General features: G+C 40.6%; 1 protein-coding gene across 5 annotated transcripts; it reads left to right on the top strand.

Annotated features, from left to right (window-relative positions):
• The first annotated feature begins 20,213 nt into the window (after positions 1-20,213).
• Positions 20,214-80,742, top strand: MOSPD1 (motile sperm domain containing 1). Of its 5 annotated transcripts, XR_013813226.1 has the most exons (8): positions 20,214-20,346; positions 37,219-37,473; positions 37,586-37,661; positions 39,390-39,607; positions 46,398-46,559; positions 51,206-51,262; positions 53,320-53,465; positions 63,998-67,929. XR_013813226.1 is itself a non-coding variant. In XM_079765229.1 (6 exons), exons 2-6 carry the CDS (start codon positions 37,320-37,322, stop codon positions 51,235-51,237), a joined length of 642 nt encoding a protein of 213 aa, XP_079621355.1. In that variant the 5' UTR covers positions 20,214-20,346; positions 37,219-37,319; the 3' UTR covers positions 51,238-63,977. The 5 variants fall into 5 exon arrangements, 2 of the variants coding, with proteins under 2 accessions (XP_079621355.1, XP_079621354.1); XR_013813224.1 differs by lacking the exon at positions 63,998-67,929 and adding an exon at positions 80,409-80,742 and having other exon boundaries at positions 51,206-53,465; XR_013813225.1 differs by having other exon boundaries at positions 51,206-53,465.
• The last annotated feature ends 63,437 nt before the right edge of the window (positions 80,743-144,179 follow it).

A 144,179-nucleotide genomic window follows, 5' to 3' on the forward strand; every position in this document is an offset into this window, starting at 1 on the left:
CTAGGGTAAGGAGGGGGGACGGAGTTTAAATAGGGTCATGAGAAAATGTGGGGGGTGATTTATATGTTCATTATCTTGATTGTGGTGATGGTTTCATGGGTGTATACTTATGTTGAAACTTACCAAATTGTACACTTTAAATATGTATAGTTTATTGTAGATCCTTGAAAGCTCAATCTGCTTGAAAAATATTTTTAATTGAATTTGACACTTGAAGAATGAACAGTGGGAAATTGTGGTGCTGATGTTGGAGGAGGTGTGATGGCTTGGAGACTGAGAGCACTCCAGGTAGAGAGAACAATGTGCAAAGTTTCTGGGGTTGGGGAGGGTATGACATGTTTGAGGAATTCAAAAAAGTCCTATTTGAATGGGTTGAGAGATCAAAGGGAAACATAGCAGGAGATGAGATAAGAAAGGGCAGCAGAGTCCAGATCATGCAGGGCCTCACATTCACCTATTCTTTTTTTTAAAATATTTTTATTGATCTCAGAGAGAAAGGGAGAGGGAGAGAGAGATAGAAACATCAATGATGAGAGAGAATCATTGACCAGCTGCCTCCTGCATGCCCCCTACTGGGGATAGAGCCTGAAACCCGGGCATAGACCCTTGACCAGAATTGAACCTGGGACCTTTCAGTCTTCAGGCCGACACTCTTTCCATTGGGCCAAACCAGCTAGGGATCACCTATTCTTTTAGTAAATATTTGTTGAGTGCTTAGTGTGTTCCAGGTGCTGTTTCAGGTGTTTGGGATTGTATTCCTTTGCTAGGGCTACCATAACAAAGTACCACATACTGGGGGGCTTAAACAACATAAATGTAATCTCTCACATTTCTAGCAGATAGAAGTTGGAAGTCAAGGTGTCTGCAGTGTTGGTTCTTTCTGAGGCCTCTCTCCTTGCCTTGTAGATGGCTGTCTTCTCCCTGTGTCTTCACATTGTCTTCCCTCTGTGCATGTCTGTATCCCAATTTCCTCTTCTTATAAGGGCAACCATATTGGATTAGGGTCCATTTACATGAACTCATTTTAATTTAATTGCCTTTTTAAAGACCCTCCTTCCAAATAGTCACATTCTGTGGTACTGGGGGTTAGGACTTCAACATATGAATTTTGGGGAGGACACAGAGTTCAGCCCATAACAGGTATATAGCTATATGTAAAATAAAGATACATTGCCTCATGGATGGGAGTCTCATTCTAGAGGGGGAAGAAAGAGAATAAACAACAGTCATAGTAAAGTATATAGACTCTTAGAAGGAGATAAGTGCTATGAGAGTAAAAAGTATGGCAGAATGAGGGGATTGTGCATATGAGCTTTGTGAAGGTAGAAGTGGGCACAGAAGTAAAAAGGGAGAGTTACAGTTTTATTTTTTATCCTGGGGTAATGAAAAGCTATTGATGGGTTTTAAACAGAGATGTGGCATGTTTGCTTTTGAAAAAGATCACTATGCTTATGGAAAATGAATAAAATGGTAAGGGAGGCAAGTAGGAAGATATGGCAGTAGTCCAGATGCAAGGTCATACTGGTCTGAACTAAGGTGGTAGTAGAGGAATGGGATGATGTGCACAGATTTAAGATATGTTAAGTAAATTGAATCAATAAAATTTGGTGATTGATTGAATGGAGAAGGTAAGGAAAATGGACAAAGCAAGTATGACTCCTAGGATTCTGTCTTGCATAACAAGATGGAGGATGGTGTCATTCACTGGGATACGGAACACTAAAAAATTGACCTGGTTTGGGAGAGAAGATCTTGAGTTTGATTTTCGATATGGTGAGTGAAATGCCTGTATGATACCTAAGTGAATATATCCAATGGTCAATTAGATATGTGAGCCTGGATGTGAGATGTAATGCATGGACTAAAGGTATAGATTGGGGAACCAGAAACATGAAATGGTAGATGCAATGGGAGTAGATGAGATCAACAATGACTGGCAAGACTACTTTGTTTCTCTGGTCTGTTTGCTTTCCCACTTTCTGCAATGATATTTCATACTTTCTCCATCCTCTTTAAAACTTCTACCACCTCTACTCAACCAACACACAAACATACACAACCACCACCACTACCACCATCATAAACTGAGATCCATATCCCAACCTCATCTCCTGAATCTTGTCCACTATTCCCTCTTTTCTATACCTTCAGTTACTCCCTCTACTTTCTCTACCCCATCATTATTTAGACATGCTCAAGACTTTCACATCTTGAGAACAATTTTCTTTGACCCCACTTCTCCCTCTAGCTATCATTCTGTCTTTTCCTGCTTCATTGTGAATCTTCTCCCAAGAGTTGTCAATTCTCACCGCCTCCATTTTTTCACTTCCCACTCATTTCTTGATTTATATTCATCTGTATTCCACCCCCACCATTTACTGAAATCTTTCAAGAATGTTGGCAGGACCTTCATGTTCCTACATCTAATGGGCACTTTTTGATTCTCCTTGTTATCTCAGGAGCATTTTTAACAGATGACAGCAGTTGAGAACAAATATTGCTCTGCTAGAGTGCCAGGATCACTTCATCTATTTATGAAAAAAATGCCAAATACTCTTTCTTTAAAAAAAATCCTTTCTTTTTATTTATTTGTTAATTTTGAGAGAGAGAGGGGAACACACAGAGAGAGATATCAATTTGTTGTTCCACTTATTTATGCATTCATTGGCTGATTCTTTTTTTTTTCACGTTGCTTTAAGCAATTAAAAAGACAATCATAATTAAGTGGTTGGTTCTTTTTTAAAATTATTTTTATTTATCTTTATTGTTGAAAGTTGATTCTTGTATGTACCTTGACTGGGGATTGAACCCATAACTTTGGCATATGGGGTCTATGCTCTAATCAACTGAGCTACTCGGCCAGGACTGTCAGTCATTATTTTAAATAAAAATGGAGTTCCAGCCCTAGCCTATTTTGCTCAGTGGATAGAGCATCGGCCTGAGGACTGAAGGGTCCTGGGTTTGATTCTGGTCAAAGGCACATGCCTGGGTTTCGGGCTCAATCCCCAGTAAGGGGCGTGCAGGAGGCAGCCAATCAATGATTCTCTCCCTCTCCCTTCCTCTCTGAAATCAATAAAATATTTTTAAAATAATGTTTTTAACAGAATTAGTTACTAGAAAAGGAGGAAGATAATACATTCCTTCCAGTGTTTTTTTTTTTGTGTTTTTTTTTTTTTTTGTAACTCATAAAACTTTATAGACTATAGAAAAAAATGAACTTTTTCATTGACAGGTAATTATAAAAGCACCAATTTTGTGGAAAAAAATAATAATGTTTTTTTAAAATGGAGTTCCATGAAAAAAGCAGCTAGTCTAGTTTGTAACTCAACTGGGTAAGTTAAATATTTTTTGAAACGACCATCATACATTTTTTATGCAGAAGTGCTTTATGTATAATTCCTCTTTTGTCACACAGAATATTAAGATCTTCCTCAAGGGTTGATATTTAATGAAATTAACACTTCTTACTGCCCCCTGAGGTAAAATTGGATTTTATTTTTCTTTCTTCAAGTATGTGGTGATGAAAAAGCAGTCTGATACCTCTGCCTTGATTTGTCCCATTGCACCAGCAGTTTTACCCACCATAACATTTGTACCATCAGTAAAAATGTCCATACAGTAAAAAAAAAAGGCAAATAATGACTATAATATAAAAATAGTTTTGATTTTGTGGGTCCTTGGAAACGCATCTATCTGTAGGAATCACAATTTGAAAATTATATTTTTAGATTGATCAGGATTTACCCTTAAGCTAGTAAATAAAGTCACATTCCCTACGAGGTGGATAGTGGAAAAAAGTAGGGTTCTTTTAGCATAAAAGAGGAGCAGAATCAGTGTTGACAGCGAATCAAATGTCTTCATTGAAAAAAACACAGGTGTAGTTGGAATAATTAAGGGGAAAATTGCATAATGGTAGGTTTGATCAGAAAGTATAATTTTGAATTAAGATACATTTCTGTTGATTGCAAGGGTAATCTCTAGGGTGTAACAGTTGGGGTGGGTGACTGAGGGGAAGAGAGAGTCAGAGGTCAAGGATACAATGGCCAGGGCAATGGGTGGATTGACTATGTGGACACTGAATACTCACAGGACGATGGCAGCAGGATTTGTGGTAAAAAAGAAGACTAAGATCCAGTTGTTAAGGCCTCCAGTGGATAAGAATAATAACCAGAAGTTCAGTAAATAACAGGGACCAATATGAGAAAGTGTTAACAGAGCTAAACAGTATGAACCTCAAAGGAGGGAGTAATAACTTGAAGGTGGCATTCTTCAATGTGGAGAATAGCAACCCCACCTTCCAGCCTATGGAATGTGGGATGTTGAGAGAAAAAGTAGGCACCATTCAAGAGGGCTACAAAGGAAATGGTGTCCTCAGAGGAAAATCAGATTTCCATTAAGGTAAGGAAGTGGAAGTATGCTCAGAAAATGTATTGAGGATATAAAGGGATGTGATAGCTATACTGCAGCCATTCCAGAAAACACATGATGGAATTTTTTGTTTGCTGAGAAAAGAGTGGACCTTTGGTTAACAAGAGAAGCAACAGAGTATTATGGTGAGAAGTATACTTGGCAAATGGAGCTGGGAGGATATATGACTAGAGGGGCTTAGAGTTGGGAAAACACCTCTGAAAATAAGCCTGTAAACTACCCTAGACGTAATCCTGCTGGCCTCTGGGATCAGACTCGGACCTTCAAAATTCAGCTAAGTTTTGGGGAAAAAAATGCCATGAGATAATCATATCCTGAGGATGTGGGGGATGGGATGGTGTGAGGTGGGTAGGAACTGTTGGTCTTATATTTTGTTAGACTAAAGGACACCTCAGTCATTTTTTTGTTTTGTTTGTTTTTCAGAACAAAGGAATGTCTGCCCCAAAGAAGTGTGAAAATCCATACCTCTCAAGAGGGAAATGATTGCAGCTTTGAAATGAACTTATCCAAGTTCTAACCTTTGGAACTACTTAAAATTGTAGGGGCTTTTTACCAGAGCACCTATTCAGCTATAAAAATCATTATTAAGTGCTATAAACAGTATAAAAATTTAGTTGGGAAAGACAGAGAGAAACATAGATGTGAGTGAAGCACATCTGTAACCAGCTAATCAATGGGTCCGTGCTGCCTGTCACTACTTGAGACAATTAAGCAGAGACAGGGTCAAATCATACATGAACATTTATTCCAATACTGCTGGCAGTATGAGAGAGCAGCAGGTCATCCACAAAAATCTGCTCCGCAGCCCCCCATAAACCAGCAGCTTATATAGGGTAGGACAAAGATTACATGGGAAAGTAGGAAGCTGGGGTGGGACTCTATTGTTTGGGCAACAGGTTTTTAATCTTTCTATGATAATAGGCAGTTCTTGAATGAGAATGTTTTCAAGATTGATTCCCAGGTCCAAGGTTGACTCCCATGTCCTGGAGGCGTACAACTCCCAGCCAGGTCAGAATGTCCTTTAACCAACACAAGGCAATCATGGTTAACAGAGCATGATTAATATTTCCCATAGCCATAGCTAGTCTCCAATATTCTATGTTTACTCCTAACACATCGACTGATTGCCTCCTGCATGAGTCCTGACCAAGGCCTGGGCCGGAGAGGAGCCTGCAACCAAGGTACGTGTTCTTTTATTTATTTTTATTTTTTAGATTTCTTTATTGATTAAGGTATTACATATGTGTCCTTATTCCCCCATTACCCCCCACCCCCCATTTATGCTCCCACCCCCCTGTTGTCTGTGTCCATTGATTAGGCTTATGTGCATGCATATAAGTCCTTTGGTTGATCTCTCCCCCTTACCCCCACTGTCCCCTACCTTCCCTGAGGTTTGACATTCTGATTGATGTTTCTCTGTACGTGTTCTTGACCGGAATCGAACCCGGGACCCTTTGGTCCGCAGGCCGACGCTCCATCCACTGAGCCAAACTGGCTAAGGCTTGCTTTAATATTTTTTAAAATATATATTTTATTGATTTTTTTTACAGAGAGGAAGGGAGAGGGATAGAGAGTTAGAAACATTGATGAGAGAGAAACATCGATGAGCTGTCTCCTGCACACCTCCTACTGGGGATGTTCCTGCAACCAAGGTACATGCCCTTGACCGGAATCGAACCTGGGACCTTTCAGTCTGCAGGCCGATGCTCTATCCACTGAGCCAAACCAGTTAGGGTTGCTTTAATATTTTAAGATACTGCTCCAACCAAACAAAATACTTATATCTAAAAAATCTCTACAGCTTTAATCTGACTAAAGTCCTAAAGTCTCTTGATTTATCATGAGGTTTTTAAGGTAATATAACTACAACTAATCACTTCATTGTGGTCAATTTTACCTAAAATGGCACAGCACTAGCCCTAGCCAGTTTGTCTCAGCAAATAGAGTGTCAGCCCGAGGACCAAAGGGTCCCTGATTTGATTCCAGTCAAGGGCACGTACCTTGGTTGCAGGCTCCTCCCTGGCCTGGGCCCTGGTTGGGCTTGTGCAGGAGGCAGCCAATTGACGTGTTTCACATCAGTGTTTCTTTCTGTCTTTCCTTCTCTCTTCCACTCTCCCTAAAAATCAATGGAAAAATATCCTCAGGTGAGAATTAATAAAATGGCATAGCACTAGTAGATGGCTAAAGGCAAAGGAAGCAGTTTTCGTTGCTGATAGGTAAATTGTTGTAGTAGTGATGTGATTTTTGCCTATTTTCTTAGCCTTGCATTAGGCCACAGAAGAGTAGCATTGGACCCCAACCTCCTTGGTCCTGTGGAATGACAAAGATGAGGTTTTCACCTAGATCTGAATGTTTCTTATCCATGCTCTTAAACCACAGCACTGAAATGTAGTATACTGCCTTTTGCAGTGGCCATTTGGAAAAATTCTTAAAACTGTATTATAGGGCTCATTACTTTCAAAGTAAAAAATTACATGGGTTGAAGTGACTTATAATTATACACACACACACACACACACACACACACACACACACATATATATATATATATATATATATATATATATATAGAGAGAGAGAGAGAGAGAGAGAGAGAGAGAGAGAGAATGTGTCATTGCAGCATCTCCCTGCCTTGGCTTCCTCATTCCAATCAGTGAAATCATCTGTGATGAAACATTCCCAGATGTGCTATGGCATGCACATGCTTACCTTAAAAACATTGTTTTCAAGTCTGCCTTCCAAATGTGCCTATGAAGTCAGTAGATCGGTAGGTGAGTGTGCCGAGTACATCTTGAATGCTTAATTAAATTTTAGTGCCACCCTTTGGCATGTTCCCTCAACAGGTTGTCTCAATGTAGTTTTAAGCTTTACATATTAGTATATTTTATTGAACACCTACTGGATTACTAGATACAAAATCCTAGATTTTTCTGCCATTTATGAGAGAAACTAAAGAGTTAATCATGAAGGGTTGAGTCACAGGGAGTACAAGCTTTGGAAAGGAACAGAGTGAAAGGCTGAAGACAGCAAGATAGCAGAATGTTACCCAGAGCACAATGTGGGACCTTAAAATTTTTAGTGAAGTTACCAATTTTAGAAAATCCTGTATGTCTGGATTTCTTGTGAGAAATGGCAAAACTCATCTGAGTTTAATGCAGGACAGAACCAAAATAGCATGCATATGTGTCTGAGAGCATGGAGACACTGAAGTATGAGTCTGTAAAAGCATGAAAATGCTCTGGAGAGTACTGAGATATAACCCGGAGTTTGGGGTGACTCAAGCCAATATCTGGGCTACACCATCATTAGATAGTGTGGACTCCCCTTGAATTGTTACAACAAAGTTGCCTAGTCTCAGTGGCCCATGGCCTTTATTTCGTTCTTCATCAGGTTTCAGATTATTTGTAATAATAACTAACATGTACTGATTGCCTTCTATGTTCCAATCTCTTTACGAACATGCATTATATACAGACCATTATCTGAGGGAAGGTTTTACAGTTGAAGAATCTAAGCTCAGAGAAGTTAAGAAACTTTTCCCAGTTTCCTTAGCTCATGACTCCATGCTTCTTCTAGTAAACCATATTACCTCACATGCTTTTTTCCATAGTTGTCCTCTGTATTCTAAAGGCATTCCTGACTTTTGATTTTTTTCCCTTAATACTATGCATAAGACCATCTCCTTGTCTTAGTCAATTTTCTGTAGCATATTGACTAGAGAGCCTTGTGTAACAGTGTTGTAACCTGACAGGTGCAAAGAGTACAGTTGCCCTAGTTGCCACAACAGAAGGTAAAAACCATTCTTAGCTCTGCTCACAGGGTCACTAAGTCATATGCTCCTCTTGGTGTCATTGAGGCCACCTCAAGCCCCTGGAACACGGAAAATGATCCCATTATTTAAAGAATAAAACAAAATAACTCATACGTAGTACTGACATCTAGCAGACAATTAAAAATGGTTTTGACTGTTAATTTAGTAATTTTTGGATATAATATGTGTAGTGAGGTATGGGGGGAAAGTACAGAAGAATTTTTCTGTGGTTCATTCAATAAGTTTTAGTGGGGAATTCAGGGCAAGAGAAAGTCTATTTCCAAGACCTTGAATGGAAATTTCTGGCCAGGCTTGCCATAGACTCATTGTAGTCCAGTCATCTCATTGTACAGGTGGGTCAATTTTGAGGCCCTTATGAAGAAAGGTCACATAGCTAGTTAGTGGGAAAATGGAAATCAGTTTCTACTTTTGAAAAAGTACTCTAGGCAATTATAACTGCCTCTCTTGTCTGTTCTGCCACCAAATGCCTGCAATTTTGATTCCTGTTTACTTATTTCCCCCCAAAAAATGTTAAGAATGAAGCAGAGAGAATCTCTGGGCAAAGTCTCCCAAAATATAATGGCAATGCAATATGTCTGGACAGTTTATAATTAAAGGTATGGCCTTTAATATCTGTGTATGCCTAGATTTGCCATGTGTCTGCACTGTCAGCAGATAAGAATACAGCTGAAGCCTTGTTGGTGTTCAGGCCTGTTTTAGTCACATCTTCCAGTCCCAGCCTTTGACTAGAAGTAATGGGAGAACTAGGCAATATTCCCCACTGTTCTCCAAAGGCCCTTCCCAAACTAAGCTCAGGTCCAACGTAGCATGCCTATATAAAGGCTATAAGCTGCCCAGCCAGCATGATTCAGTGGTGGAGAGTTGACCTATGAACCAGGAGGTCATGGTTCAATTCCCAGTCAGGGCACATGCCCGGGTTGTGGGCTCAATCCCCAGTATGGGGTGTGCAGGAGGCAGCTGACCAATGATCCTCTCTCTCACCATTGATGTTTCTATCTCTTTCTCCCTCTTTTAAATCAATAAAAATAGATTAAAAAAAGAAATAAAAGAAAGAACCTAGAAGGATAAGAAATTTAAGAACTTTGATAAAAAATATTTTTTAAAAAGGCTATAAGCCCTAGGTTCTCCTTGAGTCTTAATCCCAACATGGCCAGTGCCAATGCCTATAAGACTGCATCTCTCCAGAAGTAGGAAATGTGGGCTCTACCAAAAGGGAGACCATTTGCTCTTCAACAAATATTTGCTGACTGATGATTCTGTGCATGGCATGAGGCTAAGACAGTGGTCGGCAAACTCATTAGTCAACAGAGCCAAATATCAACAGTACAACGATTAAAATTTCTTTTGAGAGCCAAATTTTTTAAATTTAAACTTCTTCTAACGCCACTTCTTCAAAATAGACTCGCCCAGGCCGTGGTATTTTGTGGAAGAGCCACACTCAAGGGGCCAAAGAGTCGCATGCGGCTCGAGAGCCGCGGTTTGCCGACCACTGGGCTAAGACATAGGGATACAAAGTTGAACTGCAGTTGGCCTCAATGAGTTCCCAGTCAAGTAGGTGAGGCAGACAGCAAACAATTTCACAGGCAGCTCAACATCAGCACCTACAATACATCAGGCACAATGCCCTTTCTTGGGAATGCAAGAGTAGATAAGCTTAAGTTCAGCCCTTACCACCTCAGAGACAAACAGGAAGTGTTTAACTGCTGTGAAAAAAGTCTGCCTAGAGAGCTGAGGGAACTCTGAAGAGAGGTATCTAAAGGGAGTGTTGGTCTCAAAACTTGGGAAATCATCAATTGGATTGAGGCAATAAAGACCCCTGTTAAACACTTTGGCTAGTAAATCAGATTAGCTGCAAGCCATATAGCCTCAAGCGAGTTTCTGAGAGTTCAGAGCAAGGACAAGGAAATTCAAGGGGAAGGTTTTGCCTATACTAGTACTCGTTGTAGGCACAATTGTGAAGCAGACTGAAGTTTGTTGCCCCTCTGGAGCCTCCTCTCAAGTTCTGTTCCATTTAAAACTTTTTCTCTTTACCTGAAAGGCCTTTCCCAGAAAGAATCCTAAATTAATTTTTTCTGATATGTGAATAATTGGAAATAGGAGCATCTCCCAGACTTGCCTGAGGATATGAATCACCTGGTGTCATTCTTTTTTTTTTTAATTTCTTTATTGAGCCCTGATCGGTTTGGCTCAGTGGATAGAGCGTCGGCCTGTGGACTGAAGGGTCCAGGGTTCGATTCCAGTCAAGGGCATGTACCTTGGTTTCGGGCACATCCCCAGTAGGGGGTGTGCAGGAAGCAGCTGATCCATGTTTCTCTCTCATTGATGTTTCTAGCTCTCTATCCCTCTCCCTTCCTCTCTGTAAAAAATCAATAAACTATATATATTTTTAAAAAATTTCTTTATTGATTAAGGTGTCACATATTTGTCCTCATCCCCCTATTCCCATCCCACACCCCTCCCCACGGATGCCCCCACCCCCTTGTTGTCCTTAACCATTGGTTAGGCTCGTATGCATGCACACAAGTCCTTTGGTTGATCTCTCCCCCCTCCCCCCACCCTACCCTACCCTCCCTCTGGGGCCCGATAGTCCGATCGATGCCTCCTTGTTTCTGGTTCTGTTCTTGTTCATCAGTCTGTGTTGTTCATCATTTCCCCTAGATGAGCGAGATCATGTGTCACTAGAAATATACTTATAAGAACTGAATGTGAGACGAGCAATAATAGTTATGCTGACAGGCAAATGAATCAGTCTGTAGTGAGTTTCTTTCTGGACCAACAGTTCTTTTGAGACCCAATATCAATGTCCACCAGTTCCTTATGTGTACATGTCGGCACTGACTTTTCAGCTCTGGATGGTGGACAAATGGTGGTAATGCAGGTCCAACTCCCTCTGGTTTGGTCTCGGCCAGACCCAGGGGCACGGCTTCACCCAGACTCAGGGGCGCGTGGCCTCACCCGGATCCAGGGGCACACGGCCTCACCTGGACCCGGGATCCAGCTTCACCCGGACCCAGGGGCGTGTGGCCTCACCCAGACCCAGGGGTGCGTGGCCTCACCCGGACCCAGGGGTGTGTGGCCTCACCCAGACCCTGGGGCGCGTGGCCTCTCCCAGACCCTGGGGCGCGTGGCCTCACCCGGACCCAGGTGTGCGCAGCCTCACCCGGACCCGGAACCCAGCCTCACCCGGATCCAGGGGCACACGGCCTCACCCGGACCCGGGATCCAGCTTCACCCGGACCCAGGGGCACGTGGCCTCTCCCAGAACCAGGGGTGCGTGGCCTCTCCCAGACCCAGGGTCGCGTGGCCTCACCCAGATCCAGGGGCGCACGGCCTCACCCGGACCCAGGATCCAGCTTCACCCGGACCCAGGGGTGCGTAGGCTCACCCGGACCCAAGGGCGTGCGGCCTTCCGCGGACCCAGGGGGGAGGCCTCACCCGGACCCGGGACCCAGCCTCACCTGGATCCAGGGGTGCACGGCCTCACCCGGACCTGGGACCCAGCCTCACCTGGATCCAGGGGCACACGTCCTCACCCGGACCCTTGATCCAGCCTCACCTGGACCCAGGGGCGCGTAGCCTCACCCGGACCCAGGGGCGCGCAGCCTCGCCCGGACCCAGGACCCAGCCTCACCTGGACCCAGGGGCGTGCGGCCTCACCGGGACCCAGCCTCACCCTGACCCAGGTCCCAGCCTCACCTGGACCCAGGGGTGCGCGGCCTCACCCGGACCCGGGACCCAGCGGGGCTTCGTCTTCTTGATCCCAATTCCTGTTGGTCAATTCCATCTCAGCAATTCCTTCGGCCATTTTCTCAGAGCTCCGGGGCGGCTGCCGCGGAACTCGTTGGGCGGCGGGCTCGGTGAAGCTCCGGTGTGCCCGGTGCGCGGTGGCGGGCTGGTTCGGGGTCGCTGCATCGGCGCTTGGGTCTGCAGCGGTGGCCGGTCGCCGAGCGTGCACACCTGGCCACTTCCAGGGCATTGAGATTCTTGAAGGACTCGGAGGTCAGCAAGCGCGGAGTCGCCCACCCCATGTCTCCCAGGGGCTCGTCTGTCCGTGCTCGGCAGCGAGTGGAGCCTTCCCCTCAGCCAGAGACCACCGGGGGAACTGCGCCGAGCACGTTCCAGGCTGCCACTGTGTCGCCAGAGCCGTAGTTCTTAAAGTGTGATCTTTGGCTCACCAGCATCAGCATCATCCCGCGTACCCCTCTCTTTTATTCTAGTTGTAGAGCATCTGCTCAGCCAGCCCTCCGGTGGTTCTGGATGGTGTCTGCTCTGTTTTCCCGTTGTAGTTTCAAAATTGTTGTGGTAGGCAACAATCAGGTGTCCGCCCTATGCCTCCATCTTGGTCCTCCTTTGTGTAGTTAAGTCTTGATTGTTGTTGGTGTCACTGGGAGGAATTGTCCTCCAGGCCAATTGGCTGTGAGGACCCGCTGTGTCTATAAAGGAAGAGTTGCTGTGCAGGAGACATGTTTATGGGCTGGGTCTTGGTGCAGCAAGGCTTTGGCGCTCACTGAGTCTGCCTCTTGAATATGTCCCTTATGCGAGTGGTTGAAATCTGGTGTCGTCTCACACCGACCACTAGATGCCCTCGTTTCTGGGTCTCCAATGAAGTGTAGGTCAGCTACTGCCTGAGGCCACTCAGCAGGAGTTACAGCAAAAACTGCAGTTTCCTCCTCCTGCCTGAGCGGCCCTGGAGCAGTCCGACTGGAACCGCAGTCCACCTGGTCAAGCTGCCACAGGGCAGGCCACCCACATGCAAAAGCCGCTTCTTGGAGCCCGGGCGGGCCTGCAAAACGTGCGGGGTGGGTCCCAGAGCGGGGCGGGTCTCAGGGCAGGACGGGGTCTCAGGGCGCCACCAGGCCACGGCATGGCGAGCCGCAATGGCTGCAAGTCTGCTTTTTCTGCCTTTCTGCGTTTCTAAGCCCCCTCGTTCCGCACTCCAGCGCAGCAAACACTGATTGCTGGGCACACCTCCACAAGGAAGTTACTCCCACTCTCCGACATGAAGGCCGAGAGTCCAGCCTCTCCCCGCAGGCGTCTGGGTCCCCCGCGCATCCCCAGAAGCTGGATTTCAGAGTGATGGGGAGCTTATCTCCCTTAGGGTTGGGAAAAAAGCCGCGCATCCCTTCCCCCACCACCAGCCCGACCCACGCGCCTCCGCACCTCAGCTCCTCTGAGTTTGCTCTTTCCTCTTCCCACTTAGTTGTAAATCCACCATTCAGCCAGCTCTCCTGTGGTTCTGGGTGGCAGACGCTCTGTCCTCCAGTTGTATTTTTGAAATTGCTGTGCGCGGCGAAGTTCATTTGTTTAACTTTGCTGCCTTCTTGGTTCTCTTCTCTCAAAATGGCTAAAGGACTTGAATGTAAGACAGGAAATCCTAAAAATCCTCCAAGTCGGTGTGGGTGGCCTCCGGGTCCCCGAGGATCTCACTGGGCAGCTCGGCCAGGTCGGTGACGCGGATGAGCCCGTCCTGCAGAAAGATGGTCTCTTCCTTCACTGAGAGCCACTGTGCCAAGTCCGTGGCCGCTGCCACAGCAGCTGCCGCAGCCGCCGATGAGCCCATGGCCCCGGCTGAGGTGCTGACTGAGAGGAGCAGCCGCCTGGCCTGGGGAGACGCGAGCAGGAGTCGCCGCGCTCACCATTCCATCTTTTAGTTGTATTTCTGAAACTGCCATTCAAGGCAACAGATCAGCCGTTCAACTCCGCCACCATCTTGGCTCCTCTCAGCAGGGATATCTTGACCACCTGGTGTCATTCTTAATTATACGATTGATCTTTTTTTTCTTCTGGTGTGATATTGTGATTTATAATAAGTATATATTTGATCTTTCCCCTGTTTCTGGCACAGAGCTCCTAAAACCCTTAGAACTTCCTAAGTGATGAGAGCAGATAAAGGTGTCTGGATATTCGTAACCCCTTTTTCAACCACACCTGAGTTTATGTTAATGAGGTGACTTTTGTATCCCACCTAAGGATTGGGTAGCTGGTTGCCAATCCCCTGCTTGAACCAACCACGTAATTTGAAGGTTGGAACTTTTAGTCCCACCCCACCCCTGATCTATGGGGAGGGGTAAGGGGTTAGAGGTAATCAATCACCAGTAGTCAATTATTTAATCAATTATGTCTATGTAATGAAGCATTCATAAAAACTCAAAATCAAGGTTTAGCCCTACCTGGTTTGGCTCAGTGGATAGAGTGTTGGTGCTTCTGACTGAAAGGTCCTGGGTTCGATTCCCATCAAGGGCACATGCCTGGGTTGTGGGCTCAATCCCCAGTAGGGGGTGTGCAGAAAGCAGCTGATCAATGATTCTCTCTCATCACTGATGTTTCTATCTCTCTCTCCTTCTCCCTTCCTCTCTGAAATCAATAAATATATATTAAAATAAACAAAACAACAACAAGGTTTAAAGAGCTTCCAGTTTGGTGAACCAGAATTCTTCCATGTATTGCCATGCTGGGCCTCAAAATTCATGGGGACAAAAGCTTCTTTGTTTGGGACCTCACCTATGTGTCTCTTCTTCTGGCTGTTGATTCATATACTTTAATATCCTTCATAATAAACCGGTAATTTAGTGAGTAAACTGGTGTCCTGAATCCTGTGAGCTGCTCAAGCAAATTAATCAAACCCAAGGAGGAGGTTGTGGGAATCTCTGATTTATAGCCAATAATTCAGAAGTACAGTACAGGTAACAACCTGGACTTGCAATTGTCATCTGGAGGGCAGTCTTGTGGGACTGAGGCCTTTACCTCTGGGTGAATTGGACCCAGTGATTCCACTTCTGGATATATATCTGAAGAAACCCCAAACACTAATTTGATAGCATATACGTAGTGCTGTGTTCAATGCAGGGTTAGTTACAGTCGCCAAGCTATGGAAGCAACCCAAGTTCCCAGCAATAGATGAGTGGGTAAAGTTGTGGTACATATATACAATGGAATATTACTCAGACATAAAAAAGAATGAAACCTTACTATTTGCAACAGACATGGATGGACCTAAAGGGTGTTATGCTCAGGGAAGTAAGCCAGAGAAAGACAAGTACCATATGTTTTCACTTAAATGTGAAATTTAAACAGCAAAATAAAGAAACAAACAAAACAGAAACAAACTAGTAGATGCAGAGAACAGATTGATGGTTGTCAGAGGAGAGGATGGTTGGGGGGCTTGATGAAAAATGTGAAGGATTAAGAAGTAAAAATTGGTACTTATGAAATAGTCACAGGAATGTAAAATACAGTATAGGGAATATAGTCAATAATCCTATCTAATAATAGAGTAACATGTAAATTACCATCACTCCAATACGCCCACGATTGGGTGGCGGGAGGCTGGGGGGCGGGACTCGGGGTGGCCTATCCGGCCATTGAGAGGCACAGATCCGCTGCCACTGAGGGGGGCTACCCTGCTGTTGAGAGGCGCAGGGGGCGGGACTCCCGCCCCCTGCGCCTCTCAACAGCAGGGTAGCCCCCCTCAGCGGCCACGGACCATCAAAAGTGGGGAAGCTGGGTGCCTGTCTGCTCCGGCACCAGCGGACAGGCACCCAGCTCCACCGCAAAAAGCGAAAGCGTGTAGGGGACCCTACACGTGCATGATTCAATCATGCACTGGGCCTCTAGTATTGTAATAACTATGTATGGTGTCAGGTGGGTACTGAAAATATCAGAGGGAACACTTTACTACAGACATAAAATTAATATTGAATGTAAACTGTCATTTAAAAATTAAAAATTTAGTTGAATCGTAGGACACCCAGCTGGTGTCAGAGAATTGGTGGTATGAACAAATCTACACTTTAGAATTGTTGGAGCTGAATCTTACCTGGAAATTTTTATTCAGTAGGTCTAGGGTAGATTCTGGGAATATGTTTTAACAAGGGCTCCTAGTGATTCTTATCTTCTGGCAAATTTGGGAAACCATGATTAAAAGCATTATGCCCAGGAATTCACAATAAAGGCTTTGATCCCAAATGTGAAGTCTCAAACACACATATCTAAATAGTACAGTGTATAGGCTTTTAAAATTGTAATAATAAAATAGACCTTATATTTGAAGAGCATCCTATACTTACTTTATCACATATGCTATAAATATTACCACATTAGAATCTTTTAACAGCCTAGTAAACTGTTAAAAGGGTAGGTCAAGGAGTCTTGTACCCATTTTAGGGATGAGGAAACACTGCCAGGGTGTAGCTTATAGTATTATTGGAGAGAAAATAAATACGCATTAAATGATGCAAGAACAAAACAAAGCAACATGCCTACTTTGTAAAAGAATACCTTATAACACAGAATACAAGGTCTGAGGAATATGGAGCCTAAAGGTTGCCTGGGCAAGTAGGAGTCCAAAACCTCCCAATAGTAGGAGATACGTCTGGGTTTGGAAACTTAGTTATTTCTTATGGTATCAGAAAATTTTTCTACACTGCATTCTCATGTGAACTGTACCAGTTACATTTTCTACAACTACATACTGTACCAAAAACCAGTCTGACCTGCAAGGGAAGTACAAGCTTTGGTCCTTTTGCAATGCTCTGCTGCCTAACCAGTTTGTGTTTGCAAAATGACATGTGGCTGGGTCAAGATGGAGATGACCTAGTGAAGGGAGGGTGGTTGTTGTATGAGGCATGACTAAGAGGCTTTATGGGCCTACTTAGGGCCTCAGATGCTGTGGAGTTGAAGGATTTCATTTCATCCAGTTGTATTGATGTCTTTTCTGGATCAGGCATTGGTGCTGGCAGCTGAGGAATTCATTGTCTAGGTAGGAGGGAAAGGAAGACATATGTGTGGCTAGTGATGATGTAAGTCAGGAAGCATTGCAAAGCAGAATAAGCAACATTCTATGGTGATGGAGCAGGAGTCTTGGAAGTCCCATTTGTTTATTTTTGCTTTTGCTTCTCTTCCTCAAGGGGACATATAAAAAAAAAGATATTACTCAGACTGATGTCAAATGGTTTACTACCTATGTTTTTTTTTCCCCTACGCGTTTTATGGATTCAGGCTTTACATTAAAGTCTTTAATCTATTTTTAGTTTATTTTTGTATATGGTGTAAGAAGAGTGATCCAGTTTCATTTCTTGCATGTGTCTGTCCAGACCAGTTTCATGATACCACAAACTACTTAATGGGAGAATATTTTCTCAAATGATATATCCAATAAGTCAATTTCCAAAATATATAAGGAACACATGCAATTCAGTAACAAAAAATAAATAAACAATACAATCCAACAATTGGCAGAGGACATGAAGAGCCATTTCTCCACAAAAGACATATAGATGGCCAACAGATGTGAAAATATGCTCAACATCACTAATCATCAGGGAAATGCAAATCAAAAGCACCATAAGATATGTCCACCTCACACATGTCAGAATGGCTATCATTAATAGATCAACAAACAAAAACAAAAAATCAACAAACAACAAGTGTTGCCTATGATATGGAGAAAAGGGAATCCTTGTGCACTATTGGTGGGACTGCAAATTGGTGCAGCCACTGTGGAAAACAGTATGTAGAGTCCTCAAAAAACTAAGAATACCAGTAGATCTACCATAGTACCCAGCAATTCCACTTCTGGGTACTTATCTGAAGAAAACAAAAACACTAATTTGAGAACATATATGCACCCCTGTGTTTATTGCAGCATTATCTTTAAAAGCCAACTTATGGAAGCAACCTAGGTGTCCATTGATAAATGAATGGATAGAGAATTGAATAGTATGCAGCTGTAAAAAGAATGAATTATTGCCATTTGCAACAACATGGATGAACCTAGAGGGCATTATGCTGCTAAGAAGTGAAATAAGTACAACAGAGAAAGACAAATACCATATAGTTTCACTTATAGTGGAATCTTTAAAAAAACACACAAAATAAATGAACAAAAATACTCATAGAAACAGAGACCAAAGGGATGGTTGCCAGATGGGAGGGCTTGGGAGAATGGGTGAAAAAGGTGAAGGGTAATCCTATATAATAAAAGCCTAGGTGGCATCACGCCTTCACGCGACACCCTCACGTCATCACAAGATGGCCGCCCCCACATTGTCACAAGATGGCTGCCACAATATAGCTGCCACAAGATGGCTGCCACAAGATGGCCATCACAATATGGCCACCACAAGATGGCCGGCAGGGGAGGGCAGTTGGGGGCGATTGGGTCGGCAGGGGAGCAGTTAGGCATCAATCAGGTCGGCAGGGGACCGGTTAGGGGGCGATCAGGCTGGCAGGCAGAAGCAGTCAGGGGCAATCAGGCGGGCAGATAGGCAAGCGGTTAGGAGCCAGCAGTCCCGGATTGTGAGAGGAATGTTAGACTGCCGGTTTAGGTTCCAGATTGGAGAGGGTGCACTGGGCCTCTAATATAATTAATAATATTGTGATAGGTTTGCACTGTGACAGATGATTACTAGAATTACAGGGGTGATCACATTGCAAGATATAAAAATGTTGAATCACTATATTGTATATCTGAAAAATTTTTTTTAATGGAAAGCTTCACGAATTTGTGCAGGGGACATGCTAATCTCTGTATTGTTCCAATTTTAGTATATGTGCTGCCGAAGTGAGCACGTGCACCTGAAATTAATATAACTAATATAATATTGTACACCAACTATATTTAAATTTAACAATTAAAGAAATAGTTCTCAGGGGAGATCCTGGAAGTTTATTTGAGGACATGGTGTTTCCCCTGGGCCTTGAAAGAAAGGTAGAATTGCAAAGACAGAGAAGGACATTATTAAGTGGAGAGAATCTGTGAGAAAAGGCATCAGAAGCTTGAGCTCAAGAAATATCTCCTGGCAGCCCATTGCTTACATGGGCAACTGGGGAGAATTCTTTGGGCATTATGCTTATGGGGAGGGGACCTGTGGCAGCTGTACCTTGCTCTTCCTTTCAGAAATTAAAATTTAATTTTGATAATTCTATTTGTTTTATAGGACAGTCATAGTATTTTTTAAAAATATTTTTATTGATTTCAGAGAGGAAGGGAGAGGGAGAGAGAGAGAGAACATCAATGATGAGAGAGAATCATTGATCAGCTGCTTCCTGAATACCCCCTACTTGGGATTGAGCCTGCAACCAGGCATGTGCCCTTGATCAGAATCAAACCCAGGACCCTTCAGTCCACAGGCCAATGCTCTATCCACTGAGAAAAACCAGCTAGGGCTTGATAATTCTATTTTTAATGATACTTCAAGGGGCCTGTGGTTATTACTGACTGTATGGCCACCTTTTAAGGGAGATGATTTAAGGTAGCCAACACTGGTTGGGTTTTCCCAGGCCTTGCTGTCTTTCATGGATGGTCAGTTGATTGGGTTAGAATATTGGGTGCATCAGAGAAGGATTACAGACGGCCTTATATCCCATGCAAAGGGGTGTAGGTACTGCTGAGACATTGGGAAGTTTTAAGTCACCTATACATCTTAGATAAATCCCTCTGATTGCTGTCTGGGAGATGGTGTAGACAAAAGCAAGGATAGGAGGAGAGCGTCCAAATAAGAGGCTAACTGAGAAAAAGGTCATGGGGCCTAAACAGACAGCACTGAAGATGGAGTGGAGAAATTTGGTCAATAAGACATGTCTCAGAGGTAGAATCAACTAGCCTTTGGTACTCACTGGATCTGTGAATGCCTGTAGGGGAGTAAGAATCGGAGTCAAGGGTTGCTGCATAACAAGTGCAAAGGCAGATGGCACTTCTGTAAGTCTCTAGTCTCCTCAAGGAGCATAGAGAGGGGAGGGAAGGGGAGGGGAGGGGAAGAGAGGGAAAGGGAAGGAGAGGAAGGGAGGGAGGGGAGGAGGGAGAGACTGGTCAGAGACAGAAGGAAGAAGTTTGGAGCACTGAGAAGGAAGAAACCCTAGAGGCCAGGTGGCAGTAAGGAAGCCCCTCCCTCAGCTCAGGCCCCGCCCCCGGCTCCACCTCTTCTTCCTTTTCCCACCCACCCCATAACAGCAGATCTCGTCCTAGAGGGCGGAGAGAGGTGGCATTTGAGTCCTCCGGTATCCCAGCAGGCAGTGCAGCCTAGAGACGCTGACAAAGGACCGAAGGAGCAGTCGCAGCTTCTTTCCTTGGAGCCGGGTTTGCCGAGGTGAGAGTCCCCCACCGTCCCGTCACACACTCCTCAGACTTCGGGAAAACGTGGAAGTTACCTTGCCGAGAGACCCAATGGAAAGAACGAGCAGTTCCCAAATCCAGAGCCTGGCTCAGTGACTGACAGCAGGGCTCGGTGGCGCCAGCATGCGGGTGGGAGGTGGAGAGAAGGAATCTGATGGGGTTCTTTCTGCTCTCTCTCAATTGCCCTGCAGTATGCGGATCCCAGCCTCTGGTCTGGCCGGCTCCTGTGTGTGTTTCTCATGCACGGGCGGGCGGAGGCAGCAGGCTCGGGAACCTTGCTGTGCTTGCCAAACAGAGTTCGGTTACCCCCGGGGATGCGACTCTGGGGAGAACTCTTTGACGGATGTTTTGAGGAGAGCTGGGGGAGGGAAGTTGACTCCCTGTTTGGGGTGACACCGTCCTTGCCTTTCCTCCAGCCCTACTGGCCCACTCGTTGAGCAACTGGAAGGAAATCGGCGGGTTTGGAGTGAGGCGTCCTGGGGTGGCTGGAGGAAGATGAAAGTGGGGTGGAGAGGCTGGGAGGGAGAACGAACGCCTTCTTGGAATGGTGGGGGTGGGGTGTAGGGGCTATGTGGCCTATGCTTCCCCCTTCCAGGACCTCTGCACGGATCCTGATTGTTGCACCAGCTGCTCGGCTGTAAACAGGCTCACATGACCTGTTTCACTTGGAGCCGGCCAGTGTGGGGATGGGGGCTGGAAAGGCTGGGCCAGGCCAATCAGGTGGAGCTGAAGTCCTAGGACAGACCTTTGATACTCTCTCCCCTGCCCTCCCGCCCTTAATCAGTGCTCTTCGGTTTCCATTTCTGGGTAAAGTAACTGACATCTGTCCTCTACGGACTGTAGTAGCATTTCTGCACCCCGGGGTAGACTCAAAGACCTCTCATATAGGAGAGCGAGAGGGCAAGTATTAGATGAAAACAGTCCCCGATTTTTTACTTTTGAAAGGAAATGAGATCGACGCAAACCTGAAAAATTGGATCTTTTGGATCTTGCCTAAAAAGCATTCCTGTTCTCTAGGAATGCATTGCATTCTTAATGTGAATTCCAGACAGGAAAAGGTCTACTTTTTCAGGCAGGGCACACATAGGGTTTAATATATTCTTGATGCTGAAAATCGTGTCCAAGTTTTCTAAGTGCTGGGAAATCTCTCTGACTATAAGATGCGATATTCAGGATATTGTATAAGGAATGGACACCAACTTTTAGATCATGGCATATTTGGTATAAAGCAGTTGGAAGTTTGGAAAATGGGGCCAAACGTGCCTTTAAAGTTGTTAACGTCTACATACCCAAACAGGATGGGAGTTTCTGAAGCACTTCTAGAACTCTCAAAGTAAGAGGTTTACTCAAATATCAGTATATTTGAAAATGTGGAATTTTGCAAATGAGGTAGTTATGTAGATTCCCGTTACATGTAATATATAATTAAATATAATGCACAATATTCAGTATACTGAATATAGGCAAATATAGGAAATAGAACAAATAGCTTATACTAGTAAAATAATTCGTGTTTCTTCCCTTAACTTGTTCATGCACATTTTCTCCCCAAATACTTTTAATGGAACTTATTACATTTAACTCTAATTCTTGAAAATATGAAACAATAAACTCCAAGAAAAGCTTCCTCATTCTCTACTAGACAAATAAAGTAAGTAATTTGCTATTCTTTTTCTGTTTTTAAAAAGTTTAGATGGAAAGTAGGGGGATTCATTTTTTTATTTTAGTTTAAAATATATTTTTATTGATTTTAGAGAGGAAGTGAGAGGGAGAGAGTGATAGAAACATCAATGATGAGAGAGTCATTGATTGGATGCCTCCTGCACACCCGCTACTGGAGGATCAAGCCTGCAACCTGGGCATGTGCCCTGACCAGAAATAGAACCCATGACCTCATGGTTCATAGATTGATGCTCAACCACTGAGCCATGTCGGCTGGGTGAAAATAGAGGAATTTAAAATCTTATCTAAAATTTAAAGGAGATTATCAGTATTGCTCTTAATATGGTTTTGCTACCCTATAGCATTCTGGAGAATCTTGCCCTACAATAAACAGATTAAGTGATTTGCTCTTTGAGGGCTTCCATTTCCTCATCTGTAATATGAAAATTTTGTTTTAATCTCCAGGGTCTTTTATAGTTCTCCAATTCCATAAAATAGTGCAGTTTTTTTTTATTGGGAATTATTCTTGGCCAAAATAAAATTGTCAAATAAGCCAAGATATTGATATCAACTAAAAGAACATTCAATAAGTAACAAGAGGTATCCAGAGTCCTAATAGAAATAGAAATTACTGAATAGGTTGACCTGTACCTCTCTTTCTCATTCTCCTCTCCATCAGGAAATTGAAGATTGGCTCAGCTAAATCCTATTTCCAAAATCAGAAATAACAGTTCCACTTGACTTTCTTGACCTTTATAGCATAGTACAAAGTCTGATTCTTTCACTCATTACAACTTTTTCCTGAAATAAGTGGGCTATGTGATCAGTGATGAAGCTAGAATAAAAAGAAGGTGGTTCTAGCAGGGCCTCACCTTGGTAGTATCTTGGTTAGATCACCAGAACATTTTTTTTTTAACTTTGCAGGGTTTGAAATTTAATTTTTCCAGCACATCCAGAAATTACCCATCAATTTCAGGGATTGACTCACACTAATCAAACTTAAAAGATTTCTTTGTTACTATATGAATGCCAGTTTACTAACTTACAGTGAGAAGTAGAACTGCCAAGCAGACCAAGAGACACATGTGCAAGCCAGGGCACCCTTTGTTCTTGACACTATGGGAACACATAGATGTTGCTCTTGACCTTCCTTTATTCTGGATCATTCTTATAACATCTAGTGGTCAATACATTCAACAAGAGTACAACATGTTTTTATATAAAAGCCATTTCAGTAACACCTTTGTATGGATCTCTCCTAGTCTCTTGGGCCACCTGCAAAGCATCTCTAAAATCTGTTCCTCTCCATTCCTACTTAATCTAGGCCCTCATCATCTCTCCATGCCACAGTGATTCAACAGCTTTTTTCTTCTCACTATGACTACTCTAGAGTCAGGTGCTGTGCTTAACTTGTCAGTGGCAACCAGCTTCCTGCTTAAGATCTTATCCAGCTAGTTCCCTGCTTAAAATCCTATGGAGGTTTCTCATTGCCTGAAGCAGTGGTTCTAAGTGTAGTATGCATCAGAATCATCTGGAGGGCCCCAACCCCAGAATTTCTTTTTTTAAAAAAATTTAAAAAATATTTTTATTGATTTCAGAGAAGAAATGAGAGGAAGAGAGAGATAGAAAGATCAATGATGAGAAAGAATCATTGATCGGCTGCCTCCTGCACGCCCCCCTACTGGGGATTGAGTCCACAACCCGGGCATACTCAGCCGACTGGTAATCGAACCGTGACCTCCTGGTTCATAGGTCAATGCTCAACCACTGAGCCACGCTCAGTAGATCTAGGGTGGTACCCAAGAACCAGCATTTCTAACAAGTTACCAGGTGAAACTGCTGCTGCCAGCACCACATGTTGAGAAACACTGGCATGCAGAATCAAGTGTAAAGCCCTCAAACTTGGCTTACATGATTTATCTCCATCCACCTCCAGCTTACCTTTCCTGGCTTATCTCTTTCATACTACTTTTTAACCATAGGCAATGCCAAAGCTAATTTTAAGAGTCCCTTTCATGTATTTATACATATTCTTCCTGGAATTTATCCCTCTCCACTACCTCTGAAAACTCCTGTTTAAGGAAGACTGTTACTTTCTTTATGCTACCAGAGCATTTTATATCTACCAGCATTTTAACACTTACTATATCATATTCTAACTACTATGTGTATCTGTTTTTCCTGCTAACCGAGTTTTGAAGGGTGAGAGCATGTTTCCATCGTTTCCCCACATTCCATAGCACAGTGCTTGGTATATAAGTGCTCTGTCAATGTTTGTTGAATGAATTTGTGATTCTAAAACTTCTGAGAGTACTATATGTAGCAACATACATACTTCATATAATGAATTAGTATGGATTTTGCTTTGAGAATTGCACATCTTGAAATGAAGACATTGAGATATTGTAAAACAAATGTTGGAAATAACTAGCTTAAAAGAAATATCTCAAAAAAGACATTACTGGAGGACATCCTTATTTTTTAAATGCTTAAAGCATGCACTACTCAACTTAACATCTTTTTTTGTTTTTTGTTTGTTTGTTTTGTTACTTTTTTGTTGTTAATCCTCACCTGAGGATATTTTTCCATTGATTTTTCTTAAAATATACTTTTATTGATTACAGAGAGGAAGGGAGAGGGAGAGGGGTATAGAAAAATAAATGATGAGAAAGAATCTCATTGATCGGGTGCCTCCTGCACGCCCCCCTACTGGGGACTGAGCCCACAATCTGGGCATGTGCCCTTGATTGGAATTGAACCTGGGATCCTTTGGTCCACAGGCCGATGCTATATCCACTGAGCAAAACTGGCTAAGGCTCCATTGATTTTTAGAGAGAGTGGAAGGGAGAGGGAAAGACAGAGAGAAATAACAATGTGAGAGAAACATCGATTGGTTGCCTCTTGCAGGAGCCCACAACCAGGACCTGGGCTGGGAGGAGCCTGCAACTGAGGTACATGCTCTTGATCAGAATCAAACCCAGGACCCTTTGGTCGACAGGCTGAGGCTCTATGCACTGAGCCAAACCGGCTAGGGCTCAACTTTACATCTTTAGTATGTAATAACTTATCACTACATATCATTTATAGCAGGCAATCCCATTAGTAAGGTATCAGATTATACAAAAAACCTAGCAAATTTATAAAAGCAAAAGTATTTAATATTGAGCATTGAACTATTAAAAAAATATAAAGAGAATATTATAACATCACTTGTATAAGAGTTAACTTTAGGAAAATCCCAATAGATGATAGTGAAACTCAAAGAGGAAGATAACTGAATTTATGAAATGGGAAGGAAATAGAGGTTTTACTGCCATTGAGAGTAAAGCAAAAGAACTTGTTGCTGTTAACTGTTTCTTACTTACTTGGCATTGGCAAGGACTGCACCAAACATGGGGGAAGAAGATAGCCCCTGTGCCCAGATAAAAAGGAGCAGGCCTGGAGGTGGAGCTAGGAACCCTAATCAGAGTAAACACAGAGCCAGGGACAGATAGTAAGTAGCTGGTGTTCTGAAGCCAAGGAAATGGGTCCGTAGTTTCTGGGCAAGTCTGTACTTTGAAACATCCCTGTCTGTTTCAAGCTTTGAACCACTTTATTATAAAAATACCCAAGTTTCACTTTTTTCACTTGATTTTTATCGCGGCCTCCTCTTCTCAAAAAAGGAGGGACAACTGACAATATGATTTCTGTGGTCTTAACAGTTTTGAATATATGGTGGTAAAAGATATCGAAACTCCCCTGTGTATCTCAGTCTCATCTTTTTCTGGTCAAGCCAAAGTGAGGAGAACAGAAAATAATAAAATTTGGGGGGTACTGGTCTCCCTGGAATGATGGTAGAAAGTGTGTGTGATGATTTCAGTGTATTTAGGCCTTTATTGGGGGGTGGGGGAATAGTTTGCAAACTGATCACAAGGTGGTGTACATACATAGGGTTTTCTTTCAAATTTCATTCAGGATTGCATTTCTGTACCTTTAGTGCAAGAGGGTGGAGGCAGTGGGAGGTGGTGGGGCGGGGAGGGTTGGCGCGGAAGGACAAGGTAGTTTTCCTGTAGCACCAGCTCCCAGCTTCATAGTTTCCATGTAAGGTCGAGGGTATGGGGGTATGTTGGAGTCTCGTATTTCTTTCTTTCTTTTTTTTTTTTTTTTGAGCGTGGTATTTCTAAACACTGTTGGCCCAGTTGGGCACTGAAGAGCCAGAGGAGCTGATGGGAGGGGAGGGAGATAGAAGAGAGGGAAGGAATGGGTAGAGACGGCTGTCTGTCTGTTCTCCTTTTACCCCAACTTATGGCAAGTAGCCGCTATAGATTTACTGTTCCTCTAATTGGGATCCTTTGCCTGTCTTCGGATGAAGTGTGTTCACTTACAAGGAAGAAGTGTTACTTGATGAAGGAGACAAATATTAGTAGACACCTGTAGGTTAACTGATAAGCTCAGTATCTGCTAAGAGCCTAACACTGAGCTTGGGTATATGAAGGATGAAAATAAAACCCCACAGGAAAACAATATGGCACTATGCCTGAAGTCTAAATTAATCCACACAAAACAAAAGTCAAAATAGCCAATCTATATGGTAAGTACATAATAGCCCGGCTGGCATAGCTCAGCAGTTGAACGTTGACTTATGAACCAGGAGGTCACGGTTCGATTCCTGATCAGGACATATGTCTGGGTTGTGGGCTTGATCCCCATTGGGTTGCATGCAGGAGGCAGCCAATCAGTGATTCTCATCATTGATGTTTATTTCTCTCCTCCCTTTCTCTCTGAAATCAATAAAGACATATTTTTAAAAACATAATAAAATCAGTGAGATCCATGTAGATCAGGGTGGTAGAAGAAGAAGGCTTCAGAGAGAGGGGATTTGAATAAGGCTTTGAAGAATGAGGAAAATAATGGTGTCCAGAGAGAACAAATAAGATAAACCTTGGTTATTAATGACCTAATGAACATTTACTGACAGCCATAGCTATTTTATACTAGTAGGCAGGAAAAGAAAGTGTGCACATCTTAGTAAGTGGAATTGTCTCTTGATATTTTCTTTATAAAACTGAAAAGGAAACATATATATCAAGAGCTGAATTTTGGATCATCCTTTGAGAACTCTCTGGAAAAGAAGGGACATTTTTAGAGATGAGGGCATGTTTGGATGTTAGCATTAGGGAGGCAGGACTTTTGAATTGAGACACAAAGGAGATGATGACTGTATAGGGAAGTGTGAGTGGTGACCAGACTCCTTCCACCAATACACTGGTAAGTCCTTTACTTACCCTGGGCCTGCTATCCTCAGCAGGAAAATGAGAAGGCTCAGGAGCTAACATTCTTTGACTTTGTGCATGCTTTTATGAAAACAACCTTATAAATAAACTAGAGGCCTGGTGCATGGATTTGTGCACTGGTGGGGCCCCTCGGCCTGGCCTGTGGGGATCGGGCCGAAGCCAGCTCTCTGACATCCCCCGAGGAGTTCCAGATTGCAAGAAGGCATAGGCCAAGCCGAGAGATTCCACTGGTGCACGATTAGGGCTGGGAAGGGACCACAGGAGGGCTCCAGGGCATGTCCGGCCTGTCTCGCCCAGTCCCAATCAGCTGGACCCCAGCAGCAAGCTAACCTACAGGTCAGAGCATCTGCCCCCTGGTGGTCAGTGTGCATGATAGCGAACGGTCAAACAAACAGTTGGACACTTAGCATATTAGGCTTTTATTACATAGGATTTTCATTAAGGTTTTATTGGCTCAGTATATTATCACTCCCCAGAATTTTTGTACCTTATTGTTTTGCAATATGGACTGGAGTGAAGAGAAAGTGTTAATCTCCAGAAAACCATCAATTAAAGGCAGGTGTTAGTTTCATTAGGTTTGCTGGCAGAGTCTCTGAATTTGCCCTGGTGACCTGGTGCTAATTCCTCCCTAATTTCCACTGGTTGGACTTTAGGAGGTAACATATCTTTGCCAAGATATGTGAGAAATGGAATTAGGAATCTGAAAAGAAATAATAAACTGCTCAAAAAATACTTATAGTGACCAGGGGATAGACAGCCTATTCATGATTTGTGGGGAAATGTGTACATATTCAAGTGGTAAAGAGAAAGCTTAAAAATTAAAACAAAAATTTCTACTAAGCCAAAATATATATAAAGCTAGTAAAATTTCTACTCTGGCCTGTGACAATTAACTTCTCCTTAAGGTTATTTCATGGTTAGCTTTATAATCCATCTTATATCCTTTATAACAAAAAGTTTTACATTTTTTCCAGGTTTGCAAGTTATCTTAAATAAACCTTTGTTTTTTCTCATTGTAAGAGTTTGTGGTACACAAAATTATTTTAAATAATTGAAATCATTCTATTTTACACACAGTTTTAAGGTTTTTCAGAGTTATTAAAGGATCATAAATTGGAAATACAATTAAAAGGGGTTTTTCACAAATTGTTTCTAAATTCCTTCTTGTGTTTCAAAATTTCTTCTTGTGTTTCAAAATTGGCACCTTTTTCAAATTAGGCCCTAGGAGAGTTGTTGTGTAACTCGAACTTAAAAAAAATTTTGAGCCCTAGCCTGTTTGGCTCCGTGGATAGTGTGTTAGCCTGTGGACTAAAGGGTTCTGGGTTCAATTCTGGTCAAGGGCATGTACCTCAGTTGCAGGCTTGATCACCACCCTGGTTGGGGTAGGAGCAGGAGGCAACCAATCAATGTGTCTCTCACATCGATATTTCTCTCTGTCACTTAGCCTCCCTTCCACTCTCTCTAAAAATCATGGAAAAAGATCCTCGGGTGAGGATTAACAACAACAACAAACATTTGAATAGGTATTCACAGTGTTCAGAATTTAAAAAATGCAAAAGGGCATCTGGAGAAAACACTCCCACCTTTGTTCCTGGCCACTCAGTTTGCCTCTCCAGGGGCAACCCTGGCTATCCTACCATTGATATTTTACCCATTTCCAGGAAAATAGGTTTGCATATTCTTTTATCTCCCCTTTCCACACAAATGGCAGCATGCTCTACACTCTGCATTGCACCTTGTTTTGCTACACTTGAAGATCAGTCCAAATGCATATTATACAAAGAGCTTCCTCTTCTTGACAGATATCTGGTATCCCAACACATGGCTATATCATGTGTTATTTAATGAATCTACTATTAATGGATAGTTGGGCTGTTTCCAATCTTTTGCTAGCTCTTACTGAGTGCTTCACATAAACTTTATTTAATCCTTAGTGATGAAGAAAAAACAAAAACCAAATATCTTTCACATATACTATTTCACACAGGACGAATATTTATACCAGATAAATTCCTAGAACTAGAATTTAGATTTGAGGGTATGTGCATTTAATTTTGGCAGGTATGGTGGATGTGCCAATTTATATCCATGCCAGCAATGTTAAGAACATACCTGATTGCCCCCACCATGTGCTATCAAACTTGTTGATTTTTGCCAATCAGATAGGTAAAAACTTTTATCAGTATACCTTTAGTTGGTATTTCTCTTGTGGGTGAGGTTATACAACCTTTTGTAAGTTTAGGAACAATCTGTATATCATTTTCTATAAATTATTATAGAGTTTGCTCATTTTTATATTGAGTTGTCTTTTGGTAATGATTTGTAGGTTCTTTTTTTAATATTTTATTGATTTTTTACAGAGAGGAAGGGAGAGAGATAGAGAGTTAGAAACATCGATGAGAGAGAAACATCGATCGGCTGCCTCCTGCACGCCCCCTACTGGGGATGTGCCCGCAACCAAGGTACATGCCCCTGACCGGAATCGAACCTGGGACCCTTCAGTCCGCAGGCCGACGCTCTATCCACTGAGCCACACTGGTTTCGTATAGGTTCTTTATATATAGTAGGAAAATTAGACATTGCCTATGCTATGAATTGAAAATGTTCTTTTGGCTTTGCTTAATAAGTATTTTGCCATGCAGAATTTTAAAAGTTTTAATATAGTTGAATTTACCAAATATTTTTTTTTTGGTTTCTGGTTGTTAGAAAGCCTAATTTATAAAAAAGAAAAATATTTCCCAAGATTTCTAGTGTTTTATGGTTTTCTTTCTCTTTTAAAAAATATGTCTTCATTGATTTCAGAGGAAGGGAGAGGAAGAGAGAGATAGAAACATCAATGATGAGAGAATAATCGAATGACTGCTGCATGCCTCCCACTGGGGATTGAGTCCACAACTGGGCATGTGCCCTGACTTCCTGGTTCATAGGTTGATGCTCAACCACTGAGCCATACCAACTGGGCTATGGTTTTATTTCTTTACATTTAAAGCTTTGATCCATTTGGAATTTGCCATAATCTTAAAAATTTTATAAGGAGTAAGGTACAAATTCAACTATCTTCTACAAATCAGAGATTCCACCTTTTATCATAAGCTAAATTTTCATCCTAACAGTTTTAGAATGAGATGTTGAATTTTATACAAATTTGGATGTTCTATTCCTAATAGTCAAGCTTACAAAGAAAGTAATTATGTCACTAATCATCAGTGAGAAGCAAATTAAAACAACAATGTGGTATCACTTCACACCTGTCAGAATGGCTACCATCAACAAATCAACAAATGACAAGTGATGGTAAATTGTGGAGAAAAGGGAACCCTAGTACACTACTGGTGGGTATGCAGACTGGTGCAGCCACTATGGAAAACAGTATGGAGTTTCTTGAAAAAATTATGGGACTGCCATTTATCCAGTGATCTCATTTCTAGGAGTATATACTTAGAAATCCAAAACACCAATCAGAAAGAATGTATGCACTCCTATGTTCATAGCAGTGCAATTTACAATAGCTAAGACCTAGAAATAGCTCTAGTGCCCATTAGTAGATAAGTGGATAAAAAAGCTGTGGTACATTTGCATCATGGAATACTATGCAGCAGTAAAAAATGATATCTTACCCTTTGAGACAGCATGGATGGACCTGGCTAAGTGAAGTAAGCCAGTCAGAAAAAAATAAGTATCACATAATCTCACTCATATGTGGAATCTAAAGAACAAAATAAACTGATAAACAAAATAGATCCAGAGACACAGAAGCATGAAACAGACTGTTGAATTTCAAAGAGAAGCTGGGGGTGGGTGGGGCGAGATTAACCAAAGAATTTATATGCATGTATACATAACCCATGGACACAGACAATAGTGTGATGAAAACCTGGAGTAGGGGGTGGGTGTGGGCTAAAAGGGGTCAATAGGAAAAAAAGGGGGACATCTAAAATACCTTTAACAAGAAAGATAAATTTAAAAAAAAAGAAATATGGCCGAAACCGGTTTGGCTCAGTGGATAGAGCGTCGGCCTGCGGACTGAAGGGTCCCAGGTTCGATTCCGGTCAAGGGCATGTACCTTGGTTGCGGGCACATCCCCAGTGGGGGGTGTGCAGGAGGCAACTGATCGAAGTTTCTCTCTCATCGATGTCTCTAGCTCTCTCTCCCTTCCTCTCTGTAAAAAATCAATAAAATATATTAAAAAAAAAGAAATAGGGGAGCAGAAAAGAAAATAATTATAGAGCTTATTATTTTTTAGCTTATTATTTTCTATTAAATAAGATACCACACTTCTGAGAGTACATTATCCAAATGCAAATGTGTATGGCTCTTAGGAAAAGAAAGAAATTCATGGCAAATAAAAATTCAAAATTAGAATTATGTAATCAGATGCTTTTCAGAATAATCTTAGTTTAATTTTATTGAAATGGATTGTTACTTTGGTATAGCGGAAAGAATACTGGACTAAGAAGCAAGAGGCTTGCTGACATTTTTTGTCTTAATCTGGTTTCTTCCTAATTTAATAAAACAACAAACAGAACATTGCCTGGCCTAGAATAAGTACTAAAAGTTTTACATATATTTATAATTATTTTAAATCTTTATTGTTGCAAGTATTACATATGTCCCTCTTTCCCCCCCATTGACCTCTTCTATCCTGCCCCCACCCCAGGCCTTCACCACCCTATTCATTCAGTGTAAGTGATTAATGAAAAAAGTTTGAAATTTCTTATGAATCATACAAATGTTAAATGTTACAAATAAAAATTGATAGGCAAAAATGGGGGACATCTGTAATACTTTCAACAACAATGATAATAAAAAATGCAAAAAATGTCTAAAGCTCCTTTCAGCTCAGTAAAAAACAACACTGTTATGAGCTATATGCATGCTATGAAATATATGGACATAAAGTAGCATGATGATCTGCGGGGAAGCACTTGGTTGGAAAGTCTGTAAGAAGGATTCTTTGAAAGATCAGAGGTCTCTAGGGGGACCTTGCCAAAGGCCGCAGACCCTGCCTTGACTTTTCCAAACAAGTCTGAGCCCCCGGGTGTTTTGCTTGAATCTTTATATTTAGACTTCAAAACGTCCTTGCTTAAAGGACACTACAGACGCATGTGTCTTCTCAAGGATGCTTACCCTGCTGATAGTATCTAATAGTTAATTTTAGTTCAAGCTGTTGTTACAATAAAAGCGTAAGGAGGCAGGTGAATAGGGCTGTTTGGTTGCTATAGCCAAGCAGTCCCTTAGCCCTCTCTTTCACAGAAACAATGTGTCAGAGTAATCATTCTTCCATTGTTCAGGGTCTGCCAGTTAGTCCTGGCAAGAATGATCTAGGAGAGTGTATGAATTATGACTTTTTTTAACTGACAGTATTTTTTGGCTTAAAAAAAAAACTTTACTGTTGAGAGTATTGCAGATGTCCCCCTTTCCCCCCAATTACCCCCCTCCAACCAGTTCCTGCCCCATCCCAGGCCTTCACCACCCTATAGTCTGTTGTCCATAGGTAAGATCTTTGGTTAATCTCTTCCCACCCCTCCCCCCTTCCCTCTGAGATTCATCAGTCTGTTCCATGCTTCTATGCCTCTGGTTCTGTTTTATTCACCAGATTATTTTGTTCATTAGATTTCTTGTTAATTTATTTTAATTTTTAGATTTGATTGTTGATAGATATGTATTTAGTGCCATTTTATTGTCTGTATTTCTTCTTCCCTTCTCCTCCTCCTCTTCCTCCTCTTCCTCCTGTTCCTCCTCCTTCTCCTCTTTCTTCCTCTTCCTCTTCCTCTTCTTAAAGAATACCCTTAACATTTCATGTATTACTGGTTTTTTTTTTCTTTTCTTTTTTAAAATATATTTTATTGATTTTTTACAGAGAGGAAAGGAGAGGGACAGAGAGCTAGAAACATCGATGAGAGAGAAACATCGATCAGCTGCCTCCTGCACGCCCCCACTGGGGATGTGCCCACAACCAAGGAACGTGCCCTTGACCAGAATCGAACCTGGGACCTTTCAGTTCGCAGGCCGATGCTCTATCCACTGAGCTAAACCGGTTTCTGCGTATTACTGGTTTGGTGGTGGTGAACTCCTTTAGCTTTTTCTTGTCTGTGAAGCTATTTATCTAACCCTCAATTCTTGTAGGTCCTTGCTATTCATCACTTTGATATTTCTTGCCACTCCCTTTTGGCCTGCAAAGTTTCTGTTGAGAAATCAACTGATAGTTGTAGGCACTTCCTTGTAGGTAACTGCTTTTCTCTTGCTGCTTTTAAGATTCTTTGTCTTTAACCCTTGTCATTTTAATTATGTTATCTCTTGGTGTGGGCCTCTTTGGGTTCCTCTTGTTTGGACTTCCTAGACTTGTAAGTCTGTTTCTTTCACCAGGTAGAGGAAGTTTTCTGTCATTATTTCTTCAAATAGGTTCTTAATAGCTTGCTCGCTCTCTTCTCCTTCTGGCACTCCCATAATGTGAATGTTGGTATGCTTGAAGTTGCCCTAGGTCAGTGATGGCAAACCTATGACACGCGTGTCAGCACTGACACGCGTAGCCATTTCTGATGACACGTGGCCGCTCAGGCGGCCACATGCCGAGGATGAAACATTTGCTGCTCCTGAGGATGAAACATTTGCGAAATAATGTTTTTTCCTCAAAGTGACACACTACCCGAGTTATGCTCAGTTTTTTGGCAAAGTTTGACACACCAAGCTCAAAAGGTTGCCCATCACTGCCCTAGATGCTCCTTACACTATCTTCATATTTTTGGATTCTTTTTATTTTTGTTCTTCTGATTGGTTGTTTTTTGCTTCCTTGTATCCCAAATCATTGATTTGATTCTCTGAATTCTCTACTTTACTGTTGAGTCCCTGTAAATTATTCTTTATTTCAGTTAGTGAATGCTTGATTTCTGACTGGTCTTTTTTATGTCTTTGACATTCTTACTAAGATCCTTGAAAGTCTCACTAAGTTCCTTGAAGCTCTCATTAAGATCGTTGAGTAATCTTATAACCATTGTTTTGAACTCTGTATCCAGTAGTTTGCTTGTTTCCATTTCTTTCATTTGTGACATGTTTCTTTGTCTCTGCATTTTGGCTGCTAACCTGTGTTTGTTACTATGTATTAGGTAGAGCTGTTATGTTTCCTGGAGTTGGTAGAGTGGCCTTTTGTAGTACATGTCCTATAGGTCCCAGTGGCTCAGCCTCCCAGTCCCCTGAGCTGGGCACTCTAGGTGTGCCCTTGTGTGGGCTGGGAGCACTGTCTTGTAGTTGAGCCTGATTGCTGTTGGCCTCTCTGGGAGCAGTTGACCTTCAGGTCAATTGGTTTTGAGGACCAGCTTCAACTACAGTGGAAGAGCTGCTGTGCAGGAGGCAAAGCCCAGCTGTGAAGCAAAGCAGGCTGATACTGGTGCCAGGTCTTGGGCCTTTTAGTGATAGGTTTGGGCATGCTGTCACCAGCTGCAGCTTGTTTGACAGATTTTAGCAAAATCTGAAGCCTGAGCCAGGACAGACCATTCATATGGAAAAGCTGTTGCAAACAGCTTGGGTGGGGCTGTAAATTGGGTTGGGTGGGATCTCAGGCAATCCCCAGGGTGGATCAAACAGTGTGCTCTAGGCTGGTTGAGACTCAGCTATGGATGCCAGTCAGCCCTGCGACAGGGGAGGTTCCAGACCAGGAACAATTACCCTTGCTGCACCCCTGTCTGGGAGAAAGCCACCTCCGAGTTTCTGTCCTGATGCCAAACAATGGACCATGTAAGTTCGTGTGATGGCCCTTTAAGAGGAGCACCTGGGACTCCAGAAGCCTCCTTGTCACTCAACCACAATCTCTGCTGGTTTTTACTGCCCAAAGTTATGGGGACTTCTCTTCCTAGCTCTGGAACCCTGGGCTGGGGAGGCGGGGCTGGGGGGGGTTGGGACCCCTTACTTCTCAAGGGCAGCCTCCACACAATCTCCCTCCCAATTAAAAAACAACACACTTGGGTGTTGGCTGGGCCAACCTGTTCCATGCCTCCACCCCTCCTACCTTCCTACTAATCTCAGTGTGCTTTCTTTTTTACTTTTCTAGTTGTGTGACTTCCATTCAGTTAGCTTTCAGGCAGTTCTTTTTTTGTTTATTTAATCTTTTTTATTCAGGCTGTTCTGAATGATGGCTGTTCTGTATATTAGTTGTAATTTTGATGTGGCTGTGGGAGGCAGTGAGTACAGGCATTTACCTACCCTGCCATCTTGGTTCTCCTGGCAGTATTTTTAGATGCTTTTTAGGTAAAGAGAGAGGAAGGGAGAGAGAGAAAGAAACATCGATTTTTGTTTCACTTATTTATGCATTCATTGGTTGACTCTTGTATGTAGCCCGACCAGGGATGGAACTGCAACTTTGGTGTATGGGGACTGAGCTACCCGGCCAGGGCCTTGATTAGGACCTTTTCAACATTCTTTCTTACCTTCATGTTTCTGCATCTTTGCTTATGCTGTTCCCTCAGTCAGAATACCCTCTGTACCTATCCCCAACCCCTACCCCTAGCATAGAAGTGTGTATCCTTTTCTTTAAGAACTACCTCAAGTGCTATCTCCTGGCCTCTCTTCCAGGTAGAATTATTCATGTACTAGTAGTCTTCTAATCCCCTAGTACTTAATATACAATAGTATGCATTATAATAGAGGCAGCTTTAATATTTATTTTATCAGTGAGACTTGAGTTTCTTGAGGACAAGGCCTGTGCATTATTTATCTTTGTATCTTTGTGCAGCTCCTGACATAGTGCCAGGCCTATATATAATAGGCATTCAGATGAAAGAAAAGGATAAAAATTTGCATGCATGACTATACAGTATCCTATTTGATAAAAGTGGTAAAGGCTTAAATCAGAATCACAGCACGTGCACTCTAATAGCCGGTAAAACAACAAAAAAAATTAATCATTTGTTATATTTACTTTGAATATATGAGAACTTGAAAGCAAACTATTAAATACTTATCACTTATTTTAAATGTGTGATCTACAGGGTGAAAATCAGGTATTTTCTGTGATTGTATGGTTTAGCTTTTGTATTTTATTTGAAAAAGTCACACGGTACTAGCTAAGTAATGTTGTTTCTTGAAATTAGATTAGGAGACAAATACAGAAACATTGCACTTATCAATCAGACTTATGCCAGTTACAACTGTCTGGAACATATTCAACAACCCCCGAAGGAATCCAGAAAGGTCTTTAAAGTTGGAAGAAGAAAATAGCTCTCAAAAAGTCTGTGCACTTGATGTGGAGGGGCGGGGGAGGCACAGTGCCACTCACATACCAAGACCTACTTACTGACTTTGAAATTTCATAGAAAACTCCATGGACAGTTTGGATATTCAACTTCCCTTCCAGACATTTTTGCTTATCTTCGGTTTTGGTAGAAAAAAAGATTGAAAGAACTCTGCCATCCATGCTTCCTGAAGGCACTATAGTATTGTTGAGATGAGTGTGAAAATTATTCTCAAGTTTTTCTTCCATAAACTATGGAAACTTGCTTTGTTCTATATATTTTTTGTTCTATATTTTTTTAGTCTTTTAGAATTCTGATTGGCTCATATAAGATTGGTGGAGGGAATACTTACTTTATTAAAAAAATCTGAAATTTAAAAAGAGTGATGTCTCTTTGATCTCATCTCTTTGAAAGGGGGCTATTAAATTGAGGTACAAAGCCTTTATTCCCTCATTCAGGTATTAATGTTATTTGTCGTAGGTTGAAACCTTGAATGTGAAAGGAACATGTATAAATTTCTTTGCTGAGTTAACTAAAAGCTGTATAAGTAAGCCTAGAGGAAAAGTCAAAAGGCTTGTTTAAATTATTTGGGGGTCTATTTTAATGCACACTAAGCATGCTTTTTCATGGTGGGACAACAAATGAAAACAGGTATCATTCAGTTTTCTTTCTCTCTTCTCTTTCTAGATTGCCAAAATGCTTTGGAATTTTTAACTGACTTTAAGGAAAGTCCAAAATAGAGTCGAGACTGTGAAAACAGAAGCTGCAGCAAGGGGGATTCAGTGCCAATGCATCAACAAAAAAGACAGCTAGAGTTAGTGCAAGGAAATCTTCCTGTTTTTGTGTTTCCCACAGAGCTAATATTTTATGCAGATGACCAGTCAACACATAAGCAAGTGTTGACTTTATATAATCCCTATGAGTTTGCCTTAAAGTTCAAAGGTGAGTCTCCTAGGTCAATTTGATGGCTTTAACTAGTCCCTACTAATTTTTTTACTTGTAGAAACTAATTTTTTAAAAAAACACTAATGGTCATTGTGACTTTTTCTTTCAGTTTTGTGTACTACTCCAAATAAGTATGTTGTCGTTGATGCTGCAGGTGCAGTAAAGCCTCAGTGTTGTGTGGATATGTAAGTCCCAATCACTTCCTGGTAACATGTTTTAAATGTGTTAATATTTATATGTTTAACTTGAAAAGGTTTTTTCTTGAAGCTATTCGCACATAGGCATTTATTATACTTTGAATTTTTTGCTGAAAGTTTTAGTCTATCAAAATTCTTGGGGAGGTAGTAAAGGGTAAAGTGAGTGAAATATATGGTAATGGAAGAAAATTTGACTTTGGGTGGCGCTCACACAATGCAGTACACAGTTGAGGTATTATAGAATTATACACTTGAAACCTATATAATTTTATTAACCAATGTCAAACCAATAAGTTGAATTAAAAAGAAAAATAAATTCTTGCTAAGTTACTAATGGATTCTAAATAAGTCAAACAAATACTTAATAATATTTCATTATGTTAGTACTGGTGTGTGTTAATATTTCTGTGAACATTTTCTCATTGTTGTGCTTTTAGTTATAATGGACATTTATGAAGGTAAAGTTTTAACTTATTCCTTTAAATTTCTCTAGCTATAATAAGAAATTCAACTTTCTTTGGAACATCTTGCTATTATAGTGAAATTTGGGAAAATAATACTACTACACTCTCAGGACAACAGTAATATAAGTTCATCCAAAATGATTCAGCTAATAAGCTTTGAAGTTAATCTATACAAACAGGAAGCAAGTGCATAACTACTCATCTATAAAAGGTTATCTGAGCTCTTCTAGATAATTTCTTCTTAGAGTGCCAGATAAATGACTATTTGTTCAGGCTGTTCATACTTAATTTTCACTTTAGAACTGGTGATGACCAGATGGATCCATTGAACAGCCCTTAATTTAAGCCACCCAGTAAACTGTATTTGTTTAAATTTTCTGGGAGAATGAGAAGCAGAAGTCTTTTCTTTTTAATAGACTTACAACATTAAAATGATGTATCTTTAAGAATGTGTTTTTGCACATTTCTTTTGATTTTCATTCAGTACAAAATAAGCAAGGACTATTCCAAAGAAATGTAGTTTCTAGCCAAATAAATGTGTTACCTTTGACCTAGTTATTCTGTGTTCCTTATTAAGAACAAAGTAAAATATATGGAATTTCAGATAATTCATAAAAATTGAAGTGCTTTATACTCTTTTCAGAGAGATACAGAAGTGTATTGTTAGCCTTCTGTTGGATTGGTCAGACTGGATTACTCATGCAAATGCTTATTTTTATCTGCATTCATGGATTTCAGATTTTAAGTCTAGGGTGAGGTTTGTAAAATGTGTTAACATTTTTGAATAAGTGGCAATAGAAAATTTATGAGACTTTTGTAGAGGAAGAAACAATTTCATATATCTTATTTAGTAAATATTACTATATTCAGATATCCAGAAAAAAAGTCATTGCCAAAAGGAATTTTCTTTGCCCACAACTTGGGCATGTGCCCTTGACTGGAATCGAACCTGGGACCCTTCAGTTCGCAGGCCGATGCTCTATCCAATGAGCCAAACCAGCTAGAGCTGCCCATCATATTTTACTTTTATTCTCTGTTTTAGAGTATGTGCTTTCATCAAATATTTCAGCAGTACCTATTTCCTTTTGGGTTATACTGTGATTTTTTAAAAAGCCTCATTAGCAAATCTCTGTATTTGAATACTTGGTTATAATCAGTTAATATTATTTTAATGTATGAAATCTCTTGCTGAATTCTGTTTGACAGGCCCCCTGAAACCTAAACAGCATTTGTTATTTTTTAATGTTTTCAGTGTGATTCGTCATAGAGATGTTCGATCCTGTCACTATGGAGTAATAGACAAATTCCGTCTCCAAGTTTCCGAACAAAGCCAGAGAAAGGCTTTAGGAAGGAAAGAGGTTGTGGCTACTCTTCTCCCTTCTGCAAAAGAGCAACAAAAGGAAGAAGAGGAAAAAAGAATAAAGGAACCATTAAGTGATAGCTTATTTTTTGAGCAGTCTTTTCAACCAGGTAATTTTGGGTTGTTTTTAAAGCTCTTTTGAGGTCTTACACATTTCTAACTTTAAAATAATCAGAGAGCTAAGAATAATTACTAGAAAAATAATGTGTTGCTTTAAAACTAATCAACTACTTTTGAAACAGAACCTAGAGATCAGGTACCTAAAATCGAGCTGAGGCCTAGAGCTGGATTTTCAGAGGAGAGGACTAGAGGATGCTGTAAGGAGAAGGCAAATGTTCCCATAACATTTAAATCTATAAAACCTGAGAATGCAGGCACTGTACTTTATAATACTACTAGAAGCCCAATGCATGATTTAATCATGCACGTGTAGGCTGTCTGTCCGCTGGTCGGCAGCTCCGAAGTCCCTGGGCCCCTAGGGCGAGGTGGGGCGGGGGCGTGGTCCTCCTGCGGCCGGAGCCCAGGCCAGGGTCTTGCCTTTGCCTCCCGCCCAGGAAGGCTGGGGCCGCCACCACGTGCTCCTGTGGCCCAACTGCCGCCAGACTCCTCCCCGGGGAGCCGCGCCGCCTGCCCACCGCCCGCCGCCTCCAAACCTCCAAAACGCCGGCTCGGCTCACTGCCCCAGAAGCCTGTCTGTGCCGCAGCACAGCCATGGCCAGCGGCGACGCGAGCTCAGCGTCCTGCCGGCCCAATCACCACCCCAGCCACCCCGAGTCCAGCCCCCTGTGTCACCTGCTGGCCCAATCATGGGCATAGCAGAGTGATGGTAATTTAAATATTACCTTTTTATTATGTAAGATCATAATTTGGCAATTATATACTCTTGTTTCTGTGACTTTTCTATATCCTTTCTCATTTAATTAGTTTAAAGAAGGAGAGAGAGATTGTGTTTGGCAATAGGCCAAACTTGGTGCACTGTTTATATTATTTTTGGGAAAAAAAAGTCATTAAAGTTGAAGTTAATTAAACTAAGTAGATTATAATATCCCCTGTGGGCTATTGATTCAATCCCTCTCTATTCCCCATTTTCTTCCAGCTTAGATATATAGAAGTGTTATGATATACTAGAGGCCCAGTGCATGATTGAATCATGCACGTGTAGGGTCCCCTACACGCTGTCGCTTTCGATCCCGGGGGAGCTGGGTGCCTGTCTGCTGGTGCCGGAGCAGACAGGCACCCAGTTCCCCTGCTTTTGATGGTCTGCGGCTGGATGTGAGCTCGCTGCCCCAGAGGCCCCTTCTGTGCCGCAGCACAGCCATGGCGCAGACGCTGAGCTCGAGCCGCCGCTGGCCATGCGAGCTCAGCGTCCCGCTGGCCCAATCGGCTACCCCGGCCACCCCAAGTCCCGCCCCCTGCGCCTCCCGCTGGCCCAATCATGGGCGTAGCGGAGTGATGGTAATTTACATATTACCATTTTATTAGGTAGGATTCTTTCAACATTGACAGTATCCTCATCTTCAACTCTTTGGACATCTTTCCCTCTCCTTCTTAATTTTTCATTATCTCCCTCCAACCCCATTAAAAGAGGAGGTAGATAAATTTTCCATAGAAAATCATGGGAACTTTTTGATAGTGATATATAAATGTGATAGCAGCTGCCCTTGAAATTGTCACATAAAGTCTACTTGTCATTATATTAATTCATAGATTCCCTATCAGTCTGTTCATCTTAGCATGTTTATTTCGATAACACAGGGAGTAATGCCTCTTTGATTTACTGTAGGCAAGGCTTCTCGGTCCATGTAGGGAGTGCCCAGATTTCCTGGTGATAACAAAACTAGGGACTGGGGAGTAGCTAGTAGATTGATTTCTTCTTAGCAACTGTTATTGATTGATAGGACCAGCTTTTCTTATTTTGAAGCTGAAAGAGACCCTTTGTCAAATGCCACTTTAACCTTAGATCAATATTAAGTTGACTTATAAATATTTATGATCTTCAAGATTCCCCTTTCACAATGCTTTCTCTAGAACAAGAAAGGCCATAAAATGAACATTTGTTTTTTATGTTAAATTCATAATTTAAGTTAACTGTCACAATATTTTAAATTTAATTAAAAAAGGCCCGCTGCTTGTGGCTATAGATGCTTATGGCATTCAAATGGTTAAAAAAGTGATCGTTGGAACTCATTTGTATTTAACAGACCAGTTTAATAGCCAAGAATAAGAGTTAAAAGTTTAGTTATATTTTTATCCTCTTTTATTTTTATTTTTAAATATATTTTTATTGATTTCAGAGAGGAAGGGAGAGGGAGAGAGAGATAGAAACATCAATAATAAGATAGAATCTTTGATTGGCTGCCTCCTGCACGCCCTCTACTGGAGATCGAGCCCACAACCTGGGCATGTGCACTTGACCGGAATCGAACCTGGGACCCTTCAGTCCGCAGGCTGATGCTTTATCCACTGAGGCAAACCAGTTAGGGCTATCCTCTTTTATTTTTAAGTGTATGAGAATTCAGGTGAAAAATTATCCTGAAAGGCTAAATAATTACAATGTATATTAATTGAGCATTTTGTTCTTACTTTATTTTTATATTGAATCTTTGGTATCTGAAATATATTAAAGTATTCTTCTAATTGTAAAATTGGAGTAGATAAATAAATTAAATTAGGTGATACTGGAATAACACGTGGTGATCTCTGTTTTGAAAAAAGAAATCCATGTCAGGAAGCTAAATGAAAGCAAGGCCTCTTATTTGTCTGGTGTACCATTATGTCCTCGGCACAGAATAAAATTGTCCTTCTGTACCCAAGGATGACTGGCTCCAGAACCCCCGCCCCCCAAATACTAAAATCAACAGTTGCTTAAGTGTCTTATTTGGCCCTTCGTATCATGGGTTCCCCATCCTCCAACTGCAAATCAATGGTTTGTTGAATCTGTGGCTGACTATAGCTTCACTGAACTTCTTATTTGGTAGGGTCTGTTGGTTGGTTGGCTTTCTTTCTTTTTTTTTTTTTTTTTTTTTGGTTGGCTTTCTTTATCTTACAAGGTCTCCACTGCTATGGACACTCTAGAGCAAGGGCGATATGTTTCTAATAGAGTGTAATGGTGACTGATTTAGTCTATGTTGACAAAGTGCTATTTTAAACTTCTGTTTATTTTTTTAATACAGTCATGTGTCACTCAATCACTGGGATACATTCTGAGAAATGTGACATTAGTCAATTTTGTTGTTCAAACATCATAGAGTGCACTTACACAAACCTACATAGTATAGTCTACTACACACCTAGGCTATATGGTATTGCCTATTGCTTCTAGGCTACAAACCTGTGTAGCAAGCATGTTAATGCACAGAACAACACGAGATTAAATCAAGCACAAGAGAAAATGATGCAATCAAGAGACATGGAAAACATAAGACCTGTGAGGCTGCTGTTGCCTACATAACATGGCATACTATTTTACAACAAACTCTAGAGTAGAAAGAGTATACTATAAAATAATGATAAAAATTATATGTAGTATAGTAAATACAGAAGCCAGTAACATCATCTTTTATTATTATTATCAAGAATTATGTGCTGTACATAATTATATGTGCTGTACTTTTATACAAATGGTAGCTCAGTAGGTTTGTTTATACCAGCAGCACCAAAAACGTGTGAGTAATGTGTTGTGCTATGACACTGTGATGGCTACAATATCACTAGGTGATAAAAATTATTCAGTTCCATTATAATCTTATGGAACTACAGTTGTATATGCAGTCTGTAGTTGACCAAAACATCAGATTTGGCACATGACTATAGTGAATTATGTGTGATTTCCTGTATATAGGATTCTCAGGTTTCCCATTAAGTTTTTCTGAACTAATTTTTTTTACATATTTTTATTTATTCCAGAGGGGAAGGGAGAGGGAGAGAGAGACAAAACATCAATGATGAGAATCATTGATCGACTGCCTCCTGCACGCCCCACACTGGAGATTGAGCCCACAGCTCAGGCATGTGCCCTTAACCGGAATTGAACCTGGGACCCTTCAGTCTGCAAGCCAATGCTCTATCCAAACTGGCTAGGACTGAACTAAAATTTTGAAACAAATTGAGATTGTTTTCTGAGAGGTTTTGAAGTGGTATTATTTTTTTCATGTCTTTAGCTGGGAAAGTGTTTATTTAGACATGTTATCAATACAACAATTTTGTGAGGCTCTTTGAGCTAGCTGGAAAATGGTCAAAGGATATGCTCATGAAAGATTCGGATTTTTAAATGTATTGTAAAGCAGTAAAAATGAGATTTATTTTCTCAAATTTATTGTCTAAAAACATATGGCAATAAAGTTTAAAAAGGAAGCAGCCCTTATAATCCCATACACTTCACAAATATGCTGATTAAATGTTCCATGTTACTTTCTAGGACTTGTGTATGCACATAAATATAATCATGTATATATTAATTTAGAAATTTAACTAAAGGAAACCCACAAAGCATACTTTTACATAATACTACAGCCCAGGTTATTAAAAAGATGCAGCTGAATCTTAGTGGGTTTGTCTTAATTACATTACTAATGAACTATGTCTTTGCAATGTTTGAGTCAGTGCACTCTGGCTTAAGAAAATTAGGCTCCTTATTATTATTTATAATAATAAATGGTTGAAAAGGATATAAATGTCTATCAGTTGGGGATTGATTAAATTATAAATGTTTATGAGATGGGATGCCAGGCAAGTATATACAAGGTTCTAATTTACATATTAACATAGAAAGAGGTTCAAATATATTCCCAAGTGAGAAAAAACAGGTATAGAACAGTATATTATAGTATAATATTATAACAGTGTATTATAGTCTCATTTATGTAAAAATTATTTTACATGTTTATATGGGCATTAATAAAATCCAAAAGGATCTGTAGCAAGCTGCAAATAGTGTTCTTTTCAGGAAGATGAGATTACATAGGAACCTTTATGATTTCTGTATCTCTATAAAATTTTTACAACAATCATAAAAAAGAGCTATTTCCTGCCCAGGTGGAGTGGCTCAGTTGCTTGAGCATCATCCTGTGCACCAAAAGATTGCCAGTTTGATTCCTGGTCAGGGCACATACCTGGGTTGTGGGTTCCATCCCCAATGGGGCACTTACCGAAGGCAACTGATATTTCTCTCTCTCTCTCTCTCTCTCTCTCTCTCTCTCTCTCTCTCTCTCTCTCTCTTTCTCTCTCTCTCTCAGCATGTCTTCAGGTGAGGATTTAAAAAAAGAGAGCTATTTCCATTTTGAAAAACTTCAAGCATTTATGCAAATGTTTTTTGAATTTCTCTAAATACTAAAGATTACTTAAAATTTATCTCTATTGTAGGTTTGCAGTGAACAGTGTAATTGTCAATGTTTTCAAGGAAAACATATCTTTGCAACAAATATAAATGTAAAGGTACTTCATTTATTAACTAAAACAAGACTTGTTTTGAGGTATTTTCCCCCACCAAATGTCCCCCTCTTTATCCCCCTACCCCCCACCACTCGATTCCTGCCCCGCTCCAGGATCTAGGCCTTCACCACTCATGTCTATGTTCATGGGCAAGTTTTTAGGTATTAATGCTATTATTTCACCTCAAACAGTAATCACTATAAAATTTGAATTTGTTTTCATCTACCTGGTTTTGGCAATGCTCAATTAAACTTTGCACAAAAGCAAAAGTATTAATAATTTAGAAAAGCTGCATTTAATAATAAAATAAACAGCATTATTTCATTAACGAAAGACAAAGATTATGTTGCTATTCCTTTTAATGAAAGGAAGGGTAGTGGGAAAAGCCAAGTAACAGAAAATGCTCTTAATGGGTTTCTTAAAAATATGGGTATGGATATTGTGCACATATACCCAGAACTGTAGAATAGTAAGGCCGATAATAAATGCTTTATAAATTTTATTTTATTGTGGTAAGAACACTTAACATGAGATCTACCCTGTTCACAAATATTTCAGTGTACAAAACACTATTGTTGACTATAGGTACAATGTTGTACAGCAGATCTCTAGACCATACTCATCTCACATAATTGAGACTTTATGTCCGTTGATTAGTAACTCCCATCTCAAACACCCCTAACCCCTAGCAACCACAATTCTACTCTCTGCTTCTATGACTTTGACAATTTTAGACACTTCATATAAGTGGAATTTTGCAGTATTTGTCCTGTAACTGGTTTGTTTCACTTAGCATAATATTTGCCAAATATTGTTTCTGCTGCTTTCTTCTTTGCTGTAAATGGGAAGAGAGCAGAGGGCAAGAGTTTTCATAGGCAGCTTTAAAACACTCAAATAGTGCCTTTTTGCTGCCTTAACATTTTCAAAATTGGTAGCAGGATACTGTAGTTATTAGGACCAAATGTCTGGAGACCTACATGAGATACTTCTAGAAGATAGTGGAGCTCTAGTGCAGTGTGTTTCAGAAAGAAGTACACATAAGCAATCCATTAGGGTACAGGAAGAAAACATCAGAATTTCAATGTCTATTTTTAGCCCATTATTTAAAAGTTTTATATTAAGTGTAATAGGACAGTATTTGTGCATATAATTTATAAACATACACATCTGATACATGCTTGAACATGTTCTACTGATTACGGTGAGAAGAGTGTGTGGAAGGATAGTAGCCTTTCAATAGGAACCCACTACCTCACAATGCTGTTTCAACATTCCACTCTATGACTCAGAGAAGTATAGGCTTCCAGATAAGTTCAGCAGATAGGTCCCTATGGAATGGGAGTGATGGAGAAAGAGTCAGAGAAGTTAGACAAAACCAGAATCCTGGTGAATGGTGGACAGTATATGTGAACAAACTTTTGTCTAAGTTGTTTTTGGAAGCAGCTCAGCGATTTTTGTCTTTTTTTACAGAAAACAGAACTGTCTCCTCAGGACCTAGTTTACTAACTGTCTTCCTGGCAGTGGTGTGCATTGCAGCTCTGATGCTTCCTACACTGGGGGATGTGGAATCGCTGGTGCCTCTCTACCTCCACTTAAGTGTGAATCAAAAATTAGTGGCTGCTTACATCTTAGGTAAGTGTTTTAAAGATTTGGGGCATATGTGTAGGCAATATGTATGGCTTGGAGGTGGCAGTGATGGTCTTATGTATATTGGATCATGGTGGTGGTGCTGGTTTGATTTTTTTTTTTTATCAAAACATAAAAGATTGCTTTAAATATATGTTGAGGCCAAGTACATTTTAAGATTTAATTGTTTTACTCACATTTAGTTCTTTTTAGCTTATCTAGTACCTAATACTGTATTTATTCAATTATCTTATTTATACTGACTTACAATGACATAAAATATGTGTAAAATGCATATATTCCATGATACAGCTTTTCTACTTCAAGGAATTGATCCTAGGGAAAACTTAGACAAAGTATATACAGTGATAGAGATGAACAGTGCAGCCTTGTTTAATATTGTGAACCTTTCTCTTTATTTTTATTGATTTCAGAGAGGAAGGGAGAGGGAGAGAGAGATAGAAACATCAAGGATGAGAGAGAATAATTGATTGGCTGCTTCCTGTATGCCCCCCAATGGGGATCGAGCCCGCAACCTGGGCATGCGCCCTGACCAGGAATCCAACTGTGACCTCCTGGTTCATAGGTTGATGCTCAACCACTGAGCCACACAGGCTGGGTAATGAACCTTTCTCTTTAAACCAGTTCCCCTTTTTCCTGTTAAGGCATTTTTTCAGTCATCCTGATTTGAAAATTTATAATTAGTTCAATGGAACATTTATTCAGTAGCTGCCTAATGTGTGAAGGATTAAGGTTCTGGTGATGAATGACTCTTTGCTCAGAGACTCTCATCTCTTCTGAGATGCCAACTCTTTTTTTTTTTTAATTTAATAAATCTTTATTGTTCAGATTATTACAATTGTTCCTCTTTTTTCCCCCATAGCTCCCCTCCACCTGGTTCCCACCCCACCCTCTGCCCTTACCCACCCCCACTGTCCACATCCATAGGTGTACGATTTTTGTCCAGTCTCTTCCCGCACCCCCACACCCTTTTCACCCCGAGAATTGTCAGTCCACTCCCTTTCTATGCCCCTGATTCTATTATATTCACCAGTTTATTCATCAGATTTTTATTCACTTGGTTTTTAGATTCACTTGTTAATAGATATGTATTTGTTGTTCAAATTTTTATCTTTACCTTTTTCTTCTTCCTCTCCTGAAAAAATACCTTTCAGCATTTCATATAATACTGGTTTGGCAGTGATGAACTCCTTTAGCTTTTTCTTATCTGTGAAGCTCTTTATCTGCCCTTCAATTCTGAATGATAGCTTTGCTGGGTAGAGTAATCTTGGTTGTAGGTTCTTGCTATTCATCACTTTGAATATTTCTTGCCACTCCTGTCTGGCTTGCATAGTTTCTGTTGAGAAATCAGCTGACAGTCGTATGGGTGCTCCCTTATAGGTAACGACTGTTTTTCTCTTGCTGCTGTTAATATAATCTCATTGTCTTTTGCACTTGGCATTTTAATTATGATGTGTCTTGATGTGGTCCTCTTTGGATTCCTTTTGTTTGGGGTTCTGTGTGCTTCCTGGACTTGTAAGTCTATTTCTTTCACCAGGTGGAGGAAGTTTTCGGTCATTATTTCTTCAAATAGGTTTTCAGTGTCTTGCTCTCTCTCTTCTTTTGGCACCCCCAGAATTCGGATGTTGGTACGCTTGAAGTTGTCCCAGAGGCTCCTTACACTATCTTCATATTTTTGGATTCTTTTTGCTTTTTGCTTTTCCGTTTGAGTGTTTTTTGCTTCTTTGTATTTCAAATCTTTGACTTGATTCTTGCCATCCTCTAGTCTGCTGTTGGATCTCTATATATTATTCTTTATTTCAGTCAGTGTATGCTTAATTTCTAGTTGGTCCTTTTACATATCCTCGAGGGTCTTGCTAAATTTATCGTCCTTTTCTAGAAAATTCTTGAAAAACCTTATAACTTGGTTTTAAACTCTATATCCAGTCATTTGCTTTCCTCCATTTCTTTCATTTGTGATCTTGTTCTTTGTCTTCACATTTTGGCTGCTTCCCTGTGTTGATAGAGTGGCTTTTTGTGCTAGGTGTCCTATAGGGCCCAGTGGCTCAGCCTCCCCAGTTACCTGAGGTGGACACCCTTGGTGTACCCGTTTGTGGGCTGTGTGTACAGTCTTGTTGTAGTTAAGCCTTGATTGTTGTTGGTATCACTTGGAGGAATTGACATCCAGGTCAATTGGCTGTGAGGATCAGCTGTGTCTACACTGGGAGAGCTTCTGTGCTGGAGGCACCCTTATGAGACAAGACTTGCAAAAAGCCTCTATGCTCAGCTTGGATGGGGCGGAGTCTCAGGGCGGAGCAGACAGCATTGGTTTCCCCATCAGCCCTGCCCTAAGAGGCCCCCAGGTCTTAGTCTCCCGCAGTAATCGCTGCAAGCACCTCTGAGAGAAAGCCACCCTCGAGTTTCGCCCGCTGCCAGACAGTCCAGTTTCTCCTCGAATGAGTCTGGGTCCCCAGAGTCTCTCCCAGAACTGGAGTTCAGTGCAGTTGGGAGCTTTTGTCTCTCTCCCGATTGAGAAAGGCAGCCACGCACTCAATTGCCCACCCTCTCCGCACGCGCGTCTCAGTACCTCTGCCTTCCGCAGCTCCTCTAAGTCTCAGTGTGCTTTTCTCTTTCCTTTTAGTTGTAGAATTTCCACTCAGCCAGCTTTCCTGTGGTTCTGGATGATGTTCGTTTTGCCTTTTAGTTGTACTTTTGAAATTGTTGTGCGAGGCAGCAGTTTAGGTGTTTACCTATGCCACCATCTTGGTTTCTCTGAGATGCCAACTCTTTTCATTATTCCTTGGTGCACTCTCTTGTTTTTTAAAAAATATTTTTATTGCATTTTAGAGAGAGGGGAAGGAAGAGGGATAGAGAGATAGACACATCAATGAGAGAGGAAGTCATTGGCTGCCTCCTGCATGGCTCCCACTGGGGATCAAGCTCACAACCTGGGCATGTCCCCTGACTGGGAATTGAACTGGTGACTTCTTGGTTCCTGGGTTGATGCTCAATTGCTGAGCCACACTAGCTAGGCTGGTGCATTCTCAAATTCTCTTTCTAATTTCAAAATTGTTTTCTATATTGTCTCCCTATCTTCTGACTGTGTCCCTTCTCTTCCTATTTCTGTCTTTTCCCCCCAGAAAAAAAACCATCTATTATATTGCTGTCAGATTGCTTTCCATTCTGTTTTGGTTTCACTACCAACACTCCCTGCTCAAAAACCTTCAATGTTTCCCCATAGTCCAGGAGTGGGGAACCTTTTTACTGCCAACGGACATTTGTATATTTATAACATCACTAGAGGCCCAGTGCACGAAAGTTGTGCACTTGGTGGGGGGACCCTCAGCCCGGATTGCAAGAGGGTGCAGGTCAGGCCAAGGGACCCCACCAGTGCATGATTTGGGCCGGGGAGGGATGTGGGAGGTTGGCCAGCCTGGGAGGGACCATGGGAGGGCTACAGGATGTGTCCAGACCATCTTGCTCAGTCCTGATCGGCCAGACCCCAGCAGCAAGCTAACCTACTGGTCATGCGTCTACCCCCTGCTGGTCAGTGCACATCATAGCGACTGGTTGACCAATTGTCTGCCCCCTGGTGGTCAGTGCACGTCATAGCAAGCAGTTGAATGGCCTTAGCATATCATTAGCATATCATGCTTTAATTGGTTGAATGGCTGAACGGATGACCGGACACTTAGCATATTAGGCTTTTATTATATAGGATTCTTGGGCCATATAAAATTATCAGCTTAAAAATTAGCCTGTTATATATTGGTCAAACATTTAATTAAGTAACCCTAATACCTTGGCAGGGCCAGACCAAATGATTTCGAGGGCCTTATATGGTCTGCTGGCTGGATGTTCCCCACCCTTGCCATAGTATATAAAATGAAGTATAAATCTATAGTTTGGCATTTAAGACTTTCCATGCTCTGTTTGAGATCTCTATGAGCTACTCTTGTCTAGCTGCTGCCCTACATAAATCCTTAACTAGAGTGGTTAGGTTACTTATTGATCCCTGAAAAGCTCATCGAGAGTCCTAGTCTTACTAGTATCTCCATGCCCTTGCCCTTGCCCTTCCCTCACTTGAATGTCTGCCCATCTCATTGTTCTGTATCTTTTCTGTTCATCTTTTAGGCTTATTTCAGCTTTACATTTTGGGGTATGTTTTCTGACTGCCCCAGTCCCACATTTGTGGTTTTTAACCACTCATTTGGGACTGAACATTTTATTAAATTTTTTATGGTTTTATGTATGGAATCTCTTCAAGAGTACTCCACTTCTGTCTCTTTGTGGCCCTAGGGCCATGGGATGCAAATAGGCCCACAAAGTTTTTGTTGATGAAGTCAACTGGCTTTACTGACACTTTAATGGCACATTTGCTATTATTATACAGCTGAAGTGATTGGATAAAATGGGAGGTTAAAAAATTAGCTATGTTCTGACATTAAATATATCCAGTGACTGCCCTTTGTTATAAATTGGATTTCTTCTGTATAATATCAACTAAATTCAAATTGACTTAAAGCTCTTGGTAGAGTACCTGCCTATGTGCTGTATTTTATTTGCTCATTGAGGGCTAAACAATTGCTTATTGAATGGAAAATTTTGTAAAATGCATGTCTTTAACTGTTCTTCATTTTCTTTTCTTTCAGGTCTTATCACAATGGCTATATTTAGAACATGAGCAAGGAATTCAATTGACTTCTGAAGTAAATTTATCTTGAAAATATGAATGTGGACTGCCTTTTATCTCTATTTCACTCCATTAATATGCTATAAACTATTGAATGATTTACAGTGATTATAAATATATAATATATATTTTAAATTACTTTATAATTTTATTCAAAGGAATCCAGCACATTATGTTATAAAAACACACACACACACACACCAGGATGCTTCTGAGTAACACTGAGGAAATTCTTTGAAGAAATTCTTTTTATATCTAAACCTATTGTGCAGAAGACTTTCATTAAAACATTTGTTATTTTCTCATCTTTTTGCTAATTCACTTTAAATTTACTTTAATTGTTAGGCTCATGCGTCCTTCAAAGTTAGTTAAAGGCCTAAAACAGCAAATTGACTAGCCTAAAAATAAAATTACATTTATTTCCTTGCTACAAACATCAACATTACTATGTAAATTATACCTTGGCTTCTATTATAAACAGTTGCCATGGTGTTTCTGAAATAAGAGTTTTACAGTTAATCTGTGGAGGGTTTTTTTAATAAAGCACAAAATATTGAGGAATCATGCTTATCCTAGGGCTCACAGAAGACAGGACATATTTAATGCATCTTCTGAATTACAGAATAGGTTGTGGTCCAGACACCAAATATGTGGGGTTATTTTAAACCTCATAAAAGTAGGCTGACCTCTCTTATTTGGTCTAAGAAATCTAAAGGAAGGTAGGCATGTGTTTAGTTAATGGTTCACCTTGGCTTTACCTCTGGATAACAGGAGGAAAATCTATTTTTTCTCCCCAGCCCCTTGCCTGACTGTAAGAGACTAGGCCAGGTTGGGATTACCAGATACCGGATGGTTTATGTGGAGATGATTTTTCACCTTTAAACCCTAAGCCAAGTATATAAAATCCTTGATATCTGTGTCTATTTTATATCAGTCACTGAGACATTTTTAAGTTTATATTTATTATTAAAAACAACCTTATGAAAAAAGTTCCTGAAGCACAAATATTTACATTACTTTATAGCATCTTCTGATCTCTAACACATATATGCAGTTTTAACTGTTACTGTCATACTTAGGATTTTTATCTGAGAGCACAATGCATTAAGAGTCTCAATTCTTTTTTCAGATCTTTTTACAGAATGAACTTATGCACTGCTACTGTAGTATTCTCAAGGAGTATATGTAAACACAAAATGTATGCCTGAGGTTGGTTTTAGCAGGAAACAGTTCTTTGAGTCTAACCTAAAAGCTTTTACATACACTCTTTCACAGAAAATCCTGATTGGTTTAACCATTTGGGGGAGCATAAATCATTAAACGGATCATGTCTATATATTGTGTAATGAATGGAAAGCACATAAATGTCAATGTAATCTATTTTGAACTTTGTAAAAAAAAAAAAACCTGTTTGGAGGCTATCCTTGTTTCTCTGTCCATCTTAAATCGTGTGTGTGTGTGTGTGTGTGTGTGTGTGTGTGTGTGTGTATGGGTATGTGTGTGTATGTGATAACACATTGTAATAAAAATAAGGTACTTAAAAAATAAAAGAAAATGAAGACACAAGTTTCACATTGATTTACACATTTTATTTGGGTTATTCTGAGGAACTCAAAAGTTTTAGCTCTCCTAATTCCTAAACTATCTCCTATTCCTGTGGGTTAAATAGAAAAAAATGAGCAAAACATGTGAGCTTAAATATCTTAAATTTCTTAATTTACCAAAGCAGCTAATATTTTTAATTATTGAAAAAGTAACAGTCATGTGCTTCAAAACTAAAAAACTAAAAAGGTATATAGTGAAAAGTTACTCCTCTCCATCCCTGTCTACCTCATTCCCTGTCCACTCATCACCTTACAAGTGACCACTTTTATTAGTTTAAACATGCTATTGTGTCTTTATCCAAATACATATACACTGGTATCCCCTGCTTTTGGAAAGTTTGCTTTATGCCACTTCTTTTACAAAAGTATTACTTAATACTTGTTTCCCTTAACCAAAAGATCTGAAAAGGATTTTTGCTTTTATGAAAAAGGCAACAAGCAAAAATAGTGTTCAATGTTTGTTTTGCAGTATGCACCCGGAGCAGCAAGAGTGGACCCCACCAAGCTCTTTACCTGGGAATTACACTCAGCATGTCAGCATCAAGCCGCCATAGCTTTGACCTCTGAGCATGTGTGATTTATTATCTTGCACCCATTAGCAAGATGTGTCCTAAGGTAATTGCTTCTTTGCTTTACACCGTTTCAGCTTTTGAAAGGTTTCATAGGGATGCAATTCCTTAAAAGCATAAAAATGAGAATAGTTTCGGATAGTGGGGGAAACCTTATTTTTATATGCTTTTATATAAAAGCTAGAGGCCCAATGCATGAAATTCTTGCATGGGTAGGGTCCCTAGGCCTGGCCAGTGATCAGGGCCAATCTGTGGGGCAGCCGGTGGGGCGATCAGGGTGCCCCCACTGGCACCCGCCTTGGCCGGCCTGGCACCGCCCACTCGCTAGCCCTGCCCCCCAGCCACACCCCCACCCACTGCTGCCAGTCACCTCCCTCTGTGGGGTGACTGGCGGGGTGATTGGGGGGCCCCCACTGGCACCCACCTTGGCTGGCCTGGGGCCTGCGGGCTGGGGGAAGCTCCTGCGTTGAGCATCTGCTCCCTGGTGGTCAGTGTGCATCATAGCAACCGGTTGTTCTGCTGTTCGGTCGATTTGCATATTAGGCTTTTATTATATAGGATGGTAGCATGTTTTACATACTATACTGCACCTAGCATTTTTTTTACTTAACACTATATCAGTAATTGAACTTTCTATATGATTAATTGAAGAGTGTCTTCATTTTTTTAAATTACAGCTGCATAGTATTTTCTTGTAAGGCCTGTAGCATAATGCATTTTACCAGTTCCTCCTTGATCAGTTCTATCAGCAATGCATGAGTGCCTGTTCTTTCATAGTTTCATTAGCCATGTGTCTTCCAATCTGATACATGAGGAATGGTATTTCAGTATAGTTTTAATTTTTATTAACTTATAAGTGAGGTTGAGTATATCTTTTCATAGACTAATTTATTTGCATCCTTTGTCCCCCCACCCCTGCTTTCTGGTGGGTGGGTGAGTTTTTTTCTTATTGACTTGTAGGAGCTATTTGTGATATGAGTTGCATATATTTCCTTTCAGTTTATAATTTTCTCTTGACTTAGCTTATGGTGTCTTTAGCATGCAAAATTTATTCTGGGGTAGTTGAATTTATTAATCTTTTATGACTTCTGTGTTTTGAATCATAGAAAACCCTACCCCACTCCAAGGTTACATGGATACATGTATGTATACAAACAAACACAAGTTAGGAGATTTAATAATATAATAGCAAAAAAAAAAAAAAACTAAACTAAAAAGCCTTAGGTTTAATCTTTAAAAAGTCTCAAAACCTTTAAACTATAAGATACTCCTGGTAAACACAAAACTAGACTTGAACAAGTGGAAGACATCTGGGATATTATTGGATATGTATATTCTTGACATCATAAAATTTTCCTTTATTTTTAAGTTATATAAATTTAACATGATTCCAATAAGAATACCAAGGGGTTTGGTATTTTTTTTTTTTTACCTAGGTAAGTTCATTCTAGAATTCATATGGAGAAATAGGCATAGCTATGAAAACTCTTCAAAAGAAGAGTAAAGGGGGAAATTTTCCCAATATTAAAATATATAACCCCAAAATTCCAACAGTGTGGTATTTGCCCATGAATAGACCAATGGAAAAGAATCAGAAGTACAGAAACAGATGCAAATACATCCAGGAATTTAGTACATGATAAAGGTATCATCTCAAAATAGTGGTCAATAAATAGCATGAAATCAACTAGATGGACATCTAGGGGGGAAAAAGGAAGTGGGATTGATGCATTCCACCAGAATAAACTCCAAAAGAAATAAAAATTTAAGTGTAAAAAACAAAACAATAAAAGTGCTAGCCAACAATGTGGCATCATTAATTCCCATATAATCTTGGAAGAGGTTAATTCTTGATGACTCAGTAGCAGTATTTCATATCAATTACTAAATTTGTAACCAGTGTTTCCCCTTGGCAGTTGTTTTTCTTCTCTGCTGAATGTGATTTCTCAGTTTTATAAAAGGGCCTCCACAAAATTAATTGCCAAAGTAGATTCCTAGAATCATAAAACTTGGATCTTCCTATTAGAGATTACTTAATTCAATCCACTAAGTCTTGCCCTTTAATTCAAAACAATGCTGCATTTTTGACAGGCTGTAATCAGCAAGAACTGGGTGCCTGGCAAGTGATCATACACTGTGTATCTGCATTGTCTAGATTAAAATTCACAGTTGAATGTGTGGTGGTGTTGGGGAAGGGCAGAAAAGAAAATGGAACTTAGACAGCCTTTCATCCAATTCCATGCTGAAATGCATGGCATACCCTACAAATGTTGTAGGAGTTGGGGGTACCTGAGCTGGCTTTTAAAGGATGGGTTTGACTCATATATGGAAAAGAGTTGGCTTCATAAGAAAAGGCAAGGATGCATGTGCCACAACATAGAGTTGTTTTGAAATAGTTTCTAGGGAAATATTTGAGACTGCAATGTATGCGCCATTATTACCTGTGTACCAGAAAGAAAACTTTTTCCTGCCATGATTAAAAGGGCTGAACATAGGGTATTGAGGAAAGAACCAAGCTTACTAAGGGGCCATAAGTATTACAAAGGTTAATCAAGGATAAGGTAAAGAGGTAGTTTTCATTATGAAAGCAATTATGATTCATCCTAAAAAGGATCTAGCAACTAGGCACTGTACACCAAGAGCCATGGCAATAGCTATAATTATCTGTAACTGCAGGTGTTTCTGCCACCTCAAGATTGTTAGGCCTCCACAATTCTGCTACCTGAGTCCACTTCAAAAGGAGTTATACAAAGTCAGCATGTAAAGTTTCAGGTTTCTAGAAGGGATTCTGGAAATGAGTGTCTCCTAGATATTTCATTCACCAAACAATTGAGTGGAAAAACTATATAGCAGCTGCCCAGAAGACACCTCCAGGATTTCAACATGAAAACAAAATAGAACGCTGAGGTTTCAAAACTTTGCTATTATGAAAGAGATTGAAGATTTCAAGTAGCATCTAAAGCCCTGACATTTTGAGAGAACATGCCTAAAGGGAACAAGCCTACCTAATAAAAGAGTAATATGCAAATTGACCCCAACTCCACTACGCCCACAAGCCACGCCCACCAGCCAATCAGGAGCAAATATGCAAATAAACCCAACCAAGATGGCTACAGCCACAGAGAGCAGGAGGGAGGCTTGGGTTTCCCAGGCAACAGAGGAAGCCAAGCTTTCTGCCTGCCATTGCAGGCCTAAGCCTCCACTCAAGGCTACAAAGTTTCAATTATAGAAGGTAAACAAATCCAAACAGAAATGGTGGCAGCTACGGAGCTGGAAAGAGCAGGAGGCAAGGGTTTCCCCCGGCAATGGAAGAAGCAAAGCTTTCCGCACACCCTGGCCGGTCTAGGCCTCCACTTAAGGCTACAAAGTTTCAATTATAGAAGGTACAAAAACCCCAAAAGAAATGGCTGCCGGCCACGGAGTGAGCAGGAGGCTTGGCTCCACTCCAGGCAACAAAGTTTCAATTGTATAAGGTAAATAAATTCCAGATACCAGGGCCTCCTCTTGGGTCAACAGGGGGCATGGCTAGCCTGCAAACCACCACAGGCCCCTCGCTCAGGCCATCCCACGCCCCAAGGGAACCCCCACCCTGATCCGGGACACCCTTCAGGACAAACCAGCTGGCCCCCACCCGTGCACCAGGCCTCTATCCTATCTAATAAAAGAGTAATATGCAGATTGACCATCACTCCAACACACAAGATGGCTGCCCCCATGTGGTCAAAGATCCTGCCCCCATGTGGACACAAGATCGCCACCACAAGATGGCCAGCAGGAGAGGGCAGTTGGGAGGCACCAGGCCTGCAAGGGAGGGCAGTTGAGAGGGACCAGGCCTGCAAGGGAGGGCAGTTGGAGGCAATCAACCCTGCAGGGGAGGGCAGTTAGGGGTCACCAGGCCGGCAGAGGAGGGAAGTTGGGGGCAAACAGGCTGGCATGGGAGCAGTTAGGCATCAATCGGGCTGGCATCAGTGTGGTTAGGGGGTGATCAGGCTGGCAGGCAGAAGTGGTTAGGGGCAATCAGGAAGGCAGGCAGGCGAGCAGTTGGGAGCCAGCAGTCCTGGATTGTGAGAGGGCAGTCGGACATCCCTCGAGGGGTCCCAGATTGGAGAGGGTGCAGGCTGGGCTGAGGGACACCCCCCCTCCGTGCACGAATTTCATGCACCGGGACTCTAGTTTATAATAATTAGAGGGAGGGTGATACTGGGACCATGCAGCTACACTAGAAGATTCTCTACAGAGCCTAGCTGTATTATCTCAGTAGCAGAATGTCAAGTTAGTGATTATTTCATCAGGAAAATATTTGCTACACCTATAGTCAGGAAGTGATAAACAACATACCAGAGCAGAACATTACTCTCCAGGATTAAGTACCAAACAAAATGACAAAGAGTTGACCCAGACTTTGAGATGAAGCCTTGTCCAGTTACCACATCAAAGACCCTTTAAATAAGTCATAGGCAGAAAAAGAAAGGAATCAATTCGGACACTGGTTTGGAGACGCTTTATATAACCAAGAGAAAAAAAACATGCAAATAGATTAAACCTAATCTGGCTGTTTCCTTTATTTTGTTCATTTAGTTTCTCTCTGATTTGCCCCTGTCACTTGGTTAATCAAAAGCTGTCCAAAAATTTAAAGTGACACCTACACTGGGCTATGTTAGCTCAGTACCTAATAAAAACTGAGTCCAGTAGGAAGATGATGAGGGGAATGTCCAGTCCACTAAATGCATTTTTCTATTAGCTGAGTGATTGCTTTGTGAATCACAGACTTAATGAAACCACAAGCCGGGAAGTTTAGGATGTGATCCAGGTAGGTGGGGAAAAGCTATGATTCAATAAATAAAATTATTTCATGAGCTTGTAGACAGATTTTAGTCCACCAAGGTAGAGAAAAACAATGCAAAATCCATCTTGACAAACTGAAGTGTGAGCTGTGCTAATGGTAAGGGGAAAATGTGCTAAATCCTGGGATGGATGGATAAATTACTTTTACACAATCATGTCATAGGAGGCAAGGTTAGGAATGGATTTATTTAGGGACTTGAAATGAAACCTCTCTACTAATGATCAGGTTTTTGGAGCTAATCACTGTATACTAGGTAAACTGTATCTTCTGTTTTCAGGCTGTTAGGAAACAGGTGTTTTCTGTTTGTGGGATTTTTTTTCTTAATAGATTTTATTACTTAGAACAGTTTTGGGCTCACAGCAAAGTTGAGCAGAAACTAGAGAGTTCCCATATACCGCTGCCCTCTCAAATACATTCATAGCCTCCTCGACTATCACATCCCGAAGTGATGCATTTGTTACAATGGATGAACCTACATTGATTCATCATTATTAAAGTCCATCATATATGTAGGGTTCACTCTTGGTGTTGTATATTTTATGGGTTTGGACAAATGTATAATAACATGTATCCACCATTCTAGTATAGAGAATAGTTTCGCTGCCCTAAAAATCCTGTTGGGGTTTTCTTTTTTAACTTAATTTATTATGGAAATTATTAAACATGTACAAAAGCAGACAGGATAGTATAATGAACCTCTCTCATTTACCCCTCACCTGCCTTCAGAAATTACTAACCATGGCCAGTTTCAAAGAGACATTTTGTAAAGACTGTAAGAACATAGTTATAGGTAGATAGATATTACTTATGTGGGGAAAAAAAAAGGTTTCTTCTCAGTAATTTTTGTTTGTTGGTTAATCCTTACCTGAGGGTGTTTTTCCATTGATTTTTAGAGAGAGGGAAAGGGAGGAGGAGAGACAGAGAAACATCAATGTGAGAGTTATACATCAATTGGTTGCCTCCTGAATGAACCCCGACAGGGGCCATGGATCAAGGTACGTACCCTTGACTGCAATCAAACACTAGACCCTTCAGTCCGTAGGCCAACACTTTATCCACAGAGCCAAACTGGCTAGAGCATCTTTTCAGTAATTTTTAAGTGAGTGAATTATTTTTGGGTGACCATGTATTAAGTACTAACTGTGCTAGGCACTTTGCACTTGATACCTAGACCCTGGCAACTCAAAAGTTGTGACCTGTGGACCAGCAGCATGGAAGCTTATTGACAGTGAAGACTCTCTGGTCTCACTCCAGACCTACTGAATCATGTCAACAGTTAAACAAGATCTGTATGTGCATTAAAAGTTAGGAAGCACTGACTGCCTGGCCCAGAGTAAACACTTAAAATAATCTCCTAACAATCCTGCAACAACACCTCAAGGCAGATATTATCATGCCCAATTTATAGATGAGAAAACTAAAGCTCAGAGATATTATTGGCCATTCTAAGATATCACTGCTTTTAATAAAGTTAGATCTGTCTGGCTTCTGAGTTTATTATTTAACTACTTATAGCATGCTATCTCTCAGCTAGGGAGTTCATTTGTGGAGCAACTCAGTAAAGGATATATAGTATGTGTTTACACAAAAACAACCAGTCATCTTGATGATCTATAATAATAAAAGCATAATATGCTAATTAGACTGGATGACTTTCCAGACGAAGCTGGGGCTGCGAGGGAAGCCCAGGTCCTGGGTGCCAAGGGAAGCCTGGTGCTGGCAGCCAGGGGTAGGAAGGCCTACTCTTGCATGAATTTCGTGCATCGGGCCTCTAGTAACAACAATAATAGAAAACCAAGCTGCAGTGATTCAAGCAATCACTTGCTCCACTGAAAGATCTTTTCACTTTTCAAGAAGTTACTATGGTATCATGTAGATAGCTAAATATTTCAGAGTAGTCAGAAAAACAAACTGGAGCAATTATCAAACTCACTCCCTTTGACAGTGACTGTTGATCCAAATATGAACCAAACTGCAAACCACAGCTCTCCCAGAACAAAAGGTTTTGCTGTAAACCAAAATAACTGGTAAATGCATAAAAACAACAACAAAAAACACCCAGTTTCATAGTAGATAGGCAGGAAGGGCAGATAGTTGGCTGCTATTTCACTTTCCAACCAGCCGGAGGGGTCTAAGCCTACATATATAGCTCTGTGTGAGTGTGAATTGCTTACACTGAGAAGGAAGCCTTAAATGCCTGAGCACTGCTGGGCAATGCAATAGGCCCTTTTATTTTCTGGGTGGCTTTTTGAAAGGGGTATTACAGGGAAAGATAGAAAAATCATAATTCCTGGAGCATGCCCCAGTTTAGCAGGAACTCATTAGATTTTAGGAACTTCTCCCCTCTAATCCTGGGAGATTAGGCCATTTCCTTCTCTCTGCTGCCCTAATGACTTTAGGGTCCTGCATTACAGGATCATCATGGCAATGAACTAATTTGATGATTAATTAGACTCTAGCAGGAACCTGATGAAGTTCTCAGATCAAAGCTCTGGGAATACTGTTCAGGGCAATCTGCCCTAACACACAGGCACACAAACAGGCCAGGTGAAAAGGCACACAAACTGGCCTGTGATAGACTGTCACAGGGGTTATGATTCACTTTCTACTTACAACCAGATGACCTGGATACAACTTGCTGTTATGAAACAGTAATCCTGAAAAGTAGTAAACCTACTGGCTCAACAAAGCTAATTGCCTTTATGCGTGAAATCAAATTCTTAGTGTATCATCTCTGCCTTATAAATAGCTATTTGGATTACTTTATTCCATATACTTTTTTTAAAAATCCCACATTATAAATGGAATGACTAAAGAAAAATTCTGAGATGTTCTAAATTATAGTAGCTGGAGAGTAAGAAAGGAACAGGAATAGTTAAGCAGTTAATAGCTGTGGGGCAACTAACAAGAATTGCTCGCATTCCTGAATATATGTGGGAGCTTTGAATCAATCTTCTGGCATCTATTTACTGACCACTAGATGTCATAGCATCCTTCATGTGCATGAACTTTCAGGACTGTGGCCTGTAGCCAATCAATAGTAAATATTTCTTCCTTACAGACTGTGCACCCACCATAGAGCTGCCTCTGCTTCACCTTTTCCTGCCCACCTTATCTGTAGCCAATGTAAATTCTTTCAAAACAACTTACATCATTCCTTTCCAAAACAAGATATGAAAGAGTCTGCAACTCCAGGTCTAAGGACATGCTGTCTTTTCCATCTGGCCATGCTGCTGGTGGTTTAGACTTCATGCCCCAGAACCTGGTCCTTTTCTGGATAGCATATGACTCAATAAACCCTTTCTTTTAAAACAGACTTTAGCAGTGGAATTTGATTTTTGTTTAACACAGATTTCATAATAGTTTATGGCTAACCTTTCCGTCATGCTAAAAAATATAATTAGTACTAAAAAGTGACTCAAAATAGGCCAAAAAAGCCATATACGGCAAAATAGGTAACATTTTGAATTATTTTAAGAATGTTTTCCTAAACAGTGAAGAAAATTTAAAACAGGTTTAGTACTGTACTTGAATGTTTTAATCACTATATTTTCCTCTGAAACTTTTACAATGACGTTTCTAAGATCTATTTATCTAATCTTTGTAAGGTTAAGAGGGCAGTTATTATTTATACCTCTTTTGCAAATGAAGAAACTGAGGCTCTGAGAGTTGAAGTTACTTGGCATCCACAAGAAGGCTGCCCAGCAAGGAAGGGCAGGGCCAAAATTGGCACCCAGACTATAACCTGTCCCTGTCTTCCTTCCATTTACCACGAAAATGGTGGAAGAAAATGACAGCACACAAATAGTCACATAACTATCCCCTTTAAAATCCATGGCAGCTGATAACATCTCAGGATTATTAAGTCAGTTGGAAATATCTTCACTTTGGAAATTACAAATTCTACTTGGGTTATTTGGCAAGGTAGAAGACATTAAGACATGAGTAGCTGCATTCTTCATGCATATTGAAGGCCTTTGGGTTGTAAGCTGTGATGTGGACCCAAAGCAATGGCATTTGGTGTAGGGCACATAGCTAGATGCTTTCTCTCTTTCCCTCCCTCACTGCTCCTCATTCTCTCCTCACCTGTGGACCAACAGTATGGTTGTTGCAGGGGATAGTGATGAATGTTCTGGAAGGCAGGAGCCCCTACTCAGAAAGTAGGGAACTGGAGCACCATTGCTCTGACTTCAAGAAGGAAGAGAACATTCACTAAACTGTAGTGTCTCCTGGCCTAAAGTCAGATATCTGCCGTACCTCTACCTCTGGGGCTGGCCCCAAAGGGAACCATTTGTTTGAAGTAATTTCTTCTAAAGGGCACATCCTAAAGGGTCTGAGTGGATTTGTGTATGTGCTGCTATCTAGTTGAGAGTACAGTGTTCTTTGTGACATGAACAGCAAATTAAGTTTGTGCAAAGAAGAAAGATTGCAGAGCAGTCCAGGGAAGAAGAGGATAGGGATTCCAAATTAATCTGAGCCATGGAACCCCCATGGCTTTACTTCTGCTAGCCCTTCCTGGTCTTAGCATGACTTTTAGTCATTATTTTATGATGTTATGGGCTATAGAGGACCCTGTAGTGCTCTTTCCCACAAGGGAGTCCTCGGAGTTAGACTCCAGGGGATTTGGGCTTCAGTTCAGATTATCTCAAGGAATGACCATTGTAGATATGTAGATAACACACTCACAATCAGCCCAGGAAATAAATTCCATATATGAACCACTTACATTTGAAAGGCCCCTGTTGTTGAAGGCAAGACTATTTAATCTACAGTTAAGGAAAGAATTTCTGAAATTTTCTGTGAGCCTTCCAGGCTTCTTGCCTCACTAGTTAAAAGGAATAGAAAAGGGAGATGTTTGTTTTGGACAGAACAGCGTGTGATGGGGATATCAACACACAGAGGGCATTTTGTAACATTTAATCTAAAGATAAGAGTTTTGCTAATTATTGAATAAGTGTATGGAAGCAAACAATGTCCTTGGTCTAAAATTTTTTTGTATCAAATACCTTAACACTCCCCCAAAAATCAAGGTTCTGGTTTGTGGTGGGGGCTGTATGAACACTTGGAAGAGATATTGTAGAGGGAATCTGGGCATGGGACAGGAGGTTGGGCTGGAGAATTCACTAATTCAAGCCTGAGATTCTATGAAAACTAGAGGTGCCAATCCTTTCTTAAGCAAATTGTACTCTTTAAAGTATAAAATTATAGAGATGGAGAACAAATTAATGGTTACCAGAGTTCAGGGATGGTTGGGGGGTGTGTGATTATAAAGAGGTACACCAGGGTGATTTTTATGGTGATGGAATAGTTTTGTATCTTGATTGTGGTGATGGTTCCACAAATCTATACATGTAATAAAATAGCTATTCACACACATTGTACCTATGTCAATTTTCTGGTCTTTATATGGTATTATAATTATGTACGATGTAATCATTGGGAAGACTGGGCAACTTCCTATAAATCTAGAATTATTTCAAAATAAAAAGTTAAAAACATCTTAAGCACAATCCTGCATTTCTTTTAAGTGCTCTATAAAAGCCTTCCTTTATCTAATTTTTCTTAGAGAAAACCCTACCCCCCTACCCGCTCCGCACATACATACTATAACACTTTGATTCTTGAGAGTTAGAACTATGGACTTAGGAAAAAACTTTCTTTTCCATCTTAATTTCTTCATTGGGGAAAATAAAGTCAAAATGCATGTTCCCTTCTTTTCTTTTAATTAACAGATCTGATGTTTCGGATGCAGCTATTTGATTGGTAATGCCTTGAGTAGACTGGGAAGATTCTACATCTGACTGAGCCAGCTCTTCTCCATGTCATGAAAACAAAACAAAAACATTTAAAATTCCTTTTATGCCTTTGATCTAAATAGAAGCATAAGGATAGGAAGGAGGGAGAGGTGTCTTGTGGTTCTGAAATAAGAGGCACCTGGTCATCACACAAAGCAAAGAGGTTCCTTTCAGCTCAGATGGAGCAGTGCTTCCGGGGTTCAGAAACATGGAGAAATTGACCCAGGAGGTCAGGGACTTGGAAGAATAACAATCCAGCTTGCTTCAGAGAGGGGGCAATTTGAGCAGAATGTAGAAATGTGAACCAGCTTCTCCTTCCCACCTCCCCAAGTACACCAGAAGAGATGACAGAGCCTGAGCCCTTCAGTGTGAATAGGTGGTTGTAAGGGCAGATTATAAAGGGATTTGGAGGGGAGCACTGCTGAAGACTGTCAGCTTCCTGACACTATCTCCCAGAGGCCCCATCTTGGTTTTCATGGATTCCAAGTTTCTGACTGAAACTTCTTCAGTACATCTTATCTGGCCCATGAAACCAAGCACTTGACTATAAACTGTCTCATTATTTTGAGTCACAGAGGCCTAAGTTCAAATCCTAGTCCTACCACCTACTAGCTATGTGATTTTGGGCAAGTTGTCTTAACCTCTCTGCCCCGCAGTTTGCTCATCTGTTAAGTGGGAGTAATACCTGCCTTACAGGGTTTGTACAGTTTCTGGCACCTAACAGGTGCTTAGCAAATGTAACCCTTCTCTTCATTGTTTCTCATATGAAGGCCACATTGCTCACTAGATTGGAAGTTCCTTGAGAGAGGTTCTTTCTGATCTCAAACCCCCACCCACCACCATCACAGTAAATAGCATAGGATTGGGCACACAGCATGTGGTTAATGAGTCCTTGTTGGCAAGACTAAATAGAGCTTTCCTGGCTACTTCAGTGATGTTGACGAAGACCCAGAAATAAGTATAAGGGAACATCAACATTCCATTTCAAAGATATAAAGTTAACATGCTGAATTCTTTACTTCCTTGATACATTGTTATCATAAAACTGTCCATGTGATAAGGATTTTTTTTTGTACAAATGTAATTTGTGACAAATATGTAGTCCAAGTAAAATTAGTGGCTTAAGAACCTTGACAAAATGACTTCTTGATCAGTTTAGCACCTGTGGAGCAGTAAAAAAAATATCAATTATAGACTGATGTGTTTTTAAGCACAGAATTCAGAAGGTTATCTATATATGTAAAAGCCTAAGCGACCCTTATGACCAGATGACTGGACGACTGGCCGGTAGCTATGATGTACACTGACCACCAGGGGGCAGACACTCAACACAAGAGCTGCCCCCTGGTGGTTAGTGTGCTCCCACAGCCAACCTCCCATGGCCGGCCAACCTCCCGTGGTCCCTCCCCCTGGCCAGCCAGCCCTGATGGCCCCGATCGCCCCTGATCACCAGCCAGGCCGAGGAACCCCACATATGCATAAATTAATGCACCGGGCCTCTAGTCAAATATAGAAAAAGAATCTGAAATTGACCAAGTCACATCTATACTACAGTCATTGTCTTGAGACCATACTTCAGTCTACAGTCATTTGTGTGATCCAATGGAAAGAGTAATGGATCCAGAAATGAAGACCAGAGCTATAGTATCAGATTTAGTCGTCCATTCACTCAGCCAACAAATATTTACTGAGCGCCTACCATGGGGCCAGGCTCTATGCTTCACAGACATGACTTGGCTCTGCATGACATTTCCTATCAGTAGCTGTGTGATCTATGGGAAGTCACTTCATCTCATTGGGTCTCATGCTCCCCGTCTGTCAACTGGTGACAAATCTATTTATATAATAATTATGATAATTCTATGAAGAATGCAAGGGCCAGAGCCTTACAGACTGTGGATTGTTCTCTATTATTGTCCTCTATGTAATGGTTACATGAATAACTTGTGATCATTTGAAAATTATGTCCAAAGTCTATTTCAAGGGGGCTGAGCTTGTTCTGTCTGCTCAGTTTCCTTCCTTACATATTGGCAGTGCCAACCAAGACCAGAGTGAGCAGAAGGGACTGAGGGCCCTATTATATTGGGCTTATGCACTATAGCAAAATGGCACTCCACTTTGTGTTCTCAAATGGGTTGGATTTCAGATATGGTTCCTGTTATGGGTTAAATTAGCTCCCATTCAAGGTCTAGCCCTGGGCACCTGTGAATGTGACCTTATTTGGAAATGGGTTAAGATGAGGTCTTTAAGGTGGGCCCTAAACCATTATGGCTGATGTCCTTATAAGAAAAGGGAAATTTGGATATAGACACATATATATAAAGAACACACAAAGATACAGAGGGAAGAAGACCATGTGAAGATGAAGGCCAAGTTTGAAGTTATGCAACCACAAGCTAAGAATGCCAGGGGCTACCAGAAGTTGGAAGAGGCAAAGAGGGATCCTTTCCTGGAGGCTTCTGAGGGAGCATGGCCTTGAAACTGTGAGAGAATAAATTTGTTGTTTCAAGCCACCCAGTTGGTGGTCATTTGTTACAGTAGCCCTAGGAAACTAATATAGTCCCCAAAAGAAATAGCTCCACAACATACTTCTTTCTGCTCTCCATGTAGTCATGGTGCCCCCTCATTTTCTGTATGTGAATCCACATAAAAATGATGCCTTCATCCTGGTGCTTAAAAATATGGGTCTCCAGAATGGCCAAAAAAGCTTATGTGGAATACTGAATTCTATTTTATGTTGTTCAAATAAATCAAAATGGAAGGCAAGAGTACCCTCCTACTCATTTACCACCTCTGTCTCAAGTCTGATGGAAAATAGTAAGAGAAGGCAGTCCTGGGATCTACTGAGCAAACAGCATGGAGACTATTTTGGGAAAGTCATGGAGTCCATTTTGGACCATGATGAAGGCCAGCAGGGCTTGCAGGAGAACCAACCTCATCTAAGGTTTTCAATCACTCAAAGTATCATTGTGTTTTAGAGCCACGCTGCTAGCTTGTCTCCTAGACTCCACTCTTGCAGCCAACCAGAAGCTGATGTCCTAGTGAAGGAGGTGTGCCTTCTGTTGGACAAATGAACGAATCATATTAATCAATGCATATGTATTATTTTGAAAATTTACTATTTGGCAACCACCATAGTAATTGATTCAGGCAAGAGTCATAAATGGATCCTAAAACAAATGAGTGAAAGTTTTATGGGAAGCATAATATTTATGTATTAAGTATCTTCCCATATATTAGTTATTAAGTACAAAATGAAAAAAAAAGTATCTTTGTAGTGGAAAGACCTGGCAGACATCATCTTAACCAAAGTAATTAAAGTTAACACCACCTTCAATCATGTACCTTTTTATGTTTTACTCTTGAAATAAATGCATAACTTCTCATTACGAGGGCACATCAGGCAATCCCAAATTAAGGGATGTTCTACAAAATAACTGGCATGTATTCTTCTAAAGTGTTGATGTAATGAAAGGCAAAGAAAGATTGAAGACTGTACCAGACTTAAGGAGACTTCAGAGAATTAAGAGACATGACAACTAAATTCAATGTGTGATCCTAGAATGGATCATGGACCAGAAAAATAAAATAGCAATGAAGGACATTCTTGGGACAATTAACAGAATTTAAATATGATCTGTATATTATATAACAGTGTACACTATCAATGTTATATTTCTTGAATTTGCTAACTTTACTATGTTTATATTACACAATGTCCTGGTTCTTGGAAACGCATTGAAGTATTAAAGGGCAAAGGGAAATAATGTCTGCGACTTACTCTCAACTGTTTCAGAAAAAAGTGTGTGTGTGTATGTAGGGGGGAAGAGAGAGAGAGAGAGAGAGAGAGAGAGAGAGAGAGAGAGAGAGAGAGAAGTATGTAACAAGATGCTAACAACATGAATCTTTGTAAAGGGTGTGTGAAAGTTCTTTTTGCCATTTTTGTATACAATTTTCTGAAAGTTGAAAGTATTTGAAATTTTAAAAAGTTAAATATATTATTTTTAGCATTTAACTATGTGCCCAATGCCATGTGAGTGTGAAAGTGTGAGATATTCATAGGAGAAGACAGGGTCTCTGTCCTTAATCCAGGAGTTCACAGTCTGGGGTGCACTGGACAAATAAAGAGGTCAGCACAATTCAGTGTGATAAAAGCTGGTGTGAGGGCAGAGAAGAGGTATGCTAAACCCAGACTTTGAGGGGAAGGGGGATCAGAAGAGGTTCTTAACAGAGAAAACAAAGGGAAAGCTTAAAGTTGGGTGAACTAATTAAGTTTGGGGTGCCAGTGCGACGTGCAAGCAGAGCTGAATGACAGAATATGGGACATAGAGATGATGCCTGGGCTATAGGCAGCAAGAGGAAGCCACCTGCCAAAGCATGGATTAGCATGTGTCTGGGGTTAGGCCAAAGTCATCATAGCCTCTAAGGAAACATAAACACAGACATCATAAAAAAAACAACTTGAGGCTAAAAGGCTGAACACAATTGTGCTTTCTGATGGTGTGGGTTGAATTTTGTGGTGCTGAACGTCTCAGAGACATCAGCCCCCAGATTGATAAATATAAGTAACTTGGACAAGGGCATGACCTCCATATTAGTTAGGATTGCCAATAATAGACTGTGAGGTAGGAAGGGAATGTCAAGTGATCATAAGAAACTAATGAAGTGATTTTTCAAGAACAGGATGAGCTTTACCAGCAATAAGGATAAGGTAGTATCCAATTAACACAACAGGATGGGGAGAGAATGTTGTTAATAGGAAAAATCCTGAGAACAGTACCAAGGCCCCATAATAAAGGGAAATCAGTGAGGCAGTGCTGCTGTTTGAGAAGTTGATTGGGGAATGGGAATTTCCACTCAATTATGAGATACAAGAGCCAGGATAAGAAAGTACATAAATGTTTTAGCAAAGGCCTGGTGGGAGGTCATTTTTTTATCTTTTATTTGAAAACTTTCATATTGTGGAAAATTTACAAAAATAATGAGAACAGCACTAGCTTAAACCATGTGAAATTGCCAAAATGTGACAATTTTTTAGTGAAAAATGGCAATTTCATTTTTCAAATGAAAATGAAGCCCATATCCCATCACCCACCTTCAGCAATTATTGACACATGGTCCATTTCATTTAATCCCAAACCCACCCATTATTCTGGCAAACTTGAGTGATTTGAAGTAAATCATGATGGGAGTTTTAGTTACTTAATTTTCTCAGTAAGGTATTCAAATGGCTCAAAATTCAAAAGGCACATCACATTTTACACCTTTAATATATACAACTTTTGTCAATTTACACTTCCATAAAGTTGAAAAAAGTTACAAAACGAAAGAACAAGTGAAAAGTACCCTTCCAAACCCTGTCACCTAGCCAACAGCTCTCCCTCATTGGAGACAACTAATATTAAGGTTTTTTTTATGTATCCTTTCAAAGATGTTTTATGCATAAGTTAGCAAAGAGATTGCAAACTACTCACAATGATCTGCACCTTGCTTCTTTCACTTAGAAAAATATTTTGGAAATTATTTTATATCAACACATAAAGAGCTTCCTCCTTTTTTCAGGTTACCTAGCATTCCATTTTTTGAGCCATACTTTAATCAAATCACTGTTGACGAACTTTTAGGCTGTTTCAAATCTGCCGCCATTACAGACAGTGCTGCAATAATTTACCTTACACATTCATCTTGCACAAAAACAAGCAAGTATATTTGTAAGAGAAACTCCTCAAAAAGGAATTGCTGTTTGAAAGGGAACGTGCATTTGTAATTTTAATAGATATTGCCAAATTGCCCTCCATCAGGTAGGAGTTATTTTAATGCTGTCTTTGCCCTTTTATCACCCACAGTTTCCTTGCTACTCTTTTCCACTTACTCCCAGGGCCCCCAGGGGACCACCGCAATATACAAACTCAGAAGCACTCATCCCTCTGACCTCAGCCTCCTATGGGTATCCTTCTACTACTCTCTGGCCCCCACAGCCACCAGTCTGTTTTTCCTCCCCTCTCTTTTCCCAGAGGTCATGTGTAGCATGCTGGTTTTCTTTCTTCCTTCCAAGTCGCCTCATGATCGGCCATTTTACCATGCTAGTGTTGACCCTTGGACTTACTCTCCCATGACATTCTGTAGCACCTGCTCTGCCAATCCTTGGCCCTGTGAAAACTCCACCATCCATTTTCTCCATCCTCCATCCTCCCCCCTGCTCCCAGGCTGCTAACTTTTGCTGGAGAAGGTCATGAACTGGCTACACAACAAAGCCAGGACAGCTAGCCTCAGCAGGGCCCCAAGGGCTGGGAGGCAATCCTTTCATACACTTGTATTGAATTTCTCTCAGGGATTGTTCCAAATCTTCCCCCTCTCCTCAGATCCCTTGTCCCACCCTCACCCCAACCCCTCAGTGGAGGGTCTAGTTGTGGATATCAATGCCAGGACACAGGTCACCTAACAGGGGCTTCCTCAATTCTTCCTTCTTTATCTTGTCCTTCCCTGCTTCTCTGCATTTTTGCTTATGCCTGCTCATCCCCCATCCCTCAGCCTCATGGGAACCAGGGGACTTTCCTCCTCAAGGTTGCCTCTTCCACTTGTGACCATGACAGTAGGTTTCTTTGTCGTCTGCACTTACTCCAGGACTATCCTTTCCCTCTGAGCAAGCTTTCTCCACCCATTAGGTTTTCCTCTCAGTGGAAAACATTTTCCCCTGTGCCATTGTTCCATATTACCATCAAACTTTTAAAATTTAGTCATCTTTAAAATTACACAACTAATTCATACCTGCTGACTTCACTTACTCCTTCCCAGTCAGCCCCAAAATTTAACAGAAAAGTCAGGAAATAATAAGCCAAAAGAAGAAAATAAAACCACCCACAACCCCACATCCAACTGTTAATATTTTGATGTATTCCTTTCCAGTCTTTTTATATGCACATATAAATATTTGTATATCTATATATATTTTTCTTACAAAAGTGGATCATAGTATACATCCTGTTTTGTCATAATATATTTCAGACATTTCAACTTTGCTATGAGTTGTCTAACCCTGGCTATGTAAATTAAGTTCCCTGAGTCCATTTCCTCCTGTGTAAAATGAGGACTATTTTAAGTAACTACCTCACAGGGCTGTTATGAGGATTGAATGAGATAAAAATACATAAAAACACATCACAGTTCTTGACACATAGCAAGTTGAATTAATGTTAGCTATTATGATCTTCCCACGTCAATAAATATAGCTCTACATAATAATTTAATGAGTTCTGTCACTGCTGTATCTAATAGGCATGACTAAAGCACTGCAGTGACTCACCAGCACATATTCATTTGGCACACGAACAAGTTTCTCTGTGGGATAAACTCCTAAAAGCAGAACTGCCACACCAAAGGCTATGTGCATTTGTAATTTTGATAGATATTGCCATATACCTTCCGTCAAGTGAGAGTTACCATGATATCTCTAACTTATTCTTTAAGGCTGCTTTACATTTTTCACTGATACAAACCCAAACTATGAAAAACATTCTTACAACTAAATCTTTGCATAGGTCCATGATTATTTATCAGGGCAGAGGAAATAGTATGAGTAAATGTTGAGATGGAGGAGCAAATGATGTGCATGGGAAACCACTCATATCAGTGACACATAGAAAGGAGAATGACAAGAGGTGAGGCTGAAAAAGACAATGGGATGAAATTCTGAAGGACTGTGAATGCCTCCATTATTTATTAATTCAGTCACCACATACTTAGTGACAACCTACAACAGACCAGGCACTAGTTTAGACACTTTGTTTGCTTAGTGAATAAAAAACAGTAAAAAGGTTTCTGCCCTGGAGGAGCTTACATTCTAGCAGAGAGACAATAAAAATAACTAAACTATGCCCTGACCGGTTTGGCTCAGTGGATAGAGCGTCGGCCTGCGGACTGAAGGGTCCCAGGTTCGATTCCGGTCAAGGGCATGTACCTTGGTTGCGGGCACATCCCCAGTAGGGGGTGTGCAGGAGGCAGCTGATCGATGTTTCTAACTATCCCTCTCCCTTCCTCTCTGTAAAAAATCAATAAAATTATTTTTTTAAAAAAAGGAAAGTGATAAGTCCTATAGAATAAAGAAAAAGTAGAGCAGGTTAAAAGAAATTAGGAAGTGGGGGATGTGGGAGATGTTAATAATAATTAATATTAATATTGTACAGTGTAATATTAAGTAGAGTGGCTGCTCCATTATGGAGTTTGAACTTATTCTAGCCATGAGGAATCACTGGAGTAGCCATTTACTTACATCATCACCATCTTTGCCATATCCACATACATCCTGACACCTGATATCTAATTATTTTCTTTAAATAAACTTACCATGCCCTATGTTATATTAAATTTATTTCATTTTTCATTTATATTTTTATTGATTTCAGAGAGAATGGGAGAGGGAGAAAGATAGAAATATCAACAATGAGAGAGAATTGTCGATTAGCTTCCTGCATGCTGCTCACTGGAGATCGAGCCCACAACCTGGGCATGTGCCCTGATCAGGAATCGAACTATGACCTCTTGATTCATAGGTCAACGCTCACCACTAAATTATTTTAAAGGAAGCTTTATAAAACCAACATAAATAGAATTCAGTATTGTATGCAATGAAGGTCCAGAAAAGAAGACTAGAGGATACCTACGACTGGCCTCTTTCTTTCAGAAACCAGCTTGTAAATAAGAAAAATAACAACAAGCCCTTTTCAAATTTTGTGCTTATTATTTCTCAGGTAGCTTAGTGTTTTACATGTAGCTGAAATTTTATCTTAACAACTTTATGAAGTAGGTACCATTATTGTCCCCATTTGTTTAGGAGGAAATTGAGCAAGTGATTAACCTTCCACAGCTCCAGTATCCTCCCAAATAAATGGGGACAATAGCCCTGACCGGTTTGGCTCAGTAGATAGAGCGTCGGCCTGCGGACTGAAGGGTCCCAAGTTCGTTTCTGGTTAAGGGCATGTACCTTGGTTGCAGGTACATCCCCAATAGGGGGTGTGCAGGAGGCAGCTGATGGATGTTTCCCTCTCATTGATGTTTCTAGCTCTCTGTCCCTCTCCCTCCTCTCTGTAAAAAATCAATAAAATATATTTTAAAAAATGGGGACAATAATGGGGATATAGGAGAGTAGGGTCCATGGCTTCTGCTCACTCCATGTCATTCTTGGAGGACAAGAAAGGGACAGAAGCTCCCAGCTACTTCATTCTCTGACCACTACCTCCCAAATTCCAATGATTAAGATTAGAACTACAGTACTTCTTTAGAATAAAACACACACCCCCACAGTTAAATTTGTTGGTCAGAATGTTCAAATTTATTTTAGACTTGATAGAATAGAAGTTTAAAAATGCACCTTTGGAGCATCGGTCTTGGCTTCTTTTGGAAGAGGGCAGACATGGGCAGATTCCAGTGGGGAGGGGAGGGTTGGCACTTGGGGAGCTAGAGGGAAAGAGACAGCAGAAAGCAAGGTAGGAAGAAATGAAAGACAAACTGTATCAACTTCAGTTGTCTCTAATTCAAGTCCTTTGGGGAAAAGAAACAAAATAAAGTACAGTAAATAATAATACATTGCTAGAGAGATAGTGCCTAAGCTCTGTTAATGTGCTTAGTCTCTCAAAGCATACTACTGCTATTCAACTTCCTGAGAAATGTGCTTTGTTTCTTTTTTAAAAAAATAAGTCATTTTGCCCAGCCATCATGGCTCAGTGGTTGAGCATGGACCTATGAACCAGGAGGTCATGGTTTTATTCCTGGTCAGGGCACATGCCTGAGTTGTGGGCTCAGTTAGGAGGCAGCCGATCAATGATTGTTTCTATCTCCTTCTCCCTCTCCTTTCCTCTCTGAAATCAATAAAGATATATTAAAAAAAACAAGTCATTTTCATTAATATAAAATAATGTGGGACTTTGAACCACTCAACTGAAGACATTTGAACCAGAAATATGTCTTTCCCTGGTTTCGGTTAACACTGACTAATGAGAATTCCACAAAGTCACAAAGATGAACCCAGGTTCCATGAAAGGCTTACAAACAAGAGAAGTTCAATTTAATATAGTAACCCTGGATTGTGAGAACCAGTGCTGTCCTTCAATATTTGATTTATAAAGGGAAGATGAGTCCTTGTATACAGTAAATAATAAGATTTTAAATAGCTTAGAGAAAATTGGAGACTAAAGAAAACTTCTCATGGAAACAAAAGAAAAATCTAGGAGCAGAAGGAGTTAGGATCTCTGGTGCAGAGCAGACATTGCCCAATGACCCCACATAGCCCATAAATGTAATGTGTTATGTGGGTACAGTGTCATAGAGGAAAACAGTATTGGATCTGATTGGTGCAGACCATCTATAATGGGATAGAAATCTTCAAAAGCAAGCATACTACCCCTGGTTTACACAGGAGACATCAAAATCCTTTAGGTGATAGCCTGGTGAATGTAAATGTAGGATCTCAAATTCAAAACATTGTTTAAACAAACTAGTGTATGTGAACTACATAAATGAACATGCATTGCTGGTGGGAATATAAAATGGTAAAATCACTTTGGAAAACAGGCTGGCAATTTATACTAATAAAAGCCTAGGTGGCCCTCGCGCGCGATGTCGTCACAAGATGGCCACCACAAGATGGCCACATGCACAGCAGAGGCGGGGCCTGGCAGCCGCTCTGCGTGGTTAGGCCTGGGGGTCCCACAGCTCTGTACGGCATGGAGGAGGCCGGTCCTGGCAGAGGAGGCGGGTAGTGGCAGGGAAGGGCAGTTGTGGGCAATCGGGCCAGCAGGGGAGGGCAGTTGTGGGTGATCAGTCCAGCAGGGGAGGGCAGTTGGGGGCGATCGGGCCAGCAGGGGAGCAGTTAGGCGTCAATCAGACTGGCAGGGGAGCGGTTAGGGGGCAATCAGGTTGGCAGGCAGAAGTGGTTAGGGGAAATCAGGCAGGCAGGCAGACGAGCAGTTAGGAGCCAGCAGTCCCAGATTGTGAGAGTGATGTCCCAGATTGGAGAGGGTGCACAGGCTGGGTTGAGGGACACCCCCTCCCCATGCATGAATTTGATGCACCGGGCCTCTAGTTTCTTATAAAGTTAAACATGCATTCACCATATAATATAGTAATTCTACTAGGTATTTACTCAAGAGAAATGACAACACACATCCACACAAAAGCTTAAACACAAATAGTCATAACAACTTTATTCAGAATAGTCCCCAGTTGGAAACCCAAATGTCCATCAAAAGTCAAAAGAATAAACAAATTGTGCAATATATGTACAATGAAATACAACTCAGCAATAAAAACTGATGAACTACAGATATAGGAAGCAACATGGATTGATCTCAAGGACGTTCTAAGCAAAAGTAATGAGACACAAAAGAGTATATATTGTATGATTACATATATATATATATATATATATATATATATATATATATATATATATTTCTATAAAAGAGAAAGCTAATCTACAGGAGTGGTCAAAAGTAGGTTTACAGTTGTGAGTACATGAAACACAGAGTTTATTCTTATATCATTATAATCATAACCTGCATGTCTTTTTTCCATACAAACAACTGTAAACCTACTTTTGCCCACCCCTGTATAGTAATGAAGAAAAGGAAATCAGTATAACCTGGAGCCAGCAGTGGGGATGAACAACATTAACTACAAAGGGGCAGTGGACATTTTCTGTGGTAACGGAAGGGGTCTATATGATTTTTTAAATATCCTCATCTGCCCTAGCTGGTTTGGCTCAGTGGATAGAGCATTGGCCTGCACACCAAAGGGTCCCAGGTTCGATTCCAGTCAAGGGCACTTTCCTTGGTTGCAGGCTCTGCCCCAGCACAGGCCCTGGTAGGGGTGCGTGCTGGAGGCAACCAATTGATGTGTTTCTCTCACATCAACATTTCTCTCTGTCTTTCCCTCTCTATTCCACTCTCTAAAAGATCAATGGAAAAATATCCTCAGGTAAGGATTAACCAAAAAAATAAAAAATATATAAATTATATCTTAATAAAGTTGATTTTTAAAATAGCATAAATGTAAAACTCTTCAAAAATTGAAGATTTAGCCCTAGCTGGTTTGGCTCAGTGGATAGAGCATCGGCCTGTGGACTGAAAGGTCCTGGGTTCAATTCCCTTCAAAGGCACATGCCAGGTTGTGGGCTTGATCCCCAGTGTGGGGCATGCAGGAGGCAGCCCATCAATGACACTCTCTCATATTGATGTTTCTATCTCTCCCTTCCTCGCTGAAATCAATAAAATAATATATTTTTTAAATTGAAGATTTAAAGTTATTTCTTCTTAGCAAGTACCTTATATGAAGCATCCTATGTAAACTGTGTACCAAGATGCAGTCCCTCCAATCAGAAAACTACTCTCTTGAAAAAACTAAGCACACAGGCATATATACATGGTGGAAGGCATTGGGTTCGATGCTATATGGAGCTGGAATATACAGTTTACCAGGCTCTTTTATTTTTATTTTAAAAATATTTTTATTGATTTCAGAGAGGGAGAGAGATAGAAACATCAATTATGAGAATCATTAATTGGCTGCCTCTAGCATGCCCCCTACTGGGGATCGAGCCTGCAACCCAGGCATGTGCCCTGACCAAGAATCGAACCTTGAGCTCCTAGTTCATAGGTAGATGCTCAACCACTGAGCCACACCAGTTGGGCACCAGGTTCTTTTTAAATAGTGCCTACCATGTTTGAGGAATGACAAAAGGAATTAAAAGCAAAGGATTCATTAGGCTGGAAAGAAGACCAATGTATACACTAGGTTGATCAGAACTGTGATCAGATCAAGGACAAGAAATGTATTCTACATCACCATGTACCCTGGCCTGTCACTGTCATCTTGTGAAGTGCCTTGCAATAGAGAGGCCAATCAATCTGGAGGCAGCTTGACTTTGTCTAAAACATGGTACCAATAACTGGAACAAAAAGTAGAAATGTTAAAGGACAAGAGGGATTTCAGATTCCTTGGCCAGACTGCAGGGACTCCCTTGCCATCCCTATCAGAATGGAAGCTCTCTCATTCACCTTTAAGTGTTTGGTAAAAAGTTCTACTAAGGTTTTTTTGTTTGTTTTGTTTTGTTTTTTGGTGGTGTTTTTGTTTTTTTGTTTTGTTAATCTTCACCCGAGGATATTTTTTACATTGATCTTTTAGAGAGAGTGGAAGAAAGAGGGAAAGACAGAGAGAAACATCAATGTGAAAGAAACACATTGATTGGTTGCCTCCTGCATGAGCCCAGGCCAGGGAGGAGCCTGCAACCAAGGTACGTGCCCTTGACTGGAATCAAACCTGGGACCCTTTGGTCCACAGGCCGATGCTCTATCCACTGAGCCAAACCAACTAGGGCTCTACTAAGGTTTTAATAAATGCAGGAGATGAGGAATTGATGTGGAATATTTTATTCATCTATCTAGCTTTAAAAATTAAAAGATGAGGGAAATATATAATTGAGTATATCATATATAATCTTAGGATAGAATTCAGAGTATAGGCACACTGAAGTGGGAAATATTCTGAAATTACTTTTTTAATCAGAAGAATCTGATTAAATCACAATTTTTAGGAACTTATGAGATGTAAAAAAAAAAGTGTGGAGTGCTGTGGTCATTTCTGGGTTCCACGCTTGAAGGATATTGACAAACTGGAAAATGATTGGAGGCCAAAGGCCATGATGGTAATAATGTCTGGAAACCATCTCATAGAAAAAAGGCTAGAATGGAAACCTAGAAGAGAAAAGATTTGTGGAGACATGGTAGCTGTTGCCAAATATTCGAAAGTCTGTATCTATGGGAGAGGAAATGGATTTTGCTTATTTTATGGCATTCCCAATGACAAATTAGGACCAATGGATGGAAGGTAGATTTTAGTTCAATATCAGGAAGAATTTTTGAATGAGTAGAACTCTCTAATAGTTGAAAGGCTCTTCCACTTTCTTTCATTGAAAATTCAAACAGAAGTAAGTAAAGAGTCCAACAGTGATAAGGGAGTTCTGATCTCATCCCTTCCCTCACACAATTAATAACTACTTCCTATAACATTTATTTTAAATTCTATTATTTCTTGATTATACAAGTAACAGATATTCCATGTTGAAAAATCTGAAAATAAAAAGAGAAAAGCAAATGAAAATAAAATCATCCGTCTTCCCACCTCCCAAAGACTTGAACATTTTGGCATATAGCTTTACAGACTGTCTGCTATTTATCAATTATATATTGGCATATAGCTTTACATACTGTCTGCTATTTATCAATTATATATTGGCATATAGCTTTACTGACTGTTATTTATCAATTATATATATTATATATATATAATTTTTAAAAACAAAAATGAGATCCCATTAATCACACTGTTTTTTTAACTTTACAATATAGTGTAAACATCCTTCCATGTCAAGTGATATATGACTGTGTCATCATTCTTAATGGATGCAGAGATTTCTATGGAATGAATGTACTGTAATTTGTTTAACTCAATGTTTCCCAAAAGGTATTCTACATTTCAACAATCCTATAAGATGACCCTCAAAAAAGAACTTTGGTTAAACAGTTTTAAAATGTTCCATACCAGCCCTAGCTGGTTTGGCTCAGTGGATAGAGTATTGGCTACTGGACTAAAGGGTCCCAGGTTCGATTCCAGCCAAGGACATATGCCTGGGTTATAGGCTTGATCCTCCTCCCCAGTAGCGGGTGGACAGGAGGCAGCCGATCAATGATTCTCTCTCATCATTGATGTTTCTATCTCTCTATCCCCTCTCCCTTCCTCTCTGAAATCAATAAAAATATTTTTTCAAAAGTAAAAAAATAAAATAAATAAAATGTTCCATACCATATTCCCATTTTGGGTTTTCACAATGTTAAAGAAACAAGTTTAACTGAGTTTCCCAAACTTACTTGGCCATAGATTGCCTGTGGCCTCCTCCTTCTTTAATTCTTCAGGACACTTATTTACATTTTCTAAAACACTCTGAGAAATGATGCCTTACCTTATCCTTTAGTGTTAGAAAGGGGGTTTTCTTTTTTTCTTTTAATACTCACCGGAGGATATTTTTCCATTGATTTTTAGAGAGAATGGAGGAGAGAGGGAAAGACAGAAATATTGATGTGAGAGAAACACATCAATTGGTTGCCTCCTGCATGTACCCCTACCAGGGCCTGGCCCGGGGCAGAGCCTGCAACTGAGGTACGTGCCCTTGACTGGAATTGAACCCGGGACCCTTTGGTCTTCAGGCCGATGCTCTACCCACTGAGCAAAACTAGCTAGAGCTGACTTTGTCTATTCTTAATATCTCATTTAAGTGGAGTTGTGATGTTTGTCCTTTTGTGTCTGACTTATTTCACTTAGCATATGTTTTTAAGGCTCATCCATGTTGCATTATGTAACAGAACTTTGTTTTCATAGCTAAATCATATTCCATTGTATGAGTATACCACATTTTTATCCTTTCATCTGGTGATAGAAATTGATGCAGAAAGGAACATTGACATACCATTAACTGTTTGAGTCTTTGTTTTCAAGGAGTGGAATGTTTAATCATATGATAATTCTGTTTAATACTTTGAGGAACTGCCAAACTGTTTTCCAATGTCACTGCATCATTTTACATTCTAACTAGCAATGTACATGGTTCTTATTTCTCCATATCCTCACCAAAACTTGTTATTATCTATCTTTTATTTTGTAACCATCTTAGTGGATATAAAGTGTTATCTTTCTAGTTTTAATTTGCATTTCTCTAATGACTAATATTGTTCAACATCTTTTCATGGACAGTTGTATATCTTCTTTGGAGAAATATCTATTCATAAAGTCCTTTGCCATATTTTATTTTTTTCTTTGCCCATATTTTAATTGAATTGCTTATCTTTTTTGTGAGTTATAGGAGTTCTTTATATATTCTGGATTAAACCCTTATCAGATATGATTTACAAACATTTTTCTCATTTTATAGATTGTCTTTTCACTGTCTTGTTAATGTCCTTTGATGTACAAAAGTTCTTAATTTTGATAAAGTCCAATTTATCATTTTTTCTTTTGTTGCTCATGCTTTTGGTGCTGTATCTAAGAATTCATTGCTAAGTCAAAGATCATAAAGATTTACTCCTTTTTTTCCTAAGAGTTTAATAGTTTCAGCTCTTAATATTTACGCCGTTGATCCATTTTGAGTTAATTTTTGTATACGGAGTGAGTTTGAGTCCAACATCATTATTTGCATGTGGATATTCAGTTGCCCCGGCATTTGTTGAAAACATTAGGTTTTTCACAATTACAAATAACATTATAGTAAACACCATTTTCAACCTGTCCCATATTTTTCTCTAAGAAAAATTCCTTGGATCAGAAAACTGTGGTACATCTACACAATGGAATACTATGCTGCCATAAAAAAGAAGGAATTCTCATCATTTGCAGCAACCTGGATGGAATTGGAGAACATTATGCTAAGTGAAATAAGCCAGTCAATGAAAGAAAAATACCACATGATCTCACTCATTTGTGGATAATAAAGAACATTATAAACTGATGAACAAAAAGATAGATACAGAGACAGTAAAGCATCAAACAGACTGTCAAATTGCAGGGGGAAGGTTAGGGAGAGGTGGGGGAGATAGGAAATCAAACGAAGGACTTGTATGCATGCATATAAGCATAACCAATGGACGCAAAACTCTGGGGGGTGAGGGCATGTATGGGTGTGGGGTGGGGTGGGGGGCAATGGTAAGATATGTACACATATAATACCTCAATAAAAAAATAAAATAAAATAAAATAAAAATAAAAGTAAAAAAGAAAAAGAAAAATTCCTAGAAGCATTAATATATCAAAAATGTGCACATTTTGAAGGCTTTTTTATGTATACCATCAAACTTCTTCCAGAAATGACATTAGGAATCTATCATAGTGAATTCAAATACCACTTTCTCCACACTATCAACAGCCTTGCATATTTCAAAAAATATTTTTAATCTGTGCGCATCCATGTGATATGAGAATGTATTCCAAATCAAGCTTAAGGGAGTTTTAGTGAACTTCTCTCAACAGCCCCAAAGTCCTAGCTTCAGTACCTTCCTTTCCAAAGACCTCACACTTATGAAAAGATTATCCAAGAATAGTACTCGATGTAAACCACTGCAGAATTTAATATAAGTCTAGTTAAGAAAGCAATCTAAACCCTTCCTCTCAGAAGAGAGAGACTAGAAATGGAAAGTGTAATTAGGTTTCTCTGCTGTATAATGTAATTTCAAATATTTTCTTCCTCAGCACAAAATCACAAACCAGCTGTCTGCAACTTTCAAATGTGCCCTTTTTCCCTTGTGTTTAATGGAGAATTACCAAGCACAAGAGTCATGCCAAGAAAGCAAGTAAACTGAAGGTAGAGTATTTTCTTATAGCCATATGATAATTATTGGAGAAAAAGCAAAAGTTATTTTGCTGGCAGTATGCTTTTTAGTACTAGTTGAGTACTTCCAAATGCGTATTGGTACAGAGTTTTTATAGTTGATGTAGCTTTTGGCCCTGTCTCCTTCACTTCTCTGAAGCAAGCATACCAAGTATATCTTTATTTTGTTTTGTTTCAAGCTGTAGTTACAGTAGAAGAAAAATTTTATGATGAGTGGTTTGTCAATGGGAAGTTGTTATTAACATGGAAATCCTGAGAGGATCATTTATCCACACAAAACAAGGAACCGGGGGGAAATTATCTTTCCACATTTCTTCATAAAGCATGCATAATTCATAGAAGAGAGGAAACTATTGATGAGGCTGAACAAAATGAGTTTCTTGTTGCCAGAAAGAATAAAAACATTAGGTAATAAAGCTCTCTAATTTCCTAAATATTTTCTTAAAGTCTTTTGCAGTTGAATGCCATCGTGACTTTCACTGTCATGCTAGCAAGATGAAGGCAGATGTTTTTACACAATCAATAAAATTTTAAGAGACAGAAGGGACCTTATAAATATATAGTCCAACTACACTTTACAGATTGGAAATCTGAAGCCCACAGAGGTGAAGTGACTTCACAAAGTCATACGGAACTAATGACAGAGCTAGAGTTATAAGTCAAGTCTCCTGACTCCTGTACTCACTAATAATGTAGTCTGGTCACTTCCCTAAAAGTTTGACATGAACAATTATGTTACCAGTTTACTTTGACATCAGTAATCCACAGAGTTCTCCAATTTCATACATCTATCTTATTGTTCAATTTATAGGATTTAGTTAATAACTGTATTAATTTGATGAATTTATTTTGAGAGAGCATGGTCATTAAGTCTCCCACTGTTAAGAAAATTGAGCAAGTTTCCAAGAGCCCTATATGATATATGATTCTCTCCACCTATAAATTATAGACATTTGTAAAAATCAATCTTATTTACTCTTGCGTTAAGAACCACATTTTAAGAAATCTGTGAGATATGGACTTTAAGGAAAACAAAACAATCTTTTTTCAGAGTACTTACTGTTCTCTGGCCTTTTCTAAATGCACAATTTCAATTATTTGACAGTGAAGTCTACCTATATGATAGATTTTTCAAGCTCAACTTTTATGTTCTAAAATATTTAAAAACACTTCAGGAAAATTATAATTAGTTTTCTCCATAGATATCCAAAGTACCATACATGCATTTTCATCGTGGATATTTATATATAGTTGCTTCTAGGTGAATTTTAAAAATTCATTTAGGAGATGAGATTAAATATATCCTGTAGTGGGAGTACTAATAATTCAAAGAGCAGGGATGAAGATTAATAAAGAAGTAGAATCTTAACTCATGGGCTTTTAATAGCTCATTTGATTTGTTTTAATTCTGAAGAGCCAATAAAACAGGCCACCTTGATATAAATTCTAACCCCACATCCCTTTTTAATGTAAGAGCTTCCTTTTCCCCCCCTTCTATTGAATTTCGTGAGGTGACACTGGTTAACAAAATTATGCAAATTTCAGGTGCACAATTCCACAACACAATTCTAATTGTAGATTTGTGTTCACCACCCCAAGTCAAGTCTCCTTCCATCACCATTTATCCCGCCTATACCCTCCTTGACCTTTCCCCAGCTCAACCCCCACAATCATCACACTGTTGTCCTTGTCCATGAGTTTTTTCTCTTTTTATTGGCTCAATTCCTCCACCACTACCCCCAGCCTCCCAACATCCCCCCAAAAAGCTGTCAACCTGCTCTCTATCTATGGGTCTGTCTCTATTTTGCTTATTAGTTCATTTTGTTCATTAGATTCACGTATGAGTGAAAGGGTATTGTCCAACAATAGAATTAACTGTCATGTGAGGGAATTGGTTTATTACTACAAGATTTCAAACTAAGGCTAAAAGATAATCTGTCTGGAATTCTTAAAAGGATTCTTGCATTGAGAGGTAGATTAAAATCCACTCTGGCCAGTGTGACTTAGTTGCTGGAGCTTCATCGTTCCATGCACAGAAAGTTTGCCAGTTCAGTTGCTGGTCAGGGCACATACCCAGGTTGTGTGTTTGATCCTTGGTCAGGGTGCATAAGAGAGGCAACTGATCAATGTTTCTCTCTCTCTTTCTCCCTCTCCCTTCCTCTCTAAAATCAATACAAACATGTTAAAAAAAGACTTCTAAAATCCTCTATGTTCAAAGATTTTGTGATTCCTATACTAATATTGTCTTTCCTACTTCTATGGCACAAACAAAACAGAAATAGACTCATGGATACAGAGAAAAAAACTGATGGTTGCCAGATTGGGGAGCGGGGCTGGGTGAAAAAGGTGAAGGGATTAAGAAGTAAGCACAAATTGGTCATTACATTACAAAATAGTCATGGGGATGTAAAGTACAACATAGGGAACATAGACAATAATCTATCTATATAAAGAGGAAATATGCAAATTAGGCCAGGACTCCGAAACGGGTCAGGACCAGTCAGGAGGGGGTTGCACATGCAGGTGAGTCCTGGAATGGAGACGGAGACAGAGACAGGGGGCTGGCAAGCCACCACGCCCAGCTCGGGCCAGTCCCCCAGAGCTGGAGCAGACACAGGCAGGGATGGGGGGCTGGCCCACAACCTCTGCGGCTGAGCACAGGCCTGGAGAGGAGACAGCGGGCCTGCCTCCCGTGGAAGCAGCGCGGGTCCCTCCCACCTCCCGCGGAATCGGCACGGGTCCCTCCTGGCTCCTGCAGAAGTGGTACGGCTCCCTTCCGGCTCCCATGGGCAGCACGCTGCGGTTCCCGGTGGCTCCTGTGGAAGAAGCAGGCAGCCTATTGCGCGCAATATCGTGTGATGGGCTATTAGTATAGTAATAACTATGTACGGTGCCAGGTAGATACTAGGCTTATTGGGGGGACCACTTTGTATATTATATGAATGCCTAAGCATTATGCTGTATAGCTGAAACTAATATAATACTGAATGTCAGCTATCATTTTTTTTCTAAAAAAATAAGGCCATATGATAACACAGGGACACAGGGAGAATCCCATGATGAAGATAGAGATTGGAGTGATATGTCTGTAAGGCAAGGATTTCCAGCAACTACCAGAAGCTAGGAGAGAGACATTAACAGATTCTCTCTCAAAGCCTCCTGAAGGAACCAATTCTGCTGAAACTTTGATCTTGGAATTTTAGAATTCCAAGAACTGTGAGATAATCCATGTCTATTGTTTTAGGCCAAGCATGTCAAACTCACAGCCCACAACGAATATTTTTTGCAGACCAGCCAATATAACAGTATGTAAGAAACATTTTAATAAAAATTTGGTAACTTAATTTTTACAATATCCTGTTATACATAACTAGAGGCCCGGTGCATGAAATTCATGCATGGGTGTGGTCCCTAGGCCTGGCCAGCAATAGAAGCAGGGAGTGTCTGATGTGGAAGGGCAGGTCCCAGCTAACCTGTGGGCCCTAAGCAGCACCTGGGCCCCTGGGCCCCCATGTGTCTCCTCCGCCTGAGTCATTGGGCCTCTGTACAGGTCTCTCAGTGCCTGGGAGTCGGGTGGTGGCACCTCCCCCTGCCACTGGTTGCAGTCTGCGGGGCAATCGGTGGGGTGATTGGGCCCTGCTCGCACCCGCCTTGGCCTGGTGCTGCCCACTCACCTGCCCCACCATCCCGCTGTGGTCCTGCTCTCGTCGGTGCCCATCAGGGCTGGCAGTGCCTCCACTGCTGCCTGCTGCCAGCGCTGCATTGCTGACACCCGCCATGTTCCATGCTGCCCCCTGGTGGTCAGTGCACATCATAGCGAGCAGTCAAAGTCCCAGTCGAACTCCTGGTTGAGGGGATAATTTGCATATTAGGCTTTTATTATATAGGATTATTAATAACAAACTACAATGTTTGCTAATGACTAAATACCATAATCGTGATGTATTCATTTCCCTTACACGCCTTATGGGCAGGCGCATCATTTCTCTCCACTAATACTAGCAGCGAATATTTTAGCAGCCGATTGCCCCGTCATTAGTCTTGGACTGACTTGTTTGGTGTGCGCAACAGGAAATATTTCACTTTCGGAGAATAAGAAAAATAGGTTTATTTGCATTATGCTTATTAATTTGTGCAGTTATTCAGTGTTTGGTAAGTTAATGTTTAAGAAAAAATATTAATTTTTATTTAAATGTTCTATTAATTTGTTAATGATTACTCATTTATTTCAGCCCTTTGTATTCAGCATGTCTCTATTGAAATAAACCTACGTTTCTATGAAAATTGAAGCTTTTGTTTTTTTGCGGCTCACATAAACTTAAACCTTGTTTATTTGACCCGTGTTAGCCTTTGAGTTTGACATGCTTGTTTTAGGCTATCTGTTTGTGGTATTTTGTTATAGAAGCCACAGGAAACTAACATATGTCCTTCACTATGGAAAACTGATATGACAATTTTTTGGCATGTTTAGGATAACAAAATAAGTCTTACCATAATTTTGAAAAATCAACCACAAAATATCATGAAAAAGTTATATTTGCTTTGATCTGAAAATCAATAAATGGAAAATCATTTAAGAAATGGATCCTCCTAACACATAAGTTCAAAAGACAACAGAATGGAAAATCCTTGATTCTGAGCATATTATAGTGAGTGTGGCATCCTAGGGTACAACTAAAACTAACCGAATAAAGTTAAATTGTTGGAGTTGAGAAAAGTATATTGAGATAGTCAAGTTTACCAAGATTTATTGATTAAAGTTCCTTATACAACTGAGTAGTAGTCTCACCCCCATTGTTCACTTTCTCCATCCATAGTCTTTGTACCTGAACATACTACAAAACTTTTCTTTCTAAAGTGCCAATAATGTATGAGGACTTTTTGTCTGTCAATGATCAACAATTTCAGCAAGGAACATGACAGCAATCACACCTTGTTCCATGAGGGTCCCCTTATATATTCACAATTGACCCACTAAAGGTCTGGCAAGTAAAGAAGCTGGGTTAAAAAAAAAGGCAGTAGTGATAGTTCACTTGTCCTTAGCCAAGCAGAATCCTGTCCCAGTTTCAGGATTGAAGACCATCACGATCCCAGTCATTTCATAAATATTCACTTATTCATAGGTGAATAGAATTTTCCCCTACATATATATCTATTCTAATCAATTCCATCAGGGCCATTGTCAAAAACATTTTTTGTGCCCCAGTCTTTTTCCAGCATGGGGCATACTTACATCAAATTTCCATCATGATGATTGTTTCCAATGACAAAGAAAAACTTTAATAAATATTTTAAATAATCATTCCTATTTCGTTACTGAGGAAATTTAAACTTCATTTATGAAGATACATTTTTATTTTTCAAAATGCTGAAACTACCCTCAATTACTTAAAATACTTTAGATTTAAATTTTTTAACACATGATATTTCTTATTTAAAGAAACACCTTTAGACTTTTGATTAGAAAACTGGGGCTTAAACAAATATTTATAGCCCTTAGGGAACAACTAAAAGAACATAATTCTTGCAGAAAAGCCCTAACATATTAAATATTTATTTAATCAAATCAGTAGTCATGATTATGAATAATAGGTTACTTATAGAAATGTGAAAGACCACAATTTATCGACATTGTCTTTTTTCCACACTTAATTAGAATATAAAATTGATCAGGGATAATCAGGTAAAGTACAAATTGAATGAAGCCTCAATTACATATTATTTTCTTCCTATCAATTAGTGTTTTAAAATTTAAATTATTTATTGTTGAAAGTATTACATATGTCTCCTTTTTCCCTCATTGACCTCTCCCCACCCACTCCCACCCACCAGCACAGGCCCTCACCCCTCTACCGTCTGTGTCCATTGGTTATGCTTATATGCCTGCATATAAGCCCTTTGGTTGATCTGTTACCCTCCCTACCCCCTCCCCTGCCTTCCCTCTGAGGTTTGATGGTCTGTTCTATGCTTCTAAATGTCTGTATCTATTTTTGTTCATCAGTTTATGTTGTTCATTATATTCCACAAATGAGTGAGATCATGTGATACTTATCTTTCTCGAACTGCCTTATTTCACTTAGCATAATGCGCTCCAGGTTTATCTATGCTGTTGAAAATGGTAAGAGTTCTTTCTTTTTTACAGAAGCATAGTATTCCATTGTGTAGATGTACCACAGTTTTTAATCCACTCATCTGCTGATGAGCAATTAGGCTGTTTCCAAATGTTAGCTATTGTAAATTGTGCTGCTATGAACATAGGGGTACATATATTATTTCTGATTACTTGGGATATATTCCTAGAAGTGGGATTACTGGGTCAAATGTCAATTAGCTTTTATTCATCTTGCTTCCATTATTGCTTCCCAAGAAATTAAATATCCAAGGATCCATGTGTAAAATAGGCAATCCTTGGATCAGTATGCTACAACTAGCTTAGTTTTAAAAACATCTTGGAATAGCTGATTTTTCCATACCAAGTGGAAACTAGCAATTACTGAAAATATTAAAAAGTAACATGGACATTCAGTATATAATCTTTAAAAATCATTTTAACATTAATATTCCATCAAGACACAATTTTATTTATGTATTTCCATAAATAAGTAGAGCTCTCAATTGTTTTTAACAATTGTTAAGCATGCTTCTATATATTAGCAACTTGAAAATGTATAACTGTATCTTCAACATAGTCCTTATTTGAAAAATATCTTTGAAAATATTACTACATTACTTTTAAGGGCATACACAGAACATAGACATTCAAGTTATATAAATACACAGAATTTTAGGGAAAAATAAATAGGAAATAATCTAAATTATACTATACAATTATGTTATTGCTTCAACTTGTGTGTGTGTGTGTGTGTGTGTGTGTGAGAGAGAGAGAGAGAGAGAGAGAGAGAGAGAGAGAGAGAGATGGAGTACACCAGCAAGAGAATGCCCACATGTGTTTCTCCAATGGTGAGAAAGTCTTGGGATGGGTGAATCACTTAGTTGAAAGTTCATCAACTATAATATATGGAGAACTGTAGTGGTATTTCTCTCTTTTCCACGTCATCACGGAAAAGGTACTGGTCTGGTTGCTGAGTGGAGGAGCTGGGGATTAAGAAATTAAAGAAAGAAAGAGACCAAGAGGCAGAAATAGATTCATGAAGCTGGGAGCTGGGTGGACCACCATTTTCTCTGATGGACAGGCAGCATGACAACGACCCAAGCCACGCAGCGCGTTTATTTTATAGGCCTAGATTTACATATCTAGTCCCGCCCCTGCCGATACCTGGGCTGCTATGAAGTCAGAACTGATTAACATGTCCAGCCTCATTGGGGAAGCATGTTCCCAGGGCGTGACTCGGCCTACACCCTGAGTTCAGCTGATGATAATTAAAGAAAAATGCCCATGTGTCTTCCCAGGCAGTCCTCTACAAAGAACTAAAATCAGCAGGTGACACAGGAGAATGTGTGACAGTGCTGATTTTAGCCAGTGAATTACAAGGAGATCTTATACTGCTGTTGTTTCCATCAAAAGTGAACAAATGATAGATTAGAAGAAGAAAATGCCACTTATTGATAAAAGAATTCAAGCCCTTGCCAGTTTTGCAAAATGATTAGAACATTAGCCCTTCGACTGAAGCATCGTGGGTTTGACTCCCAGTCATGTACCTGGGTTGCAGGTTTGATCCCCGGCCCTGGTTGGGGCTCATGCGGGAGGCAACCAATTGATGTGTCTCTCTCACATCAATGTTTCTCTCTCTCTCTCCCTCCCTCCATCTCTTCCACTCTCTCTAAAAAATCAATGGAAAAATATTCTCAGGTGAGGATTAAGAACAACAACAACAAAAAGAATTCAAAAGCCCTCTGTGTACTCTACCTTGTCTACAAATGAATGAAAAATATATGAAGCAAAGAAATGGCACTACTTATAAGAGCAATTTCACAAGAGCAGCAAAACAAACCAATAGTAACAAATAAAAATACATTCATTGAATTTCCCATTTTGATGATTAAAACATGCTTTTTCAGCACATTTTTCAATAATATCCTCCATCTAACAAGACACACAAAAATCCAAGGTAGAAATGATGGGCAGAAGATTACTTTTTTCCCAATCTTGCATTTTTATGTCTTTCTCTAATACCTCTTAAGCTAATACCAATGATTAATGTCACACATAAATGCTAGGGAGGAGAACTCAAGTTAATAGTATTCATTTGGGATATTAGTTTTATAACTTCCAGAAATATTTAATAATATACCATATTTGTGAATATATACAATAGCTAAAGTAGACTTAAAAACTAAGTGAAAATGACCACTGAATATTTAAAACCTCATGTTAAGACTCACTACAACCCATCCAGCATGGCTCAGTGGTTGAGCACCGAACTATGAACCAGGAGGTCGATTCCTGGTCGGGGCACAAGCCCAAGATGTGGGCTCGATCCCCTTTTGGGGTGTGCAGGAGGCAGCTGATCAATGATTCTCTCTCATCATTGATGTTTCTCTCTCTTCCTCTTCCTTCTTCTCTAAAATAAAAAAAAAATTTAAACAAAGACTCACCACATATTTATATCAGACAGCTGGGTAGTATCAGAAGAAACCACATTGGTTTTTGCCTTGGAAAAATCTCATTGGCTGATCTTCAAATATCATTTCACCTATGACCAAAAAAAAAGCAGATCAAGGTAGAGATATGTTTCATCTAACATGTTTATTATGTTTTTCATTGCAAAAGTAAAACTTGCCCTAGCCGGTTTGGCTCCGTGGATAGAGCGTCGGCCTGTGGACTGAAGGGTTCCGGGTTGGATTCCGGTCAAGGGCACATGCCTGGGTTGCAGACTCAATTCCCAGTAGGGAGGTGCAGGAGGCAGCTAATCAATGACTCTCATCATTGATGTTTCTCTCTCCCTCTCCCTTCCTCTCTAAGATCAATAAAAACATATTTTTTAAAAAATAAGTAAAACTTGTTCATTGCAGTTAGTTTATAAAATACAGGAAAACACAAAGAAAAAACATTTCAGAGATGAGCACTTTCTAGTAATTACTGAATATGTGTATGTACATACAATTTTTTTCAAACTAAATTGGATTTGTACTATATATAATACCAATATGTAATCTACTTTTTATTTTAATGATTATAATTTTATCATAGTATTCACTAAATTCCAAAGCATGGCTTTATATAGCTATATAGTACCATAATTTAATCTTATTCCTTACTTTAAACCATTAGGTCATTGCTATCTTTATTTTGCTAATAATGCACAATGAACTAAATATAAATAGATCAATTATTTGTAGCATACAATGAACAAAATAAATATATTTTTAAAGATTAAGGAGAAACATCTAATCTCCAAAAACTGCACTGCTATAACCTTCACCTTGAAGTAAATGTTAAAATCTGTACATTGTTACACATTCATGTGATAACCATATCTGGCTATGAGAAAAACTGATGTCCAAGTCCGTAACTTCTAAGGTGGAATATATTTAAATGCTAAAACACTAAAGCCATCTACTAATTAAAAAATACCCATAGAAACAGTTTCCGCAGACCTTCCTTAGGAGTATTATCATGGTTCATAAAGCTCAAAAAGGTATCCTGTCGCTCTAACCGGTTTGGCTCAGTGGATAGAGCATCGGCCTATGGACTGAAGGGTCCCAGGTTCGATTCCAGTCAAGGGCATATACCTTGGTTGCAGGCATATCCCCAGTAGGGGGTGTGCAGGAGGCAACTGATCGATGTTTCTAATTCTCTATCCCTCTCCCTTCCTCTCTGTAAAAAAATCAATTTATATATATATATATATATATATATATATATATATATATATATATATATATGGTATCCTGTCCCATGTAAGATTACATTGACACCATTATGGAAAAATGACTCATCTCTTATTTTTGGTTTAAATTAAAGATGAGACAAATTAAAACAAATTCATCAGAGAAGAAAATTAAAAATTTCTTTGCTAAAACCGTTATTACTTATACAACAATATTATAGCTGTCCAATTTCTGCACATTTTTCAGAACTCCCACTTGAAGCTTTATTTGCTCTTGCTAATTCCTAATGGAAGAAATTGCTGCTTATTTTCATAGAATACGCCTTCATATGCTTGGAGACTCTAACCTTTATCTGCTTAACTTGTTATTGCATCTGAAAGATCAGATGGATTTTTAATATATTTGTATAAGTTATGTTTAGGAGGGTATGACTTAAAGTATAGGCCATGAGGTATATATAGAACTTGCTTTGGAATTCTTAGGGACAACTTGAATAAATGAGGCAGTCATCCTTCAGAGCAGCTGAAAACCAGGAACAAGAAGCTTGCAAGTGACATGCCATGTCCACCAATGTACTGAGCCGAAATCAAGTCTATTATGCCAAAATTGCAATATAAAAACAATTTTAAATCATAAATTCTAAGTAAATGCCAGGCACTTTCAATGTCATAAAACATTGTATGAGTAAATGTCTTAAAGGAGAATTATTTTAATTTAGTAAAACTGTTTTTGATTTAAGCGTTTTTAAAAAATACTCAAATAACCCCAACTCCCTAATAGCTATTTAACTGTTAATATACTTGAATGTTTTTTCAACACTAGCCCAAACTTCACAGAACTGGCAAAAGACCCCTAAGCTAGGTCATTGAGTCATCTTCATAACACAATGCATTTAGTTTGGAAAAGAGTATTTTCCAGAATTGATCTAGTCTTAGTCTTAGAATATAATAAATACATGCTGAGTTAGGTATATTGTTAGGAAGACTGCCATGAATTAATACAAAATAAAATGAACATTGAAGTACATTTCAATTTCTTTCCATATAGTTTTGCTCTTCTTCTCCTTTCCCTACTCCTCCTTCTTCTTTCCCATCTTAATGAATTTTTTTTGCAAATACACATTTTAAAAGTTTTATCTCCTTTATCATTTTCCCTTCATATCATATTTAAAGTTGATACTACGCCTATAATCCGGTAGTGGTGTTAACAAAATAGGAAGAACATAGCTTAGTGAAGCAGAGTTTAGAACTGGGATCTAGGATTATGGGAGTTAAAAAATTCAGTTCTTTATTGCCATTTTATTACTGAGTAGGTGGGTCATTTTCCATATACTTAAACAAAAATAGCTCTCATAAAGAAGTAAAACATTGAACCTTAACATATATGTTGGTGTTCTAAGTCTATCTAATTTCTGTCAACTTGTTCATATGATATCAACATGTATATGTGGTGGCGAGGTAAGGTAGGGGTTGACATTCAGCAGAATACTTGATGACTGATTTACTCTATTTATTTGTTCATTCCCTAGCTTTTTTTCAGAAAGCAGTTAGGGCAGCTAGCTTGGTGAATTATACTCACATCATAAAAATCATAACCGTTGACTAAATGGGAATTAATTTTCTCAATTCACAGTTATATGGTACTTTATAGCTTTCAAAATGTCTTTACATATAGTTTCACTTCAGTAAAATAAATTGTATCTAGTAACTTATCAAACATATTATAAATAAATAAATCATTTAAGACAAATTTTTGTATAACACTTGATTTTATAAAATATTTAATAAGAATAATTCAAAGCTATATTTATTTCTGCTGGTAGATAAAAGTACCTTTTCTTTCTAATGATCTGGGGATAGTTGGTCTAATAGTGTTGGTAGAACTTTGACTTCTTCTAAAATAAAATTATCACAAGAAAATTTTAGAACAAAATCATGTATCTATGACTATTTCATTATAACAGATCTTAGAACATAGACTTTAAAAGGAGACTGTATAGTACTTTACATCACATAATTTTACTGCTTTTCTCTAAATGTAGGTAAAAATAGAAATGCCACAGGACAGAAAATTCTCTTCTAATTTATAGGGATTCAGGATTTTCCTGAGTTGTGGGGAAAAGAGCTGGAATGATCTGCAGTCCTGGCCTTGACTTGCCTGGAATCAAGTGAGAATCATGGGTGAATTAGCAGATACAGTTGTTTAAAGTTTGAGAATTAGCTCTGATTCTTATCAACAAGCTTGCTCATCGGAATACTATTTTCAAACAGGATTAATGAATTACTGATTCTTCATATGTTCACATATTCTCAGTTACTTGATTCTTTTCAATATACAAAATTATAAACCCCAAACAATTACATTTTAATGTAGCTAAAAAGACATTTCTTTGTCACAGAACCTAGAGCTATAATTTCTTTTCTTTTTTAAATATATTTTATTGATTTTTTACATAGAGGAAGGGAGAGGGATAGAGAGTTAGAAACATCAGTCAGCTGACTCCTGCACACCCCCTACTGGGGATGTGCCCATAACCAAGGTACATGCCCTTGACCGGAATCGAACCCGGGACCCCTCAGTCCGAAGGCCGACGCTCTATCCACGGAGTCAAACCAGCTAGGGCATATAATTTCTTTTACATTTCTAAAATTCTTATTTTATAAGCAATTTGGTATTTTCATATGAACTTACATTGTAAATTGTTGCGTAGGACTGGGAATAGGACTTGCAATCAAACTGGAGAAATTCCCACAAGTTAGTAATAATGGAGAAAAGCACTGCTGAAACCAAATTGGAAAGAGGTTTTAAAGCTGCTACTTTTCTTTCTCGGACTGGCTTATTTCAATAATTTTATTTATATGTGGAATCTAATGAACAAGATAACTAACAAAACAGACTCATATCCTACCTTATAATAGAAAAACATGCAAATTGACCACACCTCCGCTACGCCCACGATTGGGCCGGCGGGAGGCTGGGGGGCGGGACTCCGGGTAGCCTATCCGGCCGTTGAGAAGATCAAGATGGCGGCGCCCAGTCCTCTTAGTTCAGGGGGGTCCCTGGGGAGATCGCTGCCCCGGGGAGGAGAGACCTGGCTGCCAAGATGCTCACGAGGGTATCGGGGAGATCGGCAACCTGGGGAGGCGTGGCTGGGCCCATCCAGCCCCTCCCGGGAGTCCCTGGGGCGATCGGCAACCTGGGGGGGCGTGGCCGGGCCCATACAGCCTCTCAGGGGCTCCCTGGGGAGATCGGCAACCCGGGTGGCGTAGCCGGCCCATCCAGCCTCTCCCAGGGGTCCCTGGGGAGATCGGCACCCCGGGGAGGTGAGGCGGGACTCACTCAGCCGCTCCCAGGGTCCCTGGGAACATTGCAGGCATGTGGTTGCTGAGACCCAGACCAGGCCTCTGGCCACAGATTCATAGCTTTGCGGAGACCTAGGGCAGGGATCTGCCTCATCTGCAGAGAGACAGAGGTTCTGCAGTGCCCCCAAGACGTGGGTGGGCCCAGCCAGGGATCAAGGGGCATGGAAGGACTCCTGGCAGAGGGCCAGGACCCTCACCCCTGAGGCGGGGGTTGAGGGGTGGTGCCACCTCAGTGGAGGGGTGCTGCACTGCAGGGTACTGGACTGACTGATGTGATTCAGAGAAGCTCCCAGTGCTAACGGGCCTCGCTCAGGTGGCCTTCACACTTCAGAGGCAGCGACTCCTGCTCCTGCCTTGACCCAAAAGCAAGCTCGCTACACCCTGCCCCATAGCAGAGCATGCCTAGGCAGTGAGTGGGAAGCCTTTCACCTGCTTCGGAGAAGGGGGGGGCAGTAAAGAATGGGGGGGGAGGAAAGAATGTGGAGCATCCGCAATGAAGAGGTGCTTGAGAAAGAGGCTCGGAAGCATGACTGGAAGGTTTGTTCTGTTTGCTGGGCCGCTGCCCCTTAGGAAGCGCAAAGAGCATGGTTCTGAGGGCTTCCTGTGTGCTGAGTCAAGTTCCACAGCCAACTGGAATTGGCCTCAGTTTCCTGGTCTGTAAAATGGATTAAGCGTGTTCCAGTGCCTTCACTGAGCTTTGATGGCCAATTGAGATACTATATAAAGAAAATGAGGGAAGAAGTGAGAAAGAAAAGGAAGGACAAGCAACACAAAAGAAAGACTGAAAGGAACCTGTAAACCCATTGTCACTTAAATAGGGAATATAGTCAATAGTGTTGTAATGATGGTATGATGCCAGGTGGGTACTAGAAATATCGGGGAACACTTTGTAAAGTATATGATTGTCTAACCACTATTCTGTAACTAATATAAAACCTGAAACCAATACAAAATAATATTGAATGTAAAGAAATGAAAATTGGAGTGAAATTTTTATAAATTTCAAAGTTTAAATAAAAGCTGTAAAGGAAGGAAGGGGAGAATAAAAAGTGTTTTTCATTTTGCCACTTCATTAAAAAGACAGTTGTCTTTATATGGTGCTTTTATACTTTTCTAAGTCATTATCTCATTTTAATTTCTGGGCAACTTAAAGACAAGTATTCCCTCCACTATTCAAAGAAAGGAAATCTTGGTGTCTGGTACTAATGATTCAATCGTCAAGCTCTTATTGTAAAGCAGGGTTAGTAAAATTTTCTGTGCAGGGTCATATCTATACTAATAAAAGCCTTGGGGGTGATCAGGCCAGCAGGGGAGGGTATTTGGGGGCAATCAGGCCACCAAGGGAGCAGTTAGGGGGCAATCAGGCAGGTAGGTGAGCGGTTAGGAGCCAGCGGTCCCGGATTGTGAGAGGGATGTCCAACTGCAGGTTTAGGCCCGATTCCACAGGGATCGGGCCTAAACCTGCAATTGGACATCCCCCGAGGGGTCCCATATTAGAGAGGGTGCAAGCTGGGCTGAGGGACACCCTCCCCAGTGCACGAATTTCATGCACCGGGCCTCTAGTAAAATTATAAAACTGCCAAAAATAAAAATAAATGAGAATGTAAAAAAATACAAAAAACAAAAACAGATTAATAGATACAGAAAACAGACTGACAGCTGTCAGAAGGGATGGGGGTTGCAGGGCTGGGTAAAAAGGTGAAGGAACTAAGCAAAACAAAACAAAACAAACAAAAAAACCTCCAAAACTCACAAAGTATGGTATTACCAGAGAGAAAGGGGGTGGGGGGAGATTAAAGAAGGTAAAGGGGGGATAAATGGTGATGAAAGGAGACTTGGAGTAGTGAACACACAGTACAATATATAAATGAAATATTGTAGAATTGTACATCGAATCCTATATAATTTTATTAACCAATGTCACCCAATAAATTAAATAAAATTAAAAGACAAAAAAAAGAAACTACCACTTTTCTCAGAAACCGATCAGTGGTTTCCTAGAGTGGGCAGGGGTAGGAAGGGGAAGGAGATCAAGTGCAAAAGATTATGAGGAAATTGTTTAGTATATGGGAACTGTTCTATATCTTGATTATGGTTACAGTATTGCACACAATTACCAAAATTAATCATATTGTATACTTGAAAGTTGGTGACTTTTGTTACATGTAAATAATAGTTTCAGAAATGAAAAGAAAGGGAAAGCTATCATTTAGAATCAGATATATTATAACAACATATATCTTCCAAAAGATTTGAATGGAGAATCATTAATGTTTCATAAATATTTCAAGGGACATAGACTTTTAGTAACTCTTGTCTTACTTTCCCAATATCCTTGGTGGGAGAAGCTGCTGAGGATACTGGAATTAAATCAATACAATTTAGGGAATATGGTTTCTCTAAATTGTTGTCACTCTGTGTAAACAGAAAGCAATGTACAATTGTAGCACCAATTGCTTACCTATCAAACTAGAGGCCTGGTGCATGAAATTCGAGCACGAAGGGGGGGCATGTCCCTCAGCCCAGCCTGCACCCTCTCCAATCTGGGACCCCTCTCACAATCCAGGACTGCTGGATCCCAACTGATCACCTGCCTGCCTTCCTGATTGCCCCTAACCACTTCTGCCTGCCAGCCTGATAACCTCCTAACCACTCCGCTGCCAGCCTGATTGATGCCTAACTGCTCCCCAGCGAGCCTGTTTGCCCCCAACTTCCCTCCTCTGCCGGCCTGGTGACCCCTAACTGCCCTCCCCTGCAGGGTTGATCGCCTCCAACTGCCCTCCCTTGCAGACCTGGTGCCTCCCAACTGCCCTCCCCTGCTGGCCATCTTGTGGTGGCCATCTTGTGTCCACATGGGGGCAGGATCTTTGACCACATGGAGGCAGCTATATTGTGTGTTGCAGTGATGGTCAATCTGCATATTACACTTTTATTAGATAGGATAGAGGCCTGGTGCATGGATGGGGGCTGACTGGTTTGCCCTGAAGGGTGAGGGTTCCCTTGGGGTGTGGGGTGGCCTGAGCGAGGGGCCTGTGGTGGTTTGCAGGCCGGCCACGCCCCCTGGTGACCCAAGTGGAGGCCCTGGTATCTGGAATTTATTTACCTTCTACAATTGAAACTTTGTAGCCTGGAGCAAAGCCAAGCCTGCTGCTCGCTCCACAGCCAGCAGCGATTTCTGTTGGAGTTAATTCACCTTCTATAATTAAAACTTTGTAACCTTCAGTGGAGGCTTAGACCAGCAACAGGATGGCTTCTTTTGTTACCGCGGAAACTCAAGCCTCCCTCCTGCTCTCAGTGGCTGTAGCCATCTTGGTTGGGTTTATTTGCATATTTGATCCTGATTGGCTGGTGGGCGTGGCTTATGCGTAGCAAAGGTGCAGTCAATTTGCATATTACTCTATTATTAGATAGGATAATTAGGGAAATAAGCTTTTGCCTGGGGAAGGAAATTCTTACTGAGTCAGTGGTCATACCATGATGCACAGCTCTTACCATCCTAAAGCAAGCAGGGAATCCAAGATTCACAATAAGCAAAGGTACCATTTGCCTTTTGTGAAAGAGAGCCACATGGTAGTTGAGGGCTTCCCTAGTGCCCCAAAGACCAAGAATGTGAGTACTCAATATTGAACAATATACACATAAATCCTAAATTTATTTTTTTTCCTCTTTGGGTTTGACCTATGCTTTGTTATTGAAAACTACAATAGTATATCTAGGAAGAAGCAAAAAGAATTTGGTTAGAACTAATACACACAAAAACATGGCGGCGGGAAGGGAGTGAGTGGTCCGCGCAGCCCCACACCCGCAGGAGGAAATAGAGGTAGCAGCTGAAACGAGAGGAATCCAGCCCGAATTGGCGAAGGAGAAGCGACTGGTGAGACAGTTTGCAGCTGGGAAGGGCAGAGATCTGCTGGAAAAAGGTAAAACAAGGTTCTGGGCAATAGAATCTGCCGGATCTCTAAACCCAGAAGGTCAGGGGAAAACTACACGGCGCCAAGCCGCGTCCCTGAGGACAGGCAAAGTGTCTGACCATGAGAAAAAGGGTCCACGGGACTGCAGGAGGTAGTAGCTTTTAGACCTTGGAGTCTGATTTGGGATCTGAGCTCAGAGGCAGCCCTGAAGAGCTAACTGCCCGACTACGCAGTGCCAGCAAGAGAGGAGATTGCAAAGATGCAGTCCCGCTTCACGCCGGGGCCTGCGTCTTTCTCCACTGAAACTAGTTCGTAGGACCTTTCAGATACAGACACTTACCTGTGGCTGAGGTGCAGGAGAAGGGGAGGAGTGGTGGAACCTGGGGAGAGTGGGCAGAGGTGGAAGCGTGTCTGGGCTGAGTCACATCGGATCCCCGGTCGCCATTTTCTCCTAAGAGATAACCCCTCCCTCCAGTCTCCAGGCAACCAATAAAGCCACACCTGAATACCACTCTGATTAACACTATAGGATTTGAATACTGCCTGAGGCCATAGGTACCGCCCAAAAGAAAAACCTTTAGCATCTATTACGCAGTTACACTACCAGAGCTCTTCAGAGTGCTTCAGTGTGCCTCGCTGGCAAACTTACCGCGGGTGCTCCTGTGAGCTGCCACTGGGAGTAAGCCCCTATCCACCACAGGTACAGCATTAAAAGCTGAGTCTGCCCACCCCACAACTACAAAACTCTGGGCAACACAGTCACACCTTTCCAGAGTGCAGGCCCCTCGAGCCATATCACCCCGACAGATGGTTCCTTTGAGCCACTGTGAGTCCCCACTGGGCAAGCATAATTTCAATTTAGGGTGCAAGACAGAAAAATTGGAATACTACCCTCCACAACTGCTGAACTCTAGACACTGCAGTTGTGCCGCTCAAACTCGCATGCCTACATCAAGATAACCCAAATAGTTCAAGTAGGGAACTACACTAGATTACCAAGCCCAGGAAAACTGAGAGATTATACCAGTAGCACCATCACCAAAAGATCCTGGGTAGCAAAGCAATTGGAACTACAATTAAAACATTGCAGAAAAACATGGGGAGACAGAAAGGAAATTCTCAAAGGAAGGAACAGGAAGAATCACCAGAAAGGGAGTTAAATGAACTTGAGGCGAGCAGCTTAACAGAGAAAGAATTCAGAGTATTCGTTATAAGGATGTTTAAACGGATGGATGACAAATACACACAACTCAATGAGAACTATAAGGAGCTGAAGGAAAACGTCACCAACATGAAAAGAAACCAAGAGGAGATGAAGAACGACATAGCTGCAATAAAGAACACAATGGAAGGCCTAAAGAGTAGAGTAGAAGAGGCTGAGGACCGCATCAGCGAATTAGAAGACAAGGTAGGAAAAAACACACAAACACAGCAGCAATTGGAAAGAAGACTTAAAAAGCAAGAGGAGAGCCTAAGGGAGCTTTGGGACGACAAAAAACGAAACAACCTTCGAATAATAGGGATAAAAGAAGGAGAGGAAGAGAAGCAAGGAATAGAAAACCTGTTGGAAGAAATAATGACAGAAAATTTCCCTGATATTGGCAAGAAAAAAACTATCCAAGTCCAATAAGCATACAGAGTCCCAAACAAGTTGAACCCTAAAAGACCGACATCAAGACACATCATAATTAAATTGACGAACACCAACGACAAAGCAAGAATCTTAAAGGCTGCAAAAGAGAGACAGAAAGTTACCTACAAGGGATCTCCTATCAGAATATCAACTGATTTCTCAACAGAAACACACCAGGCCAGAAGGGAATGGAATGAAATATACAAAGTGATGCAAAACAAGGGACTGAATCCAAGAATACTATATCCAGCAAGGCTATCGTTCAAAATTGAAGGTGGAATCAGAAGCTTCACAGACAAAAAAGGGCTAAGAGAGTTCATCACTACCAAGCCAGCAATGAAAGAAATGCTAAAGGGGCTGCTGTAAAAAGAAGATAGAGAAAGGCAAGAAGAAACACAAACACTAAGGAAAAATATGTCAACAAACAGGTACTTATCAATAATAACATTAAACGTAAATGGATTAAATGCACCAATCAAAAGACATAGGGTAGCTGAATGGATAAGAAAACATGACCCATATATTTGCTGTCTACAAGAGACCCACATTAGAGCAAAAGATTCACACAGACTGAGAGTGAAGGGATGGAAAAACATTTTTCAGGCAAATGGAAATGAGAAAAAAGCTGGGGTTGTGATACTTATATCAGATAAAATAGACCTCAAAGTAAAGGCCATAATAAGAGATAAGGAAGGCCACTACATAATACTAAAGGGAGCAATCCAGCAAGAAGATATAACTCTGGTAAACATTTATGCACCCAATGCAGGAGCGCCCAAATACATAAAAAATCTCCTGGAAGATATCAAGGGAGAGATCGACATCAATACAATCATAGCAGAGGACTTTAATACACCACTGACATCAATGGATAAATCCTCTGGACAAAAAATCAGCAAAGAAACAGCAATTCTAAATGATACAATAGATCAGATGGACCTAATTGACATCTTCAGAGTATTTCACCCCAAAGCCATGGAATATACGTTCTTCTCAAGTGCACATGGGACATTCTCAAAAATAAACCACATATTGGGTAACAAGCAAAGTCTCCCCAAATTCAAAAAGATTGAAATCATATCAAGCATTTTCTCAGACCACAATGGCATAATATTAGAAATAAACTACAATAAAAACATTCCAAAAAATGCAAACACTTGGAAACTGAATAACATGCTACTAAACAATGATTGGGTTATCAATGAGATCAAAGAAGAAATTAAAAACATCCTGGAAATGAATGACAATGAAAACACAACATTGAAAATCCTATGGGAAACAATGAAAGCAGTCCTGAGAGGGAAGTGTATAGCTCTACAGGCCTATCTCAAAAAACCAGAAAAAATGGTAATAGATCATCTAACTCAACAACTCAAATAATTAGAAAGGGAGCAACAAGAAAAGCCCACAGTGAGCAGAAGAAAGGAAATAATAAAGATCAGAGCAGAAATGAATGACATAGAGACCAAAAAAACAATACACAAGATCAACAAAACCAAGAGCTGGTTCTTTGAAAGGATAAACAAGATTGATGAACCCCTAGCCAGGCTCACCAAGAAGCAAAGAGAGAGGACCCAAATAAACAAAATCAGTAATGAAAGAGGTGAAATAACAACAGACCTCACAGAAATACAAAGGATTGTCAAAAAATACTATGAACAACTCTATTCCAACAAACTAGACAATCTGGAGGAAATGGACACATTCCTAGAAAAACACAACCTTCCAAAACTCACTCAGGAAGAGACTAAAAATCTCAATAGGTTGATAAGTATGGAAGAAATTGAAGCAGTCATCAAAAAACTTCCAGCAAACAAAAGTCCAGGGCCAGACGGGTTCACAGGGGAGTTTTACAAAACATTCAAGGAAGAGCTAAAACCTATCCTCCTCAGACTATTCCAGAAAATTCAAGAAGAAGGAACACTCCCAAGCTCCTTCTATGAAGCCAGCATCACCCTAATACCAAAACCAGATAAAGACAACACAATGAAAGAGAATTACAGGCCAATATCCCTCATGAACACAGACGCCAAAATCCTCAACAAAATTCTAGCAAATCGAATCCAGCAATACATCAGAAAGCTCATACACCATGACCAAGTAGGATTTATCCCTGGGATGCAAGGATGGTACAATATTCGCAAATCAATAAACGTCATACATCACATAAACAAATTGAGAGATAAAAACCATATAGTCATATCAATTGATGCAGAAAATGCATTTGACAAAATCCAACACCCTTTCTTGATAAAAACTCTCAGCAAGATGGCAATAGAAGGATCATACCTCAACATAATAAAAGCCATATATGACAAACTCACAGCCAACATCATACTCAATGGGCAAAAACTAAAACCATTTCCCCTAAGAACAGGAACAAGACAGGGATGCCCACTCTCACCACTCCTGTTCAACATAGTGTTGGAAATACTAGCCATTGCAATCAGACAAGAAGAAGAAATAAAAGGCATCCAAATTGGAAAAGAAGTAAAACTGTCCTTATTTGCAGATGACATGATACTGTACATAGAAAACCCTAAAGACTCCATCAAAAAATTATTACACTTAATAAATGAATTCGGCAGAGTAGGAGGATACAAAATAAATGCTAAGAAATCTATGGCATTTCTATACACCAATAATGATCTTACAGAAAGAGAGACTAAAAAAGCAATCCCATTTACCATCATACCAAAAAAATTAAGATACCTAGGAATAAACTTAACTAAGGAGGTTAAAGACCTATACGCGGAAAACTATACAACACTGAAAAAACAGATAGAGGAAGACATAAACAGATTGAAGAACATACCATGTTCATGGATTGGTAGAATCAACATCATCTAAATGTCCATACTACCCAAAGCAATCTATAATTTCAATGCACTTCCCATTAAAATACCAATGGCATACTTCACAGACCTAGAACGAACTTTTCAAAAATTCATCTGGAATAAAAAAAGACCCCCGAATAGCTACAGCAATCCTGAGAAAGAAGAATAAAGTAGGAGGGAATCTCAATACCAGATTTCAAGCTATATTACAAAGCCACTATTCTCAAAACTGCCTGGTATTGGCACAAGAACAGACATATAGATCAATGGAATAGAATAGAGAACCCAGAAATCGATCCAAATCGCTATGCTCAATTAATATTTGATAAAGGAGGCATGAACATACAATGGAGTCAAGACAGTCTCTTCAATAAATGGTGTTGGGAAAATTGGACAGATACATGCAAAAAAATGAAACTAGACAACCAACTTACACCATACACGAAAATAAACTCAAAATGGATGAAGGACTTAAACATAAGACAGGAAACCATAAAAATACTAGAGGAATCTACAGGCAGAAAAATCTCTGACATGTGCCAAAAGAACTTCTTCACTGATACTGCTCCTAGGGCAATGGAAGCTAAGGAGAAAATAAACAAATGGGATTACATCAAAATAAAAAGCTTTTGCACAGCAACGGAAACCATCAATAAAACAACAAGAAAGCCCACTGCATGGGAGAACATATTTGCCAATGATGTCAACGATAAGGGTTTAATCTCCAACATTTACAGGGAACTCATGCAGCTTAACAAAAAGAAGATAAACAACCCAATCAAAAAATGGGCAACTGATCTAAATAGACACTTTTCGAAAGAAGACAGAAGGAAGGCCAAGAGACATATGAAAACCTGCTCTAAATCACTAATCATCAGAGAGATGCAAATCAAAACAACAATGAGGTACCATCTCACACCTGTCAGAATGGCCATTATCAACAAGTCAACAAATGACAAGTGCTGGTGAGGATGTGGAGAAAAAGGAACCCTCGTGCACTGCTGGTGGGAATGCAGACTGGTGCAGCCACTGTGGAGAACAGTATGGAGTTTCCTTAAAAAACTAAAAATAGAACTCCCATTTGCCTCAGTGATGCCTCTTCTAGGAATATATCCTAAGAAACTGGAAACATCAATCAGAAAGGATATATGCACCCCTATGTTCATAGCAGCACAATTCACCATAGCTAAGATTTGGAAACAGCCTAAGTGCCCATCAACAGATGAGTGGATTAAAAAACTGTGGTACATCTACACAATGGAATACTATGCTGCGGTAAAAAAGAAGGAGCTCTTACCATTTGCAACAATATGGATGGAGATGGAGAACATTATGCTTAGTGAAATAAGCCAGGCAGAGAAAGATAAATATCACATGATCTCACTCATTTGTGGAATATAATGAACAACATAAACTGATGGGGGGAAAAATAGATCCAGCAACAGAGAAACATCAATCAGAATGTCAAACCTCAGGGAAGAAATTGTGAGGTAACCAGAAACCCAAGAATGCCTGAGAACACCTTTCTAGCCATGCTAGCAATCATCAGATGTACGGTAATTTTACCTGGGACAAGAGGGTAAGTATTTTGGACTCATGTTCCTGACCCTTCATGGGTAAGACCCCTTAAGTGGGCTGATCCCCTGACTAATGTAGTTACCAATCATACCAAACACCTTGGTCATCCAGGAGGTCCATGGGTGGGGCAAGAAAGTATAAATACACAGGGGTCTCCACCCAGCTTCCCTTTTGTATGACCCAAAATCAAAACAATGCCCCTTTGTGTGTAAAATTAAAGAGAGGTTTCTGGCTTGTGTGGACACCAAAGAAAGGGTGTCACTACTATCACTACTTGCCCGTGGTAGAAGTGCAGAAAATGTAACTAAGACCTTGTCTATACAAAAAGAAATAGACAGCCAGTTTGAAAGGGTATTGCCATGGACTAGAACAAAGAATATCCTTACATGATATTATTCTACACTGTCATTAAAATTTTTCCCAGATTTGGATCACCCCCATTACTTATAATAGTTCCTCACGCCCATGGGGGGGGGGAGGGGAAATCATCTGTTTGGTGCTTGGAGACAAACGTAACACATCTCTAGATATTTTAGAATTACAACAGCATATTATATAATTACCCCAAACAAACTTACAAACTAATTCTTTGAATGTCTGGCAGCAATTTAAAAAGGACATGAAAGGGTTTAATCCCTTCCACTATGTAGAGGGCCCCCTGGGAAGGCACCTGAGCATTCTAAATTGGCCCCTCTTGCCCTTTTGGCCAAGAGGGACCTGCTTCTCACAATCCAATTGTCCACAGCTGTTGCCTGAGCTTCTGTTCATGCCAAGGTTGAAACCTCGTGATGTCTGGAACCATGGATCTGTCTCTCGCCCAGTGGGGTGTGCTGGGCCTCCTTGGAGAAGAAACCTGGGTTCCACAAGATATGTGATCAGTGCTGGGACCCTGCCAGCAGGCGAGGGGATCCCAAGGCAAGTGCTGGGCGTGGAGGCCATGGGGGCATGGGCAACCAAGGAGACAGAACTAAACCTCACATCACCCTGCTTGGCCCCGGAGGATGGCTGGTTAGCCATATACGGGTAAGATTCCTCAGGGAAGGAACAACCTAAGACAGGCACAGTCGCATAGGGGCCATCAGGAGAGAACTTGGGGGTCAACAGAGGTGGGGCACAGACCTTCACCCCCCAAGTTTGCAGGGGCCTGAACCCTCACCCCTGCTGAAGGAGATCTCCTGCCCCCATGGCTGCTCAGCTTCACATGCCCCGCTCAAATCGGGACCCAGGTAACAGAGACTTGGCCGACAGCAGATGCCCTCTCACTGCAACAAGACTTGATGGAGATGCCTTGCACCCATGATCCGGGGAACTGGGGTCTAGGATATCTAAATCCAGCCTAGCACCAGGAATGCTCAGGGCCTACTCAAGAAGGCAAATAATCCTCTCCACTAATAATTACAGGGTAAAACAAGATGGTTGTTAGAGTATTAAATTTGACAGTAAAATAGTAGTCAAGTTTTCAGACTAATTTAAATTGGCCAATCAAAATAAGCAAATACTCTAGAAAAATCAATTGTACTGGACAAAAAAGTGTTACTAAAGTGTTAACTAAAATTTTTATTGGTAGTTCATCTCATGGTAAAATTGCATAACATATAATGAACCTAAAGCAGTCACATTTTGGTGCAAAAAAGTAAAATTTAAAAGCTATCAAGATTACAGCATAAAATTTCCAAAAGCCTCCCAATATTTAAACCAAAAAAGGGGGGATAGTAGAAGAATATCATGTAAGGAAAAATATCCTGCAAACAAATTACATCTAGAAAATTTTTACTTTAGAAAATTAACTTTCATTTGTAATGCTAACAGCAAGTCACCCAGGTAAAACATACATGGTGTCAAAACAAGCCAAAGGAAAATTGTTTGGGCAAAAAATGAAAAAGGATTGCAAGTCAAATTTATAGAAAATATTCCTTTATTAACTTTTGGTCGAGAATATGTTTGTATATTTTCAGAAAACAACTTTGAGACATGTGGATTCCTGCAACAGAGAGGAATTGACAGGACTGCTCCAGCCATGAAGTCAGAAGAGAAACAGTCCAGAGATGGAAGACACTGACGATGCCTTGCCATACTAGCAGTCAGCAGACATGCGTCACTGCAGATTGCCCAGGACCAAACCAGAGAGGGTCGGACCTGCAATACCACCATTTGTCCACCATCCAGAACTGAAATATCATTGCTATTATGAACACATAAACAACTGTTGGACATAGAAACCGGGACTCAAAAGAACTGTTGGCCCAGAAAGGAACTCACTATAGACTGATTCATTTGCCTCTCAGCATAACTATTATTGCTTGTCTCATTTTCGGTTTCTATAAGTGTATTCCTAGTATCACATGAGCTCACTCATCTAGGGGAAAAGATGAACAGCATAGACTGAAGAACAAGAACAGCATTGATAAGACTGTCAGAACTCAGAGGGAAGGTAGGGGAGGGAGGGGACAAGGGAGATAGATCAACCAAAGGACTTGTGTGCTTGCATATGAGCCTAACCAGTGATCACGGACAACAGGGGGAGGGGGGCATGCGTGTGGGGGGGTTTGGGAAGGGAACGGGGGGAGGGGGTTGGTGACAAATATGTGATACCTTAATCAATAAAGTAATTTTAAAAAAAAGAACTAATACACAAATGGGAGAGCAAAAATAACTACAGCTATTAAAATGTTTATAGATTTTTATGTAGACAAAAATCAGCACTACATAATTCAGGATTTTAAAATGTGCTCTTTTCATGCCCAGCCGGTGTGGCTCAGTGATTTAGCATCAACTTATGAACCAGGAGGTCACAGTTCAATTCCCAGTCAAGGCACATGCCTGGGGTGCAGGCTCAATCCCCAGTGTGGAACATGCAGGAGGAAGCCAATCAATGATTCTCTCTCATCATTGATGTTTCTATCTCTCTTTCCCTCTCCCTTCCTCTCTGAAATCAATCCTACCTAATAATAGATGAATATGCAAATTGACCATACCTCCAACACACCCACAAGCCACGCCCACCATCCAATCAGAGCGACTATGCAAATTAACCCAAACCAAGATGGCTACAGCCACAGAGAGCAAGGTTTCCTAGGTAACAGAGGAAGCCAAGCTTTCCGCCTGCCCTTGCCAGGCCTAAGCCTCCACTCAAGCTACAAAGTTTCAATTATAGAAGGTAAACAAATTCAAACAAATGGCGGCAGAATGGAGCTTGAGAGAGCAGGCCAGGGTTGCCGCCGGCAACAGGGGAAGCAAAGCTTTCCGCACACCCTGGCCAGGCCCACCCGCTTAAGGCAACAAAGTTTCAATTATAACCCCAACACAAATGGCTGCCAGCCGTGGAGGGAGCCCCAGGCTTGGCTCTGCTCCAGGCTACAAAGTTTAAATTGTAGAAGGAAAATAAATTCCAGATACCAGGGCCTCCGCTTGGGTTGCCAGGGGGCATGGCCAGCCTGCAAACCACCACAGGCCCCTTGCTTAGGCCGGCCCACACCCCAAGGGAACCCCCACCTGATCCGGGACACCCTTCAGGGCAAACCAGCTGGCCCCCACCCCTGTATCAGGCCTATATCCTATCTAATAAAAGAGTAATATGCAGATTGATCATTACTGCAACACACAATATAACTGCCCCCATGTGGTAAAGATCCTGCCTCCATGTGGACACAAGATGGCCACCTCAAGATGGCCAGCAGGAGAGGGCAGTTGGGAGGCACCCGACCTGCAAGGGAGGGCAGTTGAGAAGGACCAGGCTTGCAAGGGAGGGCAGTTGGAGGTGATCAACCCTGCAGGAGAGGGCAGTTAGGGGTGACCAGGCCAGCAGAGGAGGGAAGTTGGGGGCAAACAGGCTGGCAGCAGAGTGGTTAGGGGCAATCAGGAAGGCAGGCAGGCAAGCAGTTGGGAGCCAGCAGTCCTGGATTGTGAGAGGGATGTCCGACTGCCCGTTTAGGCCCGATCCCACCGGTGGCCTAAATGGGCAGTCGGACATCCCTTGAGGGGTTCCATATTGGAGAGGGTACAGGCTGGGCTGAGGGAAACCCCCCTCCGTGCACGAATTTCATGTACTGGGCCTCTAGTAAAGATGTAATTTTTAAAAATGTGCTCTTTTCTTTTCCAAGACACAAGTTATATTACATGTTCCTTTCCTCCTCCTAACACACTCACAGATTCACTCATACCAACACCTAAAGTAATCAGAATTGAATTAGTTAAGGGAAAGCAAAGCATCTATAAATTGTATTAGCACCAAAATATGAAAAGTGACAGGCTCCAGGAGTCCTCTACTCATTCTTCAGGACTACTGAATCAGGGATAGATTCAGGCACTCAGAGCTCAAAGAGAAATAAGATGTCACTGCTTCTGCTGATGACCCCTTTCCTTCTCTAATAATTCTCAAATCTGGAAATTGACATCTAATCACAATCTCCTCTAATCAAATTTGAGCTCAATTCTTATTCTGCAATAATTTGAGATTTCCCTGGAAAGCAACTCTAAACATCATTCAACTACCACAACTAAGTAATCATAATATATACAGAGATATTAACAAATGTTAGCAGGTAATGTAACTAAATTCCAAATACATTTAAGGTAAAGTTGAATGTTAAAATATTAGTGGGAATATATATGTTACAGGCATAAAAATGTAGCTATTTGCCTACAATAGAAAACATTAATAAATCCAAGGTCTATGGATTAAAACTCTAATATATAGTTAATACCTTATATAAAAGGGAGTGAAATAATTTATTGTTTTGTCATCTGAGCAATTTAATTAGCACAAATGAACTTTTTTAGACCCACTAGGATAGAGAGGAAGCTGGCCCACAAAAATTATGGTTTTGTATCAGACAATTATTTACTTTGAACCCCACTTTCAAACAATGTTAGTTATTTATATGGGTAAATCATAAACTGTTTCTTAAAAGCAATAAACACTATTTATACAGCCCTGGCTGGTGTGCTTAGTGGTTAGAGCATCAGCCCACCCACGGAAGGTCGTGGGTTTGATTCCCATTCAGGGGCATGTACCTGGATTGCAGGTTTGATTATGTCCCAGGTCTGGGTGCATGCGGGAGGCAACAAATCGATGTGTCTCTTTCATGCCAATGTTTCTCTCTCTCTCTCTCTTTTCCCCTGCCTCCCTCCCTTCCACTCTCTCTAAAAATCAATGGAAAAATATCCTAATTTCCTCATGTGAGGATTAACAACAACAAAAATTTATACAGCATATATAATTTTAGTTTCCAATGAGAGCTTCAATTTCTAGAAATTACAGCAAAACTAGGCAGCACCAACATTGAAATCAATGAACATTTTCTATGAAATTGAAGTATTAATACCATACCAAGTTCAAATTTTCTTCCCAAGACTGATGTATCTGTATTGTAGTTTGTATCTCCCTACAAAAGAAACACACACACACACACACACACACACACACACACACACACACAAGACATCAGTACTGCAGTTTGCCTATCTGAAAGAAAAGATGTAACTGAATATACAAATGATCAGAATAGTAACTCAAAGTACAGTACTCACCATTCATTCATTGCTTCTTTAGTTATTAAAGCCATGCCTTCTTCCTGAAAGGCTGGAATATGAGAATAAACTGAATATAGTTCTTGTGGTTTTACAAAGTGATTTCATTCACTGGGCTATTGAATGGTCAAATGAACCTCTAAAAAAAATTTCTGGTTCTCTACTTTTCATTGTTGCACCTAACACACTAAAGATCTATTACTTACAGATTATAGTACATCAGATAAGCAAGAATTGATTGATTATGAGAAAAAACTTTGTGCCCTTATTCATTCAAAAGAAAAAATAGAAAAGATTAATATTATACTATTTTCCTAATATTAATACTATGATATTAATACTACTCAGAGCCCAAAACATACTAAATTTCTGTCTGTAAGGGTGCGCTTAAGTAAACAATAGACAAGCATGATTTAAATCTAGTCATTCACATTGAAAAATGCGTATTATATGTTAAGTAAGAAAAATGGATGCTATTTATGTAAAATTTTAAACAAGAGGTGTTCAGAAGGATGTTCACCAAAAATTTAACAATATTTATCAATGAGTAGTGAGGTTTGGGGTATTTTGTTCTTCCTTTCTTTGTACTTTACCATATTTTCTGTCTTTGTATAATATGCAAGTATCATTTTCACAGTTATTTTTAAAAATAACCCACATATGGAAAGACATCCTGTGTTTGTGGATGTGAAGACATAATATGTTAAGAAGGCAATACTATTCAAAATGATCTACAGATGCAATGCAACTCTCTATCAAAAATGAATGGCATACTTTTGCAGAAATACCCATCCTAAAATTCACATGGAATCTTAAGGGGCCCCAAATAGTCAAAACAATTGTAAAAATGAAGAATAAACTTAAAAGGCTCCCAGTTCCCAATTTCAAAACTTACTACAAAGCTACAGTAACCAAAAACAGTGTGGGACTGGCATAAGAACAGACTATATGGAACAGAAATAACCCCTCACATATATGGTCTATTGATTTTAGAAAAGGATGGAAAACCATTTAATGGGGAAAGGATGATCTTTTCTACAAATGGTACTTGGAAAACTGAACATGCACGTACAAAACAATAAAATTGAATGTTTTCCCTGTACCACATACAAAAATTAACTCAAAATATATGAAAGAAAAAAATTAAGTAAAAGGAGCAAGTAAGACAGGAAGAGAAGTAGAGGCAGAATTATTTAATAAGTAACAAGAAAACAGTGTCTCAAACAAGGAAAACTAGAAAATACTATGCTAACTGAAATAAGCCAAATACAAAAGAAAAAAATATTGTATGATCCCACTTATATGGGGTATCTAGCATAATAAAATTCATAGAGACAGAAAGTAAAATAGAGATATAGGAGATGGGGGTAAAATGGGGCATTATTGTTGAATGGGTACAGAGTTTCTGTTTGGCATGGTGATGATTAACATTGTGAATGTACTTAGTGCCACTGAATTGTATTCATGGTTAAAATGCTTAATAAAAACCCCACAGTCCAAATTCATCCTGGCATTCTTAAAAACATATTTTACACCTAATAAAGTATCTAGAATAGTGCTGGGAAAATATGATGCTAAGTATTATGGAGAACATAAAATAAGCAGATGAGCCTTCCTTAAAGACACCTGTAATCATATGTGAGAGGCGAGCTTTATTGTATTAGGTTGGAGCTCTCCAAAGTAAGCATGATCCGAGCCCAGGAGGTGTACAAGATGATCCACTGAGAAACAAAAAGAAAAAAAATAGACATACACTTTATAAATATATATATTGCCTTTAGCTAATTACAACTAATTGCAGTTCACCTGAGTCAAGTTAGGTGGACATATGGATAGCACAGTTGTTAGAAACACAGGCTTTGGAGCAAGACAGAATTGAATCAAATCCCCAGTTCTGTAACTTATTACCTGTGCAACCTTAGGCAAGCAACTTATCCTGAACCTCAGTTTCCTCATCCATATGAATATTGTGGTAATAGATGACAAGGAGGTGGTTGTAGAGTTCTCATTATGTGCCTGGCAACCTATGTAAGTAAATGCTCAATATAAACTAGGTGTTCTTATTCTTATTCAATAGGTAATAAGAAGCCATTGTAACATTTTGCACAAGAGAGAGAGAAAGAGGTTAAAAATTATGTTTTAGAAAAGTTATCTTGGTGTTGGTTATAGAAGTCAGATTAAACTGGCAGAGATGGGAAATCTGTTAGATTATTATTAGAGTGATCTGGGCCCAAGGGACAGAAGGAAGTATCAGTGGGAACAGAGATGCTGTCAAGGAAGAATTAACAGGATTAGCTGCATAATTAGATACAGTAGAAAAATAAGGAAGAAGTGAAGATGAGCTTCGAATCTTAAAATTGTGTGACTCTGACTATTTTTAAAAAATACATTTTTATTGATTTCAGAGATGAAAGGAGGGAGAGAGAGATAGAAACATCAATGATGAAAGAGAACCATTGATTGGCTACCTCCTGCATGCCCCCCACTAGGGATCAAGCCAGCAACCCGGGCATGTGCCTTTGACCAGAATCAAACCTGGGACCCTTCAGTCCGAAGGCCAAAACTCTATCCACTGAGCCAAACCAGCTAGGGCTGTCTGTGACTATTTTTGATGTCATTATAGAAAATGAGGAGAGTGTAAAAATGGGAGCAGAGTAAGTGGATGCTGCATGTACATGCTCCCAGGAACAAACTGATATTACAACTAAAATACAGAAAAACATCCTGAACAATCAATGGAAAACTCACAGTAGAGAACTCTGATACCTGAGGACTAAAAGTGGAGATGACATAGAGACTGGTAGGAGGGGCGGAGGTGCAAAAGGGCTGGCCTGGCACCCACAGACAGCAACTGAAGTCCCAGAGACAAATCTCAGATGTGGGGGTTTGCCACTGAGAACTCTGGGATCTAATCTCCAAGCTGGGCCCCCCAGCAGACAGCACCAAAACTGAGGAGGGTACCCATATAACATCTGGCTATGAAAAGCAGCGGGGTGCTGTCTGCCAGGGAGTAAGCTGAAAATTCAGGCACCCTGTTAAAGGGCCAATGCACAAAATTCCCTGTGGAACCACCCACCTTGTGGCCAGGCAGAGGGAGGGTGAAGTAGACTAGAGCTGTGAGAGCAGAAGCCAGGACTGGGGACTCAGGGGATAGAGCTCAGAAGACAGACATCCTGTTTCCTGGGCGGAGTCATTTGTTAATGCAAATGACTTCTTTCCCACAAAGACATTTGCCTTGCCTGGGGGGAAGACAGTTGATTCACCCAGTAGGAAAATACCTTGCCCTGAGGCCACTTAAAAGATTAAAAACAATTAGCCTCCAGGCAGAAGCAACTGTTCCACCCTGTTGAAATAAACTCTCACCACACCAGAGGATGATTGCCTGGGGGTGCAATTCAAGTCGGAATCTTAGTCTGTAGGCAGAGGTGGTCTCTGGAGGCTTTGAATCTATGCCTGATTTAATTAGTCAGAAACAGCCTTTAACACTGTCTTGCACTAGAGATTGAGAGGTGTAGGGGATCTACCTAATACATAGTCACAAACCCAAATAGACAACCAAAAATGAGGAAACAAAGAAACAACCTCCAAATGAAAGAACTAGCAAATTCTCCAGAAGAGATAAATGAAGCAGAGATAAGAAATTTATCTGAATCAGAGCTCAGAGTAATGATGGTAAAAATGCTCAACAGCATAAAAAAAGATATTGTAACTATGAAAAAAGAACAGTCTGAGATAAAGAATGACATAACACAAAATAAATAACACATTGGAAGGAATACACAGCAGATTAGGGGAAGCCGAGGATCAAATCAGTGAATTAGAAGACAGAGTGGAAAATATCACTCAATCGGAGAACCAAAAAGAAAAGAAAAACAATTGAAAAACAGGAGGACAGCTTAAGGGAGCTGTGGGACAATGTGAAACGTAACAATATTAGAATAGCAGGTGTGCCAGAAGAGGCAGAAAGGGAGAAAGGCATAGAGAAGGTGTTTGAAAAAATAATGGCAGAAAACTTCCCTAACCTGGAAAGGAAAAAGTCACACAAGTTCAAGAGGAACAGAGAACCCCAAACAAGAAGAATCCATACAGGCCCACACCCAGACACATCATAATTAAAATGCCAAAAATTAAAGACAAAGAGAGAATTTTAAAGGTAGCAAGAGAAAAGAAAACTGTTACCTACAAAGGAGTTCCCATAAGGCTGACACCTGATTTCTCATCAGAAACTCTACAAGCCAGAAGGGAATGGCACGAAGTACTCAAGGTAATGGAAAGCAAGGATCTGAGACCAAGATTACTATATCCAACAAGGCTAGCATTCAAAATAGACAGTCAAATAAAGAGCTTCCCAGACAAAAAAAAAAAAAAAAAAAAAAAAGGCTAAAGAGTACATCACCACCAAGCCAGCATTATAAGAAATCCTAAAGGGATTGCTGTCATGAGAAGAAACAGAGAGAGAAACCTAGCCATACAGAATTAAAATGGCTATAAATAAGTACCTCTCAATAATAACCCTAAATGTAAATGGATTAAATGCTCCAATCAAAAGGTGTAGGGTAGCTGAATGAATACAAAAACGTGACCCAACTATATGCTGTCTACAAGAGACCCACCTCAAAACACAGGATGAGAGTGAAGGGATGGAAAAATTTTTTCCATGCAAATGGAAAAGAAAAAAAAAGTTGGGGTAGCAATACTCATATCTGACAAAATAGACTTTAAAATGAAAGCCATCACAATAGACAACAAAGGTCACTACATAATACTAAAGGGATAGAACCAAATAGAGGATATAACCCTGGTAAACATATATGCACCCAATATAGGAGCACCTAAATATATTTAAAAAAATTCTAGAGGACTTTAATGGAGAGATTGACAATACAGTCATAGTAGGGAATGTTAACACACCTTTGACTTCACTGGATAGATCTTCCAGACAAAAACTTCACAAGGAAACAGAGACTCTAAAGGACACACTGGATCAGATGGATTTAATAGACATTTATTGGACATTTCACCCCAACGCAGCAGAATATACATTCTTCTCAAGTGCACATGAATCATTCACAAAGATAGACTAAATGTTAGGACACAAAACAAGTCTCTACAAGATCAAGAAGATTGAAATCATATCAAGCATCTTCTCAGATCACAGTGAAATGAAATTAGAAATCAAATATAGTAAAAACACCCCAAAACATTCAAACACCTGAAGGCTAAATAGCATGTTATTAAACAATGAATGGGTTACCAACAAGATCAAGAAATAAATAAAAAACTTCCTGGAGACAAATGAAAATGAACACACAACAACCCAAAATCTCTGGGACACAGTAAAAGCAGTCCTGAGAGGGAAGTTCATAGCATTACAGGCATACCTAAAAAACAAGAATAATCAGCAATAAACTATTTAACCCTACAACTTAAAGAACTAGAAAGAGAACAACAAGAAAAGCTCAGAGTAAGTAGAAGGAAGGAAATAATAAAGATTAGAGCAGAATTAAATAACATAGAGACTAAAAAAATAAAAAAAAATCAATGAAACCAAGAGCTGGTGCTTTGAAAGAATAAACAAATTGATAAACCATTAGCAAGACTCATCAAGAAATGAAGAGAAAAGACTCAAATAAATAAAATCAGAAACAAAAGTGGAGAAGTAATCATTGACACCACAGAAATACAAAGGATTATAAGAAAATACTAGGAACAACTATATGCCATTAAACTGGATGATGTGGATGAAACAGACAAATCACTAGAAAAATACAATCTCCCAAAACTTAATCAGGAAGAATAAAAAAACCTGAATAGGCCAATAACAACTAATGAAATAGAAGCAGTAATAAAAAAAAAAACTCCCACCAAATGAAAACCCAGGTGCAGATGGCTTCACAGAGGAGTTTTACCAAACATTCAAAGAAGAACTAACACCTATACTCCTCAAACTATTTCAGAAAATCCAAGAGGAAGGAACACTTCCAAACTCTTTTTACGAGGCCAGCATTCTCCTAATTCCAAAACCAGACAAAGATACTACAAGAAAAGAGAATTACAGGCCAACATCCCTGATGAACATAGATACCTCAACATAATATTAGCAAATCGCATCCAGCAATATATTAAAAAGATCAAACATCATGATCAAGTGGGATTTATTCCAGGGATGCAATGCTGGTACAATATTCACAAATAAATAAACTTGATACATCACATAAACAAATTGAAAGACAAAAATCACATGATCATATCAACAGATGCAGAAAAAGCATTCAACAAAATCCAACACCCATTTTTGATAAAAACTCTCAGCGAGGGAGGAACCAAGATGGCGGCAAAGGTAAACAACTAAACTGCTGCCTCGCACAACAATTTCAAAACTACAACTAAAAGACAAAACGTCTACCACCCAGAACCATGGAAAACCTGGCTGAGTGGAAGATTTACAACTAAGAAGGAAAGAGAAAGGAGAACAAAAATTGAAAAGCTGAGGTACGGAGGCGCGCAAATCGGGCTGGTGGCGGGTGATTGGGCGCACGGCTTTTTTTTCAACCCGAAGGGAGACAAGCTCCCAATCACTCTGAAACCAAGTTTCTGAGGACACGCGGGGAACCCAGACGCCTACGGGGAGAAGCTGGACTCTCTGCCTTCGGGGTGGAAAGTGAGAGTGACTTTTTTGCAGAGGTGTGCCTAGCAATCATTGTTTACTGAGCTGGAGTGCGGGACACAGAAACTTGGAAATGAGGAAAGGCAGAGACGGCTGACGACAGCCATTGTGGTTGGCCATGCCCTAGCCTAGTGAGTCCCTGAGACCCTGCCCCGCCCTGTGACCCCACCCCGCACATTCTACAAACCCGCCCAGGCTCCACACAGAGGCTTTTGCATATAAATGGCCTGTTCTGTGGAAGCTTAACCAAATAAACTGCAGTTCCACTCAGACTGCTCCAAAACCACCAAAGCCCAAGCAAAGAGGAGAAAACTGTAGTTCTTGCTCTAGCTCCTGCTGGGTGGCATCAGACAGTAGCTGACCTGCACCCCACTGGTGATCCAGAAACTAGCGTATCTCGTGAGATGACACCAGATTTCAACCATTCTCATAAGGGACACATTCAAGAGGCAGACTCAGTGAGCACCAAAGCCCTACTGGAACAAGCCCAGACCCATAAACGTGTCCTCAGCACAGCAATTCTTCCGTTATAGACACAGCGGGTCCTCACAGCCAATTGCCCTGGAGGTCAGTTCCTCCCAGTGACACCAACAACAATCAAGACTTAACTACAAAGAGGCTGTACACACAGTCCACAAAGGGGTGCACCAAGAGTGTCCACCTCAGATAACTGGGGAGGCTGAGCCACTGGGTCCTATAGGACACCTAGCACACAAAGCCAGTCTATCAACACAGGGAAGCAGCGAAAATGAGGAGGCAAGGAAACAGATCACAAATGAAAGAAATGGAGGAGAACAAATGAATGGACATAGAGTTCAAAACCACGGTTATAAGTTTTTTCAAGAATTTAATGGAAAAGGCCGATAAATTTAATGAGACCCTCGAGGATATGAAAAAGGACCAACTAGAAATTAAACATACACTGACTGAAATAAAAAATATTATACAGAGACCCAACAGCAGACTAGAGGAACGCAAGAATCAAGTCAAAGATTTGGAATACAAAGAGGCAAAGGACACTCCTCCAGAGAAGCAAGAAGAGAAGAGAATTCAGAAAGTTGAAGATAGTGTAAGAAGCCTCTGGGACAACTTCAAGTGTACCAACATCAGAATTATGGGGGTGCCAGAAGAAGAGAGAGAGCAAGACACTGAAAACCTATTTGAAAAAATAATGACAGAAAACTTCCCCCACCTGGTGAAAGAAATAGACTTACAAGTCCAGGAAGAGCACAGAACCCCAAACAAAAGGAATCCAAAGAGGACCACACCAAGACACATGATAATTAAAATGCCAAGGGCAAAAGACAAAGAGAGAATATTAAAAGCAGCAATAGAAAAACAGTTAGTTACCTACAAGGGAGCACCCATATGATTATCAGCTGATTTCTCAACAGAAACCATGCAGGCCAGATGGGAGTGGCAAGAAATATTCAAAGTGATACATAGCAAGAACCTACAACCAAGACTACTCTACCCAGCAAAGTTATCATTCAGAATTGAAGGGCAGATAAAGAACTTCACAGATAAGAAAAGGTTAAAGGAGTTCATCACCACCAAACCAGTATTATATGAAATGCTGAAAGGTATTCTTTAAAAAGAGGAAAAATAAGAAAAAAGTAAAGATAAAAATTATGAACAACAAATACATATCTATCAACAAGTGAATCTAAAAGTCAAGTGAATTAAAAATCTGAAGAAGAGAATAAACTGGTGAACATAATAGAATCGGGCATAGAATTGGAGTGGATTGATAATTCTCAGGGGGAAAGGGGTGTCTGTGTGGGGGGTACGGGAAGAGAATAGACAAAAATCATACACCTATGGATAAAGACAGCGGGGTGGGGAGGCAAGGGAAGAAGGGGGGGTGGGAACCAGGTGGAGGGGAGATATGGGGGGGGGAAGGAGAAACAATTGTAATAATCTGAGCATAAAGATTTATTAAATTAAAAAAAAAAACAACTCTCAGCGAAGTGAGAATAGAGGGAGCATAACTCAACATGAAAAAGATATATATGACAAATCTACAACTAACATCATACTCAACAAGCAAAAACTAAAACCATTTCCCATAAGATCAGGAACAAGACAGGAATGCCCACTTTCACCACTCCTGTTTGACATAGTACTGGAAGTGCTAGCCATAGTGATCAGAGAAGAAGAAGAGATAAAAGACTACCCAAATTGTAAAATAAGAAGTAAAACTGTCATTATTCACAGATGATACTCTACGTGGAAAACCCCAAAGGCTCCAACAAAAAACTACTAGACTTAATAAATGAATTTGGCAATGTAGCTAGATTCAAAATTAACACCCAGAAATCTATGGCTTTTAACTATACCAATAATGAACTCACAGAAAGAGAAACTGAAAAAACAATCCCATTTACCATTACACCAAAAAAATTAAGATATCTAGGAATAAACTAAGGAGGCAAAAGATTGGTACTCAGAAAACTACAGGATGTTGAAAAAAGAGATAGAGGAAGACATAAACAAATGGAAGAATATACCATGTTCATGGATTGGTAGAATGAACATTATTAAAATGTCCATACTACCCATAGCAATCTATAGATTCAATGCAATCCCCATTAAGATACTAAGGGAATATTTCACAGACCTAGAAAAAAAACTCTCCAAAAATTCACATGGGATAAAAAAAGACCCCAAATAGCCACAGCAGTCCAGAGAAAGAAGAACACAGTTGGAGGGATCACAATACCAGATATCAAGCTATATTACAAAGCCACCGTTCTCAAACTGCCTGGTACTGGCACAAGAACACACTTATAGAGCAACTAGAGGCCCAGTGCACAAAATTTGTGCATGGGGGAGGGGATGTCCCTCAGCCTGGCCTGCACCCTCTCCAATCTGGGATCAGGCCTAAACCGGCAGTCAAACATCCCTCTCACAATCCAGGACCACTGGCTCCTAACCACTCGCCTGCCTGTCAGCCTGATCGCCCACAACTGCCCTCCCTGGCTGGCCTGATCACCCAAAACTACCCTCCCCTACCACGACCTGCCTCCTCCACTGGGCCCCGCCTCTGCTTTGCACATGGCCATCTTATCATGGCCATCTTGTGATGGCCATCTTGTGATGACATTAGGGCGTGATGCATGAGGGCGAGACAACCACCTAGGCCAGTGATGGCAAACCTATGACACGATTGGGCCGGCTGGAGGCGCGGGGGGCGGGACTCAGGGTGGCCAATTGGCTGGCGGTAGGAGCGGGGGGCGGGGACTCGCGAGTCCCCCACCCCCGCTCCTCCCGCCGGCTTAAACGACAGGCGCTGCTTAGGCCGGCGCTGCGGAAGACGCTGGTGGCGGAACTCGGGGTGGCCGATTGCGTGGCTGCTGGCACCAGTTTTTTGCCAGCAGCAGTTTTCTTCTGGCCACCTGCCCGATCGGAGCGCCTCCCAATCGGAGTTCCTCTCGGGGTGGCTGATCGTGCTGGCGGGAGGCGCTCTGATCGGCGGGTGGCCAGAGGAAAACTGCTGCTGGCGGATAACTGGTGCCGGCAGCCAGGTGAAGGAAAAGTCTATTGCACGAAACTTCGTGCAACGGGCTCCTAGTTATATATAACAATTATACATTTATGTTATTTAAACTATAAATACCGCGAAATAATGTTTTTTCCTCAAAGTGACACACTACCCGAGTTATGCTCAGGTTTTTTTTGGCAAAGTTTGACACACCAAGCTCAAAAGGTTGCCCATCACTGACCTAGGCTATTATTATTGTAGATGGAACAGAACAGAAAACCAGAAATCGACTCAAGCCATTATGCTCAGTTAATATTTGACAAAGGAAGAAAGAGCATACAATGGACTCAAGACAGTCTCTTCCATAAATAGTGTTGGGAAAATTGGACAGATACATGCAAAAAAATGAAACTAGATCACCAACTTACACCATACACAAAAATAAACTCAAAATGGATAAAGGACTTAAATGTAAGATGGGAAACCATAAAAATCTTAGAAGAATCCATAGGCAGCAAAATATCAGACATATGTTGTAGCAATATCTTTACCGATACAGCACCTAAGGCAATGGAAACTAAGGAGAAAATAAACAAAAAGGACGTCCTCAAAATAAAAAGCTTCTACACAGCAAAATAAACCATCAACAAAACAACAAGAAAGCCCACTTGATGGGAGAACATATTTGCCGATGTTATCTCCGATAAGGATTTAATCTCTAACATTTACAAGGAACTCACAACTTAACAAAAGGAAGATAAACGATCCAATCAAAAAATGGGCAAAGGACCTAAATAGACACTTTCGAAAGAGGACATAAAGAAGGCTAAGAGACATATGAAAACATGCTCAAAGTCACTAATCATCTAAGAGATACAAATCAAAACAACAATGAGATACCATCTCACACCAGTCAGAATGACTATCATCAACAAATCAACAAACGACAAGTGCTGGCGAGGATGTGGAGAAAAAGGAACCCTCGTGCACTGCTGGTGGGAATGCAGACTGGTGTAGTCACTGTGGAAGACAGTATGGAGTTTCCTCAAAAAGTTAAAAATCGAACTCCCATTTGAACCAGTAATCCCCCTTCTAGGAATATATCCCAAGAAATCAGAAACACTAATCAGAAAAGATATATGCACTCCTATGTTCATAGCGGCACAATTTACAATAGCTAAGATTTGGAAACAGCCTGCATGCCCATCAGCATATGAGTGGATTAAAAAACTGTGGTACATCTACACAATGGAATACTACGCTGCTGTAAAAAAGAAGGAACTCTTACCATTTGCAACAGCATTGATGGACCTGGAGAGCATTATGCTGAGCGAAATAAGCCTGTCGGAGAAAGATAAATATCACATGATCTTGACCAAACCAGAGAGGGTTGGACCTGCATTACCACCATTTGTCCACCATCCAGAACTGAAATATCATTGCTGTTATGTACACATAAACAACTGTTGGACATAGAAATCGGGACTCAAAAGAACTGTTGGCCCAGAAAGAAACTCACTATAGACTGATTCATTTGCCTCTCAGCATAACCATTATTGCTTGTCTCATTTTCGGTTCCTATAAGTGTATTCCTAGTATCACATGAGCTCACTCATCTAGGGGAAAAGATGAACAACATAGACTGAAGAACAAGAACAGCATTGATAAGACTGTCAGACCTCAGAGGGAAGGTAGGGGAGGGTGGGGACAAGGGAGATAGATCAACCAAAGGACTTGTGTCCTTGCATATGAGCCTAACCAGTGATCACGGACAACAGGGGGATGGGGGCATGCGTGTGTGGGGGTTTAAGATGGGAATGGGGGGGGGGGGTTGATGACAAATATGTAATACCTTAATCAATAAAGTAATTAAAAAATATATATCACATGATCTCACTCATATGTGGGATATAATGATAAACATAATTTGATGAACAAGAATAGATCCAAAGACAAATGTTAGGGGGGGTGAGAGAGCAACCAAAGGACTTGTATGCATGCATATTTGCATAACCAATGGACACAGACACTGGGGCGGTGGGGGCTTGCCTAGGGTGGGAATGGCTGCAGGGGATGCCAATTGGGGAAAAAACAGACATATGTAAAACTTTAGACAAAAAAAAGGAACCATTATTTAGAATCCTGACAAAACACACACACACACACACGGAAGATAAACAATCCAATCAAAAAATGGGGAAAGGACTTAAATAGACACTTTTCAGAAGAGGACATACAGAAGGCCAAGATATGTGAAAACATGCTCAAAGTCACTAATCATCTGAGAGATGCAAATCAAAATAACAATTAGGTACCATCTCACACCTGTCAGAATGTCTATCATCAACAAACGACAAGTGTTGGCGAGGATGCGGAGAAAAAGGAACCCTCATGCACTGCTGGTGGGAATGCAGACTGGTGCATCCACTGTGGAGAACAGTATGGAGTGTCCTCAAAAAATTAAGAATGGAACTCCCATTTGACCCAGTAATCCCACTTCTAGGAATATATCCCAAGAAATCAGAAACACCAATCAGAAAGGATATATGCACCCCTATGTTCATAGCAGCATACTTTACAATAGATATGATTTGGAAACAGCCTAAGTGCCCATCAGCATATGAGTGGATTAAAAAACAGTGGTACATCTACACAATGGAATACTACGCTGCTCTAAAAAAGAAGGAACTCTTACCATTTGCACCAGCATTAATGGACCTGGAGAGCATTATGCTAAGCGAAATAAGCCAGCTGGAGAAAGTTAAATATCACATGAGCTCACTCATTTGTGGAATATAATGAACATAAACTGATGAACAAAAATATAGCCAGAGGAAAAAAAATATTTTAGAATATAATAGAAGTAATCCTGTTATTTGCAGATTTTTAATATTTCCACAACTTTTGTTGTATTATACTATTTTAGTACAGTTTTGGTAATCTATATATATAAAACCCTAATGTTCAAATAGACTGAACGGTGGAACAAGTGAACAACCAAACAGCCCATTGCTATGATGTACGCTGATCACCAGGGGTTGCACACGGAACATGGCAGGTGTCAGTCGTGGTGGGATGGTGGAGCAGGTGAGTGAGGGCGCCAGACCAAGGCGGGTCACCCATCACTGTCATCGGATCAAGACTCTAGTGGTTACTGAAAATTTTTTGCTCCCAGGTGCCACAGCCCTGCAGGGCACTCACACCTGCTGCTGGCACCAGCCCTACTCGCACCTGCAGCCAGCACCTGCCACTGACCCCAATCGCTCGGTGCTGTCAGTGGGTGTGAGTGGCGGTTGCTGAACCCCATCGCCCCTCAGGGCTTCTCCACCTCCCCCTGCCCCTGAGGAGTGATTGGGGCCAGCAGCCACCTCTCACACCCGCTGCCAGCAACAGCCCTGCTCACACCCGCTGCTGGCAACAGCCCCAATGGCTCTGAACCATCAGCAGGTGTGAGCGGGCTAGAGCTTTCAGCGCGTGGGAGTAGCAGTGGTGGGAGCGGGATGCGGGCAGATATGGGCCCGAGGTTTGCTGCGGGAGGGCCGGGTGGGGGTGCGGAGGATGGGCCAAGACCTGCCCCTGTGCCCACCACAGCCTTGTAGCCCACAGTTCCTTTCAATGTGCATGACTTCATGCATTGGGCCCCTAGTATTAATATATTTAAAATCTTTTTTTTCTTGAACTATTAATGTTTATTGTATTTAAAATAGTTTTTCTTGAAATATTAATGTTTATAGCATGAAAAATATAAATAAAATTTGATTTACATTAATAAAAGAAAAATAAATTTTAAAAAATGAGGAAAATCAGGAAAGTTAGTTAATAAAATTAATCAGTCTTTTAAAAAATTAATTAAATTTACTCGGGTAACATTAACAACATTATATACATTTCAGGGGTACAATGCTATAATACATCATCTGTGTATTGCATTGTGTGCTCACCTCCCAGAGTTTAGTCTCTTTCTGTCACCATATATTTGACTCCCTTTACCTTTTTAATCCTCTCCCTAGCCTCTCCCCCTCTGGTAATCACCATACTGTTGTCTGTGTCTTTGAGTTTGTTTTCTTGTACTGTGTTCATTGTTGCTTTTTTTGTTTTATATCCCACATATGAGTGAAATCATATGGTTCTTGTCCTTTTTCACTTTTGTTCCCTGAAGGAGAGTATGCCTGTAATATTTGCCTAGTGTTGGCACAGTTCTAAATAAATGCTGTTGAGAGAATGAAACAATTTGTAAAGATCAAATTATATTTCTTTTAAAACAAGCTAGACTATTCCCCTAAAGAACTTCTCTTCATAAAAGAGACTAGGTCCTTAGTAAGTTCTAAGGAAAAAAACAAAAAACATTACAGATCTCTAATGTCATTGCTTTACTAAACTAGAAAATGGTAGCAAAGTCCATAAGACAAACTAACTATGAAACCTGTCAGCAGAAGAAAAAGCTCACCTGTAACAGATGATATCTACCAGTAAATTGATCTTCCTATCATAATCATGCCTTGTACTACAACTAGTATAATCTGTTTTTAAATGGCTTTATTTCACAAAGGTCCCTTACATTTGTGTGTAAACCCAGTTAAATTTATCCAAACCAGATAAGATAAAAAGAAGATGGTAATACTATGAGTTGATAAAGTTTACATTTGTGGAGATATAAATACAAGGGATACTAGAAATACAGAGGCAATATGTAAATAGATAATGTTAAATTAATTTTACTCAAGACACTAGAGAGAAAGTCAAGTTATTACTGAGTACCAATGATTTTACATTCTATTAAACAAGTCAGGAGATAAATGTAAAGTTATAGAACAATATACTGTGAGCAAACTCTTATGGATTGACTTGTTTCCCCTAAAATCCAATGATTGAAATTCTAAGCCCCAGTGCCTCAGAATGTGACTTTATTTGGAGAGAAGGTCTTTGTAGAGATAAGCAACCCTGCCAACACCTCCACTCCAGAATGCTGGCTGCCAGAATTGTGAGAAAATAAATTTCCTTTGTTTAAGCCCTACAGTTTGTTGTACGTTGTTATGGCAACCCTAGCAAACTAATACACAAAGTATTTCTGTATGGTGGTTATTTTTGTTTAGGGCTTTGGAAGATAGGGAACTAAAAGCCAACTGCTTTCAAACCTATTGAAATACTAGCTCAATTATTATTAGGAAAGGAAAATCACATAAAAAGTATAATTCCTGGAATCCAAAGATGGCGATCTGCAGGAAGGTAGGGAGGGTGAAGGTGTGAGAGAGTGAGGGAGCCATAGAGGAGTGTGTGGACGTGTGTGGTGTGTGTGAGTGAGAGCTAGGGATAGTTAGATCCTGCAGGTCTTCCAAGGGGCTGCCAAACTGGGCAGTCTTAGATAGCGAAACCCCACTGCCACCACGGACACTCTGGAGGCAGCCAGCATGGGCACAGAGACCATACCATCTTGAAAAACAGAGCTGCTTGAGACTAGGATCCTGGCCTCAGCACCACCCAGTCTGGTCTCAGACGCAAACTGGGACCCTGCAGCCACTGGGGACAGAGACCTGTGACCACAGCTGCAGACCCACAAACACCAAGAATCCAGACATCCTGGCCACAGATTTCTGTGAGTCGCAGAGCCCATACCCTCCCTGCAGGCTCACGGCAGCGCCATAGGAACTGCTAGACCCGCCACTCGCACAGGACCACAGTGGCACTACAGGAATTTGAGCCTGGGCATGCACGCGGACACTGAGAATCTGTTCCCCACAACGCAATTGGGTGACCAAACCCCAGGCCCACGCAGGGCAGCAGTGCCCTTTGACTTCGATTCTGGGCAAGCGCACACAGAAGTCTGCTTTCCGCAGTGCAGGAGTGGACCTCCTGCTGACATAGTGCTACTGTGCAACCTGGTCCCCCAAGCAGACCGGGGACTCTGATTCTCCATGCAAGAGACAGCGCTGAGCACCAGTGACTTGACTCTGTTTCTCATTGTGTGCGCATGAGATCCCTGATTCCCAGTGCATTCACATTAAGAGCCAGTGACTCCAATTCTTGGTGCATGCACACACCAGGACCCTGATTCTTGGCACGAGGCCGCACAAAGCAACAGAGACTCTGATACTTGATTCTTGGTGCGGGCACAGGGGAACTCTGACTCTTAGCATGCGCTAGGGGACTCTGATTTTCAGCACATTCCAGTGAGTTCTCTATTTCAGCGTGGCACAGCTGGGATCCCTGATTCTAGGTGTGCACATGAGGCCACACTGAGTGCCAGTGACTCTGATCCTGAACGAGCATGGCTCCCACCAACCCACGGCAGCCACACATCTTGGTGTTAGAGCTCTTCAGTGACACTCAGGTGGTGCGAAGCTCCCACTGCACATGGCCCAGGCCCACACAACTCAATGTTTGAACTTTCTGGTGATAGAATGGGGAGATGACACAATCCCCAGAGGAAAGGAATAAGTGAAATGGAAGCATGCAACATGACAGAAAAAGAATTCAGAGTAATGGTCATACAGTTCATACACCAGATGGATAAGAAAATCAACAACCTATGCAAAAATCAGGAAAAAATCAAAAGTGATATAGCTACAATAAAAAACACCATGGAAGGTTTCAACAGTAGACTAGAAGAAGCAGAGGACCGAATTAGTGAGTTAGAAGATAAAGTAGAGAAACAAGCTTAATCTGAACAGCAACTGGAGAAAAAAAATTAAAAAGCAGGAGGAGAGCATAAGGGAGCTTTGGGACAACACGAAACAAAGTAACATACGTAAAATAGGGCTGTCAGAAGGACAAGAAGAGCAGCAAGGATTAGGAAATCTATTTGAAGAAGTAATGACAAAAAACTTCCCGGATATGGGGAAGAAAAAGGTTACACAAGTACAGCGAGTCCCAAGCAAGATGAATCCCTAAAGACCCACTATAATTACAATGGCAAATGTTAACAACAAAGAGAGAATCTTAAAGGCTGACAAAGAGAGACAGAGAGTTACCTATAAAGGATCCCCCATCATTATCAAATAATTTCTCAACAGAAACACATCAAGCTAGAAGAGAATGGAAGGAGGTATACAAAGTGATGCAAATCAAAGGACTGAATCCAAGAATACTCTGTCTAGCAAGACTATCAATCAAAATTGAAGGGAAAATCAGGAGTTTTGCAGACAAAAAAATGCTAAGGGAGTTTATCACGACAAAGCCAGCAATGCAAGAAATGCTAAAGGGAATGCTGTAAAAAGAAGAAATAGAAAGGGAGGAAGGAACACAGGCATAAAGTACAGAAATAGCTACAAACAAGTACCTATCAATAATAACATTAAACGTAAGTGGATTAAATGCTCCAATCATAAGACATTGAGTGAGTGAATGAATAAGAAAACATGACCCATATATATGTTGTCTACAGGAGACCTACCTCAGAACAAGGGACTCACACAGACTGAAAGTGAAGGGATGGAAAAATATCTATCAGGTAAATGGAAATGAAAAAAAAGCTGGGGTAGCAATACTTATATCTGAAAAAATAGACCTCAAAGTGAAGACCATAACAAGAGACAATAAAGGCCACTTCATAATTCTAAAGGGATCAATACAACAAGAGGATATAACTCTGGTAAACATTTATGCACCCAAAACAGGAGAACACAAATACATAAAAAAAAAAAAAAAAACTTCTAGAAGATATCAGGGGACAGATTGACAGCAACACAATCATAGTAGGAGACTTTTTTAAAATTTTCTTTATTGATTAAAGTATCACATATTTGTCCTCACCCCCCATTCTATCCCACACCCCTCCCCACACATGCCCCCACCCTCCTGTTGTCCTTAACCACTAGTGAGGCTCATATGCATGCACACAAGTCCTTTGGTTGATCGCTCCCCTATATCCACACCCTCCCCTACCCTCCCTCTGAGGCCCAAAAGTCTGATCCATTCCTCCTTGTTTCTGGGTCTGTTCTTGTTCATCAGTCTATGTTGTTCATCATTTCCCCTAGATGAGTGAGATCATGTGCTACTAGAAATATATTTATAAGAACCAAAAATGAGACAAGGTTGCCCAGGACCAAACCAGAGAGGGTCGGACCTGCATTACCACCATTTGTCCACCATCCAGAACTGAAATATCATTGCTGGCATGTGCACATAAGGAACTGTTTGACATTGAAATTGGGTCGCAAAAGAACTGTTGGCCCAGAAGGAAACTCACTACAGACTGATTCATAGTAGGAGACTTTAATACCCCATTGACATCACTGGATAAATCCTCTAGACAAAAAATTAGCAAAGAAACATCAATCTTAAATGATTCATTAGATCAGATGTAATTAATTGATATCTTTAGAACATTCCACCCCAAAACTATATAATATACATTATTCTCAAGCACACGTGGGACATTTTCAAAGATAGACCATATATTGGGACACAGGCAAAGTCTCTCCAAATTCAAGAGGATTGAAATCATATCAATCTTCTCAGATCACAATGACATAAAATTAGAAATCAACTACAGTAAAAACAATCACAAAAATTCAAACACTTGGAGGCTGAATAGCACACTATTAAACAATGAGTGGGTTACCAAAGGGATCAAAGAAGAAATAAAACACATCCTAGAAACAAACAACAATGAAAACACAACAATCCAAAATCTTTGGGACATAGTGAAAGCAGTCCTGAGAGGGAGGTTCATAGTATTACAGGCCTACCTCAAAAAAAAAGAAAAACTGGTAATAAATCATCTAACTCTGCAACTTGAAGAATTAGAAAGAGAGCAACAAGAAAAGCCGAGTGTGATCAGAAGAAAGGAAATAATAAAGATCAGAGCAGAAATAAATGACATAGAGACCAAAAAAAAAAAAAAAACCCAAAAAACCCCCCAAAAGATCAATGAAACCAAGAGCTGCTTCTTTGAAAGGATAAACAAGATTGATGAACCTCTAGCCAGGCTAACCAAGAAGCAAAGAGAGAGGACCCAAATAAACAAAATCAGAAATGAAAGAGGTGAAATAACAACAGACCCTGCAGAAATAAGAAGAATCATAAAAAAAATACTATGAGCAACTTTATTCCAACAAACTGGTCAACCTAGAAGAAACACATATTCCTACAAAAATACGATCTTCCAAAACTCAACCAGGAGGAATAAAAAAATCTGAATAAGCCAATAACTATGGAGGAATTGAAGCAATAATAAAAAAAATTCCAAACAAAAGCCCTAGACCAGATGGCTTCACATGGGAGTTTTATCAAAAATTCAAAGAAGAAATAAAACTTATCTTCCTCAGACTATTCAAAAATATTCAAGAGGAAGGAGAACTTCCAAGCTCTTTCTATGAAGCCAGCATCACCCTAATCCCAAAACCAGATAAAGACAATACAAAGAAAGAGAATTACAGGCCAATATCCCTCATGAACACAGACGCCAAAATCCTCAACAAAATTCTAGCAAATTGAATCCAGAATTACATTAGAAAGATCATACACCATGACCAGGTGGGATTTATCCCAGGGATGCAAGGATAGTACAATATCCGCAAATCAATACATGTTATACACCACATAAACAAACTGAGAGATAAAAACCATATAATCATATCCATTGATGCAGAAAAAGCATTTGACAAAACCCAACACCCTTTCTTGATAAAAACTCTCAACAAGGTGGGAATAGAAGGATCATACCTCAACATAATAAAAGCCATATATGACAAACTCACAGCCAACATCATATTCAATGGGCAAAAACTAAAACCATTTCCCCTAAGAACAGGAACAAGGCAGGGATGCCCACTCTCACCACTCCTCTTCGACATAGTACAGGAAGTACTAACCATTGCGATCAGATAAGAAGAAGACATAAAAGTGTCCAAATTGGAAAAGAAGAAGTAAAACTGTCCTTATTCGCAGATGACATGATATTGTTCATTGAAAACCTCAAAGACTCCATCAAAAAAGTACTAGATTTAATAAATGAATTTGGCAATGTAGCAGGCTACAAAATTAACACCCAGAAGTCTATGGCTTCTCTATACACCAATAATGATCTCACAGAAAGAGAAATTAAAAAAGCAATCCCATATACCATTGCAACAACAAAAAAATTAAGATACCTAGGAATAAACTTAACCAAAGAGACAAAGGACCTGTACTCAGAAAATTTCAGGATGCTAAAAAAAAGAGGTAGAGGAAGACATGAAGAAATGGAAGAATGTACCATGTTCATGGATTGGTAGAATCATCATCATTAAAATTTCCATACTACCCAAAGCAATCTATAAATTCAACTCAATCCCATTTAAATACCAACAGCATACTTCAAAGATCTAGAACAAAATCTCCAAAAATTCATCTGGAATAAAAAAGAGACCCCAAATAGCTGCAGCAATCTTGAGAAAGAAGAACAATGTTGGAGGGATCACAATACCAGATATCAAGCTGTACTACAAAGCCACTGTTCTCAAAACTGCCTGGTACTGGCACAAGAACAGACAGATAGAGCAGTGGAACAGAACAGAGAACCCAGAGATACACACAAGCCAATATGCTCAATTAATATTTGACAAAGGAGTCAAGAGCATACAATGGACTCAAGACAGTCTCTTCAATAAATAACTTTTGGAAAACTGGACAGATACATGCAAAAAAATGAAACTAGACCACCAACTTACATCATTCACAAAAATAAACTCAAAATGGATAAAGGACTTAAACATAAGATGGGAAACAATAAAAATCTTAGAAGAAGCCATAGGCATCAAAATCGCAGACATTTGTCATAGCAATATCTTTACCGATACAGTTCCTAGGGCAACGGAAACGAAAGAGAAAATAAACAAATGGGACTACATCAAAATAAAAAGCTTCTGCACAGCAAAAGAAACCAGCAACAAAACAACAAGAAAGCCCACTGCATGGGAGAACATATTTTCCAATGTTATCTCCGATAAGGGTTTAATTTACAACATTTAGAAGGAACTCATACAACTTAACAAAAGCAAGTTAAACGATCCAATCAAAAAATGACCTAAATAGACACTTTTTGAAAAAGGACATTCAGGGGGAGAAACCAAGATGGTGGCATAGGTAAACACCTGAACTTCTGCCTCACACAACAATTTCAAAACTACAACTAAAAGAGAAAATGGACATCATCCAGAACCACAGGAAGGCTGGCTGAGTGGAAATTCTACAACTAGAAGGAAAGAGAAAAGCACACTGAGACTCAGAGGAGCTATGGAAGGCAGAGGTACGGAGGCGCGCCTGTGCGCGCACTGAGAGGGCTGGCAACTGAGTACGCAGCGGGCCTTCTCAATGGGGAGAGAGACAAAAGCTCCCGACTGCTCTGAAGTCCAGTTCTGGGCAAGACTCTGGGGACCTAGACTCATATGGGGAGAAACTGGACTGTCTGGAAGCGGGTGGAACTCGAGGGTGGCTTTCTCTCAGAGGTGATTGCAGTGATTACCGCAGGACACTGAGACATGGGGGCCTCTTAGGGCAGGGCTGACGGGAAGCCATTGCTGTTTGCTCCACCCTGAGACTCCGCCCCATCCAAGCTGAATACAGAGGCTTTTGGATATGAATGGCCGGGACCTTGGAATTCTAAACTTACCTAACAAACTGCAGTTGAGTCAGTGAGACCCAGAACATCCAAAAGAAGGCCGACGGCCCCACAGCAGCTTGCATTGCTTCACAGCTGAGCCTCATCTGGGAACCTCCAAAACCCAAACAAAGAAGAGAAATCTGCAGATCTCTCCGTAGCTCCTGCTGGGTGGCCTCAGGCAGAGGCTAAATTAGCACCTCCTTGGATATCCAATAGCCAGTGTACCCAGTGGTCAGAGTAGGACCATCCAGATTACAGCTCCTCAGATCCATAAGGGACACACGCAGGGGGAAGACTCAGTGAGCACCAAAGCCCCAGTGAAGCAAGTCTTCTCTCATAAGGGTGTCTCCAGCACAAAAGTTCTCCCATCTTAGACACAGCTGATTCTCACAGCCAATTGGCCTGGAGGTCAATTCTTCCCAGTGATACCAACAACTATCAAGGCTTAACTACAACAAGATTGTGCACACAGCCCACAAAGTGGTGCACCAAGAGTGTCAACCTCAGGTAAGGGGAGGCTGAGCCACTGGGCCCTATAGGACACCTAGCACACAAAGCCACTCTATCAACTGAGGGAAGCAGCCAAAATGTGGAGACAAAGAAACAGGTCACAAGTGACAGAAATGGAGGAAAGCAAACACTGGATATAGAGTTCAAAACCACGGTTATAAGGTTTTTCAAGAATCTTCTAGAAACCGATAAATTTAGTGAGACCCTCGAGGATATGAAAAAGGACCAACTAGAAATTAAGCATACACTGACTGAAATAAAGAATAATATACAGAGCTCCAACAGCAGACTAGAGGATCGCAAGAATCAAGTCAAAGATTTGAAATATAAAGAAGCAAAAAACACCCAACTGGAAAAGCAAAAAGAAAAAAGAATCCAAGCCGAAACTGGTTTGGCTCAGTGGATAGCATCGGCCTGCAGACTGAAAGGTCCCAGGTTCGATTCCGGTCAAGGGCATGTACCTTGGTTGCGGGCATATCCCCAGTAGGGGGTGTGCAAGAGGCAGCTGATCGATGTTTCTCTCTCATCAATGTTTCTAACTCTCTATCTCTCTCTCTCTTCCTTTCTGTAAAAAATCAATAAAATATATTTTAAAAAAAGAAAAAAGAATCCAAAAATATGAAGATAGTGTAAGGAGCCTCTGGAACAACTTCAAGTGTACCAACAATCAAATTATGGGGGTGCCAGAAGAAGAGAGAGAGCAAGACACTGAAAACCTATTTGAAGAAATAATGACTGAAAACTTCCCCTACCTGGTGAAAGAAATAGACTTACAAGTCCAGGAAGCACAGACAACCCCAAACAAAAGGAATCCAAAGAGGACCACACCAAGACACATCATAATTAAAATGCCAAGAACAAAAGACAAAGAGAAAATATTAAAAGCAGCAAGAGAAAAACAGTTAGTTACCTACAAGGGAGCACCCGTACGATTGTCAGCTGATTTCTCAACAGAAATTATGCAGGCAAGATGGGAGTGGCAAGAAATATTCAAAGTGATGAATAGCAAGAACCTACAACCAAGATTACTCTACCCAGCAAAGCTATCATTGAGAATTGAAGGTCAGATAAAGAGCTTCACAGATAAGAAAAAGCTAAAGGAGTTCATCGCCGCCAAACCAGTATTATATGAAATGCTGAAGGGTATTCTTTAAGAAGAGGAAGAAGAAAAAGGTAAAGATAAAAATTATGATCAACAAATACATATCTATCAACAAGTGAATCTAAAAATCAAGTGAATAAAAAAATCTGATGAACAGAATAAACTGGTGAATATAATAAAATTAGGGGCATAGAAAGGGAGTGGACTGACAATTCTCGGGGGAAAAGGGTGTGGGGGGTGCGGGAAGAGACTGGACAAAAATCGTACACCTATGGATGAGGACAGTGGGGGGGGTAAGGGCAGAAGGCGGGGTGGGCACCAGGAGAGAGGAGCTATGGGGGGGAAATTGGAACAATTGTAATAATCTGAACAATAAAGTTTTATTTAAAAAAATAAAAATATATAATAAAAGATTTATGACATTCAGAAAGCCAAGAGACATGTGAAAACATGCTCAAAGTCATTACTCATCTGAGAGATCCAAATCAATACAACAATGAGGTACCATCTCACACCTGTCAGAATGTCTGTCATCACCAAATCAACAAATGACAAGAGTTGGAGAGGATGTGGAGAAAAAGGAACCCTTCTTCACCGCTGGTGGGAATGCAGAATGGTGTAGCCACTGTGGAAAACAGTATGACATTTCCCCCCAAAATTAAAAATGAAACTGCCATTTGACCCAGTACTACCACTTCTAGAAATATATACCAAGAAAACAGAAACACCGATCAGAAAGGATATATGCACCCCTATGTTCATAGCAGCACAATTTAAAGTAGCTAAGATTTGGAAATAGCCTAAATGCCCATCAGCAGATGAATGGATTAAGAAACCATGGTACATCTACACAGTGGAATACTATGCTGCTATAAAAAATAAAGTATTTTTACCATTTGCAACAGCATGGATGGATCTGGAGAGCATTGCACTAAGTGAAATAAGCCAGTCAGTGAAAGATAAATACCACATGATCTCACTCATTTATGGATAATAAAGAACAATATAAACTGTTGAATAAAAATAGACAGGGGAGGAGGAGAAAAAATGGCGACGGAATAGAGTAGTGTTTGGAGTCTGGTCCTGGGGCAGAGAGTAGGAACAGCAGAGGTTCGCAGGGGGAGTGTATATTGGCAAGCCAAGGGACAGCTAAACTCCAGGAGAAGGTGGGGGAGTGCTGGGCAGGGTTCCCCTGACCGTGCAGCACCCACAGGGGCTGGGTCTCCTCCCGGAGCTGCGGGCTCACTGGGCGCCTCGCCATCTTGCAAGGAAAGGAGGATTTTATTGGAAACCTGACTTTCCGCGACAACTGCAAACACTGAACAGCTGCGAGCACCAGAACACCGGTCCCCTATCGGCGCAAACATTCGGATTCAAAGGAACTCTTCACTGCACCACGGAAAGGTCAGATTTCGCCTGAAATAAGGTGTGGTTTCTAATCCCTGCGGTGGGAGGGAAGCGCGCGAGCCACAGGACCAGCAGGAACCGGGAGGTCTGTGCCTAGAAAAATCGGCGGCAGTTGGAGCTGCTGTGATCCGTGAATGTGGAAGGGGGTCCTCTGAGCTGCTAACAGAAGTGACCTCTTAAAAGCAACTCATTTTAATCTGACGAGGAGGGTCAGAATAAGAATTTTCAAAGGAGTGAAAGCTCCTTAGTCTGGCGCACAGACCCACGGTCCACACACTTGGGCTCTTTCCGACTCTGATTACTAAGCCCAATACATAGGAAAACCCAGGTGGAAAAACCCTGAAAGACTGCAGGGGGAAGTTGTTTTTTCGGAACCTGGGGAGCAGAGCTGGGTGTGACCATCGGAGAGGCAGCTCTGAGGCGCACACCTCCACAAGCTCTGAGGCGCACACCTCCACAAACCGGTAGTGAGTGCCATAGAGGGGGAAAAAAAAAAAAAAAAGCTAGAGAGGCCCGGAAGTCAATTCAGAAAGACTGCCACCCAGGGGCTGAAACGCTAATTGTCTCTGGTGTAATCAAAAATAAATACGAGAAATTAAGACACGGCCGGCTTAAAAAGCAGGACTGGCTTACAACACTGAGGAGCAGTGGAACGAAGCTGAACTGAAATACCGCCCAGACTGGGAAACAGGCATACCAAACAGAATAATAGAGGAAGTGAATGACAGCCGCTACTGCACATTTTAGTCTTCCTATTTTTTTAATTTTTAATTCTTTTTTCATTTTTTTTTAAATTTTTATTCTAATTTTTTTATTTTCATTTTTTGCATCTTTTCCTTAAGAAACTAAATTTTTTTCTTTTTCCTCACTCGATTTTCACCTTTTTAATTATTACATTTTTATTTTCAATCAGCATTATTATTACTAATATTTTACTTTTTTTTAAATGTCATTTGATTTTCTCTTTCTTTTATTTTGGGATTAGTGTCCTACATTCTATTTGCATCTTTCCCTTACCCTATCTCAACGCTAACATTTTGCCATCACTCTCCTCCTAAACTTTCCCCTTTTGGCCTCCTGTTTATCTTAACCCTTTCTGGCTTTAGATTTTCCCTACTTTTTCAGTTTACCCTCGGCTAAAATTTCACCCTACTTATATATCTAATTCCCAACCCCCTGCTCCAAATCCATACATACCTCTCTCTACGCTACCTTAAAAAATTATTTTTCTCTCTGGCCTTTTGTTGTTGTTTGCTTGAATGTTGATTAGATTGAATTTTTATGCTTTTTTATGAGATTGTTTTGATTATTCTTTTTATTTGTTTGGTTGGTTCTTTTGTTTGCTTTGTTTTTGTTTGTTTTTTACTTTTGTTTTCCCTTGCCTCACTTGATATTAGTTGGTGTTGCAGTTTGTATTAATCTCCAGGCTTGTGTTGCTGGAATTTGCTGGGATTAGTGGTTGTTCTAGTGGAGTTTACTCCCCATATATAGTTTGTTCCCCTTTTCTCTCTTAGTATTGTTCTTGTTTCTCTTACTTTTTTTCTTTTCTTTTTTTTCTGCTCTTTACCCAAGTTCAGATTCATACTCTTTTTTTGTTGTTGTTGTTCTTTCTTTTTACTCTCCCTCTTCCACTCCTATTCCCTAATTTGTCTTTCTCTGTTGGTTACCTTTATTGGAGGTTATTAATATTGTGAATACAATTCTGTTCAGTGCCTTGTGTGTTGTGCCTGGTTGTGTTGTATTTTGTACCTTTAAATCAACGCCGGAGAGAGAGAACTATATAACCAGACATCCGGAGAAGAGAGACCATGGGGAGACAAAGAAATAGCCCCCATAGGAAAGAAAAGCAGGCATCACCAGAAAAGGAAGTAAACGAATTAGAGGCAAACAACCTATCAGATAAAGAATTCAGAGAAATGGTCATAAGGTGGCTGAAAAGGATGGAAGACAAATTCGACAATATGAGTAAGAACCAAGAGGAAATGAAGAAGAACTAAGAAGAAATGAAAAATGACATCACTGCTGTAAAGAACTCAATAGAAAGCATCAAGAGTAGACTAGAAGAAGCAGAGGACCACATAAGTGAGCTAGAAGACAAGATGGAAAAAAATACCCAATTACAACAGCTTCTAGAAACAAAAATTAGAAAGCATGAGGAGAGCCTAAGGGAACTTCGGGACAACACAAAACAAAACAACATCAGGATAATAGGGGTACCAGAAGGAAAGGAAACGGAGCAAGGAATAGAAAACCTGTTTGAAGAAATAATAACAGGCTGCCGCCTCTGCTGCCACTGCTGCTACTGCTGCTGGCAGAGCTGCTGGGAGTGAGCATCTCCAGTTCGGGATACCCAGCTCCACTACATCTCCCACACGTCCTGGCCCGCACGGACCTGCCCACCCCTGGGAACAATAGCGGACCTGCTCGCCCTCTCCTGAAGCCGGAGGATGATTCTGGAGGGCTGAGCTGAGAGTGAGTTCCTCGGCGGCTGGAAGCTGTGTCCTTGGCTTCTCTCAATGACGATTCCTGACTCCTGGCCCTGGCAATCTTGGAAAAACATCATCCACTTTCTCCAGTCCAGACCTCAGGACCCGCTTTTCCCCAGCATCACCCCCACCCAGCCTAGACACATTGACCAAACCGTTTTCTAGGACACCCCCTTCTGCACGACATGGTGGTGAACCCTGACTCCAACTCTTCCTGACTGAGGGGCTCTGTTGCACAACTCAAAGGAAAAGATGGCGACCGGCAGGAAGGTAGGGAGAGAGAGAGTGTGAGTGAGGAACCCATAGAGGAGAGTGTAGACGTGTGAGGTGTGTGTGTGTGTGTATGAGCTAGGGTCAGTTAGATTCTGCAGGTCTTCCAAGGGGCTCCCTAACCGGGAAGTCCTAGACGGTGGAGCCCCGCGCACAAAGCGGACACTTCTCGGCGGCTGGTGCAGACGCGGAGACCATGCCATCTTGGGAAACAGAGCTGCCTGAGACTCGGATCCTGGCTTCTGACACAAACCAGGACCCTGCAGCCACTGGGGACAGAGAACTGCTATCACAGCTTCAGACCAACAAACAACAAGAATCCAGACCTCCCCGCAGATTTCTGTGAGTCAAAGAGCCTATCCCCCTCCCCGCAGGCGCTCAGATAGCGCCATAGTAACTGATAGACCCGCCCCTCCCCCAAGCTGCTGAGCGCCCAGAAAGTTGAAGATGGTGTAAGAAGCCTCTGGGACAACTTCAAGTGTACCAACATCAGAATTATGGGGGTGCCAGAAGAAGAGAGAGAGCAAGACACTGAAAACCTATTTGAAGAAATAATGACAGAAAACTTCCCCCACCTGGTGAAAGAAATAGACTTACAAGTCCAAGAAGCGCACAGAACCCCAAACAAAAGGAATCCAAAGAGGACCACACCAAGACACATCATAATTAAAATGCCAAGGGCAAAAGACAAAGAGAGAATATTAAAAGCAGCAAGAGAAAAACAGTTAGTTACCTACAAGGGAGCACCCATATGATTATCAGCTGATTTCTCAACAGAAACCATGCAGGCCAGACGGGAGTGGCAAGAAATATTCAAAGTGATGCATAGCAAGAACCTACAACCAAGACTACCCTTCGCAGCAAAGTTATCATTCAGAATTGAAGGGCAGATAAAGAACTTCACAGATAAGAAAAGGTTAAAGGAGTTCATCACCACCAAACCAGTATTATATGAAATGCTGAAAGGTATTCTTTAAAAAGAGGAAAAAGAAGAAAAAGTAAAGATAAAAATTATGAACAACAAATACATATCTATCAACAAGTGAATCTAAAAGTCAAGTGAATTATAAATCCGAGGAAGAGAATAAACTGGTGAACATAATAGAATCAGGGGCATAGAATGGGAATGGATTGATAATTCTCAGGGGGAAAGGGGTGTCTGTGTGGGGGATACAGGAAGAGACTGGACAAAAATCATACACCTATGGATAAGGACAGAGGGGGTTGGGGTCCGGGTGGAGGGGAGATATGGAGGGAAAAAAGGAGAAACAATTGTAATAATCTGAACAATAAAAATTTATTAAATTTTAAAAAAAGAAGAGGAAGAAGGAGAAAAAAGTAAAGATAAAAACTATGAACAACAAATACATATCTATCAACAAGTGAATCTAAAAATCAAGTGAATAAAAATCTGATGAACATAATAAACTGGTGAATATAACAGAATCAGGGGCATAGAAAGGGAGTGGACTGACAATTTTTGGGGGAAAGGGGTGCGGGAAGAGATTGGACAAAAATCATACACCTATGGATGAGGACAGGGTGGGTAAGGGCATAGGGTGGGGTGGGAACCAGGTGGAGGGGAGCTATGGGGGGGAAAAAGAGGAACAACTGTAAAAATCTGAACAATAAAGATTTATTTAAAAAAAAGAAAAAAGAAAAAACGTAGATCCAGATACAGAGAAGCTTCGAACAGACAGTCAAACTTCAGAAGGAAGTCAGGGGAAGGAGTGGAGGTGGTAAGAGATCAACCAAAGGACTTGTATGCATGCATATAAGCATAAACAATGGACACAGACACTAGGGGGGTGAGGGCATGTGTAGGGGGATGGGGTGGCTCGGGAGAGATCAATGGGGGAAAAAGAAGACATATGTAATACTATATGTAATACTTTAAACAATAAAGTATTTAAAAATAAAATATTAAAAATCATTGGAAAAATATCCTTGGGGGAGGATTAACTAACTAACTAACTAACTAAATAAATAAATAAATAAATAAGAAAATATTTTCAAAAAGAAAATATTGATAAACATTAAGGGAGAGATCAACAGTAATATAGTCATAGTAGGGAATTTTAACACCCCACTGACATCAATGGATAGTTCATCCAGACAAAAAATCAACAAGGCAATAGAAAACTTAAACAACACACTAGATCAGATAGATTTAATTGATATTTACAGAACATTTCATCCCTAAGCAGCAGAATATGCATTCATCTCCATTATACATGGAACATCTCAAAGATAGACCACATGTTAGGACATAAAATAAGTTCCAGAAGATAGAAATCCTATCAAGCATCTTCTCTGACCATAATGGTTTGAAACAAGAAATCACCTACAATAAAAAATCTGAAAAACATTAAAAAACATGTAGGCTAAATTACATGTTATTAAATAATCAATGGTCTAAAAATGAGATCAAGGAATAAATCAAAAGCTACCTGGATATCTCTGAAAATGAATGAAAAACAACCCTGAATCCATAGGACACAGTGAAAGCAGTCCTTAAAGAGAAGTTAATAGCAATATGGGCCTACCCCAAAAGGCAAGAAAATTTCAAATAAAAAATCTAACCCTACACCTACAAGAACTAGAAAACAAAAACAAAAAACAAAGCCCCAAGTAGAATGAAGGAAATAATAAAGATCAGAGTGGAAACACCAATGGCATATTTCACAGACCTAGAACAATCTCTCCAAAAATTCATCTGGAATAAAAAAAAGACCCCAAATAGCTGCAGCAATCCTGAGAAAGAAGAACAAAGTTGGAGGGATGACAATACCAGATATCGAGCTATATTACAAAGCCACTATTCTCAAAACTGCCTGGTACTGGCACAGGAACAGACTTATAGACCAATGGAACAGAACAGAGAACCCAGAAATCAAACCAAGCCATTTTGCTCAATTAATATTTGACAAAGAAGGCAAGAGCATACAATGGAGACAAGACAGTCTCTTCAATAAATAAAGTTTGGAAAATTGGACAGATACATGCAAAAAATGAAACTAGACCACCAACTTACATCATTCACAAAAATAAACTCAAAATGGATAAAGGACTTAAACTTAAGATGGGACACCATCAAAATCTTAGAAGAAGCCATAGGCAGCAAATGTCAAACATATGTTGTAGCAATATCTTTACCAATACAGCACCTAAGGCAATGGAAACTAAGGAGAAAATAAAAGGGACTACTTCAAAATAAAAAGCTTTTGCACAGCAAAAGAAACCATCAACAAAACAACGAGAATGCCCACTGCATGGGAGAACTTATTTGCCAATTCTATCTCCGATAAGGGTCTAATTTCCAATATTTATAGGGAACTCATACATCTTAACAAAAGGAAGATAAACAATCCAATAAAAAAATGGACAAATGACCTAAATAGACACTCTTTGAAAATGGACATACAGAAGACCAAGAGACACATGAAAACATGCTCAAAGTCACTAATCATCTGAGAGATGCAAATCAAAACAACAATGAGGTACCATCTCACAACTGTCAGAATGTCTGTCATCAACAAATCAACAAATGACAAGAGTTGGAGAGGATGCGGAGAAAAAAGAACCCTTGTGCACTGCTGGTGGGAATGCAGACTGGTGCAGCCACTGTGGAGAACAGTATGGAGTTTCCTCAAAAAACTAAAAATGGAACTCCCATTTGACCCAGTGATCCCACTTCTAGGAATATATCCTAAGAAACTAGAAACACGAACCAAAAAGGATATATGCACTCCTATGTTCATATCAGCATAATTCACCATAGCTATGATTTGGAAACAGCCTAAATGCCCATCAGCAGATGAGTGGATTAAAAAACAGTGGTACAAAAAGATGGCGACCGGCAGGAAGGTAGGGAGAGAGAGAGTGTGAGTGAGGAACTCATAGAGGAGAGTGTAGACGTGTGAGGTGTGTGTGTGTGTATGAGCTAGGGTCAGTTAGATTCTGCAGGTCTTCCAAGGGGCTCCCTAACCGGGAAGTCCTAGACGGTGGAGCCCCGCGCACAAAGCGGACACTTCTCGTTCGGCGGCTGGTGCAGACGCGGAGACCACGCCATCTTGGGAAACAGAGCTGCCTGAGACTCGGATCCTGGCTTCTGACACAAACCAGGACCCTGCAGCCACTGGGGACAGAGAACTGCTATCACAGCTTCAGACCAACAAACAACAAGAATCCAGACTTCCCGGCAGATTTCCGTGAGTCAAAGAGCCTATCCCCCTCCCCGCAGGCGCGGAAAGCGCCATAGTAACTGATAGACCCGCCCCTTGCCCAAGCTGCCAAGCTTTGCGCAGGGACGCGCTCCCCCATAGGGAATTTGGCAAGCACGGGACAGAAGCAGCTCCCAGTCGGGGAAATCTGTCAGTGCTCACAGAGGGCTCCCCTTCAGGGAATTTGGGGAAATTTGGCTTGCGGGTCACAGCTCCTCCTTCGGGGATTCTTAGAGCATGCACAGAGGGGCTTCCCTTTGGGGAATTTGGCGCGCAGGACGGACTCCGCCACCCTTCCAGGACTCTGGGATAGTTCACGGAGCCAGCTCACCTTCAGGATTTTAAGAATGTGCGCTCTAGCCGGTTTGGCTCAGTAGAGAGAGCACACACAGGACGCAGCTCCACTTCAGGGAATTTGGCACACCGGACACAGCTTCCTAGGATCCCTGACTCACAGCGCATTCACACTAAGAGCCAGCGACTCCAATTGTTGGTGCATGCACACACAGGGACCCTGATTCTCAACGAGAAACCACACAAGGCAACAGAGACTTTGACACTCGAGTCTTGGTGCAGACACAGGGAAACTCTTGACTCCTGGCACATGCTAAGGATCTCATTTTCGGCACATACCAACAGTGTGGTGCAGACAGGGCCCCTAATTCTAAGTGTGCACACGAGACCACACGGAACACTGGGGACAGTGACCCTGGGCAAGTCTGGTTCCCGCCAACCAAAGGCAGCCACACGTCCTAGTGTCAGAGCACTTCAGTGAAACTCGGGTGGAGCGAAGTCCCCACAGCACATGGCCCAGGTCCACGCAAACGGAAGCTTGAGCTTTCTGGTGATAACCAGAATGGGGAAACGAAATAACTCACAGAGGAAAGAAAATGTGGAGTCGCCAAGAAAGGAAATTAATGAAACTGAAGCTTGCAACATGACCGAAAAGGAGTTCAGAGTAATGGTCATGGAATTTATATATCGGATGGATGAGAAAATCAACAACTTATGCAAGAATCAGGAAGAAATGAAAAGTGATATAGCTACAATCAAAAACACCACGGAAAGTTTCAACAGTAGACTACAAGAAGCAGAGGACCGAATTAGTGAGTTAGAAGATCAGGTACAGAAACAAGCTCAATCTGAACAGCAATTGGAGAAAAAAATTAAAAAGCAGGAGGAAAGCCTAAGGGAGCTTTGGGACAACATGAAACGAAGTAACATGCGTATAATAGGGCTGCCAGAAGGACAAGAAGAGCAGCAGGGATTAGAAAATCTATTTGAAGAAATTATGACAGAAAACTTCCCGGATATGGGAAAGATAAAAGTTACGCAAGTACAGAGAGTCCCAAGCAGTATCAATCCAAAAAGACCCACACCAAGACATGTCATAATTTCAATGGCAAATATAAATGATAAAGAGAGAATCCTAAAGGCGGCAAGAGAGAGACAGAGAGTTACCTACAAAGGAACACCCATCAGATTGTCAAATGATTACTCAACAGAAACACAACAAGCTAGAAGTGAATGGAAGGAGGTATACAAAGTGTTGCAAAGCAAAGGACTGAATCCAAGAATACTATATCCAGCAAGACTATCAATCAAAATTGAAGGGGAAATCAGGAGCTTTGCAGACAAAAAAAGCCTCAGGGAGTTTATCACCACAAAACCAGCAATGCAAGAATTGCTAAAGGGAATACTGTAAAAAGAAGAAATAAACAGGTAAGAAGGAATACAGACACAAAAATAGATATGACTACAAACAAATACCTTTCAGTAATAACTTTAAATGTAAACGGACTAAATGCTCCAATCAGAAGACATCGAGTAGCTGAATGGATAAAAAAACACGACCCATATATATGCTGCCTACAAGAGACCCACCTCAGAACAAGAGACTCACACAGATTGAAAGTGAAGGGATGGAAAAATATCTTTCAGGCAAATGGAAATGAAAAAAAAAGCTGGGGTAGCAATACTTATATCTGACAAAATAGACCTCAAAGTAAATGCCATAACAAGAGATAAGGAAGACCACTTCATAATACTAAAGGGAGAAATCCAACAAGAAGAAATAATTCTGGTAAACATATACGCTCCCAATATAGGAGCACCCAAATACATAAAAAAACTCCTGGAGGATATCAAGGGAGAGATTAATAGCAATACCATCATAGTAGGAGACTTTAATACCCCACTATCACCACTGGACAAATCCTCTAAACAAAAAATCAGCAAAGAAACAGCAATCCGAAATGACTCACTAGACCAGATGGAATTAATTGACATCTTCAGAACATTTCACCCCAAAGCCACAGAATA

The sequence above is a fragment of the Cnephaeus nilssonii genome (assembly GCF_951640355.1).
Source record: "Cnephaeus nilssonii genome assembly, chromosome: X".
Classification (NCBI taxonomy): domain Eukaryota; kingdom Metazoa; phylum Chordata; class Mammalia; order Chiroptera; family Vespertilionidae; genus Cnephaeus; species Cnephaeus nilssonii.

Excerpts from the sequence above, each read along its gene's own strand:
- MOSPD1 (XM_079765228.1), top strand. The coding sequence starts at position 37,320 with ATGCATCAACAAAAAAGACAGCTAGAGTTAGTGCAAGGAAATCTTCCT. Across the intron at positions 37,662-39,389 it reads CCTCAGTGTTGTGTGGATAT|TGTGATTCGTCATAGAGATG; the intron begins GTAAGTCCCAAT and ends TAATGTTTTCAG. Across the intron at positions 39,608-46,397 it reads TGAGCAGTCTTTTCAACCAG|AAAACAGAACTGTCTCCTCA; the intron begins GTAATTTTGGGT and ends CTTTTTTTACAG.